Here is a 144,179-nt window from a genome sequence, read left to right as displayed (position 1 = left end):
GGCAAGATCGCAGAGTGAGGGATAGGAGCAAGCGATGAAACCGGAAGTTGTTCGTGGTGTCTTCACCGAGGAAGTGAGGCAATCAGTCCAGATTCCACACATCTGATTCTTCCCTTTAAGACAATTGTGTGCAACCTTGGCTTTCTCCCAAGTCAGTCCGCTTCCTTCCATGTAGCAATGTCTGTCTGGGAGTAGTCTGGTATGTCAGACGTTTGGGAACGGGAAGATCTAGGTTAAGAATCACTTTTGGGCTTGTTTCATCACCGAGTCTCAGTTTTCCTATCTGTGAAATGAGACAATTTTCTCCTTCAGTATCCCCTAAGGGTTGAATGTGTCAGTTCTGTGGTTTTTATCCGGCTCTGCTCCCTATTGTATGACCTTGGGTAGCCCGTCCAATCGCTCCCTCAGAACCTCATCTGTAAAAAGGGGGCTGGTACCAGAACCTACCTCCCAGAGCACACTCTGGCACGAGGTAACATTCAATAAACACAAGCCCTTTATTCCTGACCCTCACTTCCCACAAAGACCGCAGGGACACTGTAGGTCACGACACACTGCACAGGCTGAAGAGCAAGGAGGTATCGTTAAAACGACCTGCAAGCTCTTAGCCCCTCCCCCCAGTCATGTCCATGTTTTCTCCCCTTCCCTCTTTCTGGATTCAGAACTGCTCATTTGCCAGGTTGGAAACGTGGGGCTTCCTGAGACAGTGACCACCCACCGTCCCCTTCTCTACCCGCTCTCGGGGCTTGGATTGGGGGAGGGATCAGTCCGCCTGGCCGGCCTGGCGCATGGATAAAACACCCAAACCTACCCTTTTGTTTGTCATACGCTCTCTCCTCTACTCACTCATTCGTTCTTGTAGTTTTGAAGTATCTGGTCTTTGCGAGGCATTGTGGTATGAAGCCCACCCCCTTGGTGGGGGGACCAGATCAGAAGTCTCGTTCTTTCCTTCATTCTTTGGCGGGCCTAGGACGAATGTGGCCTTGCAGGTGTCTGCCTTCCCCGTCTCTCTGAGTTAGGGCCGCTGTTTTTGCCCCGAGTCCCTGCCCCTCACTTGACTACCCTCTTTGAAGGCAGCTCCCAGGTGGCGGCTGGTGGAATCAGGTGAGGAGCTCAGGCCATGCCCCACATCAATTACCCGGGTTTCTCTGCCGTGGGACATCAGGTTGCTCTTTGTTTCTAACACTTCCCAGGTAATTCCAATGTGCAGCTTGGGCTGAGACCCACTGGCATACATAGTGCTTGGTAATCTTTGACAAACGTTTATTGAGAGGTCAGTGTTATTGTTCTAACTCTGCAAGGGTTTGTTTTGGAGGGGCTGCATTTCACACTCCCTCCTGCACAAAGACCACCGGCGGTTCATTTCCAGCCAGGCAGGTCCTCACAACAACCTCTCCCTGTGGCCCCCGCCCCAGTCGCGCTCTGCATCCCCACCCCAAAGCGGCATCCTTGTCCTTGATGCTCAACTGTGCACAGGCATACCCCAGGGAGAAATTCCACAGCGTAATTAAAAACATGTTTTCAGGGCGGCTCTGACTCCCCCCACCCTTTCCCTTTAAACATGTCTGTAACTTTAATTAAGCCCAGCCAAGGCTCAGAAGGGGCCGATGGAAATTTTTTCCCCCCAAACTGGTATTTCCTTGTTCTCTCTCTCTCTTTTTTTGCTTCCCCTCCCCCTCTTTTTACCACTCAATCTACATGGGGGAGGAGGGGTTGCAGGGAAGGGCAGAGTTGTGCTTGTTGTTTTAAATCTCAGCCAGCTAGATTTCCTTCCCTCCTCGTCTGTTTCCAATTTAAAGGTGGGTAGCTGAGGCTTGGAACAAGCTGTTTAATTCTCCCTTCTGCACCCACAATCCGGCCAGGATTCTTGCCTGGATGAATACGGACCCAGGACCTGGGTACGCTTGCGGCGGGCTGCCCACCCTCCCTGCACCCTGCCAGCTTCTCCTTGCCTAATGCTGGGTCCCGGACCAGAGCTGGCAGCCGCACCAGGTGTCCAGGACAAGATACACCCCCTCCGCTCCTGAGTCCTCAGGCCCCCCCAAATATCCTGCTCTGACGTGGAAGCTGGGACAAGGGGCTGACACCAGCGAGGCCTGACACTGTGAGCTCGCAGGGAAAGGAGGCACACCCAATGATCTCTATAAACCGTCCCTGGCACAGGGCCCGGCCCAGAGCAAATATGGGCAGTGGATATTTGCCCGGGACGGTGGGGAGAGCTCTTGTCACTGGAAGTGTCCGTTCTATGGCCGAACTCCTTGAGAAGTCCTCTCTCCCGCTCTCCAAACCCCATTTCTCTTCTGAGCCCCCAGGGCTCACCCTCGCCCCCCACCCCGTGCTTCCTGCTACACAGCTGAGCACATTATTCAGTCAGCAGCTTTGCGCAGGCGCGAGCTCCCACCTGGCTCCGAGTTCCCCGAGGGTGGGGGCTGCGTCTAACTCAGCCGGCTGTCCTGGAGGGACCGGGTGACTGTACGGCCCAGTTTGCCAGGTCAAGTGTTAGACTACGTGTATTGCCCTGCTGCCATTGTTCCTAGGACCACCTTTCACTTTCAAAACTGCCCTGGTTTGGATGACAGCCACCCCACCCAGTCTTTGCAGTCTCCGCGACCACAGTGTGTGGTAATGGCCATGTCTGCTGGCTCCACCAGTCACTAGGCTTCTCTGAAGCCTCAGTCCCCACGGGGACACTAGTGGTATCTCTCTCGTGGACCTGAGGTGACCGTACAGTGCCAGACACTTAGTAATACTTGACAAGTGTTAACGGAAGAAGAAAATAAAAAGAAAGGAGGAATGCAGAGATCTAAAGATTTTCATCTTAACGCCCTCAGGGATTGGGAGAAGAGGAATGGGGAAATTTGGTATCTGTTTTGCCCTTGTTCTCAACAGTGAATAACCAACATCATGGAAGTTTGAGGAGTTAAAAAAAAAACCCCGAGGAATTGAGTTAAGGGTGAGGTGTGCTGTCCTTTCTTTAGAGTCACCATTTTGTTGAGGCAAAACCTTCCAGAAGAACCAAAAACTTAGGGAAGGAGCCACGGACCCCTGTCAGAGCTGTGAAAGATGCCTCCATCTTTATTCAGACATCCTGGTCATTCCCGGAATATGGTGGTGGTGGGCAAGTCAGCTGGAGGCACACCAGACAGAGATCTCAAATTGCAGGCCCGCAGGATGGCATCAAATGAATGTCCACCCAGACCAGTCTAGTCCTGGGAGCTTCCCCCAGCCAGGGTTCTCAGCCGGAGCGGTCCTCTCTCACCACAGAGAGGCTGGCAACGTGTCCCCAGGGAGCAAAATGCGGGAAAGATGGAGTCCCTGAGCAGGGGACAACCGCCAACACCAGGGAAAGGGAGCAGAGGCTGTGAGGGCCCCTGAGCCAAACCCTGTCTTTGAAAATAGGGTTATTCTCTGTAATAGCAACATGCTTGCCACAGAAATGGAACCATTCCCGCAGGTAAAATCCTCAAGGATATTGTTTGGGGGCTGCAAAGAGCACATCGAGGGTAGAACTAAGTGAGAATCTTAATTTCTTATGAGAAAGAGAGAGAAAGAAACAGTCGTTAGATTTTCCTTGGCATTTCATAGACTGTAAACACCATGTGGCCAGGGACCGTGCTTGTCTTGTTTGCCCTTATGTACCCAGCACCTGGCACAGTGCCTGCTGACTAATATTTGTTGACTGAAGGAACACATTAATAAATATATGAATTTAATAGTGAATCTTGCTTAACTTTTCTTTATTTTCATTCTGGAAGGGAAGCTTTTGGAAGCAAGGGATTGAGTCCTTGATTACTGCTAGCACTTGGCTCCTGAGGGCGACAAATAACCTCAACACTAATTTGAAAATCAGAGTAGCTTTGACAAGGAAAGCAGCCTGAGGACAGCGGTGTTTCCCATGTCTGAGGGGGTCCTAACTTGGCTTTCCCCTGCAGCCTCCCTAAGTCCTGTCCCAGTGACACACAGCAGAAAGGACCGACCACCAGTGCACATGGTTGGGTTATGTCCTTTGCTATTTGCTCTTTTTGGGGCTAATTATTAAGCTATTGTCCCTCTGCTCCAAACCTAGCCAGGGTCCCTCTTGGCGGGTCTGGGCAGGAGACCCCAACGGCAGCCTCACTGTGCCCCTTCCCCACAGGTCCAAGTTACAGCTCCATCAACATCTCCTCTGTGTTCCCAAGTGCTACGAGTTCCATGTTCTTCCCTCGGTTCCCTCAATGCTAGGGGTGTAAGCTCCATCGTACGACTGCTGCCTCCATGATACCTTGTTCTCTCTCATCCACTCAGTGACCAGCCTTGTACTTAGCTGACACCGTTCTATATTCCAGATTCTCTCTGACTGAACCCTGACCAAGACACTCAATCACAGGCCTTCAGATGTTCCACCCGTTGGCCCCCTTCTTTCCTAACATTTTTTCCAATGCCCAAGAAAACCGTGTCCCACCTGCATAAACCCATTTTAAACTGATGCTTGGAACAAATCCATTCTCTTCGTCCTCACAGCCAATCTTCCTCCCTGTCCTCCTTCCAAAATCTCCTGGCCTTGCCTGCTTCCTGCCTGTCTAATCTCAGCTCTACTCACCCCTCTTTCCTTCCCCCACCCCCCTTCAGAGTCTTTAGCCATTCGGCATCATTTGGTGTTTGCAAGACCACAAGGCTGTAGCAAAGTGCATGTTTCCTTATAGTTACATATTCACTCTTCATCTCTTTCCAGAAAAAAATTAGAAGCCAAGTGGCATTTGCATGTACAGTCTCGGGGTCCTCTGATCGCCTGTGGCTCTTGCCGGAACTTCTCAGGGGATATTTGGCCGTTGCTACTTTCATTGTTCTTGATCTGAAAAAACACACTACAGGTTTCACTAGCCAGACTAGGAGTCCAGGGCAGAATCTATGTCTTTTGCTTTTAATTCCCTGGTCCAGCCCAGCCCTTAGATCTGCTCCCTGAAAGGGCTCAGTAAACGTCTGTGTTGGTTGTTAAGTTATCATATCTCACTGAATCTAAGACACCATCATTTGTAAGGTGCACTGTTACTTTTTGCACAACTAAGAAAGAAACCGATGTGTCTAGTAAAACTGCCACTTGATTGTGAGCTGTGTCCCCATGTCAGAAATGTGAAAAGTGGAAAGCCAGTGTACCTCATAGAATCAATGAAACATAGTGTCATTGGTCTGGGAGGCTCTTAGAGAGTGTTGTTTTCCTTTGAGCCTGTTCTCTGAGGCTTAGGATCTTCCCATAGCACCCTATGGATGCTCAAGGGCTTGTGGGCTGGACTGGCAGGTTTCAAAACCAGGGCGTGGGGGAAGGGAGGGCCAGGCAATGGATTCATATGCAGGGAGAGCAAAAGAAGACGATACTGTGGCCATGCTGGGCTGCAGGTGGAAAGTGTCCATCTCTGGACAGAGAAACAGGTCTTCCTGTGAAGGACAGTTGTCGGAGAGGTTCAGGAAGCATCCACCTAAGCATTGCTTCGGTGCTAAATGGCAATGAGCCCACCGACAGCTCACCTTCCCCACCCCTACCCCAGCCCACCCCCTCCACTGTTTATTTGCGCCACACCTCACTTTGAGACCGCAGACTGCACCTGTTACCTTTTGCCTTTTCCTCAGGGTCCAGTTCTTCCAGAGCAAAAGCTGGATCTGTCTCGCAAAGCCCATGCTGGTGACCACAGCAACAGGAGATCACTCGGAGCCCTCCGTCTGTGGAGGGACAGCGACGGACATAAATGGCACTCAGAGCTCCTCTGGCTCCAGCGGTGTCCTTCTCCGGGCGATTAAAGGCTAGTTTCCTCCTTCAAAGCATAATCCCTTTTAATTCACGTAAGCCCTTTGTTGAGGAAAGCAGGCTGCCACTCTGTTGGCTCCTTCTTAGGAAGAGAAAGAGAAAGCTGAAGACACGAGTGGCTGGGCATTTGGCAAATGGAGGTGGGGGCATTTCACGGGGAACGTGAGGGAAGCGTGAGCCCCCTTACACACGGACAGAAGCTGAGAAATTCGAGCTGTGCGGTGGGTCCTCCGGGCAAAGGCGCCCAGGTGAAGAACAGAGCTTGGGCTGCGATCTCCCTTGCTTCTGCCAACTGAAGCTTGGGCCCTGCTAGAGGACTGCATCCAAAAAAAGGAGTGCCTTTTTCTTTTCACAAAGGGCCCTTCTGCTCACCAAACGATACAAGTGTGAGGTCACCTCCACCCAGAGCAGCGCCATATGGGCTGGCAGAGCCCCGAGGCTGCGTACCCCAGCACCGGAGAAATCCGATCTGCAGTAAGAGGGAATGAAGGGAATGCACAGAGAGGCCGAGGCAGAGGGCATGAGTCCCAGCTTGGCCCAGTCCCTGATTTCAGCTGTCCTTGGGACACAGCTGCTCCCCTGCTTTTCTTTCAGGCAGTGTAGATATGAGATATTCCCAGTCCTTCCAGTAAAATCCTCCTTTGCCCAAGTTGGCTCATTCAGGTCCTATCAGTTGCAACCAAAAGATTCCTGCCTATTGTGAGTTATCTTAGTCAAGGAGAGGATGTGGCCTGGACCAACTGACATCAGGCCAACAAAATTATTTGCAGCCTATGGGAGTGTGTCTGCATACGGTTCCTCTGTAGGTACCTGATTGCAATATTAATACAAGCAGAAAACTCAAAAGCGTTGCAGCAAAGTTTAAAAGAAAAGAACTACAGTGTCATGAATATCTTTTAAGGAAGTAAAAGAACTCCAAAATATTCAATATTGTCAGCCCCTGTATCTATTAGGAAAAGGTTGACAATGTTTTAAAACATGCGAAGCCGTGTGAAGGCAGAGCAAGAGGGAAGTTGTGTGGTAGGTTTAAAACACATCAGTCATTATACATTATTAGCTGGGACTAAGCCACTTTCTAATTGATCCAAATATACAGAATTGTATCAACTGATTCTCCAAACACTTTGGCGGCCAGTGAGTTAAGTGGGATAGTGATATTTGTTCCCAGTTTTGAACCAACTTCTGGTTTAAAATTTATTTACCATTCACTGTTACAAGAATTCTCTCCAAAGAGCCTCAAAGTGAAACTACAAACACATTTTCCTTTGTTTTTAAAAGTGGAAGCAACACCACATAGTTTATCATCAGAGAGAAATGACGAATATTTCAAAACCATTTGGCACAGAGTAGAGGAAATTCTCCAGAAAAATAATCTGTAAAAGTCCCATATTCAAAAATATCTTTGGAGGAGAAAAAATTAGAAATCATGAGAATTGAGGTAGGGCATGTTTCCCTACCTCCTCAGGATAGTATAGAATTAATACCTATTACTGTGAAGTACTAATTGATAGATTTAAATTTATATTTTTTCCAAGAATAATTATACCAAAATAAAAATAGTCGCTGAATTGCTAAGCAATAACAAAATGCATAAAAGTTTTTACAGAATTGATGTGAGTGTAACCCCAGAACCTTGCTTTTACCTAAAATATTTAGTTTGATTTCATGTATTAATCGATCTTGACTCTTATTTGACGTGGTGTCATTAGTGAGTCTTGGGACTTGGAGGTATTGCACATTGCTTTGACGTGGCCGCTCACGGCAGCAAGAAAAGCATACCCATTTTCTCCTTTGACTTGCTGGAAACATTTACATAAAAGAGATCCAGGTCCCATCACTAATTACTGTGGAGGAGAAATTAAGACCAAACTAATAGAACTTAAGCATTCAGTGGTATCATGGAATCACTGGCTCCATACATGGAGAAATAGATGCTATTTTTCTAATTTAATCTCTCCTCTGAGAATCTTGCACAGAGCTGGCACTAATTTAATCTTTCCTGCAAGAATTTTGGACTTCACGTTGTTTTTATTGTTTGGCTGGTGTACAGATACTAAATTTTAGCATATGAAAATAGTACTATTTGAAAACATAGTCACCTAGAACATTTCTGCAGGCTTTCTTCCCTACTTAGTGAGACACTGCTCTCATGTCTAAGTAATCTTTGCCTCCAAAATATCCCAGAGCCACTCTGAGGGACCACGTAGAGAGAGAACTAGAATGGAAATCTAGGGAGTTCCCTGTGTAAGAAGCAGGCACATGAGTGTTGTATCACAGCACGCCTTCTAATAGCAAAATGTGGAAACTCCCCGAATGCCTATCACAGAAGAACAGATAAATGAATTGTGAGGTAGTCTCTCCGTCAAAGCTCCTAGAGCAGCAAGCATGAACAAATGAGACAAATAATTCTCCCACCCGCAATGCTGAGGAAAAAAAAAAAAAAAAGCCTGACACAAAACATTTTTAGTGCACATTTATATAAAGTTTAAGCACAGGCAAAACAGATCTCTGACATTCAAAGTCAAGATGGTGGTTATGCTTTGGGAGGTTGGGTGGCTGTAAGCGGGTGCAACGGGTATTTCTGGGGGTGCTGGTGTTTCTTTTGATCTGAGTGCCAGTTATTTGGGTGTGTTCAGCTGGTGAAAATCAGTCTGTAAACTCAGGCTTTGTACACTTCTCTGTATGGATGTCATACTTTAATAATCATCATTTTTTAAAGAGCAGTTGAAGGACCAGAATGCAGTGAAGGAAACTGAGCTAGATAAGCTACATATGATGGGGAAAAGTCTGGAAAGAGGGGTGCCCTGGCAGCCACGGAAAGGAGGAATTGTTCCTCAGTACTAAATGGCTCGAGGAGAGGAGGCAGCATAAAGACCGCTGGATTGGATGACTGACCCCTGTGAGAATGGCTTTAAGGAGGCAGAACCCAGAGGCAGAAAGCTGAAGAGTGAGATGGGAGCAGGCAGCTGCCGTCACGTAGCTTGACCGTGTAGGCAGATGCTGGAAACAGTAGCCAGAGGGAACATCAGGTCAACCAGGTCTTCGTTTCTCTGAAGACAGGAGAGATTTGGCCATGTTAGTGTGTGGGAAAGAGCCAGTTGAAAGAAAGACGCTAAAGTTAGTGGGGGATGATTGATGGGGTCCCCAGGAAGGGGAAGGGGTGGAATTAGCCTTGGGCAGGGAAGGGGCACTCTGCATTCCATGGACACTGCAGGGAAGGCGGCCAGGGAGGTGCAGGTGCGGATTCACAGGGAACTGAGGCTGGGAGACGAGGGAGCTCACCCTAGCAGCTCCTGTCCTCCCTATGGCATAGGAAGAATAAAGAGATTAAGTGAGATAAAGTGAAAATACTTTGTGAACTATAAATCATAACACACACACCAATTTATAGGGAGGGAATATAATGGCAGAGTAATTTCTAGACAATGTGTAGAGCTCTCGGGAGCCAAATTAGTCGTGGATAAACCCCTTCCCACCACAGACAATCCCCCTCACACTCGTTATTATATTCATCTAATTAGTTGGCAAATCACAGGTAGAATCTTGTTATTTGGTTCAGCTTAACAGTTTAAACCAATAATCAGCACCAACAGAAATGTTCTCTGGACATTCTTTTCCCAGTTACAGTTAATTCTGCTCCAGGAGAACTGGTCCCTTTCAAAGGTTTGCTGTTTTCAAAGGAAGACCAGGTCCTAGTTTCTGGATCTCATCCTCCACCTCACCCATGCTGCACCCCACAAGGCCCCCTGTTGGTTTCCCTGTATTTCTCTTTCCTGGACCCTCAGCCCAGCTCAGATCTCTGGAGTTGGCTCCATTTTTTTCTCATTGCTTAGACTGCATGAAGTGTCTAGGGGCACCCCCCACCTCCAAAGGCAGATGACTTTGGGGAAATTATTCACATGGAAATTAAAGATCTAGCAAGGTATTTGTGTAAACTATCTGGCCTGGTACCTTCGGAAAGTCTTCGCGGACTTCGGGAGGTAAGGGAGGGGCGCAGGGCACATACCCCAGTGTGAAGAACGCTGCTCTAGCAGAAAACATAGTCAAGCCATTACCGAAAGCAAGGAGGCAAATTGCTATTCCAAGCACATTTCATACACTTGCTTCAAAAGCTGCTTAGAGTTTTGCTGACTTGATATTCAGAAAACCCACCAGAGCCCAGAGATTTTACATTTTCTGGGTATTAAGTGCAAAATGCTTCGCAGATAATGGAGTTTGGGGGATGCCGGGGAGTGTTTTATAGCAGACCATTAGTCTGGGCTGTTGGCACATGAGCTGGAGCGGGGTTTTGAGCCGCTGGCGGTGCGCACGTCTGATAACACCTGAGTAACCTCACTCCCGGGGCATCGTGAACTCAGCTTCAAGAGTCAGGCATTCCCAGGGGCTCTGGCTAGAGGCAGGCAACACAACCAAATGACAAACTTAAACAACAGAGGAAAAGAGGCATTTGGGGGCCCAAAATTATTTTTGAAACCAGGGACCTGGACTAATTCAGAACAAGTTCTTTGTGGCGCTCCGTTTAATGAGATAAGTAATGACAAGAGTCTGGGTCCCTGTGTGGAAGGTGCGTGTCTCCTCACGATGCCGAGGAGGAGCTGGAGCCCGCCCTGGGGCATTTGCCATCTGGAGGTTGGCAATGGCAATCTCTGCAGATCCCAGCCACACACTTTCCACGACAGGTGCAGAGCCCGCCTCCTGGGCAGCCTCGCAACAGGCGAATGATCTGGAGGCGCTCACTTCCATTCACCTGCTAAGTGGCAAGACCAAGCAATGACCAAAGGCAACGTAGTCTTGCAGTTACTGTTTGACCTCGAGCATGGCGGAAGCAGAAGGAAAATGGAAATGACTCAGGCAGTATTCCGTGAGGTGGCAGAAGCAGCGTGGGAAAATACTCACATGAATCTTGCCTACTCAGCCCAACAAAAAAATCTTGTGGTTTGTTGTTGGATTCCTTCAGCTAAATTTGTCAGAGACGGAAAAAAAAAACCCCTCTCTTGGGTGAGGAAGTCTCTCCCTTCAGACAGTGCCCTACCGCTCCCCTCCTCAATGACTCATAGCACCCCTGGCCCTCTGCTTCCTTCTCTCTTTACACCTTTGGGCAGGTAAGGAGGCACGGGGAAGAGGTGTGTCAGCCTTTGTTCCTGCCCTGGACTCTTCTCTGGCTCAGCCCTGGTGGAAATGCTGCTCTGGCGTTTTAACGAACACGGAGAACCATGGCCGTGCTGGGGACCAAGCAACCCCCCTTAGCGACCATCCTGGAGGCCCCGTGAATGGTGTGCATGCAGCTTCTGTCCCCATAGCTTCATCAAATTCTGATTCTCTTTACTTCTTAATGAAATCAAATTCTTTAAAAAGCGCTATGCCTTGATTAACGCTCAATATAGGGTTGAGTGTGAGTACTGCGATACGATACAACGGTGTGGTCTTTGCAACCAGACAGAACTGGGCTCAGATCTCAGATCTGCCCCTCAGCTGTGGACTGCTGGTGAATCTCCAGACCTCCCTAGGTTTTAAAAATCTGGATGTTGCTATTAAAATGATGAGAGAAAAAGCCTGCATTAAACCAGGAGCTCCTTGAGAAATGCAAGAAGTTTTCTTTTTCTTAATAAACGATGCTTCTTTATTTTTCTCTCAGCCACTGTTTAAATAGGTAGATTATACCTGGAGAAAGATGGAACACGGTCCACTGAAGTTCCTTAATACAGAAAACTGTGTTGCCTTTTTAAGAGGCCACATTAGGTCAATATTGGTTTCTCAGCAAGGCCTGGAGAAACCATCTTAAGTGAAAGTCCTGTCATCAAAGACAAAGCAAACCTTGCAGTAAAATAGTTATCACTGGCTTTCAACCTTCAGCAGCTAAACTGCAGCTTGAGAATGGCAAACACTCAGGGCCCAAACTGAGGAATTAATCCCAGCAGGGCTGTTGTAAACCCTTTCCAGAGCACTTAGGCCTTCTCTCTGAAACATGCTGGATCTGGACTTTGAGGATGTCAAAAGAACATTTTTAAACTCGACTCATGCTCTGTGTAGAAGGTGCATCCGGGTTTGGATCCTCGGTAATGCAGGATAAAAAGTGTATTTCTTAGAGAAGGAATAAAGCAGCCCTTTGGCTCAAGTTTCCTTCAAGCCCACTGGGCCAGAGCAGGGGAGGTGGGCGTGGGGTGAGCTCTGGGGAGAATGTCCAGGGACCGCGTCACTGCTGCGATGATGGCTGGTGAACACGTGAAGACATCAATAGAGATCAAGCAGAGAGAATCCAGACAAACTTCTCCAAGAGAAGTCTGTTTCCAAATGCGGGAAGCGTCGTCAATGCTTCCTAAAGGCACCTGCCTTCTAGGCTGACCATGATCGCCAGATCTGGGTGACACCTGTGCTTGGTAATAATTAGTCCACTTTAAACCGACTCACTTTTCATGCTTAGCTGAATCCTCAACAACGATCAGGGAAATCACAGGTTTTGTATATTTTTCTAGAGTACTTGAGAGCATAGACTACTAAAATACATTTTTCACACACCTCTGAAAATAATCTTGTGTCCCAGCAGTAGGTACACTGTGCTTGTAAGACGCTTCTTTAGATGAGCAAATACATTGTCAGAGGAGTGACTATTACAGGTAGGGGGTTAATGGTTCTTTTTCTTTTTCTGTACTACTTACCAAACCTCCTCCCAACCTCTTTCTGGCTGAAGAGATTCTTAATAAAGCCCTCCCTTTTCTTTAGTATCTGTAAATGTGTTCATGTTTCGTCTCACTTAAGCCTCGCAATGTGCAGAGAGGTGGGCCTGACACACAGTAGGACTCCACTCATGGAAGAAATCAAGGCTCAGAGTTTAAATTCCTGACTCACCGACACATAGCTAGTCAGTACTAAGGCAGGAGGAAGAGCCTAAGCTTTCTGACTCCTCACTAGAGTGTCCACTCTTCCTTGGTTATATCCACTTCTCCTTAGCAAACCACAGTGGACAGGGGCCAGGTGTGTGTGTGTGTGTGTGTGTGCGTGTGTGTGTTTACGCTACTCTCATCATCATGCACCAATTTTAAAGACAGGAACTTAGGTCAAGGCCAGCTTGTCACAGAGATAGGACTTCTCTTCCAATTCAGTGGAAAACTGTGGCTTCCATTCTCTTCAAGATTTTGGTGGTTAAGGATACGTGCTTCTGAGTCAGACACACCTGGGTTTGAAACTCCGTTCCGCTGCCTAATAGTGTATGACCCTGGGAAAGTTTGTAAAAGTTGAATTTTGATGAGTTTCATCATCCGTAAAGTGGGAATAATAACACTCGATGCACGGGGTTGTTGGGGATAGTGACTGTTGAGCACTCCTACCTCCCAGGGCCGTGATTAAATGAGATAATCTGAAAGAAGAGCTTATCACTGTGCTGGGTCTAAAGGGAGTATTAAGTAGTGGCTACTATTACTTTCATCAGAAATGTCTACTGTTGATGCCTTGGCTATCTAACATTTTGAAATCAATGAGGACATGATTGAGTTTTTATAGCAGAGGCCCATCTACATACATAGGAAAACATACCTGTGATAACGGGGATGTCCATTCAAGCATTTACTATGTCCCCTCGAAGCCGCCATGGTGCTCTCTCGTCTCTCCGTCCTCATTTCAGTGACCCAGTGACCACTGCCATCCCTCCATATACCTTCACGGCTGCAAAGATGACCTCACGTTTTTATAGGGCTTAAAAACGTGCACTGACTCAGGTATACTAACTCACTTACCCTTCACGGCTGCCCGGTGTTGCCATTCTCATTTCATGGAGGAGAAAAGGCTCTCAGAAAGGTTGCATGACCTGCCGAGGTCACATAGCATGTAAATATAAAAATTGGGACGGAAACACAGGCCTTCTCATTCTTTCCAACCACAGGAGCCTCTGACAAAGCAGGAAATAAATACATGGTTGAATCTTCCTCTGACTTGCATCTCCTCTTCCTGGTACATAATGTCATAAGCTTCTGCAAAAAGTTACCCAGTGCACTCGGCAGCGGGAAGCACCCCCTCTTCGACTGACACTGATGCAGGAAGCTGTCCTTAACTACGACTGGACCGCCGTTGGCTGGTCATGGTTTTATCCCTTTTATTTAAACAGGGAATTCAGGCCGCTGGAAGTGAGCATTTTCTAAAAAGGAAAACTGAGTCATTTGTTTTTCGCTGATTTCCATTCTAACCTCCTTCTGCGTTGATAGATGGCAAATAGCTCCCAGACCTTTCGGTGACTCATCCGCACATTGGCAGCTTGTCCGAGGTTCCAGTTCAGTCTCGGGATACTAATTTCCTGTTTCCTCCCCATTTCAGAAAGCATCACGATAGACTGTGAGCATGCAAAAGGAGGAAAAGCTGGGTTGGCTTTAGAAACCGCTGTGCCCTTCGATTGTGAGATGAGATCTCTGACTGAGATCCTGCGCGCAAATGTATCACTGCCATCTTTTTCAAAGGTCAGGTAGAGCCCCCTTCAAAGGTCTCTGGGTCCCAGACTTCACTACACCTCCGAGAAAAAGTAAGGGAAGCCAAGATGGGAGAGAGGAGGTAAATGGGGAGAAGAGAGCAGATGGGGGAAGGGTGTAACTTTAGGTCCATGTCCCAGTGCCTCAGCCCAGGGTAGGGCAGATCACAGGAATACGGAAGCCAATGGAAAGGTCCTCCTCGCTCCTCTCCTCCCACAAAGACCTCACAGCCTGAACCACCATTTGAGTTGAGCATTTCTGCAACACTGTTTACCAACTTGCTGCCCACTACAGAGAACTCTTATGTGGGCAAATGATCAGCAGTATTCTCTCTTGATTAGATTATGAGTTCTATTTGAAGTTGTTTTAGTGGAGTCTACATTTTACCTTCATTCAGATTAAAGGGTAGAACTTGTAAAAACACTCCCAGTAGCTTTGATAAGACAGTTTAATTCATTGGGTTTGAAAACATTGACTCCGAGACTGAATTTCAACCAGGAATAAATGTCTCCAAGGGGCAGATGCGGTCCCTGGTGTATAAATACACTTGTTAGAAAACAGGTTAGAAAAACAGTTTAATACACGCCTAGCATGGGAACAGTCCCATGCTAGCCTACGTTGTTAAGCTCTTCCATAAGTTTCCTTCGGATACTGGAAGTGAAAAACAAAACAAAACGGAACAAAGCACAACCCAGCACGGTCTTCCTGTCGGTGTCACATCCCCTGCATCGGAATCAACGAGGAGCGGCTGTGAAGCATGCGGATTCCCAGGCTTTGTGGCTGAGCCACTCTGAAAGTCTCTGGGGGTGAGGTCTAGGAATCCGTAGGCTTCACAAGCTTTCCAGGCGATTCTGATGCACCTAGCATTGGTGAAGCACCGCGGAGATCAGAAAGACAGGCCATTCTTCCACTGGGGGACGAGGGCTGCCTTCAGGCCCCGTCGTCCAAGTTCCGTTAATGCTCGCAGCTTTAGGATTGCTACGAAGAAACCGCTGTTGTAGGAGCCACCAAGGATGGAACTGATTTACACCAAGAAAATATAACACTGGCTTCCATTACATCACCGGCAAATCTTTGGGAACTTTTTTTTTAAAGATTTTTTATTGGGGGGGAGGGGCAGAGGGAGAGAGAATCTGAAGCAGACTCCTCACTGAGCTCCAGCCCGACAGACAGCTCGATCTCACGACCCTGAGACCACGACCTGAGCCAAAATAAAGAGTTGGACACTTAACCAACTGCACCACCCAGGCACCCCAGTCTCTGGGAATTTTAACTTACTGAATCATATAACTCAATTCTGGGATCTTATATGTGAACCTTTTACTGGAAGGGATGGTTATTGATCCATTTTTAAGTCAAGGGAAAGAACTCCGTAAATATAAAGAATGTTTTATGACAACAGGAGCCTATTCTTTCTGCAATCTTAGATTGTTAGCACCTGGAATCTTTTAATTAAAACACATTTTTTTAAGATTTTATATTTTTAAAGTAATCTCTACACTCAGTGCAAGGCTGGAACTCACGACCCTTACATCAAGAGTTGCACACTCCACCGACTGAGCCAGCCAGGCACCCCACAAAATTTTTTTTAATTACAAAAGAGGTCATGCCTGTCCGGGTTAAATCAATAATCTGGTGGGCTCAGGTGACAAGTGAAGCAAGCACAGCTGTGGCTTTGTCAGCATTCTAGTTCCTTCCAATCGCTGGGCTTGAGCAAGGACTGCCAATGCCCCTCCGGTGAGCCTCCATCTCAAACCAGTTCACCGAATTATAGAACCAGTTACCAAGGGTTGTCTACACGACAGGCCAGTATGCTGGGTACTGTGGATAGAATTAGACATAATATTAAAAAGAGGGCCTCTCAACCCTTAGCTGGGCGTCAGAATTACTGGTAAAGCTTTTTCAAAATATTGCAGAATGGGCCCACCCCACATCTATTGAATCGGAACCTTTGGGGGCAACATCCATGTTTGAATGCACAAACCGCCCCAAGTGGGTTTAATGCAAGGCCAAGGCTCAAGACCACGGTGCTAAAAACCCTACCTTCTGAGAATTTTTAGTCTATAATGGATGATGCTGATATAAATACATCTGGCAGGGGACATGTATTAAGAACACATGAGAGACAAAACACAACAACGAAAGATAACATCAAATCCGACTTAGAAACAAGCGCATAGATGGGAGGATAAATGCAGAATTGGCAGTGGCTAGCGAAACACAGACAGATCTCTGGGCAGATTCTATCGCATCGGGTTGATGGGAGGAGCAACAGATTCTGCTGTTGGTGTTTTTGGAATTTCAAATTAAAAGCTTATAGTCAAAAACTGGTTCTAGTTTAGAAGGCAATGCTTTAACTTTTTCACAATTCTAATGTATTGGAAGTTACAGAAAAATTGCACCAAGTATCCAGAGTATATGCAATTTGTATTGAGATGATACGGTCTTCAATTTCTATTGTAGGGCAGAGCTACAAATAGCTGAGTTCTGCATAAGACGGAGTATGTTATCCAGGAAAAATGAAAGACTAAAACAGATATGCACATTATGTCCATGTTTAAATGAAATCCAGGCAGTCGTATAGCAAGTGAAAAGAAATCGAGGCTTGGCCATCTGGCTGACGAGAGGTTCTCTGGAGGGCATTCTGGGAATGCATTTCTCTTGGCAGTTGCTCTAGTGGACGCAAGTCAGTTCTAAGCAGATTTCCTTAATCCTCAGCTCTAACTGGGTCAGTGTCATCTGATTTTAAGTATTATTACAGGAGACATATGCACGATGATTACCGAAAGGGCTACAACCACCTTGCCTGGGGAGTTGCTTTTTCTTTGAAAATGTTCAAAAGACCCAATTCACATACGTGGACAAGTCTCCGGTGAGACCACCACTATTTTCGGGGCAGGAACAAACTGAGGTGGCCCTCAGATGACAAACATGCCAAAACTTCCATTGAGGGTGGGTTTTTTTTGTTTTGTTTTTGTTTTTTGAATAGGCTGCTTAGGAAAAATGCTTAATTAGCTTACCTTATTCTCTGTATTGGTTCAGGAAGATTCTGTTGCGTAATTTGAGGACATGGACTTGAAGAGAATTTTCAGAGTTGGGAGGATAAACATTTTGTTTTTGAATCAGAAAATCTAAACAAAACAGTCAATTGTGTGGTGACCCCTTACCAGAGACAACTACCAGCAGGTGGGTCAGCGACACCATTCCAAAGTAGCTCGTAGGTGCTACTCACTGATTTAGGATCATGTCCCTGTACTGGGCCATCTTACTGGATTCTCTTCCTCTTTGTACTTTGTTGGTGATTCTCTCTGAGGTTTTAGGTTTACAATCAGATTTCATCCACAAATAGTGATCATTTTATCTCGTCCTTGCTGAATTTTTTATCTCTACATTTTTTCTCTTAATTGTGTTAGCCAATATTTCTAGTACAATGTTCAATGGTAAATAGTAGTAGTGACAGGTGCTTACTACGTTTCTCTATATCAGGACACCTTTGGTGGTGTTCATCCATTAAATATGATGTAGACATTTAGGCTGCCACCCCGCTCCAACCCCAAATACAATTACGTGAATAGATTCTATGTTACAAGACCATCCATACATTCCTGAAATAAACTCCAGAGTTCACAAATGTAAGAGGCAGTCTACTGGCTGGGCCTAACGAAGCCATGGTACCATTTCTCAAGTAAATGAGCTAAGGAAGGGAGGGTCTTATTCTGTTTGCTTTTGAGGTCTCTAGATTGAAAATTCATCACAGGAAACACACTTTATCCATCTTGGTATCCCTAAATATTCATTACCCGAGTGTGCACCATAAGGAGTATATTTAAATGCCCTCCCATCTTTGTAATAGAGTCTTCACATCCTGAGGCCAGATTACTTAGAATTCCCCAAGCCCGCAGATCCCAGTTTTCACGCACCTGCACAGTTCACTAGCCACAAGGGCTACTGGTAGTCCATGGGCTTCTAAGCTCGAGACCATTGCTCTTTTCCATCAGATGGATCGCCCTGCCCATTTGTAGTAAGTCAGCTTCCAGCTAGTGATTTTCACAATAGAAAAAGCAGCATCTCTTCTTGATCAACGGCCTTCAGAAGCTGGCGAGTGTCAGCAGGCTGAGGATTACAAATAGGATGAGATGCCAGGGACCCCAAAGGCAGAATTTCCCTGCTTGTCTCAGATTATACAGGTTAGGGTACTGGGAGTGGATAGGGAGACCAGGCAAGAAAGAAGGAATGACAGCAAGGAACGATTGACATTTACGAGTGAGAGAAGACAAATATGTCCATTTACTGGTTAATTCCATTATATTCTCTGGCTTGGTTGTATTGGCATGTTAAAAGACATGGGAAGGTATATTAAAGTGCAGAGATACTTACACCTATTATTGAATGGTAAGATTAAGAGCCCCGACTTTGTAATCTCACAACTCTATGCAGGAGTCCTGGCTGTGTTGATTACTGGTCATGTGATCTTGGGCAAGTGTCTTAACTAAGCCTTAGTTTCCTCTTTTGTAAAATGGGGATAACACGCCAACCTGTTTCTTATGCATATGTGGATAAAATGAGAGACTATATATAGAGTACCTACCAGCACCTGGCATGTGATGGAGGCTCAGTCAATGTTAGCTACCATGATCTTTCTATTTAGGTTTCCTTAAGTAATAGGACAAATATTTCACACAGCGAGGACTAAAATCAAAACTCCAAAGCAAAGAGGGTGGGCTATTCTTTTACCTCTAGTTCTTAATGCCATTTAGAATGATAATATAACTTCCCATGAAATGTACTGCATCTCACAGCCAAAGGAAGTATGATTCCAAATATTGAAAACCAAGTGAATGGCTCACAGATTTGAAAAAAAACCCAAGAGACCATGATTTCAGAGGAGCCACGAGTCCTTGAAATGGGTTGTAAAAGTGCAACCTATGTATACACTGTATGTATGTATGGCTATAACCAAGCCATAAAGAACATTTACTAGAGGCAAATATGATACGATTGGACTAACGTGGACATTTAGGCTATCTTGGCTATCGTTTAGACACATTAGCCAAAAGCTAGAAGAGAGAATTCCCGTAGGTAAAAATGGCACTTATTGGAATAGCAACTGAAATATTCAACTCACACTCTGACCCCTTCATCATATTCAGGGGTCAGCAAACTATTTTCTGTAAAGGGACAGATAGGAAATATCTTAGGCCTTTCATGGGGTTCTGTCCTAACTACTCAACTCTGACACTGCAGCCACAGACACTATATAAATGAATGGCATGACTGTGTTCTAATAAAATTTTATTTACAAAAACAGGTGGCAGACCAGATGTGGTCTGTGGGCCACAGCTTGCTGCCCTGCTCTAAACCATATATTATACTCTAAATAACACGACTTACTCAACTGTTCAAAAACAAGCTTAAATTAACCTGATCTCTGTACTAGTTAACAATTTGTGCACTGTCCACAAAGAAGACATATAATTATATACGATGTATAATTGATACATATATAATATACGTAATTGATCTAAATATATGACAAAGTTCTAAGTGTCTTATATAATTGTAAAAAAGCTTAAAACTGTATTGTGTTTGTTTTTATGCCCACGTTTCAGTTGTTGACAGTTTTGTGTCCCTTGACAATAAAAAAAATAGTTAATCTGGTTTTTGAATTGTGAGGTTCAAAGAAGTCAGACTATTCAGAATAAGGTTTGATGGCTTTAAAACACTAGGACTTCATCCTCTCCCAATATTTCTGCTTTGTTGTGCATGCAGTGTGATTTTTAATCTGTAATCTAGTTCTGAAACTTTTCACCATTATATAAAATATTTAAGTTGTGAGCACAGAATTTGATTGGAAATTTAAAATTTACAAACGTTGAAGACTAAGTGCCAAAAGACAAACTATCAGCATATTTTAAAATCCAACTAATGAGGGGCACCTGGGTGGCACAGCGGTTAAGCGTCTGCCTTCGGCTCAGGGCGTGATCCCGGCGTTATGGGATCGAGCCCCACATCAGGCTCCTCCACTACGAGCCTGCTTCTTCCTCTCCCACTCCCCCTGCTTGTGTTCCCTCTCTCGCTGGCTGTCTCTATCTCTGTCAAATGAATAAATAAAATCTTAAAAAAAAATAAAAAAAAAATCCAACTAATGAGATTTAACTAAACCACATGATTCAGAAACAGGCTTAGGTGCATCTTTATGCAATCCAGGTGACTGACATTGGTAAATATTGTAATTCTGGTATAAAGATACATAAATATAGTTGCTAGCTATTATAAAAAATATTTGAAAATGAAGCTGTCAATTGTCATTTGGAGGATAGAAGCTTATGTTTAACAGCAGACAACTGTTAAAAAAAATCCTGTCATCTCTTTTTACAAGTACATAATTTATATTAGAGATTTTTTTAAACCACTGTAGCCAGAGACATTATTTCTAAAAACACACACTAAGTTCCACTCTAGAAGGAAAAACTGCATCTTACTGATTGTATTATCGATTTGACAGCTGTACCTTATTGAAAATAGATTAAAAGAGAGCACTTTATGGGAGTAAAATAATCAATGGAATTAAAAAAATTTTAAGTTGGCATGTTGTATTTGTAAGTTTCAAAACATAAAGTGTAATGATGTCACTCAAGAGGCAGATAGAATGTCATTGCATGTTTTAACTGCAATGTTCTCAGTGCCCTGAAAGCAATTCAAGAATTTGAAGTTGAGCAGGTCTAGATATTTACTCATTTTTTTAAAAGAACATCTTGGTCCAACGCCAGAAACCTGTTGTTTTCTGAAAAAAGGAATGAATGTCAATTAAGTTTTTACAAACACAACTTGAAGGGCATTTAATTAATAGCCACGTTTGAGTTCAGAGACGTATAACCTCATAAATCCATAGAGAGCTCACTGAAGTTTGTTGAGAGGTAGAGGCAAAGTAAATGGAACAGTACCTGACCTAATAAATTCTCAATTTATTTTAGCTATGTATTCTGATCAACATTTCTAGTAGTGTACACTATATTATGGGATAGTGGGACTACCACAGTCTTAGAAGTCAGACCGGCCTGGGTTCACATTGTGATAAAATGAAATTACTTAACCTCCCTCGGATGGTTTCACCATGGGCAAAATGGTGATATTCCAGATTCTAGAAGAACACCTGCAAAACTGGTCTTAATTTACATTTCTGGTGTCTGCCATTTCTCTCATTGAAAGGCCTTGCGAAAAGTAGTCTATCTACAGGGAGAATTACAGGTCTAATTAGATTTTAGAAGAAGTTAGTCAGGGGTTTTTCAGACATTTTTCATCTTGAGGGAGGAATGATGTTTTGAGTTCTTGTTCTGCAAGCAGGTATATAATGTCATAAAGAAAAGAGAAGAGAGAAAAGAAGCAAAGCGAAGAGAAGAGAAAAGAAGAGAAAAGTGCTGTCAACTTTAAATATCAAAATCAAACTTGGGTAGTCCTTGACAAAAAAAGTCCTAGTTGACAGATGGACTCACTCTCAGAACAATTATAGAGAAATATTTAATGTTTTTAAACAGGTTTTCTGTCTAAAAGATGCATAGGAATTAGTGAATACTCTTTTCTGCTTTAGATAAAAACTGTTACCTATTCAATAGAAATACTTATCCCTAAAATTATAATTAAAGATTAAAAGTACACTTCGAATGAAATGGTAAATTTATAATACGAGTGTGTATTTAAATTAATGTAATAAACAGCTATAAAACACACTAGTTTTAGTTTGGGTTCTTTTTAAAAACACATTTAGTTAAAAAAAAAACAAACCTTGTTTCTGTGAAATTACTTTTATGAAAATTGCAACAAATATTTCCAGAATACAAATTCAGAGGAGTGAAATTGTTGGATCAAAGAGTTGTCATGATTTCAATAGGCAGATATTGATAAATCAACCTCAGAAAAGCTGCACTAATTCACACACCAACCAAATGCAGTGTGCCCTGAACCCAAAGGCTTTTGCCAACTCACGCAATCTGCTATTTTCAGTTACATTCAACCACAGTGAGAATATATCCCATTAACTGCCTCAGATGCCTTCTTATCTGATCAACTCGTAAATGCGCTATAACATTCATCCTGTCCAAGTCAGGTTGAAGAGTTCAGTTTCAAGTAACAAACACCATCCTCCCCATTGGTTGTTCCCTTCCAGGCTTGCTTTCTTCTCTTTCCTATCAAGTCTGGACCCAAGGTCCATGCTTTCTCAAACTAGAACCTTCAGCTCCTTCCAACCTGGTCCCTTCTTGTAGCTTCTCCCCTAAAAAAATTCCTGTTCCTGGAAAATTCCAGCTCTCTGCTCATGCTGCCCTTTCCTGCTGGAAAACATCAAACAAGTCTGTGCCTTGGCACCATTCTGGCTTTGAACTTCAGCTGCCCTTCTCCCTGTGGCCAGGTCCTTCTCCCACATCTCTGGGGCAGAGGTGTGCAGACAGGAGGCCATCAGAATCAGCTGTCAGTCTTCATGTCATCTGACCTTCTTCCTTACCTGACACTGCCGACCTGTCTCCCCTGGGCTTCCAGGGCACTGCGCCCTCGGTTTGCCTTCCCAGGTCCTTCCCAGCCTCTGTGGACCACTCTAAAGGAACTGACTGCTGGTGGTCGGGCCACAGTCACCAACCAAAGCACATTTTTTTTTAGCATTTTTTAAAAGGTTTTATTTATTCATTATTTGAGAGAGAGAGATTGAGAGAATGAGTGGGAGGAAGGGCAGAGGGTGAAGCAGACTCCCTGTGGAGCAGGGAGCATGACGTGGGACTCGATCCCAGGACCCGGGGATCATGAATGAGTCGAAGTACATTCTTAAAGTTCTGAAGGACAAACTTAGAGCGCAGTGGGTCAGAGTACAGACTCCGAGCCCAGCTGCCAGGTTGAGCTCAGCTCTACCTCTTTGGCGCGGGCAATGTCACCAGCCCTAAGTGTCTGCATCTGTCAGAAAAGATTATGATTGTATCTGTGATGATGTGTGGCCGACATGATCTCATCATGAACAGTTCTCAGAATGATCTGGTCTGTAATAAGCACTTGAAAAATGACATTTCTCCTTCCACCATGTGAAAATAAAATGTCTGATTGGAAACCAGAAAGAAGGTTCTCGCCAGATGTGGAATCTGCAGACACCTTGATCTTGGATTTCCAGATGACAACGTGAGAAATAAATGTCTGTTTTCTAAGAAAAAAAAAAGTATTACTATACATAATTGGGAGCCCTAAATAATAGGATAGTGAAATAAGCACAGATGTAGGAAACAGACGGGGTTCAAATTCTGACTGAACAATTTACCAGGGCACGATATGCGGCATTGTGTGACACGGAGCTTTTCCTCCTGGACTGTGTGTTTAATGAAGCGAATTCCCGCTTTTTCATATTACAGTTGTTCAATGAACTAAAATCAACGAATTAAGTACTAGTGCAATGCCCAGAACAGAACAAGTAGAAATTTGCTGGGTTTTTTATTGTCCTTTTTAGATCCTGTGATTACTGATACTATCCGTAGATAGTAAGCTGATCGAACTTAACAAACAGGGTTCTACTTTAAATATATATTGGGATTTAACTCCACTAGTGTATAAAACTGCAGTTCACAGTGGAGACATTTCCATCCTATCTCCAGTGAATGAAATGGCACATTTTAAAGAAATAAAAAGTATACATGTATATGTGTGTATGCGTAATGAGCCAGACAGATCACAGCCAAAAGCATTTATGAAAAAAAAAACCCTATAAATTTCAGAAGTATAGTTTGACCCTTTTTGAGCAGTTAGACCAATATACTTTGTGGAACCAGAAGTTCTAAAGAATTTTCACTTTACACAACACATATGTTAGTTGGTGTTGATTCATGACAGAATTTCCAGCCTGTTTCCTTAGGGCCCTGCCAGTACGTATTAGATAAATCAGTGTTACTGGCCCTTCTGATACTTGTAACATTTGATTAATTCATTATCAACCCATATTTGTACAAACCTTCGGGCTGTAGTTAAGTCATTATGACTCCTTTTGTATACCTACAACGAACTGGTTATTTTTTAAATTATCCACTTTTTGGAAAAATACAAGTCATGACTATTTTAGTTTCAATATAAACATTTGCTTCTATTCTCAAACTTTGTATACAGGAAAATTCCTCTCTCATTCCTGGGAAAAAATGGTATTTAATCAAATCTGACTTTTCCAAATGTAAAAATAGAACTCCCTGAGGGCCAGGCAGCTTCTGATAGTATTAGGTTATAAGCTCCACAAGGACAGGAAGTATTTTTTAATTTCTGTTTTGTCTGTGTTATCTGGTATAGTGGATGGCACAGGGTAAATTGTTGAATCGAGTTACAAAGAAATGTATACAATGTAACCTAAAGCTGTCTAAAATATACAAAAATCATGCTCCCTCCAGAAGTGTGGACGTTTCCACCTGCCGAGGCTCAGGAACTCAAGCCCAGGAGGATGGTGTATATTTCTTGCGTTGTTGTTCCAGTTCTGCCCTGGATCTACAAAATATTCCTGGAGCGACACTTATGCCTTCCGATTTCCCCCTTGTCAGTCCCATGTGGCCTAGAAAAGCTCTTCGAGAATCCCATGATGAAGACAAAGGCAAAGTAGACTGTGCGGGTACAGATATAAATGGATTACCAACAAAAGGACCAATGGAAACTTCTGGTAAAAAGACCGAAGTGATTGTTTCAAAGGATCTCATTGTTTTAAAAATGGACCTGATAATATGAAGCACCTTGCTTGTAATTGTCTCTGACCTTTTTCTCTGAGACCAGAGAAAAAGTTCTGCTAGTAACTCAGAACCCAAAAATCCTCGGGCCTCTAGCTTTTGAAACGAGCCTCTGCATTTGAGCAGAGCACAGTGTGACTGCGGAACAGTGCGGTGAGACCGCAGGGAAAGGAAAGGGGGTTTGGGGAGATGATAAGCCTTGAAACATGAAGATATAATTACCGACCAATACAACAGAGCAGCTTACTTAGGAGAGGAGTGGTTACTGCTTCTTGCTCTGAGGAAAATAGAAAAGACAGGGGGATAGGGGCCACTGTTTTGAAAAAGGGAATACCTTTTACAGAAATATCTAATGTATATTATAAAATTTTAAAAATGAAATAGATTTTTGTATATCTATGAACACAGCAACACAACAGTAACATCACATTCAGGCTCCGAGGAGGGTGGGAGAGCGGGAAGCAGGGATAAAGACCCCCCCACCCCCGGCAGGGAGCTCAGAGCACAGGACACAAGCTAGGTCAGCAAAGGATGCTGCGTGGGTCGCAGAGCGGCCGGACTAGCATGAGGTTCCTCTGCTCCCCGCTGATCGTGCAAACAGGGCTACATCTGTCCAAGGGGAAGAGTTCACTTACCTCAAGGCCTTCATGAGCTTAGGCCCGAAAGTCAGAAAAGGTTTTACAGGTGATTTCAACCAACATCTTTCCCCCAGAAAGATTTCTCACCAAAATATGCTTAAGAGGCAGGCGGTCACCTAGTTTTGGCTTTGCATGTGTTCTCAGTGACTGAGAAATCATGGGGTCACACGTTCCATTTAGAACTATTCTAACTGCAAAATGGCACCCTTATATTTTTGCGCAGCAACCTGAGTGCTATGAGTCCCAGCCTTTGGTTCCCCTTTCTCCCTAAAGGAGCAGACAAGCACTGTCACTTTAGTCCCTTCCCACTCCAGGATGTAAGGACGGCTGTCATGTCCCCCTGTTCCCTTGTTCCCAGGCCAGGCCCCCCCAGGTCAGTGCATTCCAAGTGCTCCATCCCCACTGCCAACAGGTATTATGTCTAAAATATTTTAAAACTATGCATTTCATTATTACATATCATACTTCAAATATTATGTGATTTCAACAGAGTTGGCTAACATTGGGGAAACCCTGAACAGCTCTGAGTACATTATTTTATGAGTAGCCTTTTCAGATAATAGCTTAGCCCAAATAAGATTACAGGCTTTAAAAAATTCCCTTTGAAATTAAATTTAGGTCAAACAAAGGGAAGTAGTGAGGAAAGAAAAGACTTATTCAATGGGTAACCAAAAGAATTTGCAACTAACACAACCCACTCAACTCCCTCATGCTAGGAGATTTTTGTCTTTATCACATGAAGTCTTTATAGGATCCTAAATACTTTAGGGCTTGCTCTAGAATGGGTCCTAATTTCCCATGATAGCTAGAAGCACTTTGCTATTTACAAAGCTAATTATAAATATTCAGTTAAATGTTTAGGCCCACATTTCCAGAGTGTCCCTCGAATAGCACTAGGTTTACAGTAGGATAAAGTAGTTGCGGACAATCAGCCTGTAAGGCCGGTGCTGGATGTTAAGGTTTTCCTAAGTTTAAATTCAAGGGATTCATTCATTCATTCATTCATTCATTCATTGAAAGAGAGCAGGGAGTGGGGGACGGGCAAAGGGAGAGGGAGAATCCCAAGCAGGTTGCACGCCCAGGGTGGAGCCCCACATGGGGCTTGACCTCACAACCCTGAGATCATGACCTGAGCTGAAATCAAGAGTCAGACAACCGAGTCACTCAGGCGCCCCAAGGCTTTATTTAAATGAATAAAACTTCTGCAATATATAGTGTGCACACATAGACACACACACACACACACACACACACACACAGAGGTGTGGACTTTGAGGTCAATTAAATCATAGAATATACCTTCTGCAGGGCTGGGATCCTAGGAGGAAGAACGCAGCCAGGAGAACAGGACTGGAGACGTCTGGTGGAAGAGTGAAGGAGAAACAAAAGCGTCAAAAACAGCATCTCACGGGTCCAAGTGCTACCTTCTTTTGCTGGCTGAACTTAAGGGAAAGCTCAAAACGTCTGCTCTGCCTATGGAACAACTATATCAATGTGCCTTAAAGCGCATTTGTAAAAAATAACGAGAATCAGTAAGACCGGGTTGAATGTCTAGATCAGTTTGGAGAGAACTACTATTTTCATATTTCGAATCTTCCAATCTGCAGAAATGGAATATCCTTCTATTCATTTAGGTCTTTAATTTATATAAAAAGATTTTGTGTATTTCAGTATAGAAATAAACATCTCTATACATCTCTCCTTAGATTTCCTAGTTCTTTGATGTTCTGAATGTTATTTTAAATGATGTCATTTCATAAATTCCCTTTTCTATTTGCTTTTGATTTATAAATATTAGTGACTTTTGAGTGAAGTTCTAAGCAGTTTGTTACATTTACCTACTAATACTAATAGTTGGTAAATTCATTTGGATTTTCTATGTACATAATTGTATCATCTGCCAACAAATGACTTTTCTTTCTTTTCAGTCTTTACTGCCTTTCATTCCCTTTTCTTGCCTTATTATATACGGCAAGAATCTCAGTATAATGTTGAATAGAAGTAGTGATTGTAGGGATCCTTGCATCATTCCTGTTCTCAAGGGCAAAACTTCCAGTATTTTACCACTAGATATGTCTGCTGTGGACTATATCTCTTATCAGTTTACAGAAGTTCTATTCACAGTTTACTAAGTTCTTATCATAAATGGCTGTTAAATTTCATCAAATCCTTTTTCCAATTTGCATCTGTTGAGATAATTACATTTTTATCCTTTTATAAAAATTAACGTGGCAAATTACACTGATTGATTTCTCAAATGTTAAACCACATTTGCATACATGGAGAATTAACCTCGCTTGGTAGTGATATATTATCTTTTGTATATATTGAAAGTCACTTTCCTATATATTGTGATGTCCTTGTCAGGCTTTTGCTATCATGGTTCTGTTGGACTTAGTTTGGAAGTATTCCCTTTTTTAATTTACTGGAAGCATATGTATAAAATTGAGGTAATATCTTTCTTAACTGTTTGAGAAAACTCATTGGTAAGGTTCTATATTTTCTTTGTGTAAGGGCTTTTCATGATTGATTCAATTTCCACTAAAAGAAGAAACTCTCCAGATTTTCCATTTATTTTGTCAGCCTAATTTTTTGAAGAATGTGTCCGTATTCAGATTTTCAAGTTGATATTGTGTTCATTATATCATCACATCTTTTCACTGTAGAGTCTCCAATGTTACTATATTTTTCATTTCTGGTGTTACTTTTTTCTCTTTTCTTACTGATGTCTTTCCAGGGGTATGTCAGTTTTCTTAAACTTTTCAGAGAACCAGCTTTTAGTTTTATTGTTTTTCGTTAGCTTCATTTTCTATTTCCCTGATTTCCAATCTTTGTTTCCTTCTCATTCTTTGCTTTTCTCTCCTTGCTTCTAGAGATGAAGTGTAAACGATTTTAACCTTTCAACTTTCATAGTAAATATAGTTGAGGCTATAAATTTCTAAGCATCGCCTTAGCAGCTGCTGCCCGCAATGTTTGATATAGCACATCTTCATTTTCATTCAGCTTGCAATATTTTCTAATGCCTGTTATTTCTTCTTCGATCCATGGGTTATTTAGAAGTGTGTTCTGTTGAATTTGCATTTGAGGATTTTCTAGTGATCTTTTGTTACTGATTTCTAGCATAATTTCCCTGAAGTCAGAGCATATGTTGAATTATTTCGATCCTTTGAAATGTTTTGAGGCTTTCTTTATGGTCTTTTTGTCAGTTTTAGTAAATTTTAAATACGGGCTTAAGTGAAATATGAATTCTGTCGTTGACAGTATCCTCTACATATCAATTAGGTCCATTGTGTTTACTGTGTCCTCCAGATCTATATTTTTACTACTTTTTTGTCCGTTTGTTCAGAAGTGCGTTAAAGTAGCCCTTAGGATTGTGGATTGTCAGTTTCTCTTTTTCGTTGTCTGTTTTTGCCTTATACATTTGAAACAATGTTATTGTGATTATGAAATCTCCCTTGTAAACTGACTTACCATTTCAGAATATCCCTCTTCATCCCCAGTAATGCTTCTTGACTTCAGTCTGTTTCATCCGGCATTAGTCTAGCTGGGCCAGTCTTTTCATCATATCACATTGCATGTTTTAGCTTTTGCCATCCTTGTACTTTCGGTGCACTTGTACTTAAGATCTGCCTCTTGCAATTCGGACGTACATGGGTTTTATTTTCTTCCCAGTCTGACATTAGCATATTACTTGAAGTATCCAATCCATTTTCATTTAATGTAATTCATGATTTAGATGATTTGATATCTACCATCTTACTACTTGTTTTCTGTTTGACCCACTCTTTCATTTATCTTTTTTTCTTCTGTCTTGTCTTCTTTTGGATTACTCAAATATTTCATTTTCTTCTCCTTTTAATGTACTCTTTTTGATATTACAACACATATCTGGGTTAAATTTAATACTAATTATTGTATTTACCACTTCCTTGATAATACTAGTACTTTATACTTCCATGTTTTTCACCTTTTCCAATATTCTTATCATGTCTTCTAACTCTACATAAATTTTATTTTTTTAAAAGATTTTATTTATTTGAAAGAGAACAGCCAGCAAGAGAGGGAACACAGCAGGGGGAGTCGGTGAGGAAAAGCAGACTCCCTGCTCAGCAAAGCAGGGACCCCTGGATCCTGACCTGAGCCAAAGGCAGCTGCTTAACTGACGGAGCCACCCAGGTGCCCCTCTACATTCGTTTTAAACTTCACGTTACTAGCATTGTTTTGTAACAGTCAATATTCATTTATATTTACTTTTTTGTAAAGGTTTTCATTCTTTGCTACATTTCTGCATTTCTATTTGGGATCTCTTCCCTTCTGCCAAAAAACCTCTCTACAGAATTTCAATTAATGCAGCCCTCCTAATAACGAATTCTTTTCTGTTTGTAAAAACATCTACATTTCAGAGGATATTTTTACTCTACATAGAACTTTGGGTTGACTTTTTCCCCCCAGCACTCTAAAGAGGTCTTTAATGATGTCTCTGATGAGGTACAAATGCTTCCTTGCCTACACTGATAACGGTGGCATAATGAAAATACTAAAATTGCTTACTGCAGTGATTTTAGGATTTGCAGCACCTAGAAACATCTTCTTCATTTTAAATTCAAGGCCATAGAATTATGATCAGAGCTTGAAGTCTTTACAGATCATCTAGCCCAACTTCCTCCCTAACACTAATCCTTGTAGGAGGGTAGTTTTGCCTTAAACACTTTTCCAGTTTTGAGGAATTCACCAAATCACAAGATCATGCATTCCATTTACAAAGGTTTACTCATAAATGGCTTCCTTAGAGAGTACTGAACAAAATCTGCCTCTGTTTCACTCTGTCATGGGACCTCATTCTGCCTCAAGGAGCAAGTAAGATATTTAACTTCAATCCTTTGTTTTCACTCATAATATATGAAGAGAACTCTTATGTGCCCGGCTTCCAGGTTCAGCATCACATTCTCGACTCTGCCAACTCCACCCTCAACCTTCACCAACTCCACATGCACCATGGGTCACTAATCCCTGTCAATTATGTTCCTAAAAATAAATTGGAATTAGGTCAGTGGCTTAATTTAGGGCCTATTTCTCACCTGGAATGCTGACTCTTTTCCTGATTACCAAGCTGGGAGATCTCATGCAAACCATATTCTCTATATGCTTAAATTCCTCAAATAGCTCTCCATTACAGCACGGCTTTTCAAACTGTTCTTTAGGAATTGAGGGTGGAGGGGTAGAATTATTTGTTTATTCCATCATCTGCTCTGTTATCCTCTCATTATGAATAAAGTCTAAACTACAAAACTCACTGCAACCCAGAAAAACTTCAGCAATTTAGATGCAATGGTTTTAATGAAATGAATAAACTTTAACGCACATGTACACTAAAAATGACCTTGGAATTGGAATATAACCCAAAACTTCAGTTTCCTAGCAACCAGTAAGAAAAACTATAGCCTGAAAATATATTTATGACTGACCCTGGTTTAAAAAATGAAAATAATTTAGAAATGACAGGGTTCATAATAAAAACATCTGGGTTCAAATCTTGAACCCCTTATTAACTCTATAACATATAATAAGTTATTTAATCTCTTTGAAGCCTATCTGCTCATCTGAAAAAGGCAGTTAAGAATACTTGCCTTGGTAAATTTATCATAGGAATACTTTATAGTAGTTAAAAAAAAGGAAAAATATGTTTGCAGCTATAAACATTTACATGGATTAATCTTAAGAAGATGATGAATGTAACAAGCAAGCCACAAAAGAATTAAGGATGGCACTTGTAAAAGGTTAAGAGACAGTCAAAATTAAATAATACATAGACAGCAAATTTTTTTAAGAGACAGGAAATGATAAGCATAGAATTCAAGACAGAGGGGCTCTTGGGTGGCTCAGTTGGTTAAGTGTCTGACTTTGGCTCAGGTCATGATCTCAGGGTCCTGGGATCAAGCCCCACCCTGGGCTCCCTGCTCAGTGGGGAGCCTGCTTTTCCCTCTCCCTCTGCCCCTCCCCCTGCTCGTGTTCTAATAAAATCTTTTTTTAAAAAATCTTAAAAAAAAAAAAAGAATTCAAGACAGAGATTACAACAGGGTTGGTATGTGTGTTGGAGAAGGGGGAGGGGTGTGATCAGGGAGGCATGCTCTGGTGGCCCCCTAACATTCTATGGAGGGGTTTGGGGGTTAATGGGAGTTCATTTTACAGTTCTTTAAACGATATACATATATTTACATATTTCTGCATATATGATCCAATTTAAAACAAAAATCATTTAAAACTCCCAGTGAATCAGAGTTAAATATCGTATCTGCACTTGCAGATGGAGAATTCATAGGTTCACTACTTTCTCCTGTGCTGAATCACAGCACGGTCTGATTTCACTGGCGACCGACTACATGAACTCTCACAACTTTGAAGAAGATAGCTGGATGCAGAAAAGTTTTAATTCTTTGGAAGTAGATCTCAGAAAGAAATTTCTGGTGTAAAACGAAATGAGATACAGATAATTAATTTAGCGGACAGAAGCTATAATACTCCAGGCTGTGTGCCAGCAAATGTGAGTAAAATCTTCCCACACTTGATCTATGTCCTGAGTTTTACTCCAGGGCCACATTCACTTACCCACCAGCACTCTCTAGACAATGAAAAAGCTCACTGGTCTATTCACATTTGCAACTCAGAAGCATGGACAAATAGTCTCTTTCCCTCCGCTTTCTGAAAAGTATGTTAATTTTATGTTTATAGGGTAATTAAACTGGTTGTAAAGACAAAAAACAACATAATATGTAATATGGCTTAGTTATTACAGGAAGTATTAATATCTAAAAATTGCTCGCAAGTATTAGGGCTGAGACAAAAAAGGGATATTAAAATAATTTAAAACTTCCTATAAATTTCATAAATATATCCATGTTAAAACATTTCTGATAAGTATGTTTAGCCATTCATTTGCAAACTTTTTCTAATGAATTTAATGAACAAATATTTAATAGTTGCTCATTATCAAAAGTTCATGAATTTGTCCCTTCCCTCCTCTCTGGTTGCGGTGGGGGATTCAGTCAGATGACCAGGGCCTAGGATCAAATGGTGGGGTGAGGACTGACATCACTAGGGTCAAGGTTCAGCTGGCCTGGTCCTTGTTGTGGTTGAGGCTAGGGTTTCAACAGGCATATGAGGGAGTTGTACGGTCAGGACAGTGTGGTGGTGGCTGACTTATTTGACATATTTGGAGCTAGGTGGGCCAGTGCAGCCACTGGCATTGTCAGGGGGTTGGAACGTAAAGGGTAAGCAAATAATATATTTAGGATTATGGGAGCCAGATCTCTTACTACGAGAGACAGGAGTTACAACTATGTAAGGGGAAATACTGGATTAAACCCTTAAGCACTGAATTAGAATTGAAGGCACCAGTGTGAACTCAAGGTTTCCTATATATAGCTGTATGTCTCTGTGTGTGTACACACATGTATTTCTTTTTTTTCTAAAAATTTTGAGAGAGCAAGAGAGCACAAGCAAGGGGGAGGGGCAGAGGGAGAAGCAGACTCCCCACCGAGCAGGGAGCAGACACCTAACCTTCTGAGCCACCCAGGCGCCCCCAGACATGTATTTCTTTGATCTGTCCACCAATAAGTCTTCATTCAACGACTTGTTCAAGTCAACCAATGACTTTCTAGTAGCAATGAGCACTTCTCAGGTTTTGGTTTCCATATACTATTTTCCGTTTAAAGGAACCAAGGTTCCTTGGGAAAAGTACAAGATAAGCTTGTGATACCTTAATGTGCCAAAAAAAATTAGAGCTCGAAAAAATCAAAAGGACACAGAAGCAAACTTGAATAGACCCCCCATAGACCAAATATGGGAAAAGCTCAGTATCAGTATCAAAATGCACGACAGTCCTATACTGGAACTTGCTGAATAAAGTAGGATCCATGAGTTCACGCTGATACAAATGAATAGACAATGAATGGAGAAGGGACTGGTCTTCCTCACAGAGTATCAATCAAAGCATTAGCAATGATGAACTCACCATCTGGCAACCAGAATAGTGATAATTGATTCAGGTAACAGGTGTTAACAGATTCAAACTGGTGACAATTTGATGAGAAACAGGACATTTACATAGTCTCAAAGACTGTCCTCACCAAATTCTTTTTACGAATTTTAAAATAGAGAAAGCTGATATAGATACTATCCTAACCAAGTGATCAAAATTAACATTGCCAAGAATGGGACAATTTGACATTGTGTACCTCCAGGTACGATATAGTGAGAAGAATACAACAGCATTTCTGACAAAATGTGTATCTTGAATCTAATCATGAGGAACCCTAATCATTAAACCCTAACTGAGGGACATGCTACAAAGTGCTCCGCCTATACTCTTCAAAACATCAAGGTCATGAAAGAAAAGACTGAAAACTGATCCAGATCAGGAGAGACAAGAGACAGGACAACTAAATGCACCGTCTGACCTTGCACAGGGAGGGGCGCTGGCACAGAGAACAGTACTGGGGTAATCAGTAAATGTGAATACTGCTGCGGATTAGATGCTCTGCATCGATGTTAATCTCCTGATTTTGATTGTCCTACTGTGGCTATGTAGGAGTGCTTCTTGTTTTAAGGAAACATCATCAAAGTATTTTGGGGTAATGGGGAATCATGTCTGCAACTTACTTTCCAACGGTTCAGAATTGGTTCAATATTGGATAAGACTACACTGAATCGTTAAATAAATGGAAGGTAAAGGAACATCTTTACAACATTGAGGCTTCCCATCCATGCACATCATAGAGCATTCCATTTTTTCCAAGATCTCCTTAAATGTTTCTTTTGTCTAAAATTATCTCCATGAAGATCCTGTACATATTTTGTTAGATTTATTCTCAGGTATTTTAAATTTATATTGAGATCTTTCTAAAAACGTTTAGTTCTTATTAGCTGATGATATAGAGGAAGACAGCTGACTTTTGCACATCGTGAATGTAGCAACTTTGCTAAGCTCCAGATATTACTGAACTGCCTACGTATATAATCACATCAGCACATCAAAAAAACTTCCTGCCTCTAGGAAGGAAAACCCCAGAGAATTACAATGACAATAACTTGCCATAAAAACATACAGGGTTGCCACTTCAAGAGATTTTTATAGTTGTACAAACACCGTAAGTAATACAAGGTTAGCTGGGAATAGTGTGGCTGTAGTACCATCTTTAAATTAAATCACCCAAGGAAGGGAGGTATGACTTCGCTGGCTTCTGAAATCTCCGAACAAGTCCTTCACAGGGAACATCTCTTCTTCATCTCTATATCAAAAGAAATACATTGCTGAAGTGCACTACAAGTAATTTTAAATATTCATAGATGCTAATTAAGTTCTCAGCATGTAAAACAAGCCTATCAAAGAAAGTCATGATCAACCCTTCACAAATGACTTCTTGCAAACTTGAACAAGATGCTTTCCACAACCTTTCTGGTGGTCTGGTAGCTCTAAAAGGGCTCCCCACTACTGCCTTTCCCTTGACCCACATTCTTTCCATGCGTCATAAAACAACTTCCTGTGAAGGACTGTCACCAAGTTACTAAGTAGAACAGGGCACAGTGTACACGCTGGGTACTCTAGAAACAGCAGCATTTGCTCAGGAGGAATGTGCTCCATGTCCCAGGAAACAAGAAGGCACCTATAGACTGATGCGTTAAGCTGGATGAGATGCCAGAGAGCCCTAGAGACAGAAAGGACCAAGCGGAATTCCCACTTGTGAGGTTAAACAGTGAGGCCAGTTGATTATATGATAGATTCTTTGACTCGGTTGTCTTAATACATCAAAAGAACACCGACGTTTTAAAGTACATTTTCAAAGTTTCAGTATGGAATGATGAGAAAGTTCTAGAGATGGGATAGTGGTCATGGCTGCAGAACAATGTGAATGTACTTAATGCTACTGTATACTTAAAAATGGTTAAAATGGTAAATTTTGTAATACATATTTTGCCACAAATAAAAATTTAAAGGTGCATTTTCTACTGTTAAATATTACCTGATATTACTTAGTAATAACAGTCATTAGGAGTACTAACCATCAAGAATCTGACAGCCCTGTGTTTGAGACTTGACTCCAACTGTTACACCTGTGGAACCAAAGCACATCATAACTAAGCCTTGGTTTCCCTGTCTGTAACACAGGAATAGTAAAATACTTACCTACGTATTATAGTCTGCTGTGAACTTGAAATCACTTACGTAGGAATTTAGCAGAGTTCATGGCACAAAGAGAGGGCTCAATAAATGTTGGCTCTTATTTTCTTTTTAGGTTTTCGTAGCAATACAATTCTTTTATATTTTGTACAATAAGGACTAAAAACAAGACTCTAGCACAAAGGAGTTACTCATTTCTCCCTAGTCCACAATGTCATATAAAGCTATACAGCAACTTCCCACAAAATGCATTCCATGTTATAGTCAAGGGATGTATGAGGCCAAGCGTTGACCACTAAGCCAATGGTTACAAAATCTCACCCCTAAGAGGCAACAATTTCAGAGAAGCCACGAGAACTTGAAATAATTTAACTATACATATATATATATATACACACACATATATATTTATATATATATGTATTTTTTATCAAGGATAACATGTTCATATAAAAGCATTTGCTACAAAGAGAATTCACACATTGAAAAAGAGGTTATTTTAATTTTTTTGTCCCTTTTATATCCTATTTTAGGCAAAATGATGAAACCCAGAAAATTTACAGAACTGCACTGGTTCTAAAAACTGAGAATTTTATAAATGAAATCTATCCATCTGATCATCTACACCTTTTCTCAAATTCCAAACAATGAGGCTTATCAAACTATACTCTTAGAATCAACTTAAATAAATCTCTGCATGATTTGGATGGAACATACATTGTCAATGGTTAAAAATTCAGGTAGAAAAAGTACATAAAATTACTTAAAACTGAAAACATTTCATACTAAAGGAGTGGTTAAAAACAAAACCCAGACAACATGAAGAGGAAATGCATTGAGTTTTAAAACATTTTTGGACCATTATATAAAATACTAAAATGTTCAAAACTGTTGAAAAGCAAAAGTTTATGTAGAACAAAGCCAAGAGGTGAAAAAATATGAAATGTGTTAAAACCATCTAAAGCCAAAGAAGACGTAACTGAACTATGTAATTTAGAAACAAGTTTAAGTGCACCTTCTTTGTACAGCTCAACTGACTACCACATGGAAAATCTGGCCATTAATCAAAATGAAATTAAAAAGAGATTTGCAAGCCTTTCGGCCATTATGTAAATATTAAAAGGTGAATTGCCAATTGAAAAATAAAAGGTTACATACATACCATGTAAGTGGTCAAAGACACACTATAAAATTGTGTGAACAAGACAGTCATACCAGACAAAGATCTTTCAGGCACTTGCATTCGGAAATAGTCCTTTTATAAATAAACAACATAGTTTCACTTCAAAAAATAAAGCGGATTTTCCCCAATTGCATCTATTAGTTGAGAACTATATCATATATTAGGGATGTATTTAAACGGGCCATTTTATGGGAAAAATTGACTAAACTTTAAAAAACATGAGTCCACCTATTTATTCACAACTTTAAAAATACAGAGAATTCCAGTGAGGCACAGATGGGGCCCTATCAAAACAGTCTACCATTCAATATGACCAACACAGTGTAACATGATACAACGACAAAAAGCAAAACCCATGATGTGGCAATACCATACAAAAGGGGCCCTGTCAGAAGTTTCTTTAAAACGAAACAAACACAATACCACAAAACAAAACAACAACAAAGCAAAGCCAAATTCTGACAACCCTACACAAACTGCGGGATTTCATCTTCAAGGTCTTCAAACTGTTGCATTCGTTTTAGCCTCGGTCTCTGACATGTGGGAGGCACATCAGGCACGTCCCGCTCCTCAGAGCTCTCTCTCGGCTTGCCGGTGGGCTGCGTGGAGGCAGCGGGCGCCTTGTCTGAGGTGGGAACTGCTTTTAGCACATGTCCCTGGGGAGTGGGGGCTGTGCCGGGAGGCAGTGCCGGGGAGGGTGGGGCAGGCTTCTCCTCATCCCCTCGCAGGCAGCCAGTCGGAGCCCGTGGTTTGTAAAACGTTGTCCAGTGCTGGGGCTGCAGCGTTCTGGGTGCTCTGACAGGAGCGGGAGGGCAGGAGTCAGAGGACCGTCTCTCCGACCTGACTGGTTCTGTGTATGGCTTACTGGGCTGGGGGGCACTGCCCGGCTGGTCCCCACCGATCCTGAGGCTCGTGGTTCCTCCTCCTTCTTGGAGTGCGTTAGGCACAGTCACTGCAGTCTTTGCACTGAGGCCATTCTGTTCATACTGTTTCTCCCAAGTTTTGTGTAGAGCTTGCTGGTCAAAGCCATCCAATTTGGAACAGACAATAGTAGGAGTATCTTTCCTACTAACTCCTTCAAAGGTAGGATTCTTGCAAAACTTGTCTGAATTTACATTTCCCATATTTCTGACATTTCTCTCATTGGGAGGGCTTGCAAGAAGAAGTAGTCTATCTACAGGCAAACTTGCAGGTCTAACCTTGGTCCTTGGAGCATGCCTTTCAATACTGTTTGTTTCCCTATCTGATTTCAGAGTAAGTGGCTTGGAAGTTTTACAGATATCTTCCATCTTTTGTGATGCTGATTCAAGGTCTTGATCTACAAGCAAACCCACTTTGTTGTCTAAAAAAGGAAAAGATTTATTAAAAATCAAACTTCATGGCATGTGGTTAACAAGAATCATATATTTTTCCAAGTTATTCTCAGTTATCTATGGAGACAAGTTAAACATTCATAAAATATTAAAGATGCACTTGAAATAAAAATGTTAGAATTTCATATTTATTTAAGTCAATATAATAAGCTACAAAATCTACTGCAGGTTAGTAAAAAAAAATTTGAAGTAACTTTTTTTTTAAATGTGCTCCATGTAAACAATTATTTGTGAGGGGAAAGGAGTGTCTCAATTTCAGTAGGTAATTCAGTAAATTAACCTCAGAAAAGCTACACCAATTTACATACCAACCAAATGCAGGTATGCCTCGAATCCAAAGATTTTTGCCAACTCAATCTGCTATTTTCAGTTACATTCAACCACAGTGAGAATATATCCCATTAACTGCCTCAGATGCCTTCTTATCTGATCAACTCATAAATATGCTATAACATTCATCCTGTCCAAGTCAGGTTGAAGAGTTCAGTTTTAAGTAACAAACACCATTCTCCCCATTGGTTGTTCCCTTCCAGGCTTGCTTTCTTCTCTTTCCTATCAAGTCTGGATCCATGGTCCATGCTTTCTTAAACTAGAACCCTCAACTCCTTCCAACCTGGTCCCTTCTTGTAGCTTCTCCCCTAAAAAAATTCCTGTTCCTGGAAAATTCCAGCTCTCTGCTCATGCTGCCCTTTCCTGCTGGAAAACATCAAACAAGTCTGTGCCTTGGCACCATTCTGGCTTTGAACTTCAGCTGCCCTTCTCCCTGTGGCCAGGTCCTTCTCCCACATCTCTGGGGCAGAGGTGTGCAGACAGGAGGCCATCAGAATCAGCTGTCAGTCTTCATGTCATCTGACCTTCCTTACCTGACACTGCCGACCTGTCTCCCCTGGGCTTCCAGGGCACTGCGCCCTCGGTTTGCCTTCCCAGGTCCTTCCCAGCCTCTGTGGACCACTCTAAAGGAACTGACTGCTGGTGGTCGGGCCACAGTCACCAACCAAAGCACATTTTTTTTTTAGCATTTTTTAAAAAGGTTTTATTTATTCATTATTTGAGAGAGAGAGAGAGATTGAGAGAATGAGTGGGAGGAAGGGCAGAGGGTGAAGCAGACTCCCTGTGGAGCAGGGAGCATGACGTGGGACTCGATCCCAGGACCCGGGGATCATGAATGAGTCGAAGTACATTCTTAAAGTTCTGAAGGACAAACTTAGAGCGCAGTGGGTCAGAGTACAGACTCCGAGCCCAGCTGCCAGGTTGAGCTCAGCTCTACCTCTTTGGCGCGGGCAATGTCACCGGCCCTAAGTGCCTGCATCTGTCAGAAAAGATTATGATTGTATCTGTGATGATGTGTGGCCGACATGATCTCATCATGAACAGTGCTCAGAATGATCTGGTCTGTAACAGGCCCTCAAAAAATGACATTTATTATAATTACTCTTCCTTATTGGGAGCCCTTGATCATGAGGTAGTAAAATAAGCACAAATATAAGTTCAACTACTGACTGAACAATTTACCAGCGGCATGACCTCTGACATGATTTCACCGCTGTCAGAGAATTCGGCTATGAGTCGAATGGGGCAGATACTACCGACTTTACAGCACAGAACTGTTATGAAGATCAACTCAGATAAATGGAATCAAACAAGAAGCACAGTGCTTAGCAGAGAGCAGGTAGATGCTTAAATGAATGGTAGTTCCCTCACTTTTTAGATCCTGTCAGGCTGTGATCACCGACACAGGATCATGCATCAAATTTAACATATGTCTCTGCATTCTTAAACATTGGAATTTAGTTCTAATGATATATAGCATTATAGTAACAAATGGAAGCCTTTTCACCAGCACGACAGCTACTAATCACTACAACTAAAATTACCATGCAGGGAATAAAATATACATACTTGTGCTCCATGTGTGAAAGGTGACAGGTAAAAGCATTTGAAAAAATTTTAGGAGTCTAGTTGACTTGTGAGCAGTTAGGTTGATACAATGATTCATAGTAACAGACTGTATGATAATTCATACTGCTCAACACATTTCTGCCTTGACTTCAATTGATGGCAAAAACAAATAAGAATTTTTTTTGGAAAGAGAACAAAAATACCTATGAACTCTAAGATGTCTTTTTATAAGAAAGATTACTGTAAAGAATGACATTCACTGAAATGTAAGGTACAGTAAACAGCAACTGTTTAATGACCAGTAAAGATGCATTTCCTAATGAAGCTTCTTTCTCTGATTTCTCTCAACTTCACTCACTCTAGCTGTTAGACAAGCTTTATCAGCACAGTCTGACATCTACAAACACACATTTTACATGGCCACTCACCAATGAGACATGTATCACGTTTTTCTAATGCATTTTGCTTTCGTTCTGATTCCTCAAATGAGGAAGCTGGCCCAAAAATTTTGGTTTCGCTATCCACAGTATGCATATCCTGTTGATAGAGGAGAATTTTTTAATCTGAAGAAGTAAAACACACCTCAATACAACTCAAAGATTTTTAACTTTAACCTTATTAATAACTAATGAACATTACAAAATTCCAACACAATTCCATAAAGGTCAAAACTCACTTCCTTTGAAGAGAAAAACAGTGACTTCGTAGAATGTTCTGGGTCTCTTTCTTCTGGTGATAAGAGGGGCTTTGGAAGGCAGCCTTGATCAGCATGAGAAGCAACACCACCTGTACTACACACGACTACCTCTTGCGGCTGCAGGGATCCATCGAAGATCTTCTGTGAGTAAGTGATGAGGAACTCTACCAACCGTGCTTGGTTTGAGTATTCAGCAAGAGAGGAGATGGTGACAGGAGCAGTTGTGGGCCTTGGCCTAATGAGACTTGGTCCAAATATCACCCCCAAGTTTTTGGAGTTCATTTTGTTTTCTTCTGCATGATCTACGACTCTGTGAAGTAGAACACATAAAGCTGTGTGAGATTTGCCTATTAGATTTCCTTGCTGGTAGTTTATTATGGGTTGGGAAGGATGGAGGAAAAACGGGCTGCAGAAGTCTAGAAAAAGGATATACTTATTTGACTGGATACTGACCACACACTGAATTGGGTTTCACAGTATTGGGATAAAATTTAAGTAAGAAGGAACTACTGAAGTTTTACCAGAAAAGCAAAAACAAACAAAACAAAACAAAACAAAACAAAGAGCTGCTCCTATCTTAGTATATACTGCATCCTACCAGGTCCTTATGCTGGAAACATCATCGTCGATTTCTCTCTCATTGCCACAGCTAGTCTTCAAGCCAAGCTGATTCTGCCTCCTAAAGATCTTTCTGCTCGACTGCCACTCCCAATGCTCTGGCTTTATTTCAAGTTCTCCACACCTTTTACTTCTATGACTCCAAGAAGTTCTGAAATGTAGTAAAGGACCCCCTTCCAACCCATTCTCCATACTGCTGCCAGAAAGATCTAACAAACAAATCTAAACATGTTAAATTCTTGGCTCAAAATTCTTTAGTGGGTACAGAAGGAAGACTGTCAACTCACCTGGCAGGTATGTATGACTTTATCAGGCCTCTGCCTAGCTCACTTCAAGCTACTGCTTGCTATGTCCCCGCCTAACCAAATTAACTATGCTTCCCAAAAGCAAAATTATCTCGTGTCCCTGTGTCTGTTACTCTCTACCTGGAATGCTCTTTTGCACATTCTTTGTCACCAAAACACCACACAGCTCAAGTCTGGCTCAGAGTTAACTTTTCTGACTCACGACCCCCCCCCGCCACATCCCCTCTCATCCTCTGCACATTGTGCTGGCTCCGTTAGAACAGGAACGGTGCTGCACCACACTTGTCTGCAGGTCTGCCCTCAAGCTGACAAGCACAACAGGTGACAGAAACCTTGCATTTGCATCCTTATCTCCCCAGCCAGAGCACAGCACATAGGAGGCATCTGAACAGAAGATGTGAGCTGCAAGAATATATATTCAATGTCTCCCTTTCCCTAACACATATGAGAAATGAAACATTCATTTTAAAATATCACAGCAATATGAATGTACTTAATACTACTGAACTGTAGACTTAAAAGTGGTTAAGATGGGGGTACATGAGTGGCGCAGTTGGTTAAGCATCCAACTCTTGGTTTTTTTTTTTTTTTTAAAGACTGTATTTATTTATTTGACAGAGAGACACAGCCAGCCCCGGGATCACGCCCTGAGCCGAAGGCAGACGCTTAACGACTGAGCCACCCAGGCGCCCCCCAACTCTTGGTTTTGGCTCAGATCTTGGTTTTCGTGATCTCAGAGTTGTGGGACTGAACCCCACATCAGACTCCACGCTCAGCACGGAGTCTGCTTGGAATTCTCTGTCCCCTCTCTCTGCACCTCCCCCCTCATGTACTCCTTAAATAAATCTTTAAAAAATAATAAAAGTGGTTAAGATGGTAAATTTATGTGTATTTCACAATTAAAAAAACCCCAAAAAGCAAAACAAAAAACTGATCAATTATCCACCCACTAATGAATGCTCGCCTTATACAAAATTCTTCTTACCGCTTCAGATGAACTATGAGGTAATGAAGACTGTTAAAATTTGATACTGGCAGTTGTCGTAGAAGGTCTTTGCTTTTTATAAGAATTCGGTTTATTTCTATGCATGTACTCGGCCATTTTTTGTCCTCAGAGTTACCCTTTTTTGACTCCTGTTCTTCATTTACATGCTGGATCTCTTTTGCAAGGTCTATAAATTCCTTGTACAATCGGAATAAAACGAACGGTTCTGGGAGCTAAAGAAATAAAATCACATTATGATTATCATTCTATTTTTTTTCCTGTTAATGATTTCCTGAGTAGCTCTTGATGGATTTAGTATGTCCCGATTAACAAGACTTAAGGTCAATCCACATTTAGAAATATGCATGTTTGTTACGGATGTTATCTATAAATATCTGACATTGCCAAAAATTGTATCTATATTAAAAATGAGTTAACTGATAATCAGTAAAACTTTCTAAAACCAAAAGTTGCATGATGGGATTTTAAAACTCTGCTACATATCCTATACACATTACATTCATGACCGCCCCAAGGTTAGCGTGATCTTCAACTGTTTTACTAACACAAGCCCAGTCATATTAATTAGAAAAAGCTTATATTCTGAATTTTAATGGTATGAGGTAGACATAGAACAAAACACTATTGGGTCCTTTTGTTTTACTTTGGACAAATTGAAAATTAGCATAAGACTATATGGTTTACAAGAAAGACACTGTCAACGTTTTATTTATCTAATTTTTAAATACAACTTGAATTGCCATAAGTAGGTTAAAGAAAAAGTTCCTCTCTCAAACCACCAAGGGGCATGCCACCTTCATCTCTCTACTGGCATAAGCGATTTCAATATTTCCACTGCTCAGTGATGGAAATAGCCTATCTCTGGCTAGCTGGTGTCCTACACTATCTATGGTGAGGTAGGCATCCACTTCTCCAGTTTCCCCTGCTGGTCCCAGAGAGGGGAAGCCTTGAGATTAATTTCTACCTCTACTATTCTGGAATATGAAGGAGCTCAGTTAACCTTGAGGCTTCAGATTTCCCATATAGGAGTAAAATGAAGGCTACTCTCTAATACTGTAAGAATTGAGCATGGCTCCCCACACTAAAATGTTGGTTCCATAGTATTCTTGAGATGGAATAGTATTGGACCCCATTTATTTCCTCTCCCTGACTGGCTAGAAGAGATAGAATGATTCATTGTGAGATTAACAGTCATTCAGAGGTACTCTGTCTCCACTTCTCGGCTGAAAATTCTATAAAATGTGAAAATCCTGTAAAGAAATCAAGTTTCCTGGGCTAACATGGCAGATCAACACTTGTACCTAGTTTCTTTCCCTCCAGCAACCCCACTGAAACACCGTTAAGCCCACAAGATTAGGAGAACAGGAATGGAGATAAAAGCAACATTTCACCACTGAAGAGCAGATAAATAATGACTTAGCAGTCCCGAGAAAGCTAAAATTCCGAAATGAGAACCAATACAATTTATAGGAGACCCAGACACTGTCAGCACTAGGTACTCTGATCCTGGAGGAGGATGGGCTATTTAAGAAGCATTAGATCTCCAGAAAGACAACTATCATATGATTTCTCTCATCTATGGAACATAAGAACTAGAATGATCAGTAGGGGAAGAAAGGGATAAAGAAAGGGGGGTAATCAGAAGGGGGAATGAAACATGAGAGACTATGGACTATGAGAAACAAACTGAGGGCTACAGAGGGGAGGGGGGTGGGGGAATGGGATAGACCGGTGATGGGTAGTAAGGAGGGCACATATTGCATGGTGCACTGGGTGTTATACACAACTAATGAATCATCGAGCCTTACATCGAAAACCGGGGATGTACTGTATGGTGACTAACATAATATAATAAAAAATCATTATTAATTAAAAAAAAAAAAAAGAAAAGAAAAAAAAAAAAAAAAAGAAGCATTAGATCTCCAGATCCTTGCCTCTACTCCATGCTTCTGAACAACCTCTTCCCCAGGAGTGTGGGGATTTCTTCTCTGAGCAGTTTAAAGGAGAGGGCCTCTGGATGGGCAATGTCAAGCACAAACAACAGGTGGGCAACTATCTAAAAATAGGGATTTAGCGACTGCATGCATGCTACGGCAGAGATCCTGGAGCCTTCTTACCCAATGTGGCTCACAGAGTTCTGGTACCACATGCACAGGTGTGGTGTAATAGCCAAGCCTAAGAGCAGAGCCCTAGAGATACAGACAACAGGTGTGTCCCAAGCAGCCCTCCTAGATCACACTAAAGCTCAACATCTTTAAAGCCTGCATGTATTCAAAAGTTCCCAAAGAGACTTTAATTCCCAGTTCTTTCATTTTAAGCAGATAACCATGAAAGACTGAAGTCAAAATAAGTAGAAACAAAACCAACTGAACACATACGGCTACTGAGCACTGGAAATGTGGCTATTCCAAATTGACATATGCTCTAAATATAAAGTACACACCACATTTCAAAGACTCACTAACCCCTCCTGTCAAACAAAACAAAAACCAAAAATATTTCACTACAAATTTAAAAATATTGATTAGATGTTCAGATGATATTTCAGTATGTTAAATATTAAAATTAACTTCACCTGTTTCTTTTTATGTGGCTCCTAGAAAATTTAATATTATATATAGGGCTGACATTATATTCCTATTGAAAAGCACTAGAGGCCAAGCAGAGAAAAGAATGCTTTTTAGAAAAAAAGCTATGAAAATCTCAGATATTACATTCATTAAAAAGGATGCTGTAAAAGGAACAGAGAACCAAGATCTTAGAAATGAAAATATGATCTCAGACATGCAATAGATTATAGCAGGTACAGAAGATAAAACTGAGGAAATCTCGGGGTGCCTGGATGGCTCAGTCAGGTAAGCATCCGCCTATTGGTTTCCGCTCAGGTCTTGATCTGGGGGTTGTGGGTTTGAGCCCCACGTTGGGTCCCATGCTGGGCCTGGAGCCTACTTAAAAAAACAAAACAAAACCCAACAGAACCAACTGAGGAAATCTCTTAAAAAGTTGTTAAAAGAAAACAAAAACAAAAAAAGAAATGAATAACAGAGAAAAGATGAAGGAACTAGAGAACCAGTACAAGCTGTCCAGCATGCACATTTCCAGAAAGAAAATACAGGGAAAATTTTAAGAGCAACAAAATAAAAGTCCTAAGAACAAAAGGCCGGAGAGGACAGAGCTTGTGGAGGACCTGAAATAACAGATGAGAATACACCCACATCAAGGCAGACACTAGGAAATTATAAACAATGGGGAGAAAAAGGAGATTCTACAAGCTTTCAGAGAGCAAACAACAGGCCTCATACAAAGAATTAGAAATGATAAAGATTTCACACTTCAAAGAGAATGAAAAATGCTTTCAAAAAATGCCTTCAAAATTCTGAAGAAAAATAATTTCCAGTCTAGAATACTATAACCTTTCACACTATCCACTCCTCCATCCCATTCAAGAAAGTAGAATAGAGGTGCCTGGGTGGCTCAGTCATTAAGCATCTGCCTTTGGCTCAGGTCATGATCCCAGGGTCCTGGGATCGAGCCCCGTATCGGGCTCCCTGCTGGGCGGGAAACCTGTTTCTCCCTCTCCCACTTCCCTTGCTTGTGTTTCCTCTCTCACTGTCTCTGTCAAATAAATAAATTAAATCTTTAAAAAAAAAAAAGGAAAGAAAGTAGAATAAAGACATTCACAAATAAATAAATCTACTCTTACTCCACCTTGCTCAATGATGGCATGACCAAAACAGGAGCATAAACCACAAACACAGGAAGACATGAAGCAGAAGACAGGTGCTCCCTCAAAAGACAGAAGGGGGCCGAGAAGGGAGATTCCAGGAGGACAGCTATTCGCAGTATTAAAAAGGGCCCAGAAGCAGAACAGAACTCCAGAGATGGACACTGCTCTGCTCTCTGTGACTGTCTCCTCACTTTTACCCAAGGACAGAATGCAGCTGGGCTTGACCCAGATCTTTTCTGTATTTGGCTCATCATGGCAATGTACTGATTGTTCCCGCAATCCCTCCATGAGCCTGAAGCCACTAAGGCCAATCACTGCTTCACCCCACAGAAGTGTTTTTTGTTTTTTTGGTTCTACTCCTGTAAGTCCCAGATACAATAGTGAGTACGGAAAGAGAATACAGAGCAGCCCACCCCTGATCATATTCCTGCCGAATCTCCAGTACTGAGCTTGTACAAAAGCCCTGCGTGATGCCCCAAATTTGTTGAACTACATGTTCCCAGGATGCATTCATGATCTTGCCCGCTGACCTCCCACAATAGCTATTTGAGAATATCAGTGAAGGTAAAGCTGGACTAGGACTCAGACACTGTTGAAACTACTGAATCCTTTAACAGTGTGAATAATGGCCTCTATCTTACACAGCTAGATTTATGCTCTCCTCTCAGTTACCTAAAACTTAATGATACATTGTTTAGAAACATACAACAGGTATTAAAACTATTAAGAAAAGAGACGGAGGTATTGACATGGTTAGAAAAGACCACTGGGGTGGAGCTGAGGGCTACAACTGGACAAGGGCACACATGAGCCTTCAATAAGGTAATGTTCTACTTCCTAAAGCTAGGTAGTGGGAAATGAAATGTTTTTATTATTATTGGTCTTTAAACTGTACATGTATTTTATAGACTCTTTGATCTGTAACAATTATTACAGACACATTGATACAGTCTACATCAATGCACATATCTGTGTAGCAAATGTTATCACCAAAATATGAATCCTATTTTCGTTCTTTTCTATTTAATGGTATGTTTCAAGGGTAAAAACTTTACCTGTCGAAGGTATAATTTCAAGACGTCACAGATGTCATGTGAACTAAATTCTGAAATGTCTACCAAGTGCATTCCATTTTCCAAGGCTTGACACAATTTTTCAGTTTTTATTTTGTTTCCACATACGCGATAAATTCCCTTGAGAAGAAAACGGAAAAATTTGGCAAAATTCTCCTTTAGTACGAATGGCTAAATGCAGGTATCTATATATATCTGATGTGTCTACTTCAATTTTTATTAATAATTTAGGAAAAAACTAGGGCCAAATGAGGTAACATTGTCTAAATAAATCTGAATAAATTCAGTTACTTATTAAAAACTGAGAGCACTGTTTTCCTTTAAAGGCTCATCATTAGAACAAATCGCACAGGCGTTTATATTTTTAAACTTAATTTTAAGATTACAATGTACCTGAAGACACAAGGCTCTATTTTCAATCTCTGAGGCACATATTTTGAGTATAAAAGGGATGCCATCTGGTTCCTTTTTCGCAACTTGTGTGAATTCTGCTCCAAATAAGTGTATTTTTCCCGGAAGTTTCTGATGACCACAAATGATGACTAAATTTTCCAAACACTTCCGGTGACAAACAAGGAGACACTGCAAGAAAATAACAGTTAAAAAATGGTTCCCTCACCTTAAAACTATGAACAACTGAGCAAACTATAGGTAGAGTAACACAACAAAAATGATTTTAAAAGGTATTACTTGTGGTGTCTGAAATACACTTCAGAGCTAAATGAAATATAAAATTACACTGTGGTTCAATTTATTAAAAACATATTTGCAAGAGAGCCTCATCTATAAAATTAGTAACAGAAAAGTATAATGCAAAAGAAAGAGCTAATGTAATTCCAGAAAGATCTTACCTCTTCACATTCAACACCTTGGAATACTACAATGCCTTCACAATCCCTACATTTTGTGGGGGATCTCAATTTTCGAAACTTGTGAGTGAGAGCTGCCTTTGACATCAATGTTTTCTTAAATGTTCCAAGGGAATTGGGTCCTTGCAACAAAAATAAATTAGTATAAGAATTTTAAGATGACATAAAAATTATAACCCATGATGCTAAATTTTGAAAAATCTATAGACTTTGTAAACATTCACGTTATAGGAAGCTACTATTTTGAGTAACATCAAAATAAGAATCCAATTTATAGATCTCTTACAAAGTACACATCTATCAAACATTTGAGCTATAAGTAAAAATCACCAAAAAACCACTAAGATACTTCTAAAACAGCATGGGGTAATGTTTTCAACATTGGCAAATCTACACTGTTATTAATATACTCTGTATAGCACCTGGAAGGCTGTTACAGAAGTGGCATTACATTCTTAGAAAATGTCCCTTACAAAAGCTTCAAAGAAAACTAGCTGTATGAGACCAGTAGTGTCACTATTATTCGCATTAAAGATAAAGCTACTCTTATTCTGAATTCATTATAAAATTAAAGATGATACTAGCTATTTCTACACCAATATCCTACCAGAGGTCAGATGTTCCATATTATTCTAGTAAATGACGCCTAAACAGGTATAAGGAGTTCTCAAATGTACAACTAATTTATATGAGTCTAATTCAAGTCATTAAGGTAACTGATTTCTTTTATATCTGTCAACATCCATAACTTCCCTTGTCCTCAAGAACATATTTATTTACTTTTCCTGCCTAACTTCTTACACTCTTTTATTTTTTATAATAATTTTTTATTATATTAGGTTAGTCACCATACAGTATATCCTTAGTTTTTGATGCAGTGTTCCATGATTCATTATTTGCGTATAACACCCAGTGCACAATGCAATATGTGCCCTCCTTAACACCCATCACCGGCCTATCCCCCACCCCCTTCCCCTCTGAAGCCCTCAGTTTGTTTCCCAGAGTCCATAGTCTCTCGTGGTTCATTCCCTCTTCTGTTTATCCCCTCTTCATTCTTCCCTTCCTTTTCCTACCGATCTTCCTGCTATTTCTTATGTTCCATAAATGAGTAAACCATATGATAATTGTCTCTCTGCTTGACTTATTTCACTTAGCATAATCTCCTCCAGTCCCGTCCATGTTGCTGCAAATGTTGGGTAATTGTTCTTTCTGATGGCTGAGTAATATTCCATTGTATATATGGACCACATCTTCTTAATCTAGTCATCTGTTGAAGGGCATCTCGGCTCCTTCTACAATTTAGCTATTGTGGACAATGCTGCTATGAACATTGGGGTGCATATGACCCTTCTCTTCACTACGTCTGTATCTTTGGGGTAAATACCCAGTAGTGCAATTGCTGGATCACAGGGTAGCTCTATTTTTAACTTTTTAAGGGACCTCCACACTGTTTTCCAAAGTGGCTGTACCAACTTGCATTCCCACCAACAGTGTAAGAGGGATCCCCTTTCTCCGCACTATTTCTTTTAAAGACACTTTTTCAGAGTTTCTCATGAATTGCAACCCTTTTAAGAGTTGAGTCACTGTATTAGGTTTATAATAGATCAAAACACCTAGCCTATTTTTGCACCATGCTAATACATTTTAGATCTAGTAGTTCTGCTACTTACTTTTTTCTTATTTGTAACATTTCACTAGTGCATTATCAACCCATACTTGTACATAATTTTGGGGGATATATTTAAGTCAATATAATGTCTTTTGTTTAATACACAGCAAAGTAATTATTTAAATTATTCTATTTTCCTATATGCAGTATTGCTGACTCAAAGGGTTTGGAGGGAACTTGATTCAGGTGAGGGCGGTACCAGCTTCTGAAGGGGAAGGTGGCTCTCTTTCATCTAGATCATCTGCAGAAGACATGGTTCCACTGGATGGAGTTCGTGGAAGTTTTCGATGAAAGTCTCCTAAAAGAAAATTGTGAATACAATCACCTGACCATTCACTGGAGAATTTAAGAAATGGGTAATGACAATATTTTTTAAAAAATAACACAAGTCATACTATTTTGTGGGCTACAATACAAAAAGCTGCTTCTGTTCTCAGACTTTAGATATAGGGAATTCTGATATTTATTACTAGGAACAAAAGAGAATTCAACCAAACCTGACTTTTCCAAATACATTTAAAATTGAGGAATCGCACATTCCAATGAGACCTTACTGCCAACTTCTGAGAGTTAAAGATATATGCTCCACAAGGACAGGGAGTATCTTCTACTCATGTCTTAACATCTACTATCTAACAAAGTGACTGGCACAATGGTAAATTGTCATTAAATGCTTGTTGAATTGAATTACAAAGAAACGTATATAAAAATAATATACAAAAATCTATGAACACAGCAACACAACAGTAACATCACATTCAGGCTCCGAGGAGGGTGGGAGAGCGGGAAGCAGGGATAAAGATCCCCCACCCCCGCCCCGGCAGGGAGCTCAGAGCACAGGACACAAGCTAGGTCAGCAAAGGATGCTGCGTGGGTCTCAGAGCGGCTGGACTAGCATGAGGTTCCTCTGCTCCCCGCTGATCGTGCAAACAGGGCTACATCTGTCCAAGGGGAAAAGTTCACTTACCTCAAGACCTTCATGAGCTTAGGCCCGAAAGTCAGAAAAGGTTTTACAGGTGATTTCAACCAACATCTTTCCCCCAGAAAGATTCCTCACCAAAATATGCTTAAGAGGCAGGCGGTCACCTAGTTTTGGCTTTGCATGTGTTCTCAGTGACTGAGAAATCGTGGGGTCACACGTTCCATTTAGAACCATTCTAACTGCAAAATGGCACCCTTATATTTTTGCACAGCAACCTGAGTGCTATGAGTCCCAGCCTTTGGTTCCCCTTTCTCCCTAAAGGAGCAGACGAGCACTGTCACTTTAGTTCCTTCCCACTCCAGGATGTAAGGACGGCTGTCATGTCCCCCTGTTCCCTTGTTCCCAGGTCAGGCCCCCCCTGCCCAGGTCTTCACCATTTATCATGTGACAAGTTTTCAATTTTTTGTCTTTATCACATGAAGTCTTATGGGATTCCAAATAATTTAGGGCTTGCTCGAGAATGGGTCTTAATTTCTGGAGGTAGCGACAACCATCTTGTTTTCACAAAGTTAATTACAGATACTCAGTTAAGTATTTAGGCTCACGTTTTCAGGGTGTTGCTTGCACAGAGCTAGTTTTAAAGGAAGACACAAAGTAAGTGTACAAACTCCAATGCTGCATGGAAGTGATTTCTAACTTTAAATTTCAAGAGACTTATTTACATGAATAAAATTTCTGTAATATATAGAATACTATTAAAAAAATGCCTTGGACTCTTAAGGTAGGTTAAATCTTATAACATATATATCCCACAGTGCCAAGGATCCTAGGAGAAGGGCTGGGAAGAACAGGACTGGAGCAGTCTTTGGCAGAAAAGTGGAGGAGAAAGAATGTCGAAGTAAGAATCTCATGGGTTCAAATGCTACCTTCTTTTCCTGCTAGCCATATTACCTATGGCAAGTTATCTTCTCTGAAGCCACTAAGGGGGAGTTCAACACACCTATCCTGCCTCTAGAAGGAGCACGGGACTCTCTCTATCAAAGTACCTTTTAAGGTACATTTATAAAACCTGAGTAAGTAATCACAGGCACAAAATTGGTGTTAACTCTATTGTTCATCACAGCAATTAACTACAAAACAATCTAAAAGGTATAGTTATGTTCACAGAATGGAATACTATACAGAATACAGAAAATAAAGACATATAAAGACAGCTATTCACATCAATATGGATCCAAAAAACAGATGAAAGAAGTCACACAAAAAATGGTATAATTCCATGTGTATAACATTCCAAAGAGGGCAAAGCTCAAGTAGATAGAGGTAGTAACACATTTAAAATAGCTAGAGAATGACTGACAAAGTTCAGGATGATGGTCTGATGATGGGCAGCAGGGCAAGGTTTTCAAGGAGGTGCCCACAGGGCCCGTCTAATACTGATAATGTTTTATTTCTTATAGGCTGGGTGGTGAATATATGAGGGTTTGTCTTATTTTTCTTTAAGCTGCATGTGTACATGTACATACTACTCTCTAGGAGACAGTTCATTAAAAAAATAAGGTAGTTAAAATATATCCCCCAAAAGGAATATTTCATTGAATTTTCTCTGCTAGACTTAAATGCTTATGTACCTGGACTTATAGATTCAGAATCCAGAGATCTAGATTCACTGCTTCCTCCAGTGCTCTCAGAGTCACTAAACATCCCAAATGTCCATGACCTTATAAAAGAAGGACCTTTAAGAAAAGAATATTTAAAGTCAAACTTGGCTACAGATGGATTTCATGAGGCGAAATACTGACATTACATAAAATGAGACAAGTCAAATTTCTTTAACAGCGATCAACAGGCGACTTTAAGATAGGCACAGTGCTTACAACTGTGAATAAGGCCTCCCGAAGTTATCATTCAAGGCCTGATTTTTAAATTGCAATTCATTTCATATTCACATTTAAACAACTTGATCCTTCATACATCAGGGTTCTCTTTAATGCAAAAATCTACCTGTGACGTCAGCACTATGGGAGCATCTGTCCTCTTCAATCTTACTAGAACTGTCAGGAAGGCGCACTACGTCCTCTAATGAGTCGGTAGGTCTGTATCCAGAAGTGTGGGGACTATCTGTTAATTGTTTATTAACATTCCTAAGAAAAACCCAAATAAAACTCATCATTTAGAAGAATAACTAATACCCAGCCTATTTTATTCTATTTTCAGAAAAGTCTGTTACTTTAATGAACAGAGTAATGAAATATTAAGAATAAACCTTATTATATGGTTCAACTTCTTAGAGGAGATGGGAACAAAATTTATTAATCATTTGAACTTATTACAGCTGAAACATGGAAAAGAATAGCAAAAGTATGGTCAATAATTCATGTCATGATTAAACTTTTCTAGTATAACCTCTGTGGAAAATGTAGGTTGTTAAATCTGTGGACATTCAAAATAGACATGACCATGATTGCCATTCTCAAAGGATTTCTAAATCTCAAAGAACTGAGCTCTGTGTCAAAATGAAAAGTTTTACTCTTAAAGTGAGTTACATCTGAATATAAAAAAAAAATTCAGAAAGTTTTAAAGTCAATTCTGCCAATGTTGGAAAAGACACCACCTACTACCCGATAGGAACCTAGCAATAAAGGTTTTATCTTTTGAAATAATTTCATCTACACATTAATTCTTACCCATCAACTTTTTCTTCTTCGGCTGAATTTGTGGCCTTGACAAACTCACTGTACTCTTGGCCTGGGTCATAGAGTTTGGCACTATCACAGAGAGACTGTAAATTGTTTGCAAGGGAGGCTGCCTGTAGGTGTTGCATCTGGAAGAGGTTAACTGTCACCTATGGTCACAGACAGAGACAAAAGGCAAAATAACTTCTGCTATACAGAACGCTATATAAATATACACTGATTTCAAAAGAAAAAAGGCCATACAGTGAAGCATAGAACACTGAATATCATTGCGACAATACTATGTTGCCTGACTTTGTGCAAGGTCTAGATCAGGAAGAAAAAAAAAAAACAACAGTTGTAATCCAGTATCTAGGAGTAATCGTTGCCAGCAAAACTGGCTTTAAACTGGAAAGTTTAAAAATATATCCCCGTGTCCCCGCTGGTTCGTAATTTTAGGACAGATGTGTTTTTGAGGATCCCCAGCTCCATAATCTGATGGTCTGACTACAACGGTCTAAACTCTTAAGTGAAAAGTATAAGGAAAAAATTTCAATCAAAGCACAATTATTTTGACTTTTATTTTTTCAATTCTAAAAAATAAAAATGCTTTATAACTATAATGCAACCTATAGTACTCAGCTTTAATAATTAGGTGTTGTCTTGAATCAATCCAAAATATATTATCCCACTGAGTTTCTACAAATGGCTACGTATACTATTATTCCTACTACTTGTAGTAACAGTAACAAAAGCCCCTAACAAATGCCTGCAAACATGCCAAATCCATTCTGAGAACTACACACAAATGAACTAGTTTAGTGTTCCCCAAAACCTAGGCTTTGAGTATGCTATGGCAAATAAACAGATGACAGCCCAGTCCTCACAGAGTTTTATGGTCTCCTGAAAGTGGTGTGAGAGGGAGGGAGAATAAATTTTGTAGATAAGATAATTTCTGGTATTGAAAACTTCTATAGATACTACATAAGACGGTCAAGTTATGGAATATAACCTGGTATGCATTTGCAGAGGGGCATTTTGATACAGTAGGTCAGTGAAGCCTCTCTGAGGAGGTCACATCTGAACTGAGACCTGATGCAAGAAAGAGCCAATGCAAAGTTTCAGGAAGAAGTCCAATCCAGACAAAAGGAAGAGGTAGCACAGAGACCCCAGAGCAAAGATGAGTGCAAAAGAGCTTGCCATGCTCAAGAAACACTTGAAAGGTCAGTATGGCTGAAGCACATCCAAAGAGGTGAAGCTTCGGTTTGAGATGATGCCAGAAAGAGAAACAGTCATCTAAACCACAGTAAGGAGTCCGAATTTATGTATAATGGGTAGCCAGTAGAAGGTTTTAAAGGGTGTTAAGAGCTATCACATAATCTGATTTATTTTATAAAATGCCATTCTGGCTTCCAGGTGAGCAATGTGAATAAATGCCAAATTTCAATTGGCTTAATATTATTTCAACGACTGCCATATTTCCTCTTCATCTCTCTTGATACAGCAGATCATATGCTGAACTTCTGATTAGCCTCTAAGTCCTTGCCAAGGTAGACAGGCATTCCCAAGGGATAACTAAGACTCAGCATAAATAGTATTTGAAAAGTGCACATAAAAGAATAGCTTACTTGTACTTTAACTCTCTCAAGGAACAAAGGAAATTCAAACTGTGGATGGTAAAGTTTAAGTCCTGCAACTGGCTATGATGAGAAAATTCACCAGTTAATGGTAAACTGAACTTACTCTCTTGATTCTAAAGGTAACTGTACATTTTTATACTTTTTAGTAAGCTTTATGAATCTAGTTAAAAACACCAATAATTGAAAAAGCCAAATGAATTATGAATTGGCATAATCAATTCATCTGCTGAATGTTTCTGGGTATTCATTAATAATAAAGACTTAAGCAGTAATATATACAGGTAGCCCAATCTTAAAATTTGTTTTCCCTAAGTTACTCAGCCTTCTCACTTACCTAACAAAACACTACTGAATGAACGCCCATGGCGTAGATCCTACAGGACTTGCTGGGCATCTTGACTGGGGTGGCTCACAGATACCTCAAAAATCATCCTGCTTCTACGTTTTTTGTGCCCCAATCTGCCCCTAAGTCCCTGAGTCAGGAACTTAGACTTTTCTTCTAGGTCCTCTATTTAGCACAGTGACCTAAGTGCCTTGTAAAGGGGAAATGACCAAATGTATAGTGACAGAAAGTGTTATTAGCCAAGGTCATACTGTAATTCTCTTTGTTCTCTGGGACTGCTCACTCGAGCACACAGGACTTCCAACCTTATGCTCAGCTTTCATCACCTACAGTAAATTTTTAGTTTCTCCACTGGCACATGGATTAGTGCAAATATTTATGACAGCTGTTCAAACAGAATTTTAATTTCAAATAATGGGCAAATTTCTTTCATATAAATTAGCAATAATCTAAAATAAATTTGGTTCAGTATAATTCTCTATCCTGTATTATTTTAAAGATAAATTTTTCTTGAATGTACTTTAAAACAAAACAAAACTCTTGTTCTAAGTCTTCCCATTCTTCAAAGCTCATTGATCTGGTTAGGTCTTTAGTCACTGGCCTGGTCATTTCTTCTTCCTCTCAGTAATGTACTTATGATCTTTGTCCCCTACCCTTTGATACTTCATAATTCAAGACAATTTTAGATATCCAGAAGTAATCCTAGATGTCCATGATATAACTTACAATTTTGCTGGGATATAAATGTGATTTGTGTATCTTCCTTAAGATAGTGAGAGAACCTGAGTGTCTAGAATCTTTCTATCTCAAATAATAATTTTGTTTTCTCTGCAATCACATATGTAATATGTACTGGAGTGAAAATAAACAATTTTTAAAAACAATTTGAGATGATGTTGAAAAATAAGTCACCAAAACCCCCAAGTTCTGCTTTTGATGGAGGAGAAGAAAACATAAAGGAGGGCGCCTGGGCGGCTCAGTCAGTTAAGCGTCTGTCTGCCTTAGGCTCAGGTTATAACCTGAGGGTCCTGGGATTAAGTCCCACATTGTGTTCCCTGCTCAGCGGGGAGTCTGCTTCTCCCTCTCCTCTGCCTGCTGCTCCCCCTGCTTGTGCGCGCGCTCTCTCTCTCTCTCTCTCTCTCTCTCGCAAATAAATAAATAAATAAAATCTTAAAAAAAAAAGAAAGAAAGAAAACATAAATCTGAGAAAGTCATTGCTCTTAACCAGAAAATAATATCTATATTCAGGAAATGAATGTTGGATTTGGTATCTGCTTGGATCTGCATGTGAGTAAATCCTAGACAGAACAACTAAAATTAATTAAATTTGTTCAAAAGAACTCTAGCTAATATGAAATTTTATTCACAAAGATATACACAGAACACCTCTATTAGCTGTTTCTATACATTACATGCTGTAGAGGTTTTCGTAAGTTTGGGGATTTGTCCAAGTTCGAGAGACCTTTAACCTTAAAGCCTACTTCGTATGCTGACAGGTATCGCTCTCCAATTTTTCAGATATGTTCATTCTCTCTTCCTAAATATATGCTAAACTCCTTGGAAGCAGATATCCGTCTTACATTTCTTTTATCTACATAGTGGGCATTAATAAGTATATATATGTTATATACAAAATTAAGTAACCTCTTATTTATACCACATCAAATTAAGGGAAATCATAATTGCTGGATCACCAAACAGCATCATTTTTTAAGAGGTACGAAGACAAGATTATACCTTGTAAGAGAGCTTAAAACCATGTTATATGAAAAAAAAATCAGATTTGGGAGTGTGTAGTCTGGAAAAAACATTCAGGAAAGGAAGATAACAATTATCTTTAAATATTTAAAATGTTATTTTGTAGAAGAGGGATTATAGCAGTAAGGTATAACTTGAAAGGTCCACAAGAAAACAGATTTTCTTTCAGCTCTATATAAAAATTATATTAATTTTGGGGTTGCGACACCCAGGCTATTAATCATTCAGCAAGACAGCACAGTATTTAAGAGTACAGATTCTGAAGTCATTCAACCAAGTTCTATCCTAGCTTTACAATTTACATGCTGGGTGACCTTGATCAAGTTATTTGTAACTTCTCTAAGCAAATGCTTCAAAAAAAGTTAAAGTGCAAATGAATCATGTGGGAGATTCCTGTTCAAAACACAGATTCTGATTCTAAAAGTCTGAGTTGAAGATTCTGCATTTCTCACAGGCTCCCAATGTAATGAGAACATGTGATGGGCCCACGGACCACATTTTGAGAAAAAAGGTTTTCTAAACTTTAGTTTCTTTACCAGCAAGATGGAGCTAAAGGCATGGGATTGTGTGAGAATTAAATGAGTTAATGTAGGCAAAGAACTTAATACACTGGCAGGCACATACTCAATCTTAGCTATCATGAGCTACTGTCTGAGGTGAAAAGGACTTGTCAAGCGCAAAGGGTGGCCTAAGTAACTCATCATGTAATTTCTAATCCTGGGATTTTTATAATTCTTCTAAATCATTTTGCTAAAATTGGCTCTCTAAATTAATTACACATTAATTGGAATTTGGTACAATTTTAAATACTCAGGAACATTTTATGGAGAGTTTCTGACTCAAATGGAATAGGCTCACTCCCCCAACCCCCCAGGTTCCTACTGAATTCTCAACTTTCTGAGAATTCTGAAAAGTAAATGGTAGCAGGCTGATTGTGGAGAGAAACAACAAATCAAGGTATGAGCAATCCAGGGGTATGCTTCCTGTTATTTCTTTTGCTACTGTTTCCCAGCCAATACTGAACTCCTAGTCAAAGACATGTGACTGAAAGGGATGGGGGGACCCTCTAGTTTCTTTTGTCTGTCTGTTTTCTCTTGTCCCCCAGACTCAAAACAAGTCCCGAGCACTAAGATGTGGTGCTGTGGCACTGACGGCAGTAGCAGATGAACGGACATCTACAACTTTGAGGGGAATTCTTCTCTAGGACCAGATAAACTGGATCTGTAGAGTGAGGGATCTGAAATCCCTATTGTTTTTTGTCTTTATCCTTTCCCTACTTGGCCCTCACTAGCAGCAGAGTAGGTTGACTAAGTTTCACAGCTGGAAGACTTGGAAGGGATTCCTTAGGAGCTGTAGAGTGAACCTAACTAGATCAAATGCCTGCTAACAATGAAAAAAAAAAAATCAACGTTCAGTATAGGTTAGAAAGATGACCCTGAGTCACATAAGGTAATACTGAAACGTCCAGAATATCATCCAAAATGACTTGTTACATGAAGGACCAGGAAATCTCATCAACACGCAAGATAAAAGATAATACACAGACACTAACCCTGAGATGACTCACCTATTTGGATTATCAGATAAAGACTTCAAAGCAGCTACTAGGACGGTTTAAATATGTAAGAGCAAATAATCTTAAAATATGGGAAGACTGAAGCCGCAGCACAGAAATGGAAGATATAAAAAAGAAACAGGAAAATAAAATATCCTAAACAAAAAAATTTACTGTTTTGACTGTAGAGGAAAACAGAGATAACAAAGGAAAGAGTCAGTGAACTTGAAGATAGATTGATAGAAAAACAATTAAGAGAAAAGATTTGGAAAAAAAAAAAAAAAACCCCCCCCCCCCCCCAAACCCATAGGATAAAAACATAGGTCTAAAATTTGAGTCACTGGAATCTTAGAGGAAGAAGACAGAGAGCTACAAAAAAATTTTGAAGAAACAATAGCTGAAAACTTCCCAAATATAACGAGTTAAACCTGCCGATTCAAGAAGCTCAGGGAACCTAAAACGGAATAAATTCAATAAAATTCACACCCAAATAAACTGTAATCAAAATGCTGAAAACCAAAAATAAAGAAAAAAATCTTGCAAGCAGAAAACAAAACAAAAAACTCCCAACACAGTCCACATTGAGGAAACAATAATTCAAATGACTAAGGATTTCTCATTAGAAACACAAGAAGGCAGTGGAAGGACATTTTTAAAGTGTTGAAAGAAAAGAACTAAATTCTTTGTCAAATGAAAATATCTTTCAGGAATAAAGATGAAATAAAGACATTCTCAGATGAAATACAGAATTCACCACCAGAAGACCTGCTATAACAGAAATGCTGAAGGAAGTTCTTTAGAAAAGAAAGAAATGATATCAAAGGGAAAGAACCTTAGAAATGGAAGAGTAGAAACAGAAATGGTAAATATCTGGGTAATTAAAAAAGATGACTTCTCTTATCTAAAATATGTGACTTTTGAAAGCAAAAATTATAAGACTGGTGAGGTTTTCAAAGTATATAGATGTAATATATGCACATCAACTACAACCCAAAGCAAGTAAAAGGGACTTATATGGTGGGACTATGTGGTTTCTACGTTCCACTTGAAGGGGTAAAATATTAGTTCTAATTAAGCCAGGGAAAAGTTTTTATAAATATAGCCCTAATGCAACCATTAAAAAAAACAACAACTAAACTTAATAAAAAAAAAAAGAAAAAAACAACTGTAAAAAGAGATATAGTCAAAAGCCCAGTAAATTAAAATGTAGATAATAAAATGCAAATAAGCATTTTAGATAAATTAAAATGTAACTCTAATACATAAATAAAGATAGATTAAATTACATCTGTAATATAAATTATAGGTAATTCTAAAAAATTATCAATTTATCCAATATAAGGCAGCAAAAGGCAAACAGATGAAGGAAAACATAAGGTACAAACAGAGAGAAAAGTAGGCCTAAGTCTGAACATACATTTGCATTAAATATAAACTAAGTATTTCACTTAAAAGATAGATTGACAGTTTTTTTAAAAAATCGAGACTGAATTTACCTGGTACACCTGAAACTGATATTACACCGTATGTTAACTAACTCGAATTTAAATAAAAACTTTAAAAAAACCCTAAATTTTTCTGTAATTGATAGAAGTAAAAAGTAAATCATCAAGGATATAGAAGAAATAAATAGCACCGTAAACCAACAATAACCAGTTGACATTTACAAAATACCCCAGCCAAGAAGAGCAGAATACACATTTTTAAAAGTATATGCATGGAACATTCACCATGATAGACCATATGCTGAATTATAAAGCAAACCATAGCAAATCTAAGAAAATTGAAATTATACAAAATATTTCTCTCATCATAACAGAATTAAACTAGAAATCAGTATCAGGAATTTACCTAGAAAATTCTCAAATACTTGGAAATTAACAATTAGCTTCCACACTATCCACAGGCCAAAGATGAAGTCTCAAGGGAAATTAGGAAATATTTTATATTTTACAAAAATAGAAATACAAAGTTCAAAATTTGTGGGATGTAGGTAAGCAGTGCTTAGAGAGAAATATAAATAACTAAATATGTATATTAAAACAGCAGGGAGGTTTCAACCTCTTAGATGAACAATCTAAGCTTCCACCACCAAGAATCTAAAAAGAAAAGCAAAATAAACCCAAACCAAGCAGAAATAAAATATTAAAAATAACAATAGAGAAACCAATGAAAATTAAAAGCTAGTTCTTTAAAAAGGTCAGTAAAATTGATAAACCTCTATCTAGCCAGACTAACCAGAGAGAGAAAGAGAGAAGGTACAAATTGCCAATACTAGGAATCAAAGAGGGGATATCATTACAGCCTACTGAGTCACTGAAAGGATAAAGAAAAACTGTAAACAACTCTGTGCACATAAATTAGACAACTGGGACAAAAGGGACTGATTCCATGAAAGCCACAAACTACCAAAATTCACCCAAAAAGAAATAATTAATTCGAATAGGTTTATTCTCAAAAGAAATTGAACACATAGTGAAAAATCTTCCAAAAATGAAAACTCCAAGCCCAGATACTTTCACCAGGGAATGCCATCAAACAACTAAAGAAGTAACCAATTCTACACAATCTCCCAGAATACTGACAGGAAGGAACACTTCCCCACTCATTTTATAAGGCCAGAATTACCCTGATATTAAACTAGATAAAGACAGTATAAGAAAAAACAAACAAACAAATAACATACCAATGTCTTTCATTAACAGAGAAGAAAAAGGAAAAAATACTCAACAAAACATTAGCAAACTGAATCCAGCAATATAGAAAAGGAACAATGCATCACAACCAAAAGCAGGTTATCCAGGAATGCAAGACTAGATCAGAACTCAAACGAACATCAATGTAATCCATCATATTAGTAGACTACATAAGAAAAACTGTTTTATTACATCAATCAAATGATGTGGAAAAAATCATTTGATAAAATCTAACTTCTTTTTTTAAAAAAAGCAAAGACACAATTATAAATGTTTATAATAATTTAATTAGCAAAAATTGCATCGTAAGTCCCATAAACTGTACTTATATTATTTGTTCTAAAGCTGTTTCTCTATCATATTTTGGTGTATATGATACAATATGTAGTGTGTAAAGGTACATATAAAGGAATAAAGGATATACGTACACACATATTCAATATATACTGTAGCAGACAGTTTTGCTAGCTTATGCTCCAGTAACAACCCCAAAAGTCTCAGCAGTGGAAAAAAAAAAAACCAACATCTTCATCATGAAACTTCCAGCAAACTAGAAAAAGGGGAAATTCCTTACCTGATAAAGGGCATCATCAAAAAACCTATAGTTATCATCATATGTAATGGTGAAATTGACTAAGTGCTTTGCCCTTGAAGTCCAGCATATGACAAAGATATCTTCTCTCACCCAAGCCTATTCAATAATGAACTGGAAGCTCTAGCCAGTGCAGAAAGAAAAAGAAATAAAAGGAATAAAGATCGGAAAGGAAGAAATAAAACTGTCCCTATTTGTAGATAACATGATTTTCTATGCAGAAAACCCCAATGATTCTACAAAAAAGTTCTAGAACTATTTAGTTTTAGCAAATTTGCAAGATACAAGATCAACATACAAAAATCACTTGTATTTCTAAATACTAACAATGAACAACTGAAATTTGAAATTAAAGAAGTGTGTGTGCATAGATACATACACATAAATTTCATGTGCTATTTATCTATGATGTCACATTCACTGTAGCTACCCAAATAAATACATACATACATAGGTTTAAATCTAACAAAACATGTGAAAGACTTTTACATTGAAAACTACAAAATGCTGATTAAAAAAATGTCATGTATCTAAATAAATGGGGAGACATACTGTCTTCATGGATCAAACAACTCTCTCTATATAGTTAAGATGCTACATACGTAGTCAATTCTTCCCATCGGATCTAAGATTTAACACAATTCCAATTAGAATTTTAGCAGGATTTGTTTGTAGATATCGCAAGCTGATTCCAATGTTTTTATGGGCAAAGGATCTTAAATACTCAAAACAATTCTGAAGAAAAATAAAGTTGAAGATTCACACTACTTGATTTTAAGACTTGTTATAAAACAAAAGTAATCAACAGAATAGTAGAGTTTGGGCCAAATGACAGGCACATATATCCATGGAACAAAATAGAGAATCTAGAAATTGACCTATAAAAATATGGTCAACTGATTTTTGACAAAGATGCAAAGACAAATCAATGGAGATGGCACAGTGTTTTCAACAAATGGTACTGGAACAAGTGGACACCTGTATTAATAATGTTTTTTATTTTCCATATTTTATAATGTTTTGACATCTTGAGAAGCTTGCCGGCTGGGGAAAGTCTGCTCCTCCCAGGGCTAACCAATTCTTAGCACAGGGGTGGGGAGTGGTGGGAGGGCATCGCTTTCATATGCAACCCGAACAACCTCATTGTCTAACTCACACACCAAGTTGTTACTTTCTTCTGCTCTGAATTATCCCAGAGCCAGGTACCAGGCAACTGGACACCATCCCAGGAATTATCCAAACTGGCCAATCCTATACTGCTTATCCTGTCCTAACTGGTCTTTCCCTTGGAAACCCCAGTAAAGCCTCTGTACTCAGCTTTCCCCTCACTCCAGTCTCTGCTTCACCAAACCTGATACTTCGGTAGCCCTATGTGGCACAGCACGTCCCCTCCTCTGGGGAAATGTAAGTAAACAATTCATCTTTCAGTATCATTGACCTCTCCATGTCAGCATTCAGTCACCTCCATAAATTCAAATCCCACAGGCATAATTTTAACATAACATCTACATACAAAAAATGAACCTCTACCTATACTTCACACCTTATATGAAAATTAAGTCAAAATAGATCACGTATCCATGCTAAACTATAAAATTTTTAGTGGAAAACATAGGAGAGAAGTCTTTGTGACCCTGAAACTCTCTTAGATATAATGCGAAAAGTATGACACATAAAAGAAATTGATAAGTTAGATTCCATCAAAATTAAAACCTTTTGTTCCCTGAAACAAACTGCTAAAAGAAGAGAAGTTTCAGACTGGAAGACAAAATATGCAAGCTCAATAAGAAAACAAACAACTCAATTTTAAAAAATTGGCAAAATAGAGACTGCAAATAAGTCCTTGAAAAGATGCTCAATATCATTAGTCACTCCAGAAACACAAAATTAAAACAACTACCACTACACACACATTAGAACAGTTAAAATATAAAAACAACAACCGACAAGTATTGTCAAGGATGCAGAACAATTGGAACTCTCATATATTACTGGTTAGAATGAAAATGTTATGGCCATTCTGGAAAACAATTTGGCAGTTTCTTATAAAGTTAAACAGACATTTACCATAACATCCAGTAATCTTACTCCTACGTGCTTACCCTAGAAATATGAAAACTTATGTTGACACAAAAACCTGTAGACAAATATTCATAGCAGCTCTATATTCACAATCACCCCAAAATGGAAACAACATAGATGTCCAACTGATCAATGGATAAACACTATGGTAAATTCATATAATGGAATACTATTCAGTAATAAAAAGAAATGAAGTACTGGTACAGGCATAACACTGATGAATCTCAAAGACATTATGCCGAGTAAAAGAAGCCAGTCTCCAAGTCACACACTATAGGATTCCATTTATATGACACTCTGGAAAAGATCAAGCTATATAGATGGAGAATATATCAATACTTGCCAAGGGTTAGGGGTGGGTAGAGAGTTTGACTACAAAGGGGCAGCATGAGTAAAATTTTTTGGAGTGATGGAATTCTTCTGAATCCTGATTGCGATAGTGGCGATTACACAAATTTATACGTGTGTTAAAACTTGTGAAATGTACATCAAAAAAAAGGTATTTTATATATAAACTTTTTATAAAAATCATTTTAAAGAGGCAAGTGAAAACACTTGAGGACAGGATGCTTTTTTTTCCCCACATAAATCATTGTGTTCAATTTTAATATTTAGTTTACTCAAATTTTGAAGAAATACCTCATAGTGCTAACAGAAGTTTCAATAGTCAAATCCATTTTGTCAACCAAGCCAAGAAAGACAGTGGCTTAGAGGCAATTTCAAACTCTTGGACTTTTAATTGGACAAAACATTGATCCATGGGATGGGGGACCAGAAAAAAAAACGTAACTCAAACCATTTACCACTATTAAAAGCTAAAAGTCCATTTCTAAACTCTAAATGTTTCATTAATCTTAGAAATTAAATTCCTTAAGAATCATGACTCATCAAGCATCCCTCTTCCTTCTTCTGATATTTAGACCCTTTTTTGCCCCTGGCCTTCAAAATACTGAACAAAATACTTACAGCTTTAAGGGTGAGATCACACTGAAAAACAAGTTTCTGGAGTTGTGTTAAAATTTCTCTTTTGGTATTTTCTAGATCATTTCGTCTCTCTTCAACATTTGTCACACAAACTTTGTAGAGTTCATTTGCTTCTTCTACCTTTAAGAATATCACAGAAAAAAAATAACACTGATCACTAGAATTTATATTTTAAAACAAATACTTATAATAAAACTCAATGGAAAGAATTGAAAAGACTTTTTGCATAAAAATTATGGAATGTCTGTTTTAAATAGAATATTTCTAAAGATAACAGACAATCTGTTCTGGTCAGTGACTCAAGGGCACTAGACTTTAATGGATAGTCAAGTAGGACTTACAATTATTATACCATCTACAAAATAAATGTCTACTTCTATTTAACAGTCTTTTCTATTTATATTTACCATTTTCTATGTAATCTTACAGAATTCATCAAATTATATTTCGTAAGTAATATAAAGCTCCAGCCTAGCTTTGCTATCAGGTACTAGAATTAGCACACATACACACACAGTGGCCTAAAAGGTGAACTTCCTGAACAATAAAGTAAAAAATATTAAACTACTGCCTTCTCTAAGATACCTTCTCAGAAACAAACCCAAAGATTTAAAAGATAAGCAAACATCTCTTAGCATACTGGTTCTCAGAGTGTGGCTCCCCATCACCGACAGCAGCAGCAGCCGCCTGGGAGCCTAGAAGTGCAAGCTGTCTGGGGCCAACCCTAGAGCTACTGAACCAGACACTCTGGAAGTCCGGCCGAGCGGCCTGTTTTAACAAGCCTTCCAGGCAATCCTGATGCATGCTAACATTTGAGAACTGATGCCTTAGCAGATTATTGCTAATTCAGCTTGCAAATAACAAAGATGATTACTTTCTGAAGAGCCTCCTCTTCCAACCTTCGCTTTTTCTCTAGCTGCTTGTTGAGGTTTTTTACTAATCCGCCACTTGAGCACAGGTGCTCCTCTTCTGCGCGGAACATGGAGGATTTTGCCTTTTCATACTCATCTTGACGCTGCATGCACAACAACTTTGCCTTTTTAAGAGCAGTCTCTGTTTCCAGCTATACAGGGAAAACATAAGACCATTAAATACAGAGTGAGAAACAAAGCCTAATGTATAAGTTTCATTAGCATATTCAACAAGATAGTTCAAACAGCACCTTAGAAAAACTACAAAGTAAGGTAAGCATCTCCCGGGGCAGATGCGTACGTAGTGCCCATGATGTCAGATGCTCACAAGCAGGTAGATGAAACTCCACCAGGATACTCACCATTTTATTTTGTTCCTGTTTCCAAAGTTCTTTTATTTCTTTCCTTTGTTTTTCCATTTCATTTTTCCTCCCAAGTAGAGGCTGTCAAGGGTATTTTAAAACAAGAAAGAAAAAAAAAAAAAGCTGTTTTCTAAAGGTATGCTGTTGTTAAAAAAAAAAAAAAAGTGTATCATATGTATAAATTTTTACCTGCACAAATTTGTTGGCTTGGAGAGCTGCAATTGTTTGTTGTAAAAGGTGACTATTCTTTATATCATTAAGAAGAGCATTGGTAAATAGAGACTGCAGTGGCATAAACTCCTAGAATTTACAATTGAAAAGTAAATTTTCCAACAGAAATAGCACTAGAGTTCTAGACCCCCAACCAATTCTTCTTCAGAGGGAGAAATTTTAAGTTTGGACATTTTTCTGCAGACAAATGACTAGTCATAAAGATGACTATATGAGAAAGACACTGAAGAATGCTAATTATAAAACTAGGTAGCAAGACTACTGGCTAACAAAACAATCAACATTTGTATAAAATTGTGATTTTCCTAGTTTTTTTTTTCATAATGGGTCTCCACATAAATTTAAAAGGCTTTTATTTTGCCCAACCAAAAGTTTATTATTTCACTTCTTTCCTTTATTTAGTATACAAGTTTCTGACTTCGCAAGGCACTATCATGAGCTCAACCAGGTAACCTCTTGGTCCCATACCCTAGGAGGTCACTGAACACTTACCTGCATTCCAATGTTACTTCTAGTTGCCTCTGCCAACTTGACAATGTTCCTAGTGGACTCCAATTCTGAAAAGGTCAAAGAAAACATCAGAAGGTAAATTAACTACTGCCCCCCATACTCTAAAATTATTCGTGATTCCCACATTAAAGAGTGAGCACCCATACTAGTCTGCGTCATAGGACACTGTGATTCTTATCCAGAGTGCACATCAAAACTGACTAGGAAACTTTCAAAATACACATGCTTGGCCTCACTTCTCTGGGAGATGGGACCTAGGCCTGTGTATTGCCCCTTTATAAGGCTATTCAGGTGATTCTGATGGGCGTTCCCTATTTAAAGCAAACAATTTGGTAGAAAGAGCACAGGATTTGGGTAAATCCTATATTCTTCCAGTTAGTGCTATATAATCCTACGCAAATCTGCTATCTGACCTTAGGCAAATCACCTGTCTTGTTCGCCTGAGCTGTAAAATGGGAACAATTCTTTTCTTGACTTCTTCCCAGGGTTTTGGTAAGGATTAAGTGAGGTACAAGATGTGAAAGTATTTTGTCATCTGTAAAGCACTGGGAAAATACTAGCTATTAAGATGTTTTCATGGCCAGTGCTCATATACCTATTGTTGCTTTGATTTCTTTTAACCATATTATCTGATGATTGCATCTCTTTTTGCCCATTGGGGTATGGCTTCCTTAAAGGCAAAGACAGTATACTATTTGTCTTTGTGTCCCCAGATCGAGTGGTTGGCCCACAGTAATGTTTAATAAGTACATTTATTGTAAGAAGAGTCTTTCCTATTTCAAGAGAAAATGGACAATGATTTTATTCACTACAATGAAGAAGCTACTAATTTGGAATCATATTAGTCATCGTCTGTAGAAAATGAATTGCAAACAATTTAGTTCTTACACTCCAGAGTTAATCAGATGCCCCAAAGGGCAACTCACCCAAGTTAAGCTTCTTTTCAACCCATGAAACTATGTTCTTGGTATATTTTGACCATGTTTTAGCATAAGACAAAGCCAATTCTACAGAATCAGTGTTCTTCAATAGCACGCTGTCTAGTTCTACAGGAGAAAAATTTCCTGAAAATAAAAATATCAAGTATATATTAAATATCAGCACATAAACTCTAAACAAAGAAGCATTCAAATCCTAAGATGTTCTTCAATGAAAACTGTTTAAAAAAACTACAAGTGACAAATTTAGAATTAAAGGTCGCAGTTTAAACTTAAAATGGTTTCAAATTATGTTTTTTATCTTAATATATATTTCTATTGTTCATCAAGTTATAAACCCTATATAATCTTGATCGGTCTCTATATTATCTATCTATTCTAGCAGGGTTTTATTCTTAAATTTTTGTGCAAAATTTTACACATCATTTTGTGTTAAAAATGAGTACTTGAGGTTACTGAGCAAGAAGAGATTAAGTAATCCAAAACATGTATTGAAAGTAACTGTAGCGGGTTGGGGAGTGGTAAAAAAAAAAAAGAGAGAGAGAGAGAAGAAAGAAAAGAAAGAAAGGAAGGAAGGAGCTGCAAAACATTTGACTAAGATTCTAAGTACCTCAAGCATTACCTTTTTCGTTGGGTGAGTCCACTGATTCCACGGAAACATTTTCAAAAGACTTACAACACGGAAGAAAACAAATTTAAGATTAGAGCAGAAGATAACAGATCTTTGCTTCAGAAATTTTTCACTCTAATTTGTTACTGTGACATAATTCCTGTTAAGGAATTTCAAGTATTTAGAACTCAAAGGGCCTAAGAAATCTGTTTGAATGTTACATCTTCTAAGAATTACATACCTTTTTATAATTGCAGTTCTCAAGATCCAAGAATAAATAACCTCATTGTTTACTAACAGCATTAGTTAACACTAATAAATCCATTCAAAACTTTAAATTCTGCAGATTTCAAAAATATTAGTCAGGAAGTTACAGAAACAATCTAAATAGATTATCACTTAAACTGAAGACAAAAACCTGTTTCTTCCAGCCATCTTTTACCATTTTATCATATGACAAGCATTTCTCTGAAAGTCTAGTGGACAACTTAGCGCAGAACTTTCTATGATGATGGAAATGTTCTGTATCTGCACTGTCCAGTAAGGTAGATGTTAGTTACATGTGGCTATCTGAGCATATGAAAAGTGGCTAATGTAAATAAGAAGTATATTTTCAATTTTATTTATTTTAAGTAATTTAAATTTAAAGAGCTACATGTGGCACGTGGCTACCTTACTGGACAGTGCAGGAGAACGTATCTACCACAATTGTGAGATCTTAAACAAATGTGATCTATTTGGTTGGGCAATACAGACTAGGCAGGGATTCAATGCAAAAGGGATCAAAGACACCTGGGTATGAAGTCCAGCTCTACCACTTAGTAGCTGTATGACCCTGGACTACCATATATTTAGGCTTAACTGGGATAAGAACACTAGTTTCATAGGGCTACTTTAAGGCTTAAGATGATCTAGGTTTAGCACAGGGCATGGTACATAATAAACACTATTAAATAAATGGCAATTATTATTTAAAGTATTTTTCAAAACTCTTCACCAAAGTAATTTTATTAGTAGCATTATATCATCATGGACTTTTAAAGCTCAATCTCTAGGGTTAATTAAATACTGCAAAAAGGAAAATAAGGTGCAAAAGAAAAAAAGGAAAAAGTATTTTCCTATTAAGAATTAGTGTAGTATGTGCACACAATAGAGCCAACAGGGACAGGAAATATGATTCACACCTAAAATTCTAATTCTTCGGAGCCTTGTCACACACATATAATGTTATTTTATCTTCTGAATTAGTATATTTGAAAAGATAAAATTGAAGAAAAATTATAAACAATAGCAAAATATTTAAGGATCTTAAAATTCTTCATTACTCTGATATGGTTTATACACTATCCTTGATTCATCAATAGATGACCAGAAATAGTCAATTGTTTTCTCAATATTATAGTACATATAACAAATGCTTCGATTAGTCATTCGTATTTTGTAACATTTTAAGAAAGACCTGCAATTTTTATATTATTTTGATATAACACAAATACTTGGCACATTTCCAAATATTTGTTGAACTCCTTCTGGATTTGAACATCCTTAAAAAGAAATTATTAACGTATGTCCCTATTCCAGTTTTTAAAAATAGCCTGCATTTAGTGAAAAAACTTTAGTCAAATAAAAATATCATTACTATAAATCTTTAAAGCAATATTCTACAAACATTCTTCATGTTCTATTATTTCAGAGTAATTTTTCTTTAAATTGGGAATTGGGGGGTGCCTGGGTGGCTCAGTCGGTTAAGCGAGTGCCTTTGGCTCAGGTCATGATCCCAGGGTCCTGGGATTGAGCCCTTTGTCAGGCTCCCTACTCAGCGGGGAGTCTGCTTCTGCTTCTCCCTCTGCCTCTCCCCCGCCCCCCCCACTTGTGTTCGCTTGCTCTCTCTCAAATAATTAAATAAAATCTTAAAAAAAAAAATAAATCGGAACTGCAATCCTCTGACATACTGCTCTTAGGGAGAATTAAGACCTATAGCCTATTAATAAGTGTTTCATGGTAACAAACTATAGGATGTATGAAAAGATTAACACCCTCTTTACTTCTTGTGTTATTTTTCTAAGTTTCCACCAGTCTTTAAGAACTGTGACAATGTCAGGAGAGAAAGATGGTTAAGAATTACTTACTAAGATTTTGGACCATATGACATACAGATCCATTACATAGGACACCATTAAACTATCAAATACATTCTTTCAAAATGATAGCTCCACTTGGAAGTATAATTAAATTTTTGTTCCAGAAACTGACTATAAGTTATCATATTTAAAATGAACTGATCTGTTTTTCTTGCTCAACTCAAAAACTATCAAAGACTAATGCTGAGATTAAGATCAAGAAATTATTGAAATATTAAGTTAAAAATATTAAAGTCTCTGCTTTCACACAAACTTGGCCTACCTTACTTTCCCGAGAAACAGGCAGTCGCAATAATGAATCATTGCCTACATCTCCCATAAGGAAGTTTGTCAGGCTATCCAGGGAAGTTAAAAAAAATAAAAAAAGAAAGAAATAGAAATAAAAAGACAAGTCATTACATTGCTCTGTCACAGGCTTCACATGCAACATGTCATCTAGAATAATTTTTTTTTAAGTAAGAACCTTAGAAATAAACTCCTAGGAATCTATTCACATAAACATAGTCACTTGCAAATGGATGTTGCTTCTGAACAGCTGTATAGACACTGCCAAAAACAGTAACAAAACAATAATGAAATAATGAACGTATTTTTTGAGTGTTGTGATGATATTTTGTATTGGTTAATACTTTACTTTCTATGTATCTACTGAACTATGTGACATATTCTCAGACACCCAGGCCCAAATTTCTTTATATGACAGTCCTCTACTTACATATTCCCAAAGGTAAAGGCCAAGGTCTCAATGGAAGAAAACACTTCTCTGAAGAGATCGTTTTTGTTTTCTTCATTAACTTCTGTGAAGTTCACAGCTACAGGGAAAGGTTGGTTACAATAAATGAGGAAGAAAATATTTTAAACTAGATTTATACAAAGATATTTAATCTCTTAAAAATTTACCATTACTTCTAGAAGCATCAGAAGATTAGGAAACTGAAAAGCCTAAGACACAAAATGAGTATGATGTTCAAGTTCTTCATTAAAGAAATCATAAAAAAGAATCAGCTTGCACACAAGTGGCTGGCATTCCAAACTTACTACTCCACGCATTACATAATTTGACACATCTAAAAAGTGACGCAATGTGAAATCAATCCGTCTCAGAGTCACAGAGTCCATGTGACATCAGACCTCTCATTAAGAGCACTCTGTGCTATTCTCTCTTGCTTATTGCTTTATGACATTTGTAAAAATAGCTAAATGCACCGTGGCCCGCTTTAGTCAAATGAAGTATATTTTTCACTATGAATTACCAATAATTGAAGTCATATATACATTTGACATAGCGTAAGTCCTATATACAAAGCATATCACATAAACACCCAATGCTTCAGAAAATTTAAATTCCTACTTATTTATAGCCTTATTTCTTACAGGCTCTTGGGCTCTGAGGTCCATGTTAGTTGATACATATTGCTGTCTCTTGCTTGCCGTAGGGATATTTTAACATTTTGCATTTTGCTAAAGCAAATTGTGAAATATAACTGAAAAATTTTTCTTATTTTAACTTCTTCTCTATGCACCTTTGCGAAAAGCCCATATACAATTTACTAAGACAAAATCTGAAGGTAGAATTGGAAATTTTTTTAAAAGTAACCCCTTCTGAAGACTCAGGGTGAGTTTAAGGAGCAATTGGTTCCTTGTATCCCAACATCCCTAGGATCCTTGCCAATAAAGGGAAGGTAGAGAGACAAAGTGAAGAGGAAGCCATCCTTTGCTTTAAAACAAGCTGTTTTGAAGATTAGCTGCACAGCAGAATTACCTAGGGAGTTTCAAAAACAAAAATCTGGGTCCTACCACCAAAAATTCAGATTTCGCAAGCCTGGTGGAGCATAAGTATTTGTTCAAAAGCTCTCCCATGTGATTCCAGTGTACAACTAGGGTTGAAAATGCTTGCTGGAAAGCAAGAACTCCTAAGCCAGGATGAAGGAAGCCTCAAGCCTCTAAACCTCATGAAATTACAATCAAGCTTTTACAAGGATAAGCCTTTGTAGATATGAGGGGCTAAGGACCACACCTTTCATCAGATTCTTCTAAATATTGCTGATACAAACAAAAGAAAAACTTTAAGGACCACCATAAATAATTTTAAAGCTATTTTTGGACTTGTGCTCTGGCCAAGATGGAAAAACGTTTACACTTCTGCCTGAAATAACCAAAAGAAACTCATACAAAATACATGAAACAAAAATTTTCAAGACATTGGCTAAAAGGCAACAAAAGACAAGAATCTTGACAGACAAGAAATGAACATGGTAGGCTCTACAATAGCCCCAGCTTAGTGCCTAACATCACACAGAGTAGATTTCCCAGTAAAAGAAATTATGATGGAGAAGAGTCATTTTGTAATAAGGAAGGAGTCAATTTACCAAGAGGACGTAACAATCCTATACATTTATGCACCTAATAAACAACTTCAAAATGCACGAAGCAAAACCTAATTGAACCACAATGAGAAATAGACAAATTTATAATTATAGCCAGAGACTTCAATAGCCCTCTCTCAATAATTGACAGAACACGTATATGGAAAATCAGTAAGGATATGGAAGACTTCAACAATACTATCAGCTTCCTCTACCAGACGGACAGGTGTAGAACACTCCATCCAGTAACAGCAGAATGCATGTCTTTTCAAGTACACACTGAATATTTGCCAAGATAGACCATACTATAAAACAAGTCAAAATGGGTTTAAAAGGATTCAAAGCAGGCAAAGTATGTTCTGTGACTAGATGGAATTAAATTAGAAATAACAGAAAGATCTCTGGAAAATCCCCAGATACCAGGAAACTAAGTAACACTTCTAAATAACCCATGGGTCAAAGAAGAAAAAGGGAAATTAGAAAGTGTTTTGAACACAATGAAAATGAAAACACCACATATCAAAATTGATGAAAGGGGACTACAGGAAGGCGCAGAAAGGAAGGAGTACCAAGGGGCACCCATTATCTGGATTGGGACAGTTTCACAAGGGTTTTTATGTCAAAACTGATTAAACTGTATCCTTTAAATATATGTATTTTATTGAATATCAATTATACCTCAACAACACTTTTAAACATCTCATTGGAAAGTAAACTTTAAATAGTAATTTATAATGTCTATTTACAATAACTTATATAACCAGCAAAAATGTAAAGCCTACTTACATTTCTTAACTTTAACCTGTTAGACTTTCAAGAAAAAAACACCTTATAACACTACTGCAAATTCTATAACAATTTCTCTTTCTTACCTATTTCTTTCGGAGCACTAAGCATGACTGGGAGATTTAAAAAGCAGGAATTGTGCGCAAAAGGACAATTATTGGAACCATCTTCCTTTATCTTCATCCTTACTTGAATGAGGTTACAGCCATTGAATGAAAATTACTATTATTGCCCCTGCTTCCAATTCAAAACAGCCCTCTATTTTTAATACCTTTTCTCTTTTTTGCTTCTGCTCAGTGTGTCAAAGAAAAGTCTTTGGCCCCTTTCCAGCAATAAATCTTTCCCCCCTCTCCTGCAGTCTCCAAACCCCTATGCCGCCTCCCTCCACAGCTTTATCTCCCACTCAACTGACATTTTTTCTTAGGCTACTAACATACTCAATCCTTCCTCTGTGAAAAAACTTTCATTTTACCATATTTCCTCTTAAAGCTACCATCCAATTTAACTTTTTATTTTTTTTAACTGCCAAACCTCTATAAATAGGTCATGACTAAATTCACCAGGATTTGGCTTTTCATCCAGTCTAATGGTTGTAAGAGGTTGAAAAACTTTGTGTAAAGGGCTAGATAGCAAATATTTTAGACTTTCCAGGACATGTGGTATGTTGCAACTATTCCTAAAGGAGCCATACATAAATGAATGAGATATGGTGATACATAAATGAGTAAGAGTGGCTGTGCTCCAATAGAAATGTATTTACAAAAATAGGCAGCAGGCCGGATTTGCCCCACCAGAAACAGTTTGCTCAGCCTGGTTAAGAGGATGGGTTCTGAAGCCAGTTTGCCTGGGTTAAATCTTAAACTCTGTCTCCTACTAGGGATTTAACACAACTGCTCTGTGCCTCAGTCTACTCATTTATAAAGTGGGGACAACAATATGTACTTTGAGAACTGTTATAAAAATTGAATGAACTTAGAACAGAGCCTGTTACAAAGAAAATGCTCAATAAATGTTAGTTATTATTTGCACTCAAAACCACTAACAACACTGCCAACAAAAACCTATTAGTCAAACTTGGATGCCATTTTTCCTCTGAGTTTTCATCCTACTCGTCCACTCTACAACTCTCAACAGCTCTACCACTTAATACATACGCAACCTTGGACAAACCTCTCTATGTCCCAGCTTCCTTATCTGCAAAATGGGTGTTGACAGAATAACAGTATTGACCTGAAAAATTTGCTGTGGGGATTAATGGAATAATCCAGACAGAGTTTAACAGTGTCTGGCATACGGTAAGTATCCTCAATAATGTCTAGAATTATTACTACAAATATTAAACACTTTCTTCCATCTTGAAGTATTCTGCACTCTTAGAAGCAATGTGTTACAGTAACTAGAAGAAGTGGGGCTTCAGAATTTCGGACCTGAGATGGAATCTAAGCTCCACCACTTCTGGTGTTATTCTGACTACATCACCTCACTGTAATTTCTCCCTCTGTAAAATGGTGCAGCATTGAAAGACATGACGGAGAAACAACTGTAAAGCACAGAGGAGAGGTAGAGTGCAGGGCTTGGTAGTTAGTAACATGAGTGCTCTCATGTTCTGTGTATCTATCTATTGACAATTTTACTTTATATAGTCGTCCCACCCAGCCTGCAGTCCTCTTTGGCTTTCTTCTCTATACATTATCTCCACAGAACTATATCCATTTTCTTCCCTTTGAAGGAAACGAATCCTTAAACTACCTGTCTAGTTCTCACCTCTGAGCTCCAGATCCACACTTCCAATGGTCTGTTTGATATATTCTTTCTCCTACTTCCCAGGCTTACCCACCAGCATTACAACGTCAACATGTCCTACCTGAACCCTATCCTCCCTTCTGTTCTGCCCTGCAAGCCGACTCTTTTCTATACATTCCTTAGCTCATTATCTTTGCTTCAAAATACCTCTAAAACATTTCTTCTTCCTTTCCATTCCCACTGCCATTTAGTTCAAAAGGCCACATTTTACCTGTAGTCTGGATTATTTAACAACCTGCTAATTGGTGTCGGTGTCTCCACTCTCTTCTCCCTATTAGCCATTCTTCAAAATGGCATCAAAATTTTGCTCAAGGTTTAAACAACTGTCTCCCGTGGGCTCCCTATTAAGTCACAACAATAAGCACTACGATACATTTAGTATCTCTTTAAGAAATCACATGAATAGCTTTCATACATACCATCTATTAGTACTTTCAAACTTTTTTGACCACAACCTTCAGTAAGAAATACACATTCTATCAAGACCAAGTATACCATACATATATAATAGTTATTAGTTACATAACACCTATGAAGTTTCAAAACATCCTTAAGTCTTATACAATGAGTGTTACATTCTGATTTTTCTTTTCTATTCTCTTTTGTATTTTAAAAATCCTGGTCACAATCTACTAACTTGATGTCATAAATAAGGGCTCACAACTTGCAAACCACTCAATTAAAAGTAGGCAAATTTTCATCATTTGCATGAGGAAAAAAATGTTTAGGGAGAAAAATCAAAAAGCAGTAAGGCTTACAAAATGAAAACTTTAAGTTGCTTCTGAGAAACACAAAAGACAACTTGAAGAAATGAAATGCATACTATAGTCTCAGAAATGCTAAATATGTAACTTCTCCTTAACTTATAAGTTTATAAAATTTATAAATTTTACTCATCATCCTCAAAGCACCAATTGATATTTTTTGGAATCAGATAAGCCAATTCAAAAGTCCTGATGGAAAAATAAAATCCAGAACAAAAACAGTACCAGAAAGAGGAGTTATCCCCACCAGCTACTAAAACATATACAACTACAGTAAAGATAGTGTGGTACTGGCTCATGACTAAACAAATCAATGGGACATAAAATGAGGTCCAAAAATAGATATAAATATACATGACAGTTTAATGTACTTATGATAAAAATGGCATCCCAGATCAGTGGGGAAAAGATGAATTATTTGATAAATAAGATAGACATGTAGACACTCTAGAGAATGTATCAAGGACTTAAATTTAATAAATGACACCATGAAAACATTAAATGAAAACACACTGGAGAATGCTATTATAATCTCAGAGGGGGGAGGTCCTTCCTAATACCTGAAACCCAAGAACCATAAAGAAGACTGATAAATTTAAATGCAAAAATAAAATACCATAAGCAAATCAAAAGATCAAGAAAATGTGCAACATAGATCAAAGATTAAGGGCTAATTTCACTTACGCAGAGTTTCTACAAATCAGTACTAGAAAAAAAGACCAACCATCAAAAAAAAAAAAAGGGTAAAGGGTCAACTCACATAAAAGGATGTACAAATGGCTCTAAAAGATGAAAAGATACTCAACGGCACTCAAAATGAGGGAAATGCAAATCAATCTACACTGAGATGCCAATTTTTATTATCAGACTGGGTAACAAAGCTTGGTAACCAGCTCTGTTGGCAAGGGTACAGTAAATCAGCCTTTTCAGCACTGCTATCAGCAAGGCAGAACCACCATAGAGGTTCTTTAGCAATATTAAAAAAATAAATACAAATGAACATGGCTATTCATTGAAGCATTATTTGTAACAGAAAAAAAAAATGGAAACAATCCAAGTATCCATTAGTGAATTGGTTAAAATAAATTATAGCACATGAGCATAACAGATTACCATGCAGCTTTAGAAAAAAACCGAACAAATCACAACAAAAGAATTCGGGAACCCTTTATGTATAGAACATAACTCAGAACAACGAGCAAGGAGCAGAATGCTACCATTTGTGTAAAAAGGAGAGTAAAAAAAAAAGAACATATTGTATTGCTTATATATGCATAATATGATTCTAGAAAGATACACAAAAATCCAGAAATAGTTGCTGCTTGTCTAGGTCAAGAAAAGGGTAGCTAAGCGTCTGAGGGAGGAAAGACACTTCACTGCTGGATACTCTTTTATGCCATTTGCATTGTACACCGTTTCAATGTATTGCCTATTAAAAAATGAAGTATTCAAAACAGAAAGAAGACACAAAGCTTCCACAATTTCAGATGTATAATTAAAGTTTGTTTTTCTTCTTTGTCAATTTTTAAACATAGGGCAAAATACAGATCACGAAAAACCTAAATAAATGGTCCTATTAATTTAAATTACAAATAAGATTGACCAAAATAAATGTAAACAGTGAAAACACAAACACTCAAATACATAATAAATTACTGAGTGCTGAAGATGTCTTTTATCTACTTCAAAAATAAGCTGTATCTCTCTTACCATATTGCAAATATTTTGTCAGACTTAACTTCCTGCTTGGAAACAGGAGGAGACACAGGAAATACAAATCACTACTAGAATGAATGAGGAAAAGCTTTGTCTTTTAAAGTTTTTAATTTAATTTAAAGCTTTGAAATTTTCTTTTAAAGTTATCAAAAGGTAAATTCCATACTTAAAATAAAAAATAAGAGGAGTCAAAGATTCCAATTTTATTCCAATGCATTTATTATACATCCACACCTGCAGTAGCACAAACAAGATTACACCTCCCTGATTCTAAAGTCATTCTGTATATGGTTTTTTTTTTTTAATGTCTTGGTATATTTGCCAAATGCATCGACAGTTAAGATGTCCAAGTCATGTCATCTTTGTTTCTTAAATGTAATCAGGGGTTTAAGACAAGATGATCTCCACATTCCGGACAGCTTTCTGATCCTAATGTACAATAGCTTTTTTTCTTTGAGTTTCCCCCATTTGAAATAGAAATAAAAACGCACTTGAATAGGTTTTTTTGAAAATATTAAAATAGACAGCATATACAAAACATCTAGACTGCCATAGAATAGAGATTCAAAAATGGTTTCTACCTTCCCCTCGCCTTTCCAGGTTTCAAAAAAATTATCATTAAAAGAAAAAATTAAATAAGCTCTAATGTGACCTCGATTTTTCAGGTCACTGAATATTTTTCATTTTTAAACTCCCTTCACTTAGATGGCCTCAATAAGAGTGAGGAGGAAAGGTTTTATTTTAAAACATAAACTTACACCAAGGAAAAGACAACTTTTAAAATTTTCTAGTTTCATGGAGTCTTACTAAAACAGAGGAAGTTTAGGAACAACAAAGTAATCTTTTAAATTTCACCCAACACAAAAGTAAAATGATAACAATAATCCCAAAGGTAAAGACAGTCACAGTGGGAGATAATATTCAAAAGATAGCTTTACCTCAAAGGAAAAAAGCTCTCCAAGGCAGCTGAGAGGCCACTTTCTTCAAGTCTGTTTCTGGAATGTGGACACCAACTACACACAGGCACACTCCTTCCCCAGGACATCCTGACTGCGCACAATAGCTACTGACAACAATTGAATGAACTGTGGTCGCTATTTCCAAGCATGGAAATTTTACTATCTATAGACGCAAATTTCCCTATCTAAGTTAAGTTAAATGGCATGTATAAACAGTCTATTTAAAAACAAATTTGGTTACTAAGCACATTTTTAAAAGTCACAACAAACTATTCATTTTTCCCATTTAAAGGCATCTACATGTTTTTCAATGCTTGAAATACAGAAAAAGAAAGAAAGAAAGAAAAAGAACCACTCAAGCACAATAAATCTACATCAAAAAGCAGAGGAAATGGTTCACAGGTATATGGACCATATTTAATTGACAAGGTTTTTATTTTCTCCTCCTGCCTCATCCCTTGACACTTGCCCTTTGCCTTCTCTAGGCAGGAGTGTGTGTTTACCACATACATCAAGTTCTTCACATCCAGATTTCTTACAAAAGTGCTCTGTATCACAGTCCCCAACCTCCACCCACCCTAACCCAGGAAATGCCCACCCGACCTTTGAGACTCAGAACAGGTAGTTTCCCTCCCCAAAGAATCCTTTCCTTTCCTCATTCAACCCACGGTGAGTCACTTTCTATAGTTACTTTGCTTGAATTCAGATTACTTCAGTGACATTTAACACTGACAATCCCTTCCTAGAATCTCACACCTTTTAAATTCCATGACAACTCTCTCTAGACCATCTATTTCTTGGGTGTTTCTCAGGCTCCTGTTTTCTGTCCCTGGGGTCTCAGACTCAGCCTGCACTTACTCTGCATACTGAGTTTCTGCCGCCCTCTTCCATTACCACCTACACACCAACAGCTCTCTAGTCCCTGTCTTCAACTCCCAACTTCACGTTAATCCTCAACATTCCACCTGTCCTGTTTCATCAAACCAACATCCATCCCCTCTTCTGTAACAACCACACTCCTCCTCTAGCACACTCCAGCTTCTAAGATCAGACTGGCAGCCCACACCCAGGCCCTTATTTCTAATGATCTCCTGGAAACCCCTGCCTCATTCTTCTCAAATATTCCCTTCACCCTTAATCCTTCTTATACACAGCAGTCCAGAATAACAGACTCTAACAAAATATTTTTGGTGGCAAGTCATTTTATTAGAGGATAAATCACTATTCTTGATTCTTTAGCACATGTAATATACATATATGAATATGTGTGTGTACATCCATATCTAATTTTAGTTTCATTTTTTCACATTAAAAAAAAGATCCCAATTAAGTCTTTTTCTCTGTTTGGCTCCCTCCTTTAAGCGGAGTCACTACAAATGACCATTTTCCAGCAACAATTGTCCTTACAAAACAAAGAATTTTGTACACTAATAACTTACTTCAAAAGAGCATGCACTCAAAAATTTTAAATGTCAGTTTCAGTTATTATTTTTAAACTGCTTCCTGCCAAATGAAGTTTTAATTTTTGAAAGGAAGAGAGTTTTAGGTGTGACTTAGTGAGAATGTCTACATATTGAAGTATACGTTAATTCCTATTGATATATATGCCAATGCCATGTGGGGAGGTGGCACCATAGTCACTATGGACCAAAATGTATTACTTAGATGCTTTTTGCCCACACCAACCAACTTTTAATACATCTTTCTTACCTTTTACTTTTGCAGTAAGCATTTCTGCAGCATTCTGAAGATCAACAGAATTGAGGTTCTGATGTTTATTCATTACAGATTTTAAAACACGGAGAAGTTCGTCCAGACGTATATGAATGACTTCTTTAAAACAGTCTTAAAGAAAAAAAAAATTATTTGTTTCCCAGACCAAGTTTCAGGAATGCAAACTACGAAAGACCATTTTGAAGCACACTTCAAATAGAAGCTGCGGCCCCACGATGTTTGCCTACTGTATGCTCACTTGTATTTTCACCATTGCAATTAGTATATTCAATTTATACAGCCTTCAATAAATCTATGATCATTTTAAGTCAGTAAGGATTTCACAGTTATGGTCAATTTAGCCCTACCTTTTCAGTCTTCCAGTCTAAATCTGCTCTCCAGATTGTGCCTTCCTTCCCAGGCCCTACCTGTCTATCCCCAGCCCGCTCCGCTCATTTACACCAACTCTGGTCAGATGCAGGCAGACACGGTTTTACAAATCCTGCGAATAAGGTGGCCATATAATTTATTATCCAAACTAAAAAACTCTAAGCAAGTGAAAAGGGGAGTGCTTCTCCTCCTGCCAGCACCAAGAAGCATATTCCTGGATCACTATCCTAGCTAAACAAGAAAGTATAATCACCCTAACTTTAAAACCCCTGAAGTAATCTTCAAAAGTCTGAAAAGACAATTACTTTAAATGCAATACTCTGATGTAATTTTCCTTTCTGTAACCTTACATACAGCACGAGTGTTTAATAATAGTTAACATTTTTATATGCGTCCTATGTGGTAGATACTGTTAAAAGCACTTAAAAGATATTATCTCATTAACTTTCACATCAATCTTATTAGGTAATTTTAAAATATCCATTGTACAGATGAGAAAATTGAGGCACACCTAAGTTCACCAAGTTACTAAACTGTGGGGCCAGAATTTGAACTCAGGGAGTATAATTCTGGAAGCCATGCTTTTAATGTTAAACTGCCTCCCCTTGAAATAGCTTAAAAAACAAAAACCATTTTTTAAATAGAGTGTCATCTTATAATTTTACAATTGACTTTTTCACAAATGTTGAAAAGATAACCATTAGAAATAAAAACTGTCTTTAGAATAAAACACAAAAATGAAAAGTTCTACCATCATCCATCAAATATGCCATTCTTTAATCGTATTATCAAGAGAAAAAAAGGTGTAGGCAAGGTGGGGAGCTGGGTACATCAGGGCAAAGAGTATTCCAGGAAGAGGCAAAGAAGAATAATTCAAGGAGTGGTGGAAGCAGAGAGAACATAAGTGCTTTCAGGGGAAAATGTGACTCATTCATCCAATGAATTTTAACAACAGAAATATAGAATAGGTGCTGGCTGAAGTAGCCTTGGAAATGAGTGAGTCTATAAAGACTAAAAGCAAAGGAAATAAGTACTATAGTACTCACATAAGTACTATACTCTAGTTGATAAAGCATTTGCATCAGGTAAACAATTCTGATGTTGCTATACATATATACTGGAATTGAAAAACTGTGTAAATGGATGGTGGACGTTGGAAGCCAGGTATCTCACTGTTGCAGTAGAAATTAACAAATAAATGTAATGATCCATATTGTGGTAGCTTAGAGTTGGCCACTTCAGTAAGAATTCATGTCTAGCTTAACACAGCCACAGGTAGTTATATATAGAAATATTTATAGATGTGTGTATTTACACAGGTTCGCACACACACATATATTTCTTTGCTCTGTCCCCTGAAAGTGCCTAAAGGAAATGACACCCAGTAGGAACAAACACATTTACCACCCTGAGCTTGGTTTCTACTACCATTCACTAATAAAAGATATCAGGGCTCCTTAGAGAAATGGATGATTCTAGGACTAAGGCAGAAAATTAGGCACATCTAGTAGAGCCAGAAAGTAAGAGCTTAGAAAAAACTAACCCTCACACTGACTAAGGTATGTCAAGGGTACACAGGCGCCAACTGAAAGAGCTCCTAATGGCCAAGGCTAGAACAATCTAAGCAACAAATAAAGTAGTACCAGATTATAACTCATGTATAAAGTAAATATCCATGAGTACATACTGACACAAATAAATGATTGAATAAATTAATAAGTGGAGGAAAAGAGACAAATCTCTTGGATAGAAGAATGTCAAATAATTTATACAGATATTTTGTCCTCAAGGAGGTGGAACATGCATATAGTGACTTCCTTCCAGAGTATAGTAGAGAAAGGGGGACAAGACGAGTAACTTTAAAGTAGAGAAACTTTATTATTAAGACAGGTGATCAAGGTCGACGTTAACAGTGGTCGACGTTAACATGTTTCCAGTAATTATTCTTGCTATGACATGTGATGAAAATGGCACTTTACATCTGTTATCTTCCTCCCAACATCCCAATCTAATCATGAGAAAAACACCAGATAAATTCTAATCAAGATGCATCCTACAAAATACCTAACCAATATTCCTTAAAACTGTCAGGGTCATCAAAAATGAGGTTAAGTCTGAGAAACTATCATAACCAAGGAGGGCCTGAGGAGACATGAGAATTAAATGTAATACAATAGAGTCCTAGAAGAGAAGAGGGACATTAGGAACAATTTATGGAAATATGAGTAAAACTATGGGCTTTAATCAATAATAATGTATCACAGATGCACCATACCAATATTAGGATGTTAATAAATAAGAAAAACCAGGTATAAGAATATATGGAAACTCTCTGTACTATCTTCTCAATTTTTCTGTAAATCAAAAACTGTTCTAAGAATAAAGTCTATTTGAAAAATAAAATACAGATGGGCAAGAGATATTAGGAATTTTATGTAGTTTTGGAGTTTTCCCTGTAAATATATATTACTTTTATAATTAACAAATTCACTTATAATTTTTCAAATCCTAGGGAATATGTGCTATGCAGTTTAAAGAATTATCTTAAATTGTCACTATCTATATCATCTGTTTTATAATTGTGGATGTTACTTCGCTCAGTAGGTTTACTTGGTTGAGACAATACAGCTCAGTGGTTGGTTAAAAACATTATCTCCAGAACCAGATTGCCTGAATTTGAATTTCAGCTCCATGGTTTATAAACCTTGGGCAAGATACTTAATCTTTGTGTGGCTCAATTTCGTCACCTGTAAAAGGAAGATAATGGTAGCCAGTTCATAGGATTGTTGTATTCAATGAGTTAAAACACAGAATGCACTTGAACAGTGGTCAAAACATACTAAGCCCACCACAAATGTTTATAGCTCTTTTTATCAGTTAATGCAATAGTAAAAAATAGGTTAATAACAAAGGTTGGGTCTGAAATGGAACCTAGTAGCTTTGAAATAAAAGAAACTTCTGGAAAATAATACAGTTTGAATAGTTGTAAATATAACAATTATATTTTTCCCAGTTTTGCACTGCAAAGCCTATTGTTTTATATATACATACGTGTGTGTGTATATATATATACACACATATATATACATATAATGCTACTTAATGATAATACTTCTGACAACTTATCAAAACCAAGGTTGAATATCTAATATCATAAAAAGTTGTGCTGTACTCTTTTTAAAACCTAACTTAGTCTTAAAAAAGAGAAAGGAAAGCCAGTTATCTCTATCCTATACTGATTTTCACAATAAAATCTACGGATATTAATACACTTGGGGAATACTATAAGAGTACTTTGCCTTATTTTAAGGTCTCAGGTCAAAAGAACTTGATTTTAAGTGCCAACAACCGTCAATACTCAAAATTAGTGTTGGGTATTAAGCAAGAACTACAAAATACTACTGGCTTAAGTGCCTAAATAAACCAAGATAATAAATTCTGGTCTTTTCAGAGTCAAGGAAATTAAATATGTGGAATTAAATATATTTCAAAATTGTTATATGCTTTTCAATTTTCTTAGTTTTAATTTCTAAAACAATAAATAGTTACAGATACAGCCCACATAAACAAAAACCTTCAGGATCCTCAATAATTTTTAACAGTGTAAGAGGTCTTGAGAAACCCTGCTATGGGATTCTTAAAAATCACTGCAAAACATTCTAGTAACTGTTAACATAAATGTCTTACCAACTTGCAATTCTTTTTTTCCTACAAGGAAGACTTTATAAACAGATACTGAAGTTGTTTCAAGTCAAAATACTAAAAAACAGTAACTGAATTATTTAGTAGTAAATTTCAGAAGTACATCAAATTACCCTATAAATAATTCCAATTTCCTGTGATTGAACACATTTCTGAAGCCTATAAATCAACAGAAATGAACATGACAACTACATTTCAAAAATGTTAATTACAAAGATTCATAAACTTTCCTGAGTAGATGAGTCAACTACTAGAACATCAGTATATTCTGATACTACTTTAAATGGAACTTTATAAATTAGCAAGCCCTTAACTATATTTTATAAGTGGTAAAAAAAAAAGTTCTATTTTTACCAAATGTCCTTTTCCATTATAATAGGCTAAATCTATCTCAAATTAATTTTATGAAGCCAAAAGACTCTTATACTGAAAATATAACTTTTTTAAAAAGGTTTGAGTTTAAGCAGCTCTTTTGCCAACACTAAATACTTTTCCCACTCTATCCCACCGAACAGTTTGCAGCAATGAGCAAAGCAAATGAGTTAGTAACTGTTCTTCCCCAATACAGAAGAAAGCTGTAAGTGGCTGACTGGTGGGATAGAAAATAGATTTAGGGGCGCCTGGCTGGCTCAGTAGGTAGAGCATGCAACTCTTAATCTCAGGGTTCTGAGTTCAGGCCCCATGCTGGGCATGGAGCCTAAACGAAAAGAAAGAACAGATTTAGATCAAGAAACCTGTGTTCCAATGCTTGATCTTCCACTTCCTTCAAATGACCTTGAAATATACAACTCTTGGTTTCTCTGATCTCAGATTCATCATTTGTAGAACAGAATTAGTAAGAACACCTGTTCTAGCTACTTTATTTGTTAATATCAAATAATGAACAAAAACAAAACTGCCTTATAGACTTAATATATATAAACAGGTACTATTTCTAGTAAATCTGTAAGCCAAATTAAACACCTTTGACAATAGATTTGTCTCAAACAGAATTATACTCAACAACAAATACTCTTATAGCAAAGTCTCACAATATTTTGGCTAGTGAAAAAGAGACATTAAAGTTAAGTTTCAGTTTCATCTTATATATAAAATCTATATTAGTAAATTGGAAATAAAGTTATAATTAAGGACATATTTAATATAAAAACATAATTTCTGCAATTACTATAATGTTCAGCCAAAATCTTAATACTAGTTATCTGGAAGAGTAAAACTCTTGTATCCCAATGTTTGCTTGTTTAGCTACCATGTAATATGGTAATCTGAATTTTAATTTATTGTTTCACTCATTTGTGCCATTTATTTTCTGCTTCGTTCAGCTTATCAAGTGAAAACAGATTAGCCAGCTCCACTTTTTGGTTCTCATGCATTAACACAATACCACAGTGTTTATATTGCAAACACTTCATGGAAATGCTTAAGTAAATAAATGAAAAAACTATGGTGTTTTCCTTGATTTTAAAAAACTGACAATAATTTTTAAAACTAGTCTTGTTAATTCAGCTTAACCTCTTTGGGAAAGCAATGAAAACAGGGAGGAAAATAAAATAAGTTTCAGAACTTATCACTAGGAAACTCCCTTTTTTGCCATAATGCCTTCTGAATTTACAGGATAAAAGCAAAGTCTGAACAGCAGCTTTCTTTATCCAACCACTTGGGGACTGTAAAAATAATAATAGCTGACATTTTAAAACACTTATTCTAAGAGCTTTACATACATGAACTCTAATCTTCACAACATCCCAATGATGTAGGTACTATTCTCTCCTTCCAACAGATACAGAAACTAAGGGACTAAGAGGATAAATAACTTGCTCAAGGTTACATACAACCAGCAAGTGTCAGAATGAGGATTCCACCTCAGTTGTTCTAGCTCTAGAATTTGTGCTCTTAATCACTATGATATGTTAATATGATTAAAGAAGTACAGCTTAATGACAGGTACTCTGCAGTCTGTGATTTAACAAGCTTTAACTTCTAATCAAATATGCCACCATTATAAATTATGTAAACCATTCCAGGCAAGTGTAAAAAAAAAAAAAAAAAGCAGTCTCCTAAGAGCTGGCACATATGTCATAAAGGGGCTACCTGTATTTCATACTTCATTCCTCAAAGATTCATTTCAAAGTCATAACCTATCAATATTTACCCAAACTTCTCCTAAGTGATAGCCATTTAAAATCACTTCTGGAGAGGTTTACTTCTAAAAGAACATGGCAGGAAGATGTATCTGAGACTAGCAACCTAAACTTTATAATGTTTCACAAAATTTCTGGTACAATATAGAGCATGAAAGTTAATTAATATTCATCAGTGGTAAAATTAATTCTATTGAATTTGTCTGAAATAAATTTGCATATCCTCCTATGTACTCACCTGGGGAAAACTGAGTTAAGCAACAAGACAGGATTTCAATTAAGACTGAAAATTTATGCAGAACTTCTCTCTCACAATAGAACATATTATTTAATGGCATTAAACTTTTTATTTAACTTCTTCTATTCAAAAAAATTGCTTTACAAAGTTAACATACCTCTTCTGACTATAGTTCTGCCAAATTTAGGACCTCAACAGAATTCATCAGAAGTTATCACATATAAGATTCAGTTATGTTTTTACAAAATAAAGTGATACACTCTTAAATCAGAAAGCTTTTTTTTAAATTAGAGAACTTTATCTGCAACTGATGATAAAGTTTTATCTTCCTTTCTAGCCTATTTAAAGAACAAAACAAAAACAAGTCACCACTGTCAACAACAGTAAACTTTTATTAAATTCCAGTTTCAAAATGTATTAGACAAACTAACAATTTCCTTCCAAATGCATTTTACAACAGCAATGGATACTTCCAAGCACTGAGGAGCAGAAAAATTAAACAATTTGCACTATTCTTCCTGGCCCAATTAAAAAGCCTTGTACCTTTCAAATTCTCAAATGTTGAGCCTCCTTGAATGGTGTTCTACCTGAAATAAGGAGGTATGTTGCAGAGTTTAAGATTATTGTATAAACTAGAAGAATACTTATGAATCTGTTCTTTGGAATTAAGAACACATTATTCTTCACGGGGACAACCATAAACCCGAAGTGGTATTTACAGAGCACATATGTTAACTGTTAGTGTTGTATTTAAACGCAGAGAGTATATATATAATAGAGTGCCTTCAGCATTTTAAAATAAAATATAAAATCTGGCCCTGTAATTATTCATAATGTGTCTTAATGACACTGGATAGAAATCTAAAACTTCAAATTCCACATGTGCTACTTATACAAGACTACAGGGTAACCTTTTCCTGGAAATAAACAGTGGACAGAGAATCAACAAACTTTATCAGTTATGCTATCAAAGCATGAGTTTTCACAGTCCTCTGATGTCCCACATTAAACCCTCCATTTTTATTTGTAAATAAAAAAAGCAAAAACAAACTGCATACCTACCTTACCTGTTACTACAGAGCTCTTTGGTAGACACTTATTTTTTCTAATCAGTTCCTCAACAACTATGGCAATATGAGTTTCACATTCTCAGTTGGGAAATTTTCACAAATACCATATTTAAGAAATTTATCATAAAACTCACATTAAAAAAAATCCTATAAGCTGGTGGGAGGCAGATGTCCTCTAAAATGCGTTATATAGGGGGCCCCTGGGTGGCTCAGTTGGTTGAATGTCCAATTCTTGATTTCTGCTCAGGTCATAATCTCAGGGTCATGAGGTTGAGCCCCAGATGGGGCTCCACACTCCACAGGGAGTCTGCTTGAGATTCTCTTTCTCTCTCTCCCCCCCCTCCAGTCTGCCCCTCCCCACCTGCTCACAGATGCATGCTCCCTCTCCCTCTCAAATAAATAAATAAATAAATATTTGAAAAAATAAAATGCATTATATAGTTGAAAAACAAATACTTAGCTGTCTTCTCCAGCTCTGAACTCTTGATATTCAGAAGAATGCACAATCTCTAACTCCGATCAAATTCTGAATCACAGAATTATGAAACTGGTAGCATCTGCTATAGCACCTCATTCTTAAATCATTAAATGACTTAAGCCATATTCCAAAATTAGACAGTAGCAGAACAAAGTTTAGAACCTAGATAATGTGATTCTCTTTTCAGAGCTGTTTTCTGCTATCCATTACAACCAATTTTATCAATTTGTATAGCCTGGCTCTAAACTGATCTTCTGGTTCATCTCAAAGAATAGCATTAAAGCTATGCACTCCAAAGGCAACTCAAAGGGATTCCAAATAGACCCCAAGAGTTCCTATTTCTAAATAACATTTTCTTAAATTTGCTCCAGTAACAACTTTTTCTAGGTTTCTTTTAATGCTATAGAAATAAAAAAAATATTTATAGCTCAAGAATTCATCTCAGTAGTCTTCAGATTGATAAAGGCCAAATGTCTATGCCAGCACTGTCCAAAAGAAATTTCTGCAATGATGTATATATTTATATCTTCACTGTCCAAAATGGTAGCCACCAGCCCATGTGGCTAATAAGCACTTGAAATGTGGTACAACTGAAGAGCTGAATTTTTTATTTTAATTAAATTTAAATAGCCACATGTCTAGAGGTTACCATACTGGATAGTGCTGGTCTAGATATTCCCCATCGAAAACAGAATTGGCTGATGAAATAATGAACTGAGTAGTGTTTTTTTAAAGTCCCTGCCATGTGAAGCAGTTGAGATAGCATGGAAAGAACACACCATTCTGCATTTATGACCTCTGTTTTCCAAATGAAACCACTATTATATATCAGCAATAAGAGGTTGATGAAATCACACAATCTAAGTTATAGATACAACTCATCTGTGAAATGAGGCTAAAAGTACCTGTCTTTGTGGGGAACTCTAATCAAATGCTGTTTGTATGTAAAAGTACTCTATAAACTACAAAGCACCTATAAAATTATGTATCATTTCTCTCACAAGTTGAAGGAAAGGAAAATGTGGCTATAAACCAATCACAAAGCTATTAATCTAAGCCTCGCCTCAAAAATATGACTGAACACCTGAAGCAATAGTCAAGTGATTTTGCACATCATTGCCTCATGAAAGGTAACGCATATAAAGAAAATGGTCTTCAGATTATACCAAAAGGTGATTTAACTGTATCTACATTCTATATTTTTAAAAGCTAAATTTTTAGCTTTTTAACAGCCAACTGACGTGAATTAAAGGGTAATTAATAATGACAAAATTCTGGTATCCTTCTTCTTAAGGAAGCAAAAGACAAAATATTGGCAAGGTACTGACAAAGCTCCCACACTCCAAAAGAAAAACAGTGAAACAGCTTTTTTCTGTCTGGCCAATTTATGAGTAGGGTAGTAGTAAAGAACAGCAGAAGTGCAGGGAAAGTTCTCAATACTCAGAAGACAAAAGCGTGGCCTATGCCTGGTCTATAGGAGCATATATAACAATACCATCTCAAGTAATTACAGAATTTTAAACTTCTTGCCTGCTTTTCTGAATATTATATCTTGTGTGATTCTTCTAATAATTTCATTAAGTAAGGAATAGTCTGATACTCTAACAAGCTGAAAATCATGATCAAAATTAAGCACAAGCATATTATTATATAGCATTATTATTTATAATGAAGTTAATTTATAGGTTTATATATACTCCCTTGTTTAAGAAAAACAAATAAGGTTCCATCAACTCAAAATTAGTATATTTCCAGATTTTAATAACAATGATCCAAAGACAGAAAATAAATTCTTGTTAAATTCAAGATTTATTTTGAGATAGCATACATATATCCTTTTAACTCTGACTGAAGAACCAAACATTAAAATCAATCCAAAGGTAAATAATGAAAATTCTCTGGCCATGGCTTACTAATGAGCTTTGGTTATCCAAAGGATGGTTTTTGCATTTTTAAAATTAATTTACCAGCCATAAATGGCAAACTCTTTTATTATTAGCAATAAAATCACGTATTTAAATTTCAAATAAATTTTCTTATTAAAAGGACAATATTTTGAGGTGCCTGGTTGGCTCAGTTGGTTAAGTGTCTGACTCTTAATTTTGGCTCAGGTCATGATCTCAGGGTCTTGAGACTGAGCCCTGAATGGTGCTCTGGGCTCAGCGGGGGTCTGCTTGAAACTCTGTCTCCCTCTTCCTCTGTTTCTCCTCACCCTGGGTGCGCGTGCACCCTCGCTCATGCTCTCTTAAATCTTTTTTTAAAAAGGGATAATATCTTTAAAAAATTTTAATATTAAATGTTCATGAAAATTGTATTTCCATATGCGTACTTTTATCTCAAGGGGCAGTCTTCTTTTGCCATCTTAGAAATTCTCTTTTCTCACTTAGGATCAGCTTTCAATCCTCTTCTAGTCTCTGAATTATCTACTCACAAATTGAAATTCACATAAAAAAATTGAAGATAAAAGTTGTCACACTGTTTTAAATTACCATCATTTTAAATCTGTGAGATAAGGGATAAACATGCAAGATCAGGATTTGTGAATGACATAAATCTCCAGAGGAAAACAAATAAAAACAAATAAAAATCCTAATTAAAAATCATATTTATATTAACGAACACTTAAATTGATACATTAAAGAAAATCGGATTTAACCCTAAATTGAGGTAAATGATTTGTCAACCAAGGCATCATTTTAAATCTTACTTTCAAAATTAGCATAGTTAATGAACTTACACCAAAAAGAATGACTTTCACTATATGTAAATTTAAAAACAAATTTAAAACAACTAACCCAGTTAAGAACAAAGCTTTATTTAAAACTATGCTTCTTTAAATAAATGGCAGATGGTGTCATTTTGGTAAGAAATTTACTCCCACTATAACGTTTAATGTATTTAGAGTACGTTTCCACAATAAAAAGAAAACTTTATTACCATTTAATCAACCATAATTAGATCCCAAAATCAAGCTCGTAAAATGAACAGGTGTATAGGCAACTTCTTTTTTTAATAATACTACAAATAGTCTCAAAAACATGATTTATGTAAGGAAATTCAAATACTAAAATTTTGAGGCTATAATTCAAGCCCAGGTATTTTGGGCATTTCAAATTGAAAATTAGGTTAGAAATAAACTCTTAAATGCAGCATTTAGCAGAAGATGTGATTTTAGTCTCTTTTCTAGAATATATATCAGAAAATGAATATTTATCTTATATACACAGAAAATACTTAGTGAACTCTTCTATCTACGAAGCCCAAGGAGGTCTCATACAAATAAAACTAGGAATATTCATTTTCTACATCGAGACCTACCATTATGAATATGGAAATGAACTACCATTTATCACAAAAGAATAGGGGTTGTATCTTTATTATCATTGCCATCAAATCTGAATATAAAACAGGCATTAAAGTTAAAAGACGCAGGGACTAAGATCCAATTGGGAAATGCAGATGTACGTAGATCTTTACTTTAGGAGAATCAAGTCTTGTGCTCATTATCCATTTCTAACTAGACAGAGAATAAATTCTGATTATCCCTTAAATGAAGAATAGGTTATAGAACAGCAAAACAGAATTAAGTGCGATTTTTGAGAAAAAAGAAATTCGCTCAAATGCAGTGATTCTAGATTAAGTTTTAGGAACAATATAGAAACTGAATCAAGGCAGAAGTATCGAAAATGTAAATGATAAACATTAGTCTGCTTATTAAAGACTAATCAAGGCACTGTGCTACCATTAACAAGAAGGTTAAAATTCCAACTACCTAAAATTTTCCCATGTCAAATGGGCCTAACTGCTAAGAACCAAAGACTGAGTTTTTTTTGTATTCTTATTCCCTCCAACTTACCAAGGTTTCTATTATGTATTGTACTGTATCTGATAATAAAATAGCTTATACCATAACATCAAACATCAAACATTTGGGGGAAAAATTCATAAAATAACTAAAGAAGAATACCCTGTTCTTATCACTGTGTACACTTTTATCTGTAGCTAGGCTGGCATTTAAAATTTTACAAACTATCCAGTAAGAATGCTAAGAGAAAACAGTTGACAAACCTGAAAGAATAGCTTCTTTCAAATATAGTAACATATGCGAGAACTTCCTGATATCATTCACCAACTCCTTGATGTAATCCGGATCAAAAATGGAATTGGAACTTATGGACTTGAGCCCCATTTCAGGAGTTGTAACATCGGTAGAGAGTTGGCCTGATGACAAAACACGTTTTTTCTTTGTCTTTTTCTGTTTGTGAGCAATCATCCTTCCATAGAACAATCAGAAAAACTGAAATCCTTAAGCGGAAGGGAGAAAAAACAAAAGAGAGAAACACAAATACCACATCAACCAGGGGAAACAGACTAGGTTTACATTAACAGCCCAGAGCCCACCTCAGTACTCAATTAACGACAATGAAAAACACTGTACTACTAATTTATTTATTACGTGGCAGTCATCTTGACAACTCTATGTTATGCAAACTACTATCTCTTCATTTCACAAATAAGCAACCTGAGCTTTGGAGGTTAAATCATTTGTCTAAGCACTCAGCTAAAAAATGATGAACTGGTACTTAAAACCCAGATCTGCCTTGTAAAAGTTGTTCTGAAAAGTCACTTGGTAGAACATACTCTACCTCCATGACGTCAGCTTCAAAAATAAAGATGCAATATGAGCTCTAACAAAAGGGAAGACCTGTTTCCAAAATCCACTCTATCGTTTACTATGTCTGTCCTGACAAGCTGTTAATCATCTCCTCATTTTGGTATGCTCATTTATAAAATAGGAATAACATTCTGACTATTCCTATACCTCATGAGATTATTGTAAGCATTAAAAGAGACAATAGTATAGAAGTGTCTGACTCAGGGGCACCTGGGTGGCACAGCGGTTAAGCGTCTGCCTTCGGCTCAGGGCGTGATCCCGGCGTTATGGGATCGAGCCCCACATCAGGCTCCTCTGCTATGAGCCTGCTTCTTCCTCTCCCACTCCCCATGCTTGTGTTCCCTCTCTCTCTGGCTGTCTCTATCTCTGTCGAATGAATAAATAAAATCTTAAAAAAAAAAAAAAGTGTCTGACACATAAAAGTAGTTCAGTTACAGTTAGTTCTCAATAATAATGCATACACACACACACACACGCATACACATTCTAGGTTATCAAGTTTTAGCAAGAATAATTTTCGGTTGAACGCAAGCTCTAAGGGTGTCCAGTAATCTGATACATCCTGATTAACTGAACAAATAAGTGTATGAATATCAATATTTTTGGTAATTTCAACATGGTATAGTAAAAACACAGTCTTTTGAAATGAGAAGGATTTAGACTTGACTTCTGTCTCAACACTTTCTAAATGTGTGATCTATATAATTTTGCTGATAGGCTGTGTGAGAATTAAAAGGGGACAGAAAATTAAAAGACCTCATATGTAAAACACTTAATCCTGGCACATAGTTGAAACTCAGAAAATCTCAGTTTTTTTCTGCTTCATCCTCACATTTTACGTTTCCAGAATTGGAAGTCCTATATTTTGTTTGTATTTCTTGAATCAAAAAGGAAATTAGTGGAGGAATTAAGTTAGCTGAAGCATAATCATTAAAACACTTCTCAAATACTTTCTCTTCAGTATTTCAATACTTTCAAAATGGCAGAATTACTAAGAACTTCTGTGAAATTTACAGTAGGAAGTTTTATGTAGTATTCACTTCCAGGTCATGTGTAAGATATATTATTATATCATTTACTCTTTCCTATACCTCACCCAACTCTATAGATTTTTTCCTTCCTAATCTACAGTATCTTTAATCTATCTACTTGTATCTGTACTATCATACTAGGTGAATTACCATCATTTCTTGTCTGAGCTATTGTTACTAATTTCCTAATGATCTCTCCACATCCATTCTTATCCTGTTCCAAATGTAGTAAGCACACTTTTCAAAACATGAATCCCAACATGTCATCTCTGCTCAAAACTCTTCCAAAGGACAAGTAAGAATCTATTGAGAACTACAAGGCACAACATGAGATGTGGCTACTACCTACCTCTGCAATGTCATCTGGAGTCATAATTCCTACTCTCAACACTCCTGCCACCCACACACTCTTCTCATTTTCCAACAGTATTTGTTTACCATGACCCACAGTAGGAAATGATTTCACATTATGAGCCAGTACACACATTAAGTATGTTATGTTTGTGTGTGGTGTGTGTGTTGGAATGCATAAAACATAAAACAGATTCTGGCTAAGGAACCAGGTGATGTACTCAGATGTCTTCTATCCTATTCCATTTCATTTTTTAAAATGCTGGTTGCAGCCCATCAAATTGGTTTCATACTCATAATGGGTCATGGCCCTACAACTAGAAAAACACTGACTACTTGACTCAGGGTCATGTCTGTATACAGTTCCACTTGCCTGGACTACTTCTTCCCCTTTGTTCACTCATTCTGACCTCAATTCAAGGATCACTTCCTCAAAGAAGTCTTCCTGGACCACCCCTACCGCTGTAACAACCACCACCAAACTAGAGCAGAATCTCCTGTTAGATGCATTATAGCATCTTACACTTTTCATCACTGCACTTTTTAAAGTTCAAATAGATGATTCATGTTTTCCTATCTAGATTATAATCCCAAGGAAATCAAGACCATGTCACTTTGCTAACCACGTGTTCCTTGCTCAAAGCACAGTGCTTGGCACAGGAGGGAAGAACTACTCAAAACTATTTGCAGAATAAATAAATTTGCAGCATGAACACTGGGCTTATAAAGTTGTAAAGTTGCAACTAACTTTTACAGAAACAAAAAAGGTTAACTTTGGATTGTTGCTGTGTTTTAAATGGAAAATATATACGGTTTTTCAAAAAATCTGTCTAAAAAACAGAATCTTTCAAAAAAGAAAAAAACAAGAATATAAAGCTGATAAAGGAAAGACTACATAAAACTGGAATAAAAGTTGGATTTCCATTCTTGTTTCTCTACTTCTGACTATTAAATAAGATTTCTCTACTTCTCTAATAGCTTTCAATGCTGCTTTATTTAATGTTCTTGTTAATCTCAAATTATTTGAGAATGTAATTTCTACATTTAAGCTAGTTCCAAACCTATTTAACATTAATCCTTAAATGTGTAGATAATTTCTAAAATGAGCCCATTTTTTAGTACAATTATTATACCTGAGTCTCCCCACCAACAATAAAAACAGAACACCCTAGTACCTTGTTTGGGCAGTGCTTTTACAAATCACTCATTGAAAAGGCTATTACTAACTTAACATTTTTGCAGCTTACTTATTAAAGTCATTCTGATTAATTTTGACAGCTTTTAGTTTAGTAAATTAGATAACTGGTCATTGTCATTGGCAAAAAGATGGTTATCAAAGACATAAGTTTCGAATAAAACAATTCACCTATCTAAGCAATTCACCTGTTTCACCATCTTCATGGTGTCAAATTAATAACCCAAAGTTGTAAGAAGTTATTTCAAAAATGCTTAAACTATTTTTACTCAAGACTAAGAAAATCTATAAGCAAACAAAATGGGGAGGGGGAGGGAGGAACTAAAAAGGGTTATACTCCACCTCTAGTCAGCATTATGGTGAGTAATGTACTAACATTGTTATATATATTTTACTGTTCTTCATATTGGAAACTGAAAAAAGGAAATATGACAGATGAAAAAAAATATTAAATAACAGTTAATCCAAGTTTTCATAAAACTGAACTATGATAGTGGAAAATTTGGAGGACATACACTTTGCAAGATCATCCACACTACCTTCACATATCCCAAAATGAATATCCTCTAGTTTGGTGGTAACAAAATGTAGTTACTAACATAGTGCAACCGGCAATTTAATTAAATGAGGTAATAATATGGAAAGCACTTAACACTGTTCCTGGTTCATCATGAAGACTCAATAACTGTTAGTCATTATTACTAGCAATGCTTTACTGTGGGAGTTTTTTTTAAAAATATACTTAAGTAATGAACAAGATATGGCTTCACCACAATTCATCTGTAGATTGTGAGCAAGAAATATAGCACTGGAAACAATTCCAGAAACCTAACTGACTTCGTGGAAACCTACTAAATGGTTTCCAAGTGAAGTTTGAACCGTGCAAACAGACTGTTGAGCAAAATATTTGTGAAACTCTCCTAAATCTCATGCTTCTTTTCCAACTACAAACCATCAACATTAAAAACACGTTTTATGCACTTAGCAAAGAACTTTGCAGCAAACAATATTACTACACAAACCTACTTTCTCTATATGTTGTAAATTCTAAGTAATATGTGCATTAGAAATGTGAACGCTAACTCCCCAGTACTTTGTAATGTGACCTTCCCAAGACTTGAGTAGCCTGTGTTAATCAAATGTCCCATGCTCCATGTACATCCTCCCAAAAACACATCATTATATAAGAACTTTCATTTTAGGCAGTAGACTAATTGAAGTGTAAAACTGCCCCAAATATCTACTTAATAGTTCCCATCTTACGATTCCTACCTCAGGAAAAATTGCCAGATATTTCAGAAATCTGCTATTTCAGCACAATTTCTAATTTGGTAAGAATCTACTTACAGATGCTTTTTTAAAAAAATCAGAAAAATTCATCCTGGAGGTCTTTTATTGTATTTTTGTAAAGCTCTCCCCACAAAAACAGATAGGGACAAGTCAAAACGTTTTATCAATAATATGCAAATAACTGTAATTTCTAAAGAAAGGCATGCAGTGCACATACACTTCATTCCTGTGCAGTTAGAACCTAGCACGTTTAAAAAAGAGGAAGCTGCCCAACCTCCCACGCCTCCAGAATGTCTAGCATTCCTGGCAGGCAGGGCTCTCTCTTGACCAGCCAAAACTACCCAATGCCAAAGAGCACGCTCCCCACCCCCGTATTTAAACACCGAGTGGGGAAACGGAGCAACCAAAAAGGGCAGAGGACATGGATAGCGACAAAGGAGAGAAACCGTTACGGAGACAAGCTGGAGAAAGGGGAAGGGGCGCTCAGCTCCCGCCTTTAGCAGCTAACAGTCCTGCCGCCCCAAAGGGTGTGAGGCCAATTCCTTCTTGAGAATAAGAGTAGAAAAAGATTAACATGGAGACACGAGGCTCAGTACTAGGGCTCTTGAGCTCACCCGTTAAGAAGAAGTAAAACAACAGTCAAGCCCCAAACACATCCACAACGGATTTGGGAAAAACCATTGACACTGAGGCCTCGGAACGAAAGAGCCCCTCCTCAGCCCAAAAGACAGAGACGAAGAGAACAATGCACCACGGAAATTCTAAAACGTCTCGGGAATGGAACCCGGTTGAAGTGAGGACTGCTGTCAGGACAGGTGGGAGTGGGGCGCGGGTCAGAGCTAAGACCAGACTCCGTAGCGGTCAGGAGCACACATTTTGGAGCAAAACTGCCTGGGTTGAAACCCTCACTGACAATTACTAACCTGTGTGCAGGTAAACTTCATTTTCCCCGTGTAAAAAATAAGTTAAATAATCACGGACCTGTCGCGAGGATTAAAGAAGTTAAAATGTGGAGCAGTCTTAGAACAGTACGTGGACTGTGGGACGAGTACCCGTTTGCTTTAATTTTAATCGTCATCTGCTCTGGGCCACCGCTCGCGGCCGCCCGGGGCGCCGTTCTCCCCGTCGAACCCCTCCCGCAGGACCAGGAGCACAGAAGACACGAGCCCGACCCCCCGCGCAACCCGCAGCGCCCTGGGCTCGGAGCCGCCGCATAGGCCACCCACACCCTGGACCGCAACTGGCCCCCAGCACCGCGGACGACCCCGGCCCCGAGCCCCAGCCGCCGCGGCCGGAGCAGGCAACACCGCCCCACACTCACCGCGGCGCTCCATCCCGCGTCCGGGACGCGGACGCCCGCCCAACACTCACGGCCGCCGCCGCCTCAGCCGAGGGCTGGAGCTCGCCGCCCCCATCCCCCACGGCCCGCGGACGCCGGGCCAAGCCGCCGCCGCCGCCGCCGCCGCCACCCCAGCAGCTAAGGCCACCACCGCGCCGCCCCGCTCGCTCCACCCCCGAGCCTCGCGCCTCCCGCCCGGCCGCGGCCCGCCCCCTGGGGCCCAGCCCATTGGCCCGCGCGCCCGAGGGGGGCGGGGCTCCGGCGCCCAGCCGCAGGTCGGGGCGGCCGCCGGCTCAAGCACGCGGAGCGCGGATTGTCAGCGGCACCCCAGTGGGCAGTCTGTCCCCAACATTGCAGGACGTGTTAGCCACCCTGTGAGGCTTGCGGCACGACAGGCGGAGCGAACCTTAGGCACAAGTCACCTGATGACTAGATCTGGCTAACAGGGGCTTCTCAGATGAGCAATCTACAATTCTCATAAGGTACTTCTTTTGATCACCTGTTCCTCCTTCATCAACGCCTTTAAGAAAACAAAAACAGGACCTCACAGGGGTAAAGTGTAACACAAGCCTGGCTCAACTCCCCTCTGTAGAGGGTAATATTTCCCACTTAGACCTATATTACTTTCTTAAACTGCTCTCTCAAAATTCACTCAGAATGAGAAAAATGTCTGAGAAGGATGGAATAATTAGGAAAGCATCAAGGGCCCAAAGCACCTAAGCTTCCATATCATACTACACACTGAAACAAGCAATGTCCTTTGTGTCAGTGTTGGAACATTTAGAAAAAGCTGATGGAGAAACAGAGGGCACATGGGGCAGGAGTCTGTGGGTAGCGGTGAAGAAAAATCATCACCATGGGAGAAAGCAGAAAAAGACACAGAAGAGTGTGAAGAGGAAAAGTAGAAAGAAAATGGGGTGCAGAGATAGGAGGAGGCAAAATCAAAGAAGACGGTGATGACAGAGAAAATAGGATTCAGAAATAAAAGAGAGAAGGGAGAGATTACCTACTTACGGACAGAAAAAAATAATGAGCCTGCTAGAGCAAACAAGTAGTGAGAAAAGGAGAAAATACTCATTGACAAAGAGGAAAGGAACATCTTTGAACCCTTACAGGAAAAACAATGTTAGTGAAATAAAGGAAATGTGGTCCTTCAGATGCTACTTGGGAAAGATAAATAAGAAAAGGCTCAGCTCCTTGATTACTTTAGCTGCACACTAGATTTTTCAAGCTCAACCCCAAACACAACAGTACTAAGGACATGTCACAGATACTCAAAAATGTCAAAACCAAACTGTCGTCCTAAGCATACTTAAAAAGAAAAATCACCATGGACTCTCATCACTGAAATTGATGGTGCCTTGCATGGAAACAAACTAGTAAGAGGAGAGGTCAGGGGTCCCCAGGCCAAAAGGGGACTGGAACAGTGTAACCCTGACTAAATCATAAGACTTTGGGGAAGAAATGTGAGGTACTCATGCAACCTCAAACATGCCCTTACATCTGTTTTAAATGATATTAATTACTTTGTGCTATCTTACTTACCATTACCCTTAATAAGAACAGGACGATTGTGTTCCTTGTTGAAGTGGAGCTAGCAATGTCACTGACAATATCTTGTAAAAGGTCCCGTTGGGAAGAAAGGGTATGTGGGGAGGAGGTGGTGGTGTGACAAAAACAGTAAGAAGCACACAGCAGGGAGCGAGAGAAAAAGTGGAGAAAGAGAGACAAAGATGTGAGGTGAGAAGCAATTGTGGAAAGGAGAGAAAGGCAGAGAGGAAAAGACGACAGAAAGATGCAGAGACAAGTGCAGGCAAAGAAAGAAAATAAGATGAGACAATAAAGAAGAGAAGAGAGATAAAAAGAGATGATAGAGAGAAAGAGATTGAGAGACTACCCACCGACAGAGAAAGGGAAGAGGGACTCACAGTTCTAAGGAAGTGAAGCCAATCAGGCCCGTATGTTGTTACGTGAAAAAGATAAATATAGGAACCCCAGGCTCCCTGATTACTGCGCTCTACTATTATTTTTGCAGACTTAATTTTAAAAAACATATCCATTAAACCTTAAACATAACCATACCAAGTTCAAAAGCACTAGAAATGATGAAGATACCTAACATCTTCAAACTCCATGAGGAGAATGATACACCATGGACACTCACCATGGAAACCACTGATGACTAAACTGAAGGACGCCAATGGGGAAAGAGGAAAAAATTCTGAAGGCCAATAAGGGTAGGGGCAGGGCAACCCTCAGGCAGCTGACGGGAGGAAAGTCTGCCCCTCAGATCTGCTCTGGGTTAATCTCAAGACCTTTCCCACCAGATCTACCTCTACACCATCTCAAAACATAACTATTGTGCATAGAACCTGACAGAGAGTGGGTCTTCAATGAATGTTAGACAGTTAAATTATAAGTAAGGTTATCGGAGGGAAATTTTGAGAAGTCTCTCAATCCTAATCCTTTTACATCTTTTAAAAAATACATTAATTACCTGTCATCTTCTCCACCCTTGTTCCTTAGTAGGGAGGATAATAACATTTGGAAAGATTTGCAAAAATTGTAGTTGACCTTAAAATTAAAAGGGTTATTTTATTAATTCTCCCAACTTGCATTTTGTTTTAAGTAATTTTATATCACACAAATAATATCTTTCTGGAAGTTCAAAATTCTTGGTTTATAATTAAATTGTAAAGTACTACCAAAAAAAAAAGTAAACCCATCTGTATATCTATTGTAGAAGTCCAACGTCTTAAAATGTTCAATGAGTTGCAAAAAAAATTTATGAAAGCAACATATAATTGAAAATAAACTTGTGTTTTTACCAATTTATGTTATTCTCTATTACTTTTTCCTTCTGAAACAGAAACTCACATCCTCTATAATGTTGCTCTTGAGTCAGCTATTCTATAAAACCTCCAATTGCTTATTGTTAAAATCTTTTTCATGTGTTCTCTGCAGTGTTAACTAGCCAGTATTGTTATTTTTTCTAGGTAGGTGTCTTCATATTCCTGAAGTTGTTTCTGTAGTTTATGTAGCCTACTTTTCATAACAGAACATGGGTCTAAAAACATTTTACAATGTCTGGAGATATTTTTGGTTGTCGCAACTGGGGAGGGGGTTGTACTGACATCTAGTGGGTAGAGGATAGGGATGCTGCTAAAACATCCTACTTGCACAGGAGAGCACCCCCCACCCAAACCTTTATATCCCACTCCTAACAGAGTTATCAGGCCCAAATAGTGTCAAGTTTAAGAAATAATGTCAAGGTTGAGAAACTCTGCTCGAGGACTAAATACTACTTTATAAGCAATATATAAAATAGAGGAATATGCTAAATTATATCACAGGATGCACCCAGCAAAATCTAGACTGAGGGTCATTTTCTAGAGCAAATAACACAATTTCTTAAATAAATGGCAAGGAAAAAGATGGAAAGAAATCTCTAGATTAAAAAAGGCTTGAATTTTTAGATACATCAAGTGCAGGAATAAATGAAACCAGATTTACCCTTCCACTATATTTTTTTCAGAACTGGACTACAGACAGCATAGAACTATGATCCTTGAGGTATGGGATCACAAACAAATGAGACAGGCCTTTGACTGCCCCAACTTTCTGCCTGGAGGCACATTCTAGACCATGGCACAGGAAGTAGAAAGACAAGTAGAGCAGATTGGGGCAGCTGGAATCTGTAGGACAGAGTACCAAATAGGAAGGAGGTAGGCAAAGGATGAGCTCCAGAAATTTGCACAGGCAATTCCTTAATTCTCTTGCTGAATACAAAGCCACACATGTGTGGGTGAAACCCCATCAAGGATAGGCTAAGAATTTCTGGGGAGCTGTAACTGAACAATTCCCAGGGATCCCACAGGGCCGGAAGACCTCTGAGTTTTCATCAGCCAGAGTTGAGAGACCTGATGAACACTGAAGAAAAGGTCCCAAAAGGGCATGTGTTAATAGTATATCTAACTCAGACCTAACAAATATGGTATTCTAGATTCACCCCAAAGAAGCTTTAAAAGAAGCTTTAAATTCTGTAAGTTAAAAAAATTCATATTTAAAACAAAAGTAATAATGATGTGTTGTGACATTCACAACATATACAGAAGTAAAATGTATGACAATAGCATAAAGTAAGGAGAGAAATGAAACTATACAATAAGGTTCTTACATTATACATAAAGTAGCATAATATTATTTGAAAGTATATAAGAAGAAGAAGAAGAAGGAGAAAAATGATAAGAGGAAGCTAAAAATGTATATTAAAATCCTTATAGATACATTTACACAGTCAATAGAGAACATAAAGGGAAGTTTAAGGAATTAATCCAAAAGAAGGCAGGACAAGAATAAAAACACAGAGGAAAGAAACCAAACAGATGAGACAAATTAAAAACAAACAGTAAGATGAGAGACCTAAGTCCAATCATAGCAATAATTACACTAAATATAAATAACCCTATAAAAAGGCAGAAATTATCAAATTGAATAGAAAAATAAAACTCAACCACATACTGCCTATAAGAAACAGACTTGAAATATTAAGACGGAGATAGATGGAAAGCATACAGAAAAAGATACTTAATGCAAATCAAAAGAAAGCAGAAGTAACTCTATTATATCAGACAAAGAGTTTTACCAGGGATACATAATGATAAATGAATCAATTAGTCATAAAGACATAATCCTACAAATGTTTGCACCTAAAAAGAGCTCCAGAATATATGTGGCAAAAACTGACAGAAGTGGGTGGGAAAATAGACAAATCCCAATGATAGTTAAGATTTCAACAATCCTCTTTCATTAACTGATTGAAAATCTGTAAGGATATTGAAAAGTTGAACAATACTGTCAACCAACTTGACCTGATGCTGTCCACCCAACAGCAGCAGGGTACACATTCTATTCAAATGCACATAAAATATTCACTAAGTCAGACCATTTATGGGAACCATACAAGAAGTTCCAATAAATTTAAAGGGACTGAAATCATACAGGGTATGTTCTCTGACCCGAACAAAATTAAATTTGGATTAATAAAAGTAAAATAATTGGAAAATCCCCAAATAATTATAAAATATACTTTTAAATAATAATATTTTGAACGGAATGAAAAGGAAAACGGCATTTCAAATTGTGTAAGTTACATAGTAAAAGCAGTGGTTAAATAAATATGCAGTTTTAGATGCTTTTAAAAATAAAGTTCTAAAATCAACAATCTAAGGTTCCACTTTGAGAAGCTAGAAAATGAAAAGCAAATTTAAACACATAGTAAGAGAAAGGAAATAATGGTAAGAGTAGATATCAATATAGAAAACAGACAACAGAGAAAAATCAATGTAACTGAAAGCTGTTTTTTTGAAAAGAGCAAGTAAATAGATAAGTATCTGGCTAGACTCATTAAAAAGTAAAGGAAGAAAATGAAAATTATGAAAATCATGAATGAAAGAAGAAATATCAGTACAGACCTTACAGATATTAAAAGGGTAATGTGAATGTTACAAAAATTTTGCCAATTCAACAACTCAGATGAAATGGGAAAATTCCTAGAAAGACACAAATGACCAAACCTAACACAAGAAATAGAAAATCTGAACAGCCTTACATTTATTAAAGAAACTGAATTTGTAATTTAAAATGTCTACAAAGAAAACTGCAGACCCAGATGGACTCAATGATGAAATCTATTAAAACAGATAAAATAATCCTACAAAAACTCTCAGAAAATAGAGGAGGCAGGAACACTTCCCAACTCATTCTATGAGATCAACATACCCTGATAACAAAATCAGACAAAGACATTACAAGAAAACTTCAGGCCAAATTTCTTAACACAGTATTAGTAAGTCAAATCAAATATATAAAAAAGGATAATACATTATGACCAAGAAGGGTTTCTCCCAGGAAGGCAAGCTTATTTTAATATTCAATAGAGAAAAACCATCTGACAAAACTCCACATCTATTCATGATTAAAGCAGTCATCCCAGAAAATAATTTTCAACAAAAGACATCTACAAAAAATCTACAGCTAACATCATGATGAAGGTCCACGTTTTCCTCTTAAGATAAGGATTCATATTGCTACTGAAGGTCTCTGCCAGTACAATAGAACAAGACAAAGAAATAAAACACATTCAGATTGAAAAGGAAAAAGTAAAACACTTTATTCCAAGTTGACATGTTTGTGTACCTAGAAAATCCTAAGGAACCTATAATAAGCTACTACAACTAATAAATGAATATTATAAGTTCACAGAATATAAAGTCAATATACTTCAATTTTATTTCTATATACTAACAACAAACAATTGGACAATAAAATTTTAGAAACTAATACCATTTACAGTAGTATCAAAAAAAACAAGATTTTTTTGGAATAAATTTAATAAAACACACCCAAGATTCTAAATTTAAAACTACAAAACACTAATGCAAGAAATTAAAGAAGTTAATAAATCAACAAGTATACCATGTTCATGGATTAGAAGACCCAATACTGTTAAAACTTCTATTTCTCTCAAATTGATCTATAGTTTGAAGCAATCCTAAACAACATTCCTTCTGGCTTTTTTGTAGAAATTGACAGGCTGGGTCTAAAATGTACATGATTATGGAAAAGAACTGGAACAGCCAAAACAATACTGAAAAAGAACAGTTTGAGGACTTACACTGCCTGATTTCAAGACTTAACTACAGAGCTACAGTAGTCAAAATAGCATGACATTGATATAGAGACACACATCAACATAATAAAATAGAGTCCAGAAACAGAACCACATATATACAGTCAATTGATTTTCAAGAGGTGTTAAAGTAATTCAATGGGAGAAAAGATAGTCTTCAATAAATGATGCTGAAATAACTTGATATCCATATGAGAAACAAATGATCCTGGACCCTTACTTCACAGCATGCCTTAAATTAAACTCAACATGTATCATAGACCTAAACATATAACCTAAATCTATCAGCCTTTTATTATTTTTTATTTTTTTTTAAGATTTTATTTATTTGACAGAGAGAGAGACAGCCAATGAGAGGGGGAACACAAGCAGGGGGAGTGGGTGAGGAAGAAGCAGGTTCCCAGCAGAGCAGGGAGCCTGATGTGGGGCTCAATCCCAGGACCCTGGGATCAGGCCCTGGGCCGAAGGCAGATGCTTAACAACTGAGCCACCCAGGCGCCCCTCTATCAGCCTTTTAAATCCAGGATTCAGAAGGGGCAGCTGCCTGTTTTTATAAATAAAAGTTTTGGGGGAACACAGTCATTACTGATTGTTTATGTATTGTCAATAATTGCTTTTAGCTGCAACAGTAGAGTTGAATAGTTGAGGTGTATAGTCTATAAGCCTAAAATATTTATAATCTAGTCCTTCAAGAAAACGTTCAAGAATCCCTCTTTTAAAGAAAACATGGGAGAAAAATCTAGGGAACAGCTTCCCAAACAGACACAAAAAGCAAGAACCACAAAAGAAAACATTGGAAAACTGGACATCATCAATATTTAGAACTTCTGCTCTTTGAAAAACAACTTAAGAAGTGAAAGATAAGACACAAATTGGGAGAAAATATCTGACAAAGGAATTGTATCCAAATTATATCAAGAACAGTTACAACTCAATAAGAAACAAACAACCCAATAAATTAATGAGTAAAATATTTGAACAGAAACTTTGCAAAAGAAGATACACAAATGTGCAATAAGCCCATGAAATAGTGTTCAGCATTAGTCTCAGAGAAATGCAAATTTAAACCACAATGAGATACCACTAAATCTCTACTAGAATTCTTAATTTTAGCTAGACTTAAATACCATATTTTCGGTAGGATGTAGAGCAACTAAAACTCGCAGACATTGCTGCTACATGAGGTACCACTTTGGAAAACAGGCTAGCAGTTTCTTATGCAATTAAACACATATACTATATAACCCAGCAGAAATGCATACGTTCATCCAAAAACTTGTACATAAATGTACACAGCAACTTTTTTCCATGATAGTCAAAAACTGGAAAAAAAACAAATGTCCATCAACAGATGAATGCATAAACAAATTTCGATATAGCCTTACAATGGAATACTATTTAACAATAGGTATCCATGATATAGCAAGAACCATGGATGAATCTCAAAAGCATTATGTTAAATGAAAGAAGCCAGTCACAAAAAAATATATACTGTATAATTCCATTTACATGAATTCTAAAAGATGATGAACCTAATTTTTAGTAACAAAAAGCATGACTGGTTGCCTGGGGACAGGGCTTGTGGTGTGATGGTGGGGAAGTTCCAAATGAGCATGAGGGAACTTTTTGGAGTAAAGGCAATGTCTTAAGATCTTGATTACAGAGGTGATTACATGGGTGTACAAGTTTGTCAAAACTCACTCAAACTGAATAAAAATCTGATAGCACGCTAGTGCTCAAAGAATATTAGATAAATAAATTATAAAATCACACAATGTTACATTTGAATAGTCCTTCAAACTCAACTGACTCCCTTCCTTAATACTTTTCAAACTACTTTCCATTTTCTTCCTTGGAAAGGAAGACTATGGTATTTGAAAACTATCTCAATGACAAATATTGAAACATTTTCTAAGAAAAAGAAAAATTCTTATTTAAAGAGGCAGTATAAGCAAATGGCTCTTTTGCTTATCAGAGTAATAATAAAGATAAAGAAGGAAGGGTAAACACTTCACAAAAATCCCCATGTACCAAAACGTATTCCTGACTTTCCTTTTAAACCCCTTGTTTCTTTACACATCAGTGTGTCCTTACGTATTGTGGCTCATCATCATCTGGAGCTGAGGTAGGAAACTAAAAACAAACAAAAGAGCCTTCAAAGCAGAATCACGGAAGCTGATCAGTAACATCCTGGTATGTATTACAGATAACCAGCAATTCTGTCCAGAAGGGCCTTTCTGCCTTCCGTGCTTACTGAAATTATTCTCTTAATTTCAATCTCATACAAAGCATCATTTCTTCCAAGAAGCCTTTTCATTCCTTCGCTGAAAATAAATCACCCCTCTACTTCCCTATAGGACATTCAATATACTTTCTTGTGTAACCCAGTATATTATGCCTTGGGCCCTATCAATTTGGAATTACCTATGAAAGATTCCACAGGATCCTGTCTAACATACAGTGGGATGAAACTACAGTATCTGTGTGACTGCTGAATGAATCACCAATGGCACAGGAATGCAAATCCTTCCAGGGGGCCTTCTGGGTGTGAGCTTTGTTCAACATAGTGCTGACTCCTGGGACCAACAGCACTGGTTGTGGAAGCCCACATTCCTAGGTCAAGGGCTTCTACAGCTGGGAGGTGAAGGCACCGATAATTTAGGTGGATGTTCTATTTTAGGCAGGTGGCCAGAGTGGGAAGGACCAGCCACCACAGATTTGCTGAACAGTGCTTTCTTCATCTCAGCCGAAGTTCTATTTCCTACCAATTTGGGGACTGAAACATTTTCTACCCAGGCCTACCTTACTTTCCTTCAGGTTCACTCTCAAACCCTTCTCAGAATCAGGAGACCAGAGCTATCTGTACCATAAAGTTAATGAATTTTAAGCGTCAGGGCTCTCACTTGCACTGTTTCTTCAATCAGGAAGCATTTTTAATTAGCATTTCTAGCAAACCGCCTAAAGAAATCTCTGAAGAAAGGAATCTAAATTTCCAAGATTCTCATAATTAGTTCTGACTTCTTTACTCATGAATTCTTTCTCCTGAAGAGAAAACCCCTTTCCCAAATGGAATGAAGATGCAAAGCTAATTCCCAAGAATAGAGGAAAGAAAAAGAGAAAGAACAAAAAGCTCATTGGCAATTTTGGCTCCATCACGGTGTTGGAACTTTCACCAAACACTTAACGCTCCCCAAATATCCAACATTAGAAGACTGAGGACGTCAAAAAATTCAAAAACCCCAATGTACGGAGGGGTAGTGGTAAAACCAAAACCAAAAACAAATAAACAAAAAACACCTCACCCTTGTCTGTAAAGAGTGGTGGTGGTGAAAAGGCGAGATAGACCCTGGACATTTCAGATGGGCTCAAAAACAAGCAGAGCCCCTGGCTACTCTCCTGGCCAAAGGGAGGCCGCCCCCAGGGCCAAGTTTCCATCATAGGGTCCTGGGACATCCAGGGAAACAAACTCACAGGGCTACGTTCTTCTCCTAGTAGCTGCAAACCCCCGCCTGTCAATTCCATTTTGCAAAGCACAGGTCTTGTCCTAGAGCCAAGGCTTGGGAAAAGGTGGACAGAGGGGGTGGTGGTGAAGGGACAGTTGGGGTGGGGGGGAGACGAGTAGGGAGAGGGGAGTGGCGTGGACAGAGTGACAGAGACGCAGGAGTGGGGGCACTCAGATAGAAAGGGAGAGTGTTTTTCTACCTTCAGTTCTTCCCCCACCTCTCCAAATAATAAACAGCCTGGGCCTAGGTGACGTGAAGTGTGATAAGAAAAGGTAGATATGGAACACGAGATGTCTGTTATTTTATCTCATCCTTTCCATTTGTCAGACTGAAGTTTCCGAAAACGCCACCAAACTTTCAAAAAGATCCCAAGCGAGGAAGACGAATGCGAAGTCCCAGTGAAGGAAACCAACAGGGTAGGGGGTAAAAAGGAACCCCTGAATTGCGCACGAAGGCGATGAGGGCGTGTGGCCAGAAAAGGGAGAGGGGTTGCAGGACGCTCGGGGGTAGGACCTGGAATGGGATGAAAGACGGCCCCAAGAGCCTCTCCCCCGCGGCCGCGCGGCGTCGCCTAATACAGGACACCCATCCGGGGTCCGAAGTGTCCGCGCAGCGATTGCTCGCGCCCTTCCCGGTTCCTCCGCTCCTGCCGGGCCCGGGGCGCCGTTCGCCCCGTCGAACCCCTCCCGCAGGACCAGGGGCACAGAGGACACGAGCCCGACCCCCGCGCAACCCGCAGCCGCCTCGGCTCGGGGCCGCCGCATGGGCAACCCACACCCTGGACCGCAACTGGCCCCCAGCACCGCGGACAACCCCAGCCCCGAGCCCCAGCCGCAGCGGCCGGAGCGGGCAACACCGCCCCACACTCACCGCGGCGCTCCATCCCGCGTCCGGGACGCGGACGCCCGCCCAACACTCACGGCTGCCGCCGCCTCAGCCGAGGGCTGGAGCTCGCCGCCCCCATCCCCCACGGCCCGCGGACGCCGGGCCAAGCCGCCGCCGCCGCCGCCGCCGCCCCAGCAGCTAAGGCCACCACCGCGCCGTCCCGCTCGCTCCGCCCCCGGGCCTCGCGCCTCCCGCCCGGCCGCGGCCCGCCCCCTGGGGCCCAGCCCATTGGCCCGCGCGCCCGAGGGGGGCGGGGCTCCGGCGCCCAGCTGCAGGTGGGGGCGGCCGCCGCTCAAGCACGCGGAGCGCGGATTGTCAGCGGCACCCCAGCGGGCAGTCTGTCCCCAACATTGCAGGACGTGTTAGCCACCCTGTGCGGCTTGCGGAACAACAGGCGGAGCGAACCTTAGGTACAAGTCACCTATTCTATCGTCCAGCAGGTAGAAGATCCTCAGTCCTTGTTTAAGTGGACATTTCTTTGGTGGGCACTGAATTTCTCCCAGTGGGCAATCTGATCTTCAACTTGCTTTGTCTTCCTTCTTCCCACACGTTCCTTCTCCCTTTCAGAACAGAAATACGTGTTGTGCTCAACTTTAAAATTGACCCACTTTCTTCTGTCTTCGACTGATTGTCATTTTCAGAAAACTAAACTACTCATAACATTAAATTTTATATATAGTACCTGGCTCAGTAAATACTACTTGAATGCATGTCCTCCTGACTACGTTTCTTGCTTCTTACCATTAAATGCTCCTTGAGTAATGGGACTCATCAACGCTGTTGGGGAAACGAACAACAAAAATTAAAGCCTTTATCTAGATGTTGGATCACACATCATATATGGGGAAAAAAATAGGGCGTTTCTGTGGAAGAGTTTATAAATTAGTAACTCTTAACAACTCTACCAGGAATACTCTTTCTATCGTCTAGTCTGAGACAAACCAGGCACTTCATGAATACTTGCTGAATAAATGGGCAAAATTATAGGAAGGGAATTTGAAAAAAAAATCCTTCGATCTCATCCTCCCCTTAAATCTTTCTCAAATATATTAAACACTTGTCACAGTCTCCACTTCTCATCATTAGTCAAGAGAAATATGATACTTGGAAGCATTCTGAGAGAAAGATGGTAATTCATTTTTGCAATAAAATAAATGCAATTATTAACTGAGAAAGAATGAACATCAAACATCTGTCATCTGGGACAGATCTCTCATGTGTGTAGTAAAGAAAAGAAGGAAGAAAGGGCAATACCTCCACCAAATCCTATAATAGTGTCCCAGCACATGGCCTTATAAACTGACTTGCTCTTACCTATATGTGTTTCTTGGTTAAAGTGGCTCAGAATCACAGTTTTGGAGCTCAAGGAATCACAGACAAATAAAAATTCAGAGACATATTTGGATGCTAGATTAATAATGAAACTTTCTGACAGATGGTGTAATATTGCTATTTTATAATTATAGTTTTTATTAATAACACATAACCACTCTGCCTATTGAAATGTTCTTCATTTTTTCCATGATAAAGAGAATACCACCTCTTCTCTGAAGCTTTCCTGTTCTCCTCGCTGAAAATCAATCATCCCATTTGACATGATGTGGTATATAGAATCCTACTTTTGAACCACTTGTGATTCTTATGGAGTATTTTATTTGGTTGTATTTATTTATACTAATTAGAGTATAACGGGTCTACAGTATTGTGTTACTTTGGCCTGTGTTCAGTACAGAAGGGGTCCTTACTAAGTATTTTCTGGGGGAATGCTGAGGGAATGACCAGTGAGCCCAGGAATAAAAATCTTTCCAGGATGCCTTTCTCTCTCCTTCTTTTTTCTTTTCTTTTCTTTTCTTTTCTTTTCTTTTCTTTTCTTTTCTTTCCTTTCCTTTCCTTTCCTTTCCTTTTCCTCTTTCTTTCTTTCTTTCTTTCTTTCTTTCTTTCTTTCCCATAAGTCCTGCTCAACCTCTTGAAACTAGTGAAACCAAGTACAATGGCCACTAAAAGTAAAGCCTGCCCGGGTACCCTGTGCCTTGAGTTGAAGGGCCTGATAATGTAAGCAGATGGTCCATGTGGCAGGTGGAGATGGGAGTCCAGCCCTACAGGATGGTACAGTAGACGGGTGCTCTACCTCTCAGTCATGCTTCGGTGACAGTCTGTTTAGGAGAGTGCAACATGGTCCACCAGACCTACCATATGTTTAATTATTCCACAAATACTTACTGAGTACCCTTAATAAGCCAGGCATTGTTCTAAGCATAGTGAACTTTAAATCCACTTCCAGACCCTCCCTAAATATGATTAAATCCTGGGAGAAGAGAAGAAATAATGGAAACAGGTAGGGATGGCCCAAAGGCAGGCAGGTTCCCTGTCTTTGCTATTGTTCTTGACCTTCACTTCAGGAGCATTTAGAAAGAACCACAGAGAGCCCGACAGCCCACAACGAGTACAAAGGCTCCAGATTCCAAAGTGTACAAAACTCACCAAGCAGGTTATTAATCTTGATTCCATGATGGTTGTAATTGAGAAACAAGGAATCAATTCAGACCACATGCTGGAAATGAATGTGAAAGAGATTGCAAACATCCAAGAATTCTGTGTTGCCATCAGGAGAGGAAACTAAGATTGACTGAAAAAAATAAAGAAAAACTCAAGTGAGTATATGCATATATCATATTCATGTTATGTCTAAATGAACATATTAAGCTTCAAACCTCAGTTCTTTTCCATTTTTAAGCTCTCTGTAAGACATTTGATGACATGAACCTCTGTGCTTGAGTCATCACATACCATGACCTTACCTAATGTCCTAAGAACATGTGTAAGGAAACTCGCCCAATAATTAATGGTTGACACAAAATAAAACTATTGGCTTAAAAATTTGTACTGATGTTGTGAATAAAGAGATGATGATAATAGTAATAAAAACTAACTCCCCATGGTCTACTCTGTGGTTGATACTATCTTAATTATCTTTTTATTTAGTAAGTCATTTAGTTCTCACAAGCCTATGAGGTACTATTATCATCCCCAGTTTACAAATGAAAAACTGAGGCACAAAACAAAAGAAGTTCAATAAAGAGTTTCTGCTAGAATGGGGTGCCTGGGTGGCTCAGTCGGTTAAGTGTCCAACTCTTGATTTCAGCACAGGTCATGATCTTGGGGTCCTGGGATCGAGCCCCGCCTCAAGCCCCATGTTAGGCTATGTGCTCAACGGAAAGTCTGCTGGAGATTCTCTCCCTGTGCATGCCCCCTGCTTGTGCGTGCACTCTCTCTTTTTCTCAAATAAATAAATAAATAAATAAAGTCTTAAAAAAAAAAAAAAGAGTTTCTGCTGGACCTAAACTTGATGTTAAGATCGCTCTTTCCTTGGGAAAAATAATGGGGAATCGTTCCTCTCATTCTTACTCTACCACTCTGGCCTTCTTGCTGTTTCCCAGAGACCCCAAAGTCCCTCTTGCATAGAGCTTCTGCTTTTGCTATTCCCTCTACCTGGACTGTATCTACATGACTTCCTCTTTGTTCCCTCCCAGTCTCCTGTTGTTCCGTATCATTGACGTATTCCCTGGCCAGTCGACAGAAAACAGCATTTCCCCTTTGATACTCCCCCATCTTTCTTACTCTGTTTTAAATGTTACCATGGCACTTATCCCTCTAATGATTTGGTAGAGTTGTTAGCTTATTTGTATGTATTTTTATTTTCACTAGTATTGGAACTTAAGCTCCCTGCTGGAAAGGACTCTGCCTATTTTGTTCACCATTGTATACCCAGACCCTGGAAAAGTACTTGAAATTAATCAACAAATGAAAAAGTTTAAAGAAAATAACATATGCCTAGATACGAGATTTCTCTTTTGAAAAGATTAGTTTGTTAACATTTTTAAAATTTTAATCAGATATGAGAACCATATTGCTTTGACGAAGATTTTATATTAGCTGCTTAGAACCAACATATTAACACATGACAAATTTAATTACTTTACCCAATCTCTATCTGAAAGAGCCATAAATAACTCTGGAATCTAAAATTATTTCCTTCCTTCTTTAAAGTGGAGGGGCAAACATTTTCTGCTATTGTTTTTCTTTCATTTATTCTGCCAAATGCTGACTTAAGAAAGCAAATACAGCTACCCCTCACCTGTGAGTTCTATTCCATGGTCAACATGATGCTTGGGAGTACATCCTGTCATTTGATCTCACCAAAACATTATGAGATAGGAAGATGGATTCTGTTTTTCCCAAGAGCATATCATAAATTTTCAGAGTCAGAGGGATATTAGAGCACATCTACTCCATTCTCCTTTATTTTATAAGGAAAGCCCAGCCTAGCTTTCCCAAAGATCATACGGTTAGTCGGCCTAATTCGGCTGGAACCAAGACCAGAGCTCTTTCTACGCTGATAGATAAAGCTCTTAGACAGTCTGTAAGTCCATGAAATGAGGTTAGAGCATCTACCCAAAACATTTTTAGTTTCGTGTGTAAATATTTAAGCTATATTAGCATGCTTAAATAGGAAATTTGTTCTATAGATTTACTCCTATTATTTTGGAGGTCTGACCTAATAAGTTACTAAAATTAATGGCCCCTAAAAAAAAAAAATGGCTTAGCCTGTACCCAAAGAGGAGTTTGATTTGCTCTTGAAGTCGAAAGTTGTCTTGAGACATTCTGGAACATACACTCATAGATTACTGCCTTTCTCCTGGGGAGAAGGCTGGCTGGCTTTAGGAAGGAGTAAAGCCCAATGGAAACATTGCTAATCTCTTTCTTTATCTACTTACTGAACAAATATTGCTGAACCCTGAGAAACAATGCTACCACTAGGGACTTTAATGAGTGTTTATCTTTCTAACTGCATATTTATATAGGGGTGGCTGCCTGTGGCACGCTTGCCAGAGGATTGGGAAGTGGCTGCTTGTAAAAGTTGAAAAATATTTAGTTTTAGAAACCTGTTTCAGCAAAGTCTCCTTTTAAGTTTATTCGAGAGGAGGTTGCATTCTACAGCATCGGGAGAACGGCTATTATCCCATCATTTAGGTACCTGGATTTAAACTATTTTATTCTGGGTGCCTGGGTGGCTTGGTCAGCTAAGTGTCTGTTGGCTCAGGTCATGATCCAGGGGTCCTGGGATTGAGTCCTGCCTTGGTCTCCTTGCTCAGCGGGGAGCTTGCTTCTCCCTCTGCCTGCCACTCCCCCTGCTTGTGCTCTCTCTCTGACAAATATATAAATAAAATCTTCTTTAAAAATTAAACTATTTTATTCTGAAACTATCTCAATAGCTGGGGCTTAAATTCGAAGGAAGAAAATATAGGGAAAAAACTAGTGCTATGAATTAATAATCCTATTAACTCTTATTGGTGTCTGGAAATGTCTATAAATGCTTCTGCTTCAAAAACCTTGGAAAATATTAATTGATTATCACTGATGGACTGATTTCCTTTGCCGATGATAGATTTGACATTGTTATTATGTTTGATGACATATTCAGTTTAGGATGTTCCTCAATGTGATTACATTTTGTCTGGGAGCTACACGGTCCTCGAGTGTATGAGGTCACACACATAACCATCTATGTTACTAGCCAGAAAGCTGATGAAATCCTTGTTATGTAACATCACTGAAACCATCAGCTTAGTATATTCAGGGTGGAGAACAAATGGAGTGGCAAACAAGGCATCAAGACTGTAAGTTGCCTTGCTTAGGAGTGAGCCTGAGTCGTGCTGCAAGGTGAAACATGCATCTCTTGTGTGAATAGATGAAGACAAACATGCTTCGTTGGAATGACCAAGATCAAGCCAACTTCTAATGACTTCCCTCTGGGTAATGACTAAGAATCAAGGGGAGTGGGGGTGGGGGTGGGGAGGGGGGAAGAGTTCCATTCTGGAAAAATGACTAAAAGATAAAACAAGCTTACCAAGAAACCAGAATCTAAGGAAATGAGTAGACTGGTAGACAGAAGTCTTGATATAGACCTTGGAGTTACTAGATACTAAAATAAGTAGAAGCATAGAATGTGGGTCAAGGAACAGTGGCTTCTAGAAGGACTCTTTGAAGATGTTTCATGGAGAACTGGTATTTTAATCTACACAAGCTTTTCTTGAACACCAGGTTAGTGAAATGGAGCTGCCAATGTCAATAGCAATGTTATATTCATGAATTAGTGTTTGAAGTGCTATGAAACTGAAGGGGCTAGGTGGTTCTGGTAGTGGGGGTGGGACAAGACTGTGGGGAGAAGGAAAAGATCAAGGACAACGCACAGGAAAAATTTCTTGAGAACAAAGTAGATCATCGATTTATCTTACAAGGTGTTATGGGCTGAATTGTGTTCCCTTGAAATTCATATGTTGAAGTTCTAACCCCTCATACCCCAGAATGTGACTGTATTCGGAGACAGGGTCTTTAAAAAGGTACTAAGGTAAAATGAGGCCATTAGCGTAGGCCCTAATACAATATGACTGATGTTTCTATAAGAAGAGAAGATTAGAGGGTGCCTGGGTGGCTCAGTTGGTTAAGTGGCCAACTCTTGATTTCGGCTCAGGTCATGATCTCAGGGTCCTGGGATCAAGCCCTGCATGAGGCTCCACACTCAGAGAGGAGTTTGCCTCAGGATTCTCTCTCTCCCTCTCACTCTGCCCCTCACCCCGCACTCACATGCTCACTCCCTCTCTCTCTCTCAAATAAGTCTTAAAAAAAAAAAAAAAAAAAGAGAAGATTAGGACATAGAAAAACACAGACCATGTAAAGACACCCAGGAAGACCACGTGAAGACACAGTGAGAAGACCACTATCTATAAGCTGAAAGAAGCCTCAGAAGAGGGGCGCCTGGGTGGCTCAGTCTTTAAGCATCTCCCTTTGGCTCGGGGTGTGATCCCAGGGTTCTGGGCCCTCCCAGCAGAGCAGGAAGCCTGTCTCTTCCTCTCCCACTCCCCCTGCTTGTGTTCCCTCTCTCGCTGGCTGTCTCTCTCTCTGTCAAATAAATAAATAAAATCTTCAAAAAAAAAAAAAAGCCTCAGAAGAAACCAGCCATACCAAGACCTCGATCTTGGAATTTTAGCTTCCAGAATTGTGAAAAAATAAATTTCTGTTAAGTCACCCAGTCTGTGGCACTTTGTTATGGCATCTGCAGCAAACCAACACACACGATAACACCATTGAAGTTCTAGGAATCAAATAGGAATACCATTCATGGGTTCTACTTCGACCCAAGACCATTTCCTTCTGCCCCATAGAAATATGAAGTCCGAATCTGGCTGAATGTTGCCATTATCTAACTCTTGAAGAAGGTATTTCTGCTTCATAATATTCACAAGTCGCAATGAGTCAATATCACTCCTACTCTGGGGTGTAGGCCAGGATGTGGCATCATCTCCATTGTAATATTGTCATTAAAATCAGAAGGCAGGATGTTTACAAGCCTGCTGTTCTGTGAGTATTTTCAGTAGGAGGAGACTGATTGGTTTCTGCTCAGAGTGGAAGGGATGCTCTGGTCTCTTCATTTGTTTCTAACAGAGGAAGATTTAGAGTGGCAATTGTAACGATACCACTGCTGCCACTGCAATTAGTATTGGTAGTTAGTTAACAGTAGCAATTCCATCCCAGTTCTTGGTTCATAATAAGAGCTTAATAAGTGTTCATTTACTTTTCTATTATTCTTTCACAGCATTTCACAGTGTACAAAGCTCTATCACATATGTTATCTCAATTTATCTTCAAAACAAGTCTGTGAAATATGAATTATTGTTATCACTCTTAATCAGATTTCTGATAAGAAAGCTGTATCTCAATGAGGGTAAGCTATTTTACCCAAAGTTGCACAATCAGTTAATAGCAGAGATTGAACTCAAAGCAAGGTCACCTGTCTCCCCAAGCAGGACTCTTTCCAACTCACCCACCAGCTCTAAATAGTCCTAACCCACACTGTAAGTTTCAAATAATCTGCTTTGATCAAGGAATGACGTTTTCTCTATATTTCTGTATTATGTATATTTCTGTATATCAAATATTCTAGGTAATAGATAACTTTGACATTTATTATATGTATTGTGCTTATTTTACAAATACTACATGAATAAGCATTTTGCATATACAAATGAGCACAAGAAGAGAAACCACCTCAGTAAATTACATCTCCCACCATTGGCCTTGGTTCAGAATTTCTAGAGTGAGTACTTACCCCCCCCCCCAAAAAAAGAAGAATACTTAGAAGATACTTCCTCTCACATACAAAATTCAAACTACTAACACCCAGGGATAGATTAGTACCCAGTACTAATCTTTAGATATACTATGGTATATTTATTTTATAATATATATAATTCATTTTATTTGGGGTATACATGTGTATGGGGTGGAGACATGACAGCGTTGTTTTATAGGAATATGTCTTTTGATTCTTTATGCTAAACTTACAAGCAACTTTTGGAACATAATCCATTCATTGGATGGGGACTCCTTTAAAGTTCAGAATTTTCAAAGAATTAATTTATGTTCCTCTTAAACCAATCCTTTCATGCTTCAAGAATCTTACAATGTCTATAGATTATCGTGACATACAAGACATAACCCAATGATATATGCCCTACAGACACAGAGAAGGACTAATTAATAAGATACTGGATGATGACAAATTATTAATGACATTACATAGCTGTTACTATGCTGTTGGAAATTCTGTAAGAATCCCTAATATCTCATGAATGAAGTCCAGCATATGCACTGATTGATGATTCACCCCCATTTTCCTTCCTTCTTAGGAAGGAAGATGATAGAAGCCCAGTCAGAGATGTTTGACTGTGGTGACAAAGGGCCAATTACTAGGCATGATATACAAAGGTATTAAAATAGAGGTTGAAAATTCAAAACCCTAGAGGTAGGGGCTAACTGAGAAAGCCAGAAGACAGGCATTCATTCTTACTTAGCTCCAGAACACTGGGGTAATGGGTAGGGTGACCAACCACATATCCCTATTTGCCTCAAGCAGTTTCACTTAATGACTGTTGTTCAGGCATAATTATTAACATAACCACCTCTCACTCTCAAAAGTGCTCCAGTTTGTAAAATGTGGTATAAGGACACTCAAGTCATAGGAAAATTTAGGTGTAATATTGCCTGGTCTTCTGATTTTTCAACTCAGAAATTTGGGCTTTTAAAGAACATCTTTGGATTTTTAATGTGGGCAACAAATTCCAAACTTTTAAAATGTTTTCAGGGTCAAGGAAAACTCATGATGGGCAGAATCTGGCATGGGATCTGCCAGTCTGTGACTTCTCAGTTAAAACATCTGAATGATATGAGAGTGCTCTTTGGTTTGCCCTTTGGAGAATGTGTCTCCTATGTGGCTGATGAGAAAAGGTCTTTGGGTGCTTCCTTACATGGGAGGGCTTTCTTGCTCTAGGAAGTTCCAGTAGAAATCAGTGTGGGCTTCATGAGCTAAAAGGCCTGATATGAGCAACTTGGGCCAGTTGTTGTAGTCTTTAGTAATAATTATAGCTAGCACTTCTCATGTACTAAATGCATTTCACAGATGATTTCATTTACTCTTCACAATAGTTCTGCAGGGAAGATATTACCATATCCATTGTCCTGATGAGTAAACTAAGACTTAAAAGACTAACTAGTTTGAACAAGGTCATCCAGCTAGCAGGTGGCAAAATCAGGATCTGAACTCATGTCGAAATTGAAGTAATCGGGCAGGAGAGCTCTACCCAATAAGGAAAAAGGTAAGCAAGAGCACAAAGAAGACCCTCTATGTTGAAGAGTTTAAGTGTCTGGAGATCTCGCGCTGTTGGTAGCAGGGACAGAAGTTGGGAAGACACAGATAAAACACAGAGAGTAGAAACCATGAAGGTGACAGATGCCATTAGTGAGCAGAAGCCACGAAACAAAAAGAAGAACACATGAAGTTGGCAGTAAAAGGCAGGAACAGTGAAAACACAGGCTAAGTGTGAAAAGGACAGAGCATTACTGTCAGGTGGATGGATGCCCACGGTCTCATCGGACAGCCCAAGTTGCATTGTATTCTAAAGCAGCTTCTAGTTTTTAAATGCTGTTCTGCACTCTGTGAGGCATAGCTGTACAGCCATTAAGAGGGCTCCTGACTTCCTTACACCTTTCATCCCTATAACATCTTATCCCTCCGACTCCTGCCATTAACTAAGGTAAATACATTTCTATTCTTGAAGCATTAAAAAACCAGGCTATGAAACTACCATGTGCTGCTGCCCAGTTCCATCAGATTAGAATTCTTGGATTCCCTCACAGTGATCCTGAGAGTCCAGTCCCCTGCTGGACACTGACCCTTGGCCTGCTCATTACCATAGCTTGGCTAGTCCTTCTTACCCCAATTCTGCTGTTTTCCTGTTCCCAATTCACTTGCTGTAGAAGTTCTTTTTTTGTTTGTTTGTTTTTTGTTTTTTTAGATTTTATTTATTTTATTAACAGAGAGAGAGACAGCCAGCAAGAGAGGGAACACAAGCAGGGGGAGTGGGAGAGGAAGAAGCAGGCTCACAGCAGAGGAGCCTGATGTGGGGCTCGATCCCATAACGCCGGGATCATGCCCTGAGCCGAAGGCAGACGCTTAACCGCTGTGCCACCCAGGCGCCCCTGCTGTAGAAGTTCTGACATGCCTTATAAATCAAGACACATGGGTTATAATACTGGTTCCGTTCAGCAATGAACTAATAAACATTTGCATTTGTTTCAACAAGGTTGGGTCTCCCTCGTCTTTACTGTGTTATGCAAATGGGTCAAGTGTAGGTACATCTCAACAGAATTAAAGATTTCAGTAACTTAGAAGTAAAATATTCGGGGTCTTGTGTGTCCAGCTTAACTACAATCAGAAACAGCAGTGCTCTAAAGACGTTTGAAGTCTTGCAGACCATGTGTTTGTGCATGATTTTGAGGTATGATTATGAAGTGTCAAACAAGGAGGCCGAGGGGCGCCTGGGTGACTCAGTCAGTTAAGTGTTTGCCTTCGGCTCAGGTCATGATCCCGGGATCCTGGGTTCGAGTCCTGCGTTGGGTTCCCTGCTCAGTGGGGAGTCTGCTTCTCTCTTACTCTCCCTCCGCCCCTGCTCATGTACTCTCTCTCTTTCTCACTCTCTCAAATAAATAAATAAATAAAATCTGGGTTTTTTTTTTAAAGATTTTATTTATTTATTTGACAGAGAGAGAGACAGCCAGTGAGAGAGGGAACACAAGCAGGGGGAGTGGGAGAGGAAGAAGCAGGCTTCCAGCGGAGCGGGAGCCCGATACAGAGCTTGATCCCAGGACCCTGGGATCATGCCCTGAGCCGAAGGCAGATGCTCGACGACTGAGACACCCAGGCGCCCCTAAATAAATAAAATCTTTAAAAAAAAAAGAAACCCCAAGGAGGCAGAACTCCTTAACATAATGAATTTCACTCCATGCCCTAATTCCCCTTAGGTATTACATGGTACGTTCTGTTTTCTGTTTATAATAACACAGGTTCATTTTAGAAAACTGGTGAGAGTTTTAACACAATCTATAATATCCCTACCCAAGATAATGATTACTAATGCCTTAGTATTCCTCATTTTAGTCTTTGTGCATTTGTAGATATATTTAAATTTTTTCGCAATATTGAAATTTTCCTATATACACCACTTTCTACTTCTGCTTATTTGTTTTGTTTTGCTTTGCTTTTGCTTTACCACTTAGCATTTTACAACATAAGGATTTCCGCACGCCATTTAGGATTCTTCAAATGCATGATCTAGTGCGGTCACATAATAGTTCATTTTCCAGAAGTCCTTTACATTAACCTGCCACTGAATGTTTGTATTGCTCCTAGTTTTCTTTAGGAATGAATAACAAGATGGAGAGCTTCCTTGTACATAGAGCTGAGTTTGTGTCAATCCTGATTTTCTTAGATTAGATCCCTAGAAGTGGAAGTTTTGGTCAAAGGCTGGGCATATTTTTATGGATCTTTTCACATACGGCCAAACTGGTCCCTGGAAAGAATATACCTCTTCACAGTCTTGGCAGTGGCATATCAGAAGGGCATCTCAGCAGCTTTTGGTTTCTTGCCCCCATGAGGTAGCATAAGTCCCATGGAGCCTTGGAGTTCTTGCGGGCTCCTCCCTGAGTCCTTCTTCGTTGGGTTCCATACTGGTCCTCATCTCATCTCTACTGTTCATAATTAGCACCCAGATGTTAGCCTGCCTTTTCCATCCCAGGACTGGGAAGGCTTTGGTTAGCAAGAACATCAATAGCGCTTGCCCTGCTAGTCAGTGCGAGTCTGGAAATGGCCTTTGGTTCTCAGGCTGAAATAAGACCTAGGTGCTTCGATATCTTTGGGCAATGGTTCTCCCTGGATGCCCCTGGGTGCCCCTCCATAGCTCTCTTCCACTTGCTTCTTTTGTGCTTTTTCTTTTTTTAAGATTTTATTATTTATTTGAGAGAAAGAGAGAGAGAGAGAGAGAGAGAGCTCACACAAGCTGGGGGAGGGGCAGAAGGAGAGGGAGAAAACAGACTCCCTGCTGAGCAGGGAGCCTGACTTGGGGCTTGATCCCAGGACCCTGGGATCATGACCTGAGCCCAAGGCAGATGATTAACCAACTGAGCCACCCAGCCTCCCCTTTTTTGGGCATTTGAGTTCACTCAGGGGAGGCCCACCTCGTACCCCACAATCAAGCTGGTACCTGCTTTCCCTGCATCACTTTGCTTGCCCCATTTCCTGGGGCTGAGCTATCTCTTGCTCTTCCCTACCTCCTGTTGGATAGATTTCCTTGAAAGATTTAGCTTTATATTTCACAATCCCACATTGCAACAATCTTCCATCCCACCCCATTCCTGGTCTCTGCCAGAGGTCACTGAGACCATTCCCTTTAGCCGTTCCCCTGTGTTAGTTATCCCTTTGACCTTGACATCCACGAAATGGGCCAGTATTTCCTATACCTTTGCTTGATCTTGGTCCCTTATTGCCTAATCCTCTCCTCTGGGAAGCCACCTCTGCCCTTGCTTTGCCCTTGACTCTGGCAAGTCTCTCTTGCTTTGGCTCAGAGTTTCTTCTCTGTTCCCAGCACACCCTGGCCCGTGTGCTACGAGTCCAGTGAGAAGCTGACAGCTCAAGGCCTTGCTTCAGGATATTAAGGGAGTGTACTAAATGAGCACTGAAGGTCTGTGGCAGTTTGCCAGTTTCATCTTAATAAATTCTGTTCCACTCCCCAGTCTTATCCCCTCCCTGCTCAATATCCATTTGATCCTTCCTACCTCCCATGTATGTAGCTCCATCTCTGGCATCGGCACCTTGGTTTACCTTCCCTCCGGCCTCTGGCCCACCGTGTGATATCCTTATTCCCTACTTGGCTCTTTCCTTCTACTTTGGCATTACTGGCCTGGCCTGGCTTTCCTCTGAGCTGTGTCCGTAAGCTGTCCTAGCAGGGATGTCCTGACATTCCTGAGGGCCCTGCCTCCTCCTGGGCTTGACCCTGCTCCAGAAGCTATAAAAACAGGATATTTTAACCCCTCCAATCTCGGTTTTCTTTTGAGAAGATAAGGCATAATACTTGAGTGCGGGCAGCTCAGGCTCAGACCATCCCTTTCCAGCAAATCCTTCCCAGGGACATACTTTGGGAAGAAGGAATGTGGAGAATAGGGACAGTCACTTGGATCTGAAGAAACTCTAAGAAAGAAACCATCAGTTGTTGTCTAGAATGCCCTGACCATCTCTCTATGGGATGTTCTTAGCCAATTCCAGATTGTCAATTCATTGGGAGCTACCACCGGGCTTTACTCACACAAGTGGGATCTCCTCTCCTTGCTGTTGCTGCCTGCTCCCGGAAGCCCTGGTAACTTTTTCCTTAGACCTGCTGCTGACTCTCTAAATCCACCTGCTTCAAGGTGGGGGCGGCTGGTTGCCCTAGTGAGTGCTACAGCACCGGGGCTATTTCACCAAAAGTGAAGAGATGTCTCTTGGTTTGTGAAGCCAAAGTCCAAAAATCCAGGAGGAGTGTCTGGTGCCTTTTCACCCTGGCAGCTGCTACGGACTTGGCACAGCACCAGGAATGCAGACGGAGGGAGGTCGGGAAGAAGCACTCTTCTTATTCCGGGTCTATTTTATGAGCCAGCAGGCAAGGCACGTGGGGGTATTCCCTCTGGTCAAGCTGCTTTTGATTAAAAGAAACTGAAACCTACTCCGAGTTCAGGCAAATGGGATGGGAGGAAGGGCTGGCCCCTCTACGGTAAGGCTAGCAGGGAAGCAGGGGACGGCAGGCTACCTGACATGGCCAGAGCAGTAGGTCAGCCAAAGCTCAAACACCAGGCACTAAATGGACACTGGTCGCTGTCATTGCTCTCCTTCTGTAATGCTTATTCCCGGGCTTCCTCCTGCTTAAACAAAGACTAGGTACTCTCGAAGCCTGTGCCACTCCAGAAACAGCTCTCAACAGTCAGTATTCTCTCACCTCCAAACTATGCTGAGGAATTACAAGAGCTTTGAATGGGATTCCGAGTCTCTCTCCCTTAGACAGGCGCTAACTTCTCCTGAATGTTGTGCTTACTGCGTAGATTGGAGAGCTAAGCATATCTTTGCCCTTCTACTCTCTCCTCCCCGCTTCAGGACCTGGTCCCTTAGCACTACGGCCTCTGCTCCTCTTCATCCGCACTGTGGTGTGGTACAACCAACTTATTCTCTTATCTCTGGTTCTAAAGAAGACTCTTCGGGGTCCGTGGAGTTCCTGTTAGCCAATCCTTACTAAATTTATGATAGCTTACCTCTCAGTATTCATTACCTCTCCAGCATTGGAGTTTCCCATTCTCAGCTTTCTGAATCAAACTTTCTGGTTCCAAAGACAGATATACAAATAAATTATTTGTGACAACCTATCATTAGCTCCTAAAGGAAATATACCCATTAGCATTCTTTAATCTTTACAGCATGGGGCCTCATATGCATGAGGAAACCAAGGCTCATAGAGGTGAAATGACTTGCCCAAGGTCACATGAGTTAATGGTAGAGGCAGGACAGGAACTCAGATCTTCTGTCTTCAGTCCAGGAATCTTTCCATTATCCTATCACGCCATCCTCAGCATCTGGTTCACTTTGGCTTATGCAACACTGTCTCTTGAGTTGAAATTACTTCTGTAGCTCAGAAATAGACCAGTTGCCTGTTTGGCATTTTCTTTTCGGCTTTTTGGCTTTCTGGCTTTCTACAATGGAGCCTCAAAATAATATGGCCTGCTAAAGTATGGAATGGGGCATCATGGGATTATCTTAGATCCTCAACAGGTGTGCGAATAATCCCATATCCTGGAAAGTGCTTATTGGTATCTTCTCACTTAAGATGCATTTCTATAGCCTTGGTTTCCAAAGGCAATAGTGTCACAAGATTTGAACGTGGTTATGACCATAATGTCCTTAAGTCACCATTTCTTAAGTTCTGGGACCAGGTAACAGTGCAATGTGATCATCAAATCCTGTTTACATTTCTCTTCTGTTCTTGTGAAGATTTAATTCACTTTTACCTCCCATGACAAACACAAATGTAATAGTGAAATGTAGTGGAGGCCACCATCAAGAGTGAGATGGTGGATTGTGACATCAAACAATCTGAGATCATATCCTGACCTTATTATGATTATTGTAGTCCTTTGAACTATCTCTGTCTTCACTATATAACAGGAAACCTCGATACTCAAGCTACTAGATGATATAACTATGTTTCTTTGGCATCCTGGCAGCGTTAATATTTGTTCTGTTGACTTTTCCCTCTTTCTCTAGCTCTCTTAGTTATTCTTACCTTGTACAAGCTTTAGGTAAACATAGGCTTCTTTTGACAAACAGAAAAGAATGATGAGCAAATTTCATTAATTATAATTCTGTTTCATACTTTGATTTTTAAAATGAATTATATCTGTCTTAATTCAGATTTCATTTGAATTATAACCATTGAAACTCTTAGTTTAATTAAAATATCTGTATTTTATGGCAAGACCTAGCGACAATATTTGATATGTTAATTTCAAAGATACCCACTTTACTAATTCCCTCTCCTTTAAGTTTTTGTTCAAATCTCATCTCATTAATGGGGTTTGCTCTGGTCATCCCATTTAATTTTGCAAGCTTCCACCTTCCCATGCTCCTGCCACCACCTCCATCCCCTCGACTGGCACTCCTGAATCATTTTATGTTGCTCAATTTTTTTTCCATAGCACTTATCACCATCTAACATACTATGTAATTTTATTATGTTTAATGTGTTTCCACATGGGCAGAAGTTACTCTCTCTTCCCTCTCCCTCTCTTCCTCTTTCCCTCTCTCTCCCCCTCCCTTCCTCTCTCTCTTTCTCAGTAATATTTCTCAAGTGCCTACAATAGCACCTAGGACATAGATATTCAGTGAATATGGTAAATATTAATGTTTGTTAAATGAATACACTGGCATATGTGTCCTTAAGCAGGTCAAGTTAGAACTACCAAATGATTATCTTCCGTAGTAAAAACATAGACAAATCTCTGAGCCGTTGTTTGTCTTCTCCTGTTTTCCTGCTCAGCTAGACTTCAGTAATAACTATTTATATAGACCCGCATGTGTATATATGTGTACACACTTGCGCATATATAATGTGTGTATGAATGCACATACATCCACATATGTAAGAAGATTAGATATTTGCATAGTGAATAACTTTTAAGCCTGTCAACAGAGTGTAATCCTTCTTTCTTTTTTTCTATTTTGAGGCAACGAATGTTTATTTTTAAAGACATAGATGTTTCATCACATATCCCTGGGATGAATGCCCTGGAGTGAAAGTCCAGAAAAGGTTCTTTTTCAAAACTCCCAGAGTTGAGTCCAGGTTTGGCCCTGATCCAGTCAGACAACTGGATCATTCTCCACGTTGATCGTGAATATGGAGCATCATTTTAGAGGGAAGCTCAGAAAGAATCTGTTTTTATCTAAAATAAAGTTGTTATTTGCTGTTTAGCCCTGACAGGCTGACTTGATTCATGTTCATGAACATTCACTCGGTCACCTTGCTTATTTCCCATTCTTTGTCAGGTATTGGGCTAGGTCCTGGTTCTGTACGATGGAAGGACAAAGTTCCTCCCTGTAAGGAATCCAATCTAGGACAGTACTAGACAAGTGAAAAGAAAATTATAGTGCGAAGTTAAGTGCCTCTTCGCCTCTGACCAATAGGATGTTAAAGGAACACAGGGGTTAGGATATAGCCTGGTCTCTAAGTAATGCAAAGCAAAGCCAGGTTCACCCTTGATAACCAGATTTTTGAGATTGGATCAGCCCTCTTGACTGCTCTGAAGTGGCAATTGCTCGTGGCCAGGAACAGAGGGAACAAAATTCATTATTATTAGTATTATTATTATTATTACTATTATTATTATCATATATTTAATGGTAATGATGACAGTGAGGGAAAGGGTTTACAGAACAAGGAAAACAACCTTATTCATAATGAAAACAATGCAAATTAAAATAATAGTACAATCAGCTTGTGAAATACTGAGCGCGTACCGTGTGCCAGCACGATGGAGGAGCAGGACGCACAGCAGAGACTAAAACCCACAGACTTGTGGCTCTCAAAGAGCTTATATTCTGGTTGAGGAGACATAAAAAAAATGAGTAGATAATAGGTAGGTGTGGGAGCTTATAATTAGAGTCCTGGGTAAAGCCCAGTTGCAGTGGGTCCACTGGGCCCATGGATCCAAATGGGGGTCATTTCCCTTGTTCTTAAGTGTATAATTGAGATTAACAGACTTGAAAGTTGGAGATGGAGAAAGCCAAGGGGATAAAAAACAATATTACAGTTTAGCTCCAGGGTTATGCTAATTATCCCACTTATCACAATATAGTCTGAAAAAGAGAGCTGGACTTCTCTCAGAACATTATTACATTGATAACATCATGCTGATCAGGCAAAAGAAACAGGGGTAGTTAACATACTGGAGACCTGGGTAGGACGTGTGCATGCTCCCGCAGGTAGGAAAGAAGCTGTATGAAGATTCAGAGATCTGCCACTTCGATACGGTTTCCAGGGTCCAGGGGTTACAGAGGGGGTGGGGTGCTGGGATAGGCCTCCAAAGTAAGACACGTATTACTGCATCATCCATCCTCTGCTACAAGGAAGGAAGCACTGTGATCAATAACACTTTGGGGTTCTGGAAGCAACACATTCTACACCTAAATATTGTGCTAGTCCATATACTGGTGATCTGGAAGACTCCAGCTTTGAGTGGGGCCCAGAAGAGAAAAGGGCTTTATACCCGGTCCAATATAAGCACCTGAGCTGCTTGGGCCATAAGCTCCAGCAGATCTATGAAGGTCAAGTGGTCAGTTGGTGGAGAAGTGGAGTTTATGGTCAGTCTCTGTGGGAGAATCACAAGGTAGGCTTCCAGAGTTTTGGAGCATGGTTGTGTCATCTGTAGCTACACAAAGATCTTGATATGTTACTGAGCCCTATAGACCTGAATTATTGACCAGGAAATACCAAGTACCTAGACCTGCCTGATAGATTGGGTTATTTTGGTGCCATCAAGTGAATAAAGTCAAACAGTTCCGGCAGTGGTCCATTAAAAGATGGAACTCGTCCATCCAGGACTGAGCCCAAGCAACACCAGGAGGCACAAGTCAGCTTCATGAGCAGGTAGTCCAGGCCCCCATGTCACCCACAACAGGGACAAAAGCATTTCTCCCTCAATTTGTACCCACCTATGCTATATGGGGTTCCCTACGACTGGCTTAAGCAGAAGGACAAAGCCTGAGTCTGAGTTCTGGATGGGTTGACTTTGCATAGATGGGAGCAAGCCCCAAATGGACAGCAGCTGCATGATAGCCACTCTCAGGGTGGACGTGAAAGAAAGGGAAGGAAGAAAATCTTTCTGATGGACAGAGCTGCAAGCAGCATGCCTTCTTCTTTGTGAAGAAGGAGAAATGTCTCAAGATAGGAAAGTGTATTTCTTATCTATCACTACATTACAAATTACCTTAGCAGCTTAGAACAACACATATCTCTCAGCGTCTGTGGGTTAGAAATCTGGGTGTGGTTTGGCTGGACCCTCTGGCTCAGGGTTTCTCCCAAGGCTGCAACTAGGACGTCAGCCAAAGTGGAGGCATCTGCAGGCTCCACGGAGGGAGGAGCGGCAATCAAGCTCACGCACGCAGTTGTTCTCAGGATTCGGTTTCTGGCGGGATGCTACACTGAGGGCCTCGGCTCCTTGCTGCCTATTTTATTTTATATTTGAGTTCCTGTTCCTTGCCACATCGGCCTCGATAGGATAACGTACAACATGGCAGCCGGCTTTCATGAGAGCGAGCAAGTAAGAGACTAAGAGAGGGTGGGCATGACGGAAGCTAGTCTTTTTGTAACTAATCTCTAAAGTGATATCCCATTGCTTTTGCTGTGTTCAATTTGTGGCAAGGAAGTCACTAGGTCCAGCCGCACTCCAGGGGGAGGGAATTACATAAGGGCATGGCCACCGCGAGGTGGGGATCATTGGGAGCCATCATAAAAAGTGCCTTTCACAATACTGATTCCCAGGCAATGGCTATTAAAGCATTGGAATGGCCTAGTGAAGGTACAGCTGAGGTGCCAATTTGGTGGCAATACCTACAGGTTGCAGAGCTCAGGACACAGTATCTTTTACAGATCCCTTTATGAGACTGTATCCCCTCCAAGAATAATATTAAGAATGGAAGCAGAAGTAGTCTTGCCATTATTTCCAATGACTTATCCTGGTAATTCCGAGAAGTGCACAGTTAGAAGTCCTGGTCCTCAAAGGAAATGCCCACATGCCTGAAACAGAGCAATGAGTCCCATTAAATTACAAGGCACAACTGCCACCTGGATACTTCAAAACCTTTGTGTCCAAAGACCAGCTGACAAAGGGTAAAATCAGGAACAATTAACCTGATGCGTAAGAGCGATGAGGCCGCTTTTACACAACGGGGGCGGGAATGAACTCAAGAACTTGGGTACCTCCTGGTCATCTGGTACCCAGCTGTAACTGTGAGAGGACACACACAGCAACCCCAGTGAGGAGGGATATGAAGACCCCTCAGGAATGAGGGTTTGGGTTCAACCACCCAGGAGAGCCACCAACACTTGTGGAAGTGAAGGTAGAGGACGAGGGAGATTTAGAATGAATAGTAGAGGAGGGAGAGGGCGAGTACCAGTTTTGACTCAAAACCTAAGTGTGGAGGTGGGACAATAGCTTGTCCCACTAACCTCCTTTTTCTAAGTTTCTCCTCAGGAAGAGGGGACTATGGGAACCATGCATGAGCAGCTCTTCGAACTTGTCTGAAGTGGATGCCTTGGGAGGCACTAGGGGTGGACATTGGTGACCACAGACATGCGTTGTTCAGTTCTTCCTTTAAGAGAACCAGATGTTGTACCTTTGGATACATCCCAACGTTCACCCTGAGGCCACAGTCATGCCAGACTGGTCCCAGCCGATGCCTGAGATGGCGGGCTCTAGAGCTAGGACATTTCTGCCAAACATGAGACTTCTCTGGGAGACTGTCTCAGCTCACAGTAGCGCTACCGTGCACTTCTCCTTCCCCTTCTCTCTTCACATGCATTACACCTACATCACAATTGGAAGGCTCTTCTGCCTGCTCCCACTCTCTAGCCCCCTATATCCTAAGTGGGCTCTGCCCCCAGTAAACCTCGGACATGCCGAATTCCTTCTTGGTGACTACTTCTTGGAGGACCTGGACGGACACAAGAGCCCTTGGAGTTCAGGGTAAAGTTCCAAAAGAAATTTCTTAAATTTAAATCAATTCTAACCCAACGTGTGAGTCTCCCAGCTATACAAATCCATGCTACAGTCCCACTTACAGAGGATAGATTTGTACATTAACAAAAACTGTAAATTCCTGTTGCTCTGGGCAGTTAGCCACAGGGCCCGAGCAGGTAACCCCACAGATGGGTAGAAGAGCACCGAAAGAAGTCAAAGTAGGAGTTGCCTGCTGCTGCAAATTCCTCTAGGGCAGAGTCTTGGTCCATGCCAAGACTTCGGAAATCTTGAATGCTAAAGGAAAAACTGAAATTCCACTTGAGCTCCACAATCAGAAAATGAAATTAATAAATAAGATGTTAGGTGAGTCAGAGAGCTGTCCTCCTTTGCATGAGCGGCAATCCACTCAGCAGGACATCTGTCTGATGAAAGGACTCTAGCAGGAGTGGTCAGCCGGCTTTCCAGAAATGAGGGCTCCAAGTTAAGTAGAAGATGCCTTTAGAGATTCTTGGCTTGGTTTCCTATTTATCACTCAGACCTTTTCACTACAAAAACCACTGGATGTACTTCGTGCTCCACCCCCACCTCTGCATTTTTTCAAGACATTTAAAAGAAGTGCTATGGGTGTCTGATAATAGAGGCAATGGAATAATATGCAAGACAGATACCAAGCTGGCGGATAGATGTGTGTGACGTCAAGCTCCTCTTCTGTCTCTTAGAGTGAAGCCTGTGCAAAAGCAAGCATCTCATAGCAAAGCATGTTTATTAAATACCCAAAGATCTTGTCTTGGATGTTTTTTAAATAGAAATAAAGATTTAGAGTCTTTGTTCTAAGGAGCTGGGCAGTTTATCATCAAAGAGTGGTTGTACCCAAAGTTCTTTCAAATGACAATGCTTCTGAAGCTAAAGAACGCTCTGGTTTTGCTTTTATTAAAAAATGTTAAAGCAGATGAGGAATAGCTGAAAAAAGACAAGAGGGAACATAGGTGAGTTTTTAAAGTAATAAAAATAACAGCTAATATTTGCTGAACACCTAGTATATTCAGCTTTACAAGGATTATCCCATTTATTCCAAGCAAAACCCTATAAGATAGAACACCATTACTATCCCCATTATCCAGATGAGAAAACCGAAATTCAGAAAAGCTGAGCAATGTGTCCAATGTAACACAGGTCCTCACAACCCTAGGGCAGGAGTTGGCAAACCCTTCTGTAAGAGGCCAGATCATAAATATTTGGGGCTTTTTGTGGACCGTACAGTCTCCGTCTCTCTGCGGCAACTACTCAATCCTGTGGTTACAGCCTGAAAGCAGCTATAAATGATAAGGTAAATGAACGGGCGTAACTCTGTTCCAACAAGACTTTTATTTACAAAATCAGGCCACCTGGACTTGGCAGGTGGGCCTAACCTCTGTGAATGTAGTTTGTTTGCTGTTCTCAGGTGGGACAGTGTTTTAAATTGTGAAGCACGTGGGTTGCTTTTCAACATAAATGCATTTGAAATCCCGCAGAGAAAATTCTCTCCAAGTTGGAACCATCTAAAATACGAACTCATTCATTCAGCAAACACTGGGTGAGTACTTAATGCTGGGGTACCGACAATAGAGTGATAATGGATACCTTAGATGGAGTTTACAGTGGAGTTACAGTCATGTAGATGGTTATCGTGTGAACATACTGTATAAGTGCTATATGATAAGGGCAGTGTTTGGGTAGCAAGGGGACATAGAGGAAGGGCAACTATCCGACCTGAGGAATCGGGGGCTTCTGGCGGAATGGGCCAATGACCCAGTGTCAACACTGTGCCCCTACCACTTAGCTCACCCTCTAGGAGCAAAGCACAAGCAAAGGTTATTTGTGTTTTTGTTTTTTTAAAGATTTTATTTTCAGGTCGTCTCTGCACCCGAGGTAGGGCTCAAACTCACCACCCCGAGATCAAGAGTCCCATGCCCTGCCGACTGAGCCAGCCAGGCGCCCCCACAAAGGGAATTTGAATAACAACAGCTGGAGCAGGGCTTGAGCTTGCTGTGCCTTCTCCATTAGTGTGAAACTCAGGCTCTTTACAGTGTAAATTGCTCTGGCCCGGGCTTGACAATGTCACCTGGCAGTCTGTTCAAAAAAAAAAAAATTACCAGTTCATTTTTAGGGATCTTAGTTTCTCCGACTTTGCTTTGCCTCCTTACCCTAAGAAGCGCTGTGCTCACTCTGTGCGTGTCCGCCCCCGAGCACAGCAAGTAGAACAAGTGGGGAGCTGGGGATCGGCTGAGCAGTAGTTCTGAAACCTGGCTGCCCGGGAGATACTCTCTCGAAATCGCTTTCTAGGGCCCTGATCCTTAAGATAGTGATTAGAGGGTCTTGGTTAAGTGTCTGAGAATCCAACTTTTTAACAAGCGCCACAAGTGATTTTGACGTGCATGAACTATGTTTAGAAACTGCTGGTCAGGAGGATTTCTGAAGTTGCTTTTAACCTTTCCAGGCAGCTATTCTGTGTTTATTGCCATGACTACATTTACAAACATCCTACCAAGAGGGAAGGAAAAATCTAACTGGTTTGAGTGATGTTTACCACGGTTACTACCTTCCCATCACTCCCATGTAGGGCCAATGATTTGTTTGATAGGCTGCTGTGTGGGAGTCAACTTTGTTGCCCTAATATGCTGAAGAACGGTCAGGAGTTCCTCCTTGTTAGGCAACGCGATAAAAATGAGAATCTTGGATGGATCATGCCAGCATGCTTACTTCAGGCATGCTTTACATAGCCAAAGAGCAACACCTGTGTATAAATCAAGCCTGGCAAAGCACAAGCAAGACTCTTCCTGCCCCCGGGTTCTGGACAGACGGGTTAGTGGTCTTCTTAGCCCCCGAGTTGGTTTAAACTAATGTCCAGCAGGGTCACTGAGTGCCAGCTGGCAAAACTTATAAGCTGGAAAAGCAAAAGAGTGAAGGAATAGGAACGTACGAGAGAGAGAGAGAGAGTTTTAGAAGGCAATGAGAAAGAAAAGAAATGCTGGAGTGGCAGAAGGTTTCCAATTTCCTGATTCTGCTTTAAAAATTAGTCCAGGGGCCCCTGGGCACTCAGTCGGTTAAGCGTCCGACTCTTGATCTCAGCTCAGGATCATGAGTTCAAGCCCTGGTTTGAACTTAAAAAAAAAAAATTTAGTCTAACTATTGGGCTTTCAGTTCTCGGGTACTCCAAAGACCCGGATTTTCATCTTTTATTCCACATTAGGGCATTTGGGTAGAAGCAGAGCCATGAGCCCAGCAGGAGGATTTTCAACCTAAAAAAAGTTCTGGATGCCATTCTGGGTATTATTTCATTTGTCTCTTCAGAGAGTATGGGGCAAGGAGTGTCTTATTAGGCTATAGAAATATGAGTAAGATGATCTCATAGGGACAATCTGATAAAGGCATCAAATGATCACATGAAGCTACAACTGTTCATACATAGAATTGATTTTTAGAGATTTTTTAAAGGTATAATATAGGTATTAGAAATTCCTGAGTCCCAATTTTCTATTGTTGCTGTAGTTCCTATTATTGATATATTGGAAAAAATATTCTGCACGTTTCTCATTTTCTTTTTTGTAGTATTCGTCACCCTGTTCCTGAGCATTATAAATGGCCAGCTAACTTCAGTGAATGTTATGAGTCTTGGCACCAACCAGCCAGTGGGTTTAACTCCCATAGCTATGACCCCAAAATTGTTACTGAGGCCTTTATGAATACTAAAAATGAAGACAGGCAACGCTTTCAACTGGTTTTGACGCAGCACGAACTTTCCCAAACAGCCAACTCTTAATTTTCCATGCGTTAGAGCGGAGTGCACTTTTTCATCTTACTTTGGAATGTGTTTTTATTCTAACATTTGAATATGGATGTTTCTAGAATTCTGGGAATTCAATGGACTTTAAATAAAATAATGTTGCTATTCGGGAAAGATCCAGCTCTGAAGAAATCGGAGAGCAAGCCAACTTCTCATTCTTAAAGATGAGTTAAATATGCAGGGGGAGGGAGTCATGTCACAAAGAAACTGAAAGGCAGATTTGTCATGGATTTGGGTAATCAACATTTGGCTATGCTGAATGAGACAGTTCAGACCTTGTTTTTCATCTGATCATGTTCCCCTAAATTACTGCTCAAGGTGAAAGCAAATGCTCATTTTGACTAGGATTTTAAACAAATTATAAAAAAGTTATTTTTTTAAAGTGCCATTTATTTTTGTAGGTGCTGCTAGATCAGACTCCACATTTTATTCTGTGCACGTGCGTGTGTACGTATGTGTAAGACTGTACTCCCCGAGTCTACCTGGGAAGGACCATCCCACTGCAGCAATGAAATAGGTAATATCTTAATTTTCCTCTTTCCCTTTCTTTGGAATTCTCTTCTCCTTCCCCATCAAGGTAAATATCCCACAGTGTGATCTGCCAGAGAGGAGAAGGAAGACAAAAGAGCAGGCTGGTGATTTGCTTTTCCCTAAAATCCCTATTGGAGGGTTGGTTAGAGCTATTGTTCTCCATCTCAAGATGTAGCACCGGAAGGGAAAACAACTCAAGCGCTTGGGAGCAGAGGGTTTAAGTCATTTGGGGAAAATAAACACATGCTGGTAACTCTAAATTGTCTCCAAATTTTATGTTCACTGGCCAGTTAATAAAATCTCTTAAGGAATTTCTCCATTCCTAATTCTGCTACTTGCACAAAGCCATGAGGTTGTTTGAGATTCATACACGCGCGTGCACACACACACACACACACACACACACACACACACACGATGTATTTTGTACAGTTTAGGATTCTCTAGTTCCCTTAAAGGGGAAGTACTGAGAACAGCCATTCCACTGTGGACTTAATAAAAGGTAAGAACTGGAAGGGAATTTGAAAATCTTGTCCAAACCTTTTTCTTTATAGATAAGGAAAGGGCAGCCCAAAGAGGTTCAGTGATTTTTCCCAAAGTTAACACAGCTTTTACCTGGCATATGAAAGCCTAAAATCCATCCTTAGGGTGCATGCGTGCATGTGTGTTTCTCACCACATCTAGGGAAGAAATGTCTTGAGAGACATTCTGAAACTCATTAAAAAATTAACCTAATGGAGGTTGGTATTGAGGGTGTCTTAATTAGTTATTAAATTTATTAAACCAAACTTTGCTGTGGACCCTCAGGGAACAGTCACATTAAAATATTTTAAGCCATATAAAAACCTCACTTTAATTACTAAGTAGGCATGCCAGCCTGGAAAGATGGGTTTTGGACCAGCCCGACAGTCAATAAATGGGAACAAATGCTTGAAGCCTTCACAGCACACGTGTGAACGGCCGCCCTCCCTTGTCATAGGCCCTAGAGGAAGTGGAGCAATGAGGACTGGATTCAGGCTTATAAAGGCACAAATGGGAACATAAGGAAAAATACTAACTTCTGATGTGCAGGAGATAAGACGGTGACAATATTGATCAATTTGCATTTGTCAGGAAGCAACGTAGTCTAATTACTCGTGCATTTGTAATGCAGCAGGCTGACTCCGCACTGGTGACTAATCCGGCTAGCTTTCCTAGGAGTGCTGGACGGCTGTGTCCTACTTTCCAGCGTCTTTGGCCATTTGGCCATGTTCGCTGTTTCTCATGGTTTCCTTTGGTCCATTAACACCGCGGTTCTCAAAGAGCAGCTGTGAGGGTCCTCCAGATGGTTAATCTCTAGCAGGCTGGGTACCTCTGCGTAGACTAGTGAGCAGCTGCTTACGGCATGGAGCAATACTTCACCCGCTGCGATTTCATGCCCCTCTGTGTCTGCTAGCCTCTCGGCCTGGATTGCCCGGCCTCTGCTCCACTGATGCGTTTCTACATTATGCTTCAAAGACTAGGTGCCAACGTCACCTGTCTGCGAGGTTTCTCCCTGACCCCAGAGGCATGGCCCCAACCTCTCCTTTTCCTCTGTGCCATTTCACTTAGCGCATAACCTCTGTTACAACACTTTCAGAGCTGATCAAGATCACGAAGTTACCTTTCCATCTTTCAGAGTAGGACAGAGTCCACGGTGGCAGTGACCGTCGTAGCCAGTGGCTGCAGGGACGGCTGGAGTAGGCCTTTCATTCATGTTTGTCAAACATGTGCTGTTGCTTCGTTGTTTTCTGACTCACTGAATAAGTATCTTCATAGAATCTCCTCTCTGGTCTGAATTTTGTCTTAACTCTTAGACCCCACCTCCACCCCCCTTCCCACCCCAGTGTCCTGACGGCCTTCCCCTAAGAGTGGGGTTGACTTGGACTTTCACTGTAGCTATAGTCTTTTCCTTAGGGTCTTTCTTTCCATTTATTCTGACAGGTATTTGGTGAAAATTGCTCTTTTGGGCCAAGGTTTCTCTAATATCCTAGCTTTGTCTCCTATCATCTTTTTCTTTTAAGATTTTATTTTTAAAATAATCTTTATACCCAACATGGGGCTCACATTTACAACCCTGAGATCGAGAGTTGCTCTCCCCACGGAGCCAGCCAGGCATCTGTCTCCTCTCCTCTTGATACTACTCCTCACTGTGCACCCTGACCACATGCGGCTCTTACACACCACTCGTCACAGGTTCCTCACACTCTCACAGCTCCCAGCCTTTGCTCAGACTTGGCTCTCATTCATTTATTCATTCACATTTGCATTTCCATTCATCTATTCATAATTATTGAGCACTTACTATATGTCAAGCACTGTTCTTTCTTGTGTTCTGCCAGGACCACCCTTCTCCTCCAAAGGAAATTTTGTCTCCTAATCTCCCCCAGTCAGTCTTGATTCTTCGTTCTCCTACCTTTTAGCGCTTTGCTGTTTTGTTTTGTTTTGTGTTTACATTGTACTTGGTTTGATGATTAGTTTTTTGGTCTGGCTTTCTTCTCCAGCAGGTGAGGAGCCCTCGGGGGACAGGAGATGGTCTGCAGCGCTGTATCGCCCATGCAACCCAACATAGCCTTTTACAGGTAAGCCTCCCGCAATAAAAGTCCCTTGAATTGAAAAGTGAGCAAACTATTAAGAAAGCTGTAGAAGAAGATGGAAAGGTTGGAGGCTTCTAGGGTTTTTACACGTACGCTCTTGCTAATCTCCCCCCAGAAGCCACATAAGCTAACTATAATCAGCATGGTGAACTCATGGAATTCACCATTAAGTAGAGAAATCTCATGCTACTGGATTGTATATTTACAAATGGTTAAAATGACAAATATTATGTTATTTATGTGTTACCCAATTTAAAAAAAAGAGAAAAGAAAAAGTAGTTTTTGCCCTGACTTAGGAAAATTAAAAAAACAGAAACAACTTAGGGCCACCATTAGGAAGGGAAGTTGTTTCAGGAATGAAAGAAAGAATGTCTATAGCTTATCCTGATTCCTTTCTGCACACTGCAGTCGGATCCCCTAACTATTGCATTCCTCTTCCATAACTGGGAGGAGGGGATGGATTTGTCAAATCATCTTACAGAGGGAATGGTGGTGGGAGAAGCAGAGAAGACTGGTGTTTGCACCCCCTTCTCCAGTGCCACATCCTCCACCAGTCCTGACTTTCTAGGTGTCACTTCCCAACTTTGTATAATGACTTCCAGTGACATAGAAGGGTAACCAATTCAAAGATTAATTATGGGCTCCACATGGGGCGCCTGGCTGGCTCAGGGGTAGAGAATGTGACTCTTGATCTCTGGGTCGTGAGTTTCAAGCCCCACATTGGACATAGAGTTTACTTAAAAAAATTATATCTCTACAGGTAACAACTGTGCTCTGTTACGATTATTAGATACCAAAATGGCATAATATTGCTCTTTGAGATGTAAGAAACACTAGCAAATTTGTGTCATATAGTATATTGGTATACACATGTCCCTAAGATCACACGTACGCATACAATTAACCACATCTCTGGGCTTACAAAATATTCACAAAGAGACACACACACATACATTTAAACTCACTTTCTAAAACAAGTGTCTGCAATTTTCTAAAATTACACTAAATCCTTAGGTTTGCCGAGCAGGACAGCATGATAGGGAAGGAATTGGAGGCCTTGTGCTGTCCTGTCTCGCGGGGGCAAGCCCCAGGTGGGAGGGGCGCTAGAGGCTGCTCTTTCTGAAAACAGCCCAGCACTTAAAGCTAACTCTGAGTTCAACACCATCAGTGAGACGAGTTACAGGACTTCATGGCAGCGCATCACAGAACTTCAGGAACGTATCAAAGCATTCGTCACTCTGGTGGCAGGAAATAGGCTGAAAGCATGTAGGGAATTACAATCACACTATCACTGGGAACAGTAGAATTTGGATTATGTGCACGTAAGCTCCTTTTATTTTTATTTGATTTTTAAAAAGGTTTTATTTATTACAGAGAGAGAGCATGAGGAGAGGGAGGGGTAGAGGGAGAGGGAGAAGCAGACTCCCTGCTGAGCATAGAGCTTGACCCAGGGCTCCATCCCAGGGCCTCGAGATCCTGACCTAAGCCGAAGTCAGACACTTAATCAACTGAGCCACCAGGCACCCCTAGGCTTCTCCTTTTTTTTTAAATAATATTTTTATTTATTTGAGAGAGAGAGAACGAGCAGGGGGAGGGGCAGAGGAAGAGGGAGAAGCAGATTCCCTGCTGAGCAATGAGCCTGAGGCAGGGCTTGATCCCAGGACCCTGGGATCATGACCTGAGCAAAAGGTAGACACTTAACCGACTGAGCCCCTCAGGTGTCCATCCCTAGGCTTCTCCTTTTCAATGAGTTCCTCTTGCAGGTACTGTTATAAGCACTCAAGGGAAAGGGGTTCTGGATAAAATCAACTAGGGACCAGTATACTCACAGTGATTCCCAGTTCTTAGAGAACCTCCTATACATAGGAGGGAATCCCTGATAGTCACACCAGTGCCATGTGCTCCGGCCATGAGTCTAGAAATCAAATGATTTATGCATGCTAGGTGGCCACTCAGAATATTATTCCTAGGGATTTTGAACCTAGAAGCAAGGGACACAGAGCCTGAGAATCTTTAAATTGAGTCTCATTAATGATAACCCTATAGAAAGAAGGGCCACCATGAATAGTGTACAGTCAGCACAATTATAAGTGGTGGCCCTGGTTAAGGTTTGTTTCTTTTTTTAAGTAAACTCTACACCCAATGTGGGGCTTGAACTCTCAACCCTGAGATCAAGAGTTGTGTGCTCTACCGACTGAGCCAACCAGGGTCCCCCCCGCCATTTAAGGTTTTTTAGCTTCTGCTACTGACATCCTCAGAGCTGTCCTCATTCAGGTTCTTCCTGGCATTTGGTTGTTCAATTCCTCCAATTCCATAAACTTCTCCAATATTTTTCCAATAAACTACACTTTTTTTTTTTAAATTGAGTTAGCCAGAAGCTGGTTTTTGTTTCTTGCAGCCAATGGCATTTACACTATTCGAGATTATCATATCATGCTAGTATGTCTGGATTTTACCCTCAAGACAATGGAGAGTCACTGACAGATTCTGAGAGGGGAAGTAACATGGTAAGACCTTTGTTTTGGAATGATCACGCTTTTTGTGGTATGAAAGATGGGTAGATTAGAATTATAGATTGTTTAGAGGGTTATTATAACATTCTAAGCAAGAAATAATGAGGTCAGAAGGAATACAGAACGGGCATGGATTTCAGAACTATTGAGAAAGAATTAGAACCAAAAAGAGCTTGGTGACCCAATGAATGAATAAGAATTGGTGCGTTATGAGTCAAAGATGCTGACAGAAAGTTGGGTCCCAGTGACTGCAGAAATGGAAAACAGTGCCATTCAGTAAAGGTGGAAGACTCAGGCAGACTGTCATGTGAATTTTCATTTGTAACATACTGAATTCTGGGTAATGGTCAAACATACAGTTAAAAGTCTCATCAATTAGATATACTGATTTGGAACTTAGCAGTATTTGACCTCTAGACTTAGGGACCCTGTGCTTATAGGTTGTTTATGCTGGTGACAATTGGCAGTGAATAAGAACACCTGGCGAGATGTGAAGAGCATTCAATAAGAAGAGGATGAGAAGAGGGCAAAGGGTGGACCCTCTGGCGACAGGAGATAATATTGAACTGAAAGGCAAGGCAATAGAGGGTTTCAAGAAGGAAATTTGACAACATTGTCAATGTCTTCAAGAGGCCAAATAAGGCAAAGCCTGAAAATTCAATCATCCTGAGAAATTAGGAATGTAGTGCTGACCATGGAGAAGCAACTGCAGTGGACAGTGTGAGACTGAAAGAGACTGGAGTGTGTTAAAGTGAGAAAGAAGGGGCGGCTGGGTGGCTTGATCAGTTGAGCCTCTGACTCTTGGTTTTAGCTCTGGTCGTCATCTCATGGGTCATGGGTTTGAGCCCCGTGTTGGACTTCCTGCTCAGCAGGCAGTCTGCTTGAGATTTTCTCCCCCTGCCTGCCCTTGTGCACGCATGCTCTCTCTCTACCTTTCTCCTCACTCTCAAATAAATAAATAAATAAATAAATCTTTTTTTAAAAAGTGAGAAAGGTAAAATGGCAGTGTTGACCCTCCTTTCAATTTAAGCAGTTTTAAAATTATATTGTCGAGGAGAAAGAGAGAAGATGTTGACTAGGGATACCTAGAAAGGTCGGAAGTGAGGTTGGAGATTGTAAAAGAATAGTGACACCCATACGCACAAATGCATGTTCCTTTCCATCGGTGCTAGGGAGAAGTAGACAGATGGATAGTTGGACTGACCCAGGACTGGGATTTCTCCAGGTTGGTATGTAGAAGAAAGAGGAGACATGCAATTGAGAGTATTAGGCAAGAAAGAGATTGAAAGAAAAATGTATCATTGTTTTTAAACTGCCTGGAGAAGGGAATGAGGACAAGAGAAGACTGAGAAATTGGTGGTGGGGTGTAGGAGTCAAGGGCTTTAGTGCTTTTGATGCAATTATGAAATATATTGATAAGGTTAGAAGATTATGCTCAGATACTAGAGTTTAAGATTTCAGAGATGGGACAATCCCCGTTGATGACAAGATCTGGGATGTGATCAAGAGTGTAGGATAGAAAAAGTAGATAGCAGGCAAAGATTAAAGATCTGTGAGGCTAGGCTGCTTGAGCATGTTTATTTGTTGATGAGAATGCATTAGAGAAGGAGAGTGTGTCAGTTAGTAGGAAACAGACAAATTACTTTGGGATCATTTGAGGAAGGGACTATTTATAATGGTGTAGTTACGATATAGGGAACTTACAAGGGAATGTAAAGTACCCTGGGGCAAGAAACAGCGGAATAATGACCTAAGATTTAAAGGGGTGAGGGAAGGGAGAAATTACCAGAACCCAGAAGGAGAAGGCTGCCTTGAGAGGACAATAACTTTGCTCAAAAGAAACAGCCAACCCAAAATGACTTTGAGGTGAAGATGTCAGAGAAATAGGTGCTCCTATCTCAGGCTCCTCCCTCTCTCAGCTCTCCTGCTGGGGCTTCCCACTGGCCACCCCCCACCCCCCAAGAGAACAAAAGGCAAAATCACCTGCTGATATAGTTCATACAGACATCACCTCCCCCAGCAAAGGCAGGGTAGCAAAGGATGAAGAGTGGCTCTGGAGAGGCAAACAGAGCTATCTAGCCCGGTGAGGTTAGAGATACAGGCTAGGGAAAGGCAAATTCATAGTGTGGATTTTTTACAAGATAGGAGGGGATGATATCCGAGTCTCAGGTAGATGAATAGGGCTTAAAATAGGAACAATAACTCTTTTATTATGTGAAGAGAATTAATAGAGGATGGGTTCCATTTTGTCTGTGAAGCAAAGGTCGTCACTTGAGATGGAGTGGGGAAGAGATGATGTTACCATTAGGGCACATAAGAGAAAGCCAACCAGAGAATTGCCGAGGATCGCTGGCCATCCTGAGAGTCCATATGAGGTCTAGTCATGAGCTTGGGGTGAAATCAACCTTTCCTTTGTGTAATTTTTTTCTCTACTGCTATTTAATTGCTCATGTTCAGGCATGGAGAAAAGAGAGAGTTAGGCTCCATGGACTGAATTTTTGCCAAATGGAGGCCAGGGAATTTTCAAAATGATGAACCATAAATCAAAGTTACAAAGGGAGGAAAATGAAGGCAGGAGGGGACTAATGCACATGGAAAGAGCAGAGGAGTTGGTAGAAAACTGGGTGCCCTGAGAAGGCATCGTTGAACAAACTCTCAGGAAAGATGACAAGTTATAGAAAAGAGTGTGATGCTTGAACTCATGATTTTGAAGTTTGCATTGGTCTGCATCTCTTTGGTTATAAGTAGCAGAAACTAAACTCAAAGTAGCTTAAACCGAGGGCTTCAGAGGGTGGGGGGTGGGGGAATGGGATAGGCTGGTGATGGGTAGTAAGGAGGGCACGTATTACATGGTGCACTGGGTGTTATACGCAATTAATGAATCATGGAACTTTACATCAAAAACCAGGGATGTACTGTATGGTGACTAACATAATAAAAAATTATTATTATAAAAAAAATGAAGAGATTTATTGGCTCATATAACCGAGAGGTACAAGGGCAGAGGGGGTTCCAAACATACCTGATTCATGGGATTGGAGGACACTATTAGGGCTCTCTTTTTTCATTTCTAAGGTTTCTTAAAGGTTGTTATTCCTTATTCTCTCTTGCAATAGGCAGACTTTCTCCATAGGCTACATATGGAAAGGTGGCTCCTGGCAGCTGCAAGCTCACTTCCTGGCATTTCATGATCCTTTAGGAAGAGCTACTCTTCCGGTGTTTATACACCAGATTTTCTGGAAGGACTGAGATTTACCTTGCTTGGGTCTCAGCCCATCCCTTGAGCACTTATGTGCACTGGGCACTATACAAACTTACACCCACAATGCTATTTAATCTTCATGGAAACGTCCATGGACTACTGAACTGGATAGTCACTGGTTACTTCTTCATTGTCCATTCCCCTTTGCCTTCTCCTAGTAGAGCCCAGATTTTCTTTGGGGATATAGGAACTCCCCCATTCTTTGCAAAATTGTTAAAGAATGACAGATTCCACTCTCAGTCCACCGACAGTCCCTAGCTGGTTAAACTGAGTCAGAGTCACACACCCACCTGGCCTTTCATGAGGATTTATTGGTGTTCGTTAGTAGGATTTATTAGTAGCTCTTTTTAACTCCTATACATATACTTTAGAAAGCTTTATACTGCCTAAGTATAAAGAAGTAGAATTACTTTTAAAATAACATGTATTTTCTTTCTATTATAAAATTATGTCCATTGTAGAAAATATAAATGGTAAGTCATTTATAGTTGGACTAAGAG

At 39.5% G+C, this 144,179-nt stretch overlaps 2 protein-coding genes across 2 annotated transcripts in view; both read right to left on the bottom strand.

The window, feature by feature from the left end:
- Positions 1-13,940, bottom strand: part of ABCA4 (ATP binding cassette subfamily A member 4) — a 133,515-nt gene extending 119,575 nt beyond the window's left edge. Inside the window, exons 1-3 of the mRNA XM_040627018.1 lie at positions 13,510-13,940; positions 13,310-13,438; positions 5,587-5,694 (exon numbers count right to left, since the gene is read on the bottom strand). Coding sequence (XP_040482952.1) covers positions 5,587-5,652 — 66 coding nt within the window. The 5' untranslated portion in view covers positions 5,653-5,694; positions 13,310-13,438; positions 13,510-13,940. The remainder of the gene's footprint in view (positions 1-5,586; positions 5,695-13,309; positions 13,439-13,509) is intronic.
- A 22,316-nt stretch (positions 13,941-36,256) lies between these two features.
- Positions 36,257-99,207, bottom strand: ARHGAP29 (Rho GTPase activating protein 29). Its single transcript, XM_040627017.1, has 23 exons — positions 99,133-99,207; positions 93,338-93,574; positions 81,248-81,382; positions 71,859-71,955; positions 71,406-71,478; positions 69,015-69,063; positions 68,381-68,518; positions 67,437-67,501; positions 66,903-67,013; positions 66,714-66,794; positions 66,315-66,503; positions 65,423-65,560; positions 53,803-53,960; positions 53,120-53,259; positions 52,747-52,851; positions 50,393-50,491; positions 48,507-48,646; positions 48,049-48,237; positions 47,638-47,775; positions 42,835-43,067; positions 40,906-41,236; positions 40,658-40,766; positions 36,257-38,299 (listed from the first exon to the last, which is right to left on the bottom strand). Exons 2-23 carry the CDS (start codon positions 93,540-93,542, stop codon positions 37,425-37,427), a joined length of 3,798 nt encoding a protein of 1,265 aa, XP_040482951.1. The 5' UTR covers positions 93,543-93,574; positions 99,133-99,207; the 3' UTR covers positions 36,257-37,424.
- Between the last annotated feature and the right edge of the window lie 44,972 nt (positions 99,208-144,179).

The sequence above is a fragment of the Ursus maritimus genome, unplaced genomic scaffold (genome assembly GCF_017311325.1).
Source record: "Ursus maritimus isolate PB19 unplaced genomic scaffold, ASM1731132v1 scaffold_12, whole genome shotgun sequence".
Taxonomy (NCBI): domain Eukaryota; kingdom Metazoa; phylum Chordata; class Mammalia; order Carnivora; family Ursidae; genus Ursus; species Ursus maritimus.
The sequence above is the reverse complement of the archived record's forward strand: the minus strand, read 5'-3'. Positions and strand labels throughout refer to the sequence as shown.

What these genes read in the sequence shown, in the direction of transcription:
- ARHGAP29 (XM_040627017.1), bottom strand. Translation starts at nt 93,542, where the DNA reads ATGATTGCTCACAAACAGAAAAAGACAAAGAAAAAACGTGTTTTGTCA. An exon ending in GCTTACTGCAAAAGTAAAAG is followed by an intron (nt 71,956 to 81,247) that starts GTAAGAAAGATG and finishes CTTTCCCTGTAG; the next exon opens with CTGTGAACTTCACAGAAGTT. An exon ending in ATAGAGCCTTGTGTCTTCAG is followed by an intron (nt 47,776 to 48,048) that starts GTACATTGTAAT and finishes TTTCTTCTCAAG; the next exon opens with GGAATTTATCGCGTATGTGG.